The sequence below is a fragment of the Nerophis ophidion genome, linkage group LG04, assembly GCF_033978795.1.
Source record: "Nerophis ophidion isolate RoL-2023_Sa linkage group LG04, RoL_Noph_v1.0, whole genome shotgun sequence".
Classification (NCBI taxonomy): Eukaryota; Metazoa; Chordata; class Actinopteri; order Syngnathiformes; family Syngnathidae; genus Nerophis; species Nerophis ophidion.
Genome location: NC_084614.1, coordinates 7138125 through 7282303, shown reverse-complemented (window position 1 = coordinate 7282303; position 144179 = coordinate 7138125). Strand labels below are relative to the sequence as shown.

Sequence of the window (144179 nt, the reverse complement as noted above, 5' to 3'; positions counted from 1 at the left end):
CCCATTGTTTGTTTTTTGGTCTGCGACGGATTTTACAGACTAAATAAAGACATTCTGGTTTGAGGGATTACACAAATAAACAAAACAGAATGGAACTGGCAAAAATCCCCCCCTAAAATTGGGACCGAAAAAACAAAATGTCTGGCTGTACATCTGAGTTTGGTTTCCATGTGACCTGTGATGACGAACCTGTGCATGTTTTTTTTATTTTTATTTTTTTTTAACTATTTTTGGTACATTTTCAAGCACATGAAGGCCCTTACAACATTTTTTTTGTTTTTGTGGCTTAAGGAAAATGAGAAGTGTGAGCACTAGAACTGATTTGGGGGTAGTACGCACAAGTGAGGCCAATTATTTTTTAATGTATTTTTATTTTGTACTTACAGTATTTCCTTGAATTGTATGCACCTGCCTAGAATTACTGCCGGGTCAAACTCGTTTTGCAAAATAATTAGCGCATGCTTTTAGGATTACCGCCGTGTCTAACTCGTTTCGCAAAATATTATTTTTATTAGCGCATGTCTAGAATTTCCACCGGGTCAAACTCGTCACGTCACGAGTGACACTTCACCTGCCATCATTTTCAAAACGGAGGAGGTTGATTTCAATCATTTGAAATCGCATAAAGGGAAGAAGATTAAGAGCTATTCAGTAGGATTTAAGGTCCAAGCTATTGAATATGCTAAAAAGAACAGTAAGCAGCTATGTTTTATTAATATACCGTAGCTGCGTGTGTCAAATATGAGTCATTAAATGACTCCCGCCTCCTGGTGGTAGAGGGCGCTAGTGATCCTTCTTGCGACTACTCGGCTGCAGAAGAAGTGACAACAAGCAGCAAGAGTGAGCAGCGATCGTTAATTTTTTTTCCTCTCGCTTGCACTTTTAACATGGAGGATTACATATCTAAAATAAAACAGTTTTCTAAACTGGACTTTCAATTGAAGCAGGAGGTAATAAAGGAAGATCTCCATCGAGACAGAGAGACTTTTAAAACTGAAGAAAGATAAGGAAGACTTCTATAAACAAGCTTTTGATCAGAAGGCGCTGCGCATGGACTTCATTTATAAGTAAAGGTTAGACCATAATAACGTTTTTTTTTAATTAAATGTGCTTTTCATGATGGTATCCTTACATCACACTCAAATTTATTAACGGAGGCCTAAATTTACCGCATGACTTTGGTAGACGCCGGAGTGAGAAGAGGTTTTAAATTAATTAGCGCCCCGGCGGCAATTAAAGGACATACCGTAGTCATTTTTTTTGTGTTTGTCACTTTTTGACTTTTCTTTAGAAGCCTAACCTGGGACCAGGGTTGCAAATGAGCCTGTGGCTAGAAGTCTTTTGTACCTATGGGTAGCCATGTTTACTTGTACGGTCAATGTCAAAAAATAAAATATACATGTATCGGTATTGTGGATAGTGCACACCCCAAATTGATCACGTTTCATGTGTCAGGTAAGCAGTGACAAATGGAGCCATCTTGAAGCCCCTTCCTACTGCAGTTCACACCCGACTCTTTCTTCTCTCAACAAGACCCTCCACATTTCCTCCCGATGTACCCACCCGACAAGAAAAGACGTGTCAGTATTATGTTGCTTTAATTCTGTTACCATGGCAACAGGCACTCCATCCTGCCATGTGACTTTGTCATCCGCTGCTTTTATCCCGGGTTCATTAGCCACGCTCAATTAGAAGGGTAGTTGTGTGTGTTTGTTATTGTTTTCCTGTTTGTGCGTGTGTGTTTCTACCCTTCTTGAGACATCAACAGGGAAAAGTATCTTCCATAAGAGGAGGTGTGAACAAGTGATGACAAAAACCATGTCCCCAATAACGTTGCATCTAATAGAGAGGCCAAATACTAGAGTCCGTGATCATTGCTCCAAAGTCAGGATTTTTTTGTTGATTTATTGTACATACAAAAGTGTGTGTGTGTGTTTGTGTTTCTACCCTTCTTGAGACATGAAGAAGGAAAAGTACCTTCCATCCGAGGAGGTGTGAACAAGTGATGACCAAAACCATGGCCCCAATAACATTGCATCTAATAGAAAAGCCAAATACTAGAGTCCGTGAACATTGCTCCAAAGTCAGGATTTTTTTGTTGATTTAATGTGCATACAAAAGTGTGTGTATGTGTGTGTGTGTTGCTACCCTTCTTGAGACATAAAGAAGGAAACGTACCTTCCATCCGAGGAGGCGTGAACAAGTGATGACCAAAACCATGGCCCCAATAACATTGCATCTAATAGAAAGGCCAAATACTAGAGTCCGTGAACATTGCTCCAAAGTCAGGATTTTTTTGTTGATTTATTGCACATACTAAAGTGTGTGTGTGTGTGTTTCTACCCTTCTTGAGACATAAACTGGGAAAAGTATCTTCCATAAGAGGAGGTGTGAACAAGTGATGACAAAAACCATGTCCCCAATAACGTCGCATCTAATAGAGAGGCCAAATACTACAGTCTGTGAACATTGCTCCAAAGTCAGGATTTTTTTGTTGATTTAATGTGCATACGAAAGTGTGTGTGTGTGTTCGTGTGTATGTGTGTGTGTGTTTCTACCCTTCTTGAGACATAAAGAAGGAAACGTACCTTCCATCCGAGGAGGTGTGAACAAGTGATGACCAAAACCATGGCCCCAATAACATTGCATCTAATAGAAAAGCCAAATACTAGAGTCCGTGAACATTGCTCCAAAGTCAGGATTTTTTTGTTGATTTATTGTACATACAAAAGTGTGTGTGTGTGTTTCTACCCTTCTTGAGACATAAAGAAGGAAAAGTACCTTCCATACGATGAGGTGTGAACAAGTGATGACCAAAACCATGGCCCCAATAACATTGCATCTAATAGAGAGGCCAAATACTAGAGTCCGTGAACATTGCTCCAAAGTCAGGATTTTTTTGTTGATTTAATGTACATACAAAAGTGTGTGTATGTGTGTGTGTGTTTCTACCCTTCTTGAGACATAAAGAAGGAAAAGTACCTTCCATACGATGAGGTGTGAACAAGTGATGACCAAAACCATGGCCCCAATAACATTGCATCTAATAGAAAGGCCAAATACTAGAGTCCGTGAACATTGCTCCAAAGTCAGGATTTTTTTGTTGATTTATTGTACATACAAAAGTGTGTGTGTGTGTCTCTACCCTTCTTGAGACATGAAGAAGGAAAAGTACCTTCCATCCGAGGAGGTGTGAACAAGTGATGACCAAAACCATGTCCCCAATAACATTGCATCTAATAGAGAGGCCAAATACTAGAGTCCGTGAACATTGCTCCAAAGTCAGGATTTTTTTGTTGATTTAATGTGCATACGAAAGTGTGTGTATGTGTGTGTGTGTTTCTACCCTTCTTGAGACATAAAGAAGGAAAAGTACCTTCCATACGATGAGGTGTGAACAAGTGATGACCAAAACCATGGCCCCAGTAACATTGCATCTAATAGAAAGGCCAAATATTAGAGTCCGTGAACATTGCTCCAAAGTCAGGATTTTTTAGTTGATTTATTGTACATACAAAAGTGTATGTGTGTGTGTGTGTGTGTGTTTCTACCCTTCTTGAGACATCAACAGGGAAAAGTATCTTCCATAAGAGGAGATGTGAACAAGTGATGACAAAAACCATGTCACCAATAACGTTGCATCTAATAGAGGCCAAATACTAGAGTCCGTGAACATTGCTCCAAAGTCAGGATTTTTTTGTTGATTTAATGTGCATACGAAAGTGTGTGTATGTGTGTGTGTGTTTCTACCCTTCTTGAGACAATAAGAAGGAAAAGTACCTTCCATCCGAGGAGGTGTGAACAAGTGATGACCAAAACCATGGCCCCAATAACATTGCATCTAATAGAAAGGCCAAATACTAGAGTCCGTGAACATTGCTCCAAAGTCAGGATTTTTTTTGTTGATTTATTGCACATACTAAAGTGTGTGTGTGTGTGTTTCTACCCTTCTTGAGACATCAACTGGGAAAAGTATCTTCCATAAGAGGAGGTGTGAACAAGTGATGACAAAAACCATGTCCCCAATTAAGTTGCATCTAATAGAGAGGCCAAATACTAGAGTCCGTGAACATTGCTCCAAAGTCAGGATTTTTTTGTTGATTTAATGTGCATAATGTGTGTGTGTGTGTTCGTGTGTATGTGTGTGTGTATTTCTACCCTTCTTGAGACATAAAGAAGGAAACGTACCTTCCATCCGAGGAGGTGTGACCAAGTGATGACCAAAACAATAACATTGCATCTAATAGAAAGGCCAAATACTAGAGTCCGTGAACATTGCTCCAAAGTCAGGATTTTTTTTGTTGATTTATTGCACATACGAAAGTGTGTGTGTGTGTTTCTACCCTTCTTGAGACATGAAGAAGGACAAGTATCTTCCATATGAGGAGGTGTGAACAAGCGAGGACATAAATCATGGTCCCAATAACATTGGATCTAATAGAGAGCACTAGAGTCCGTGAACATTGCTCCAAAGTCAGGATGTTGTGTTGATTTCATGTGCGCACAAAAGTAAACATTGACAGGAGTACATTAGCAATATATGATAAAACAAGATTAGGAAGGACTTCCCTATTCATCCCAGAATAAACCCGCCAGGTGAACAGCTGATTTGACCACTTCCGGTGCTGACGTACAACAAGCTATACGTGACCATAGGATGAACAAATACTCTACGCTACTAAGAATATAGTGGCAATTAACCGTTAGCTTCTACAGTTGGGTTCTGTGGCCTGTGGCTCCTTTGTCATCAGTCTTAAGCACATTATAAAAAACAAAAAATACATCTCATTTGGACCCCTGCTGGTGAAATCTATCAAAATAAGGGTGGTCCCAAAAAAGAGGGATTTTTCACATTGACTGTGTGTCGCTTTTAAAAGTGCTCCCCATCTGGTCAACATATGAAATAACAAGTGTGTGTAAGAATTTGAAGTGCTCCCCCTAAGGTCAACATATGCAATAACAAGTGTGTGTAAGAAATCGAAGTGCTCCGCCTCTGGTGTGTAAGAATTTGAAGTGCTCCCCCTCTAGTCAACATATGAAATAATAAGTGTGTGTAAGAATTTGAAGTGCTCCCCCTAAGGTCAACATATGAAATAACAAGTGTGTGTAAGCATTTGAAATGCGCCCCCTTTGGCGAAAATTAATCAGATAAAATGAATAAATATGTATATAGAGATATTCTGTAATAACTTGAAGTAAATAAAGATTAAAAACCAATTAAAACCGAAAATTTTAATACATATATTTTTTTTTACTAAAAGCAGTCTTTCTCACAATGTGTCGACTTTTTTCTTTAAAAAAATTGGGAACAATTTCTCATATTCTTTCTGTTTCTGTAATATTGCAACATTTTGTTGTAAAATTATTACTTTTTTATGTAAAATTATTACTTTTTTATGTGAAATTATTACTTTTTTTTCTACTGCGATGAGATGGCGACTTGTCCGGGGTGTGCCCCACCTTCCGCCCAATTGTAGCTGAGATGGGCACCAGCGCCCCCCCCCCGCCACCCCAAGGGGAATAAGTGGCAGGAAATGGATGGATGGATTACTTTCTAACTCGTCATGTCCTCATATTGTTTGAAGTAAGAAAGACTGAAGCGTGCTTCATATAAGGTCCTCACATTTTCTGAACCACATTAGTGTGTTACAATGTTAATGTCAAATCTTTCAAATTAGCGTTTCAATCCACGTCCTCATATTTTCGAACCACATTTTAGTGTGCATTACATTCTTAATTAATTTTTTAAGAGCTGAAACTGTACAATAATCCTGACTATTTATCTGGCATTATATGCTCAGAATGTTATAAGCAAAGAGTGCTGATAATGTTATAATTTATTAGATCTGACAATATATTTTTGTGTTTTTTTGCTGGCACAAACTGTTGATGTTCTCTCTCAACATTTTCCAGATTCAGAAGTGTGCGATAAACCAACTTCATCCCTCCAACAGGTTCTTACATGTCGGTTTTACTATAGCCGCTCTAAATTTGACACAACTTATACTTCGAAAGACAATTAATCATTTTAACCTCTCACAGATCATTTTATATGACAACATTTATGTAATGGTACATCCATGTTAATCAGTGTGGAGTTTCCAACTCATATTTACCACAACAGGAGATGTTACAAGTCAGCAACATGGATTCTACATGTGAGCACTCGTCATGTCCTCATATTGTTTGAACTAAAAAAGACTGCAGTGTGTTTCAAATAAGGTCCTTATATTTTCTGAAGCACGTTAGTGTGTGTTACAATGTTAATGTGAAAGCTATGAAATATTTTAGTGTTTCAATCCAGGCCCTCATATTTTCTGTTACATTCTTAATTGTCTAAGAGCTAAAACTCATAAATTATTTCTGACATTATATTGTTGTATTTTGTTGCAGGCACCATCTGGTGACGTTCTATCTCAACATTCTCCAGATTCAGAAGTGTGCGATAAACGGTCTTCATCCCTCCAACAGGTTATTACATGTCTATTTTACTATATCCGCTCTAAATTTGACACAACTTATACTTCGAAAGACAATTAATCCTTATATCTTCTCACAGATGAGTTTATATGACAACATTTTTGTAAGGGTACATCCATGTTAGTCAGTGTGGAGTTTAAAAACTATTTTTGCCAAAACAGAAGATGTTACAAGTCAGCAAAATGAATTCTACATGTGATCACTCGTCATGTCCTCATATTGTTTGAACTAAGGAAGACTGCAGTGTGTTTCAAATAAGGTCCTCATATTTTCTGAATGACATTTTAATGTGTGTTACATTCTTAATTGTTTTAGAGCTAAAACTCAATAATTAGTTCTGACGTTATCCATCCATCTTCTTCCGCTTATCCGTGGTCTGGTCGCGGGGGCAGCAGCCTAAGCAGGGAAGCCCAGACTTTTATTGTTGTGTTTTTTTTGCAAGCACCATCTGTTGATGTTCTATCTCAACATTCTCCAGATTCAGAAGTGTGCGATAAACGGTCTTCATCCCTCCAACAGGTTATTACATGTCTATTTTACTATATCCGCTCTAAATTTGACACAACTTATACTTCGAAAGACAATTAATCCTTATATCTTCTCACAGATGAGTTTATATGACAACATTTTTGTAAGGGTACATCCATGTTAGTCAGTGTGGAGTTTAAAAACAATTTTTGCCAAAACAGGAGATGATACAAGTCAGCAAAATGAATTCTACATGTGATCACTCGTCATGTCCTCATATTGTTTGAACTAAGAAAGACTGCAGGGTGTTTCAAATAAGGTCCTCATATTTTCTGAATGACATTTTAATGTGTGTTAAATTCTTAATTGTTTTAGAGCTAAAACTCAATAATTAGTTCTGACATTATCCCTCCATCTTCTTCCGCTTATCCGTGGTCTGGTCGCGGGGGCAGCAGCCTAAGCAGGGAAGCCCAGACTTTTATTGTTGTGTTTTTTTGCAAGCACCATCTGTTGATGTTCTATCTCAACATTCTCCAGATTCAGAAGTGTGCGATAAATTGACTTCATCCCTTATTACATGTCTTTTTTAATATGTCTGCTCTAAATTTGACACAACTTATACGTCAGAAGACATGCCATTTATTTAACCTCCCACAGATGAGTTTATATGACAACATTTTTGTAAGGGTACATCCATGTTAGTTAGTGTGGAGTTTAAAACCTAATTTTGCCAAAACAGGAAATGTTACGTGTCAGGAACATGAATTCTACATGATGTAACCACTCTTTATATCTTCTGAACCACATTTTAATGTGTAGTTGCGCACATTCACCAAAGTGGCTTCTTGGTCTTTATAGGCTCAGCTTGTTCTACAGGTTTAAACTGAAATATTCCCACATTGGCGGCAATTGGTTTTGTGTTCAGTTTGTCTATGTTAGCTGCTACATGCTAACTAGTTGCACTGTGTGATGCTAGCGGCCATGCGTTGCTTCACAAAGAGTCAAAGACGCTAAATGAGGACAAGATCATTTAACGCCTATGGTACAAATGTGCACAGCTGCTAAAAGTGACGAAAAGCGTGTTTTATGCCAACTTAGTTTTTGCAACATTCTATTTTTCAGATAAGGATTTTTCAAGTTAGAAGCCCAGATTTAAAAGGATTTGCTTAAAGGGCTCATGCAGCTCCTTATAATTTTTCTTGTTGGAGTTTTCTCTGCATCTGACAGAGTGACGGCAAATGATAGTAAAGTTGAATGTGTTCATCGTTAGCAAGCAGGGGTCATGGTTCTTCAGAGACGGCTGGCAGCGCTGATTCTTCAGAGAAAACCTTCACCAAATATCAGCTCCATAAAAGTTGCACCATTACCTAAAACAGGCAATGGTAAAGTGTTACAGTTCTGCAGTGATTGAAATGTTTAAGTGTTAAGTGTGATGTAAAGTGTATTCTTTTCATGAAGCACAATATGTAGGTAAGTATAAATGTTGACTTTTACAGTTTTCTAATTCTTCACTTCAGATTCACAGCAGGACACAGGGCCGGAGGTGGGTATGTCACATGAACCTGAAATGTTGTAACACTATATGACGCCGTGGACCCTAATATGTCACATGAACCCCAAAATCTTTAACGCTCCATGACACCATGGTTGTCATATGCAGAGGTGGGTAGAGTAGCCAGAAATTGTACTCAAGTAAGAGTACTGTTACTTTAGAGATTCATTACTCAAGTAAAAGTAAGGAGTAGTCATCCAAATATTTACTTGAGTAAAAGTAAAAAGTATGTTGTGAAAAAACTACTCAAGTACTGAGTAACTGATGAGTAACCTGTTTGTTTAATGATGACGGCAACAGATAATGCACAAAAACATAAAAATAGCAATGAGCAAATTTATAACCAGGAATATCTCTTAAGCAACTAAAAAAATAATATATTTTAAATAATAGTACATTAAAATAAAAAATTAAGGCAAATTGAGCCGCGATAACTTAACAGCACTATAGGCTCAGTAGGCATTGATTGATTGATTGATTGATTGAAACTTGTATTAGTAGATTGCACGGTACAGTACATATTCTGTACAATTGACCACTAAATGGTAACACCCCAATAAGTTTTTCAACGTTAATCAATTACTTAATAAATGACCAAGTTGAGGTGATCTACCTCATATATACATACACACACACACACACACACACACACACACACACACACACATATATATATATATATACAGTATACATACATACACACATATATATATATATATATATATATATATATATATATATATATATATATATATATATACACAGTAAATAATTTATAGTTATTTATTTTGCCGTTTTTGCTGACATGTTAAAGGTATTTTAATGAATATCCATGCATGTTTAACATATAGATTCCTATCTTTCATGAAGACAAGAATATAAGTTGGTGTATTACCTGATTCTGATGACTTGTATCGATTGAAATCAGACAGTAGTGCTGATAACGTCCACATTTTCAAATGATAGAGAAAAAACGTTCCTCTTTTCTGTCTAATACCACATGAAAGTCGGTTTTTTTTGGGGCATTTTATTTGTCCAGCTTCCATATTCGTTTTTATACACTTTACAAGAAATACATTGGCGGAAAACTCCGTAGCTTGCTCGCTTGTTTGCGCTGGCTTTCGGAGACTCTTATTTTGTTAGCGCAGGCGCGATGGAGCGGCACTTTTATTGTGAAGACAGGAACTGGGCGATCAGTCTTTGGGCTTTTGACGGGAAGTACGGTTGAAATAAAAACTGTCTTTTTTCCTTTACACTTTTGACTAATTGATTGAAACTTTTATTAGTAGATTGCACAGTACAGTACATATTCCGCACAATTGACCACTAAATGGTAACACTCCAATATGTTTTTCGACTTTTTTTGGTCGGATTCGACGTGTGACGGTCACGTGACCGCCTGGTTTTGTTTGATTGGTCCAACGTCACCAGTGACTGCATTTGATTGGTGAAACGCAGGCATGAGTAGTTCCTACTTTGAATGCGTGTCTGACAAAATCAAAACAAACAAAGCCTGCATTAACAGATCGATTAAAAAAAAAAAAGTAGCGAGTAACGAGCTGATTGTAGATAAATAGAGCAGAGTAAAAGTAGCGTTTCTTCTCTATAAATATACTCAAGTAAAAGTAAAAGTATGTTGCATAAAAACTACTCGTAGAAGTACAATTTATCCCAAAAGTTACTCAAGTAGATGTAACGGAGTAAATGTAGCGCGTTACTACCCACGTCTGGTCATATGTCACATAAACTTGACAAAGTCCTCAAATCTCAATAAATCACTGTATTCCTAAAATTGTGAGTCACTAACAGTCTGATTCCCCAGGCCTGTAGGACCATTGGAAAGGCATGTACCCAAATGTCACGTTTTTGTCACAAGTCCTGATATGCCACGCAAACACGTATGTCTGTGTGAGTGTGAGTGTGTGTGTGTGTGTGTGTGTGTGTGTGTGTGTGTGTGTGTGTGTGTGTGTTCTAATCAGCTTTCAAACACGGCAGTGCAGTGAAAAGTGGCACAAAGTGGCACAAAGAGTGGTTAATAGATCTTCCTTCCCTTCCCTTACTGCAGATAAATGCAACCATGTCGTGAATACGCACCTTTTTTTCCCCGCGTAATGATGAAGACAGAGTGTTCTGAGGATCAAAGAGATGTCTGCTCCTCTCTCTGGATTTATTACCTTCCATTCAGGTGACTTACACTTCTCCTTCCACTGGTGTGTCACATCCAAGTCTTCTCTACTCACGCGCTGAAGGATCACAACTTTGATGGGCAAATGGAGACAAATGGCCGTGGTTAGGTGTCAGTGACAAGAAGGTCTTAAAAGAGTCTGTGGTTAGGTGTCAGTGACAAGAAGGTCTTAACAGAGTCTGTGGTTAGGTGTCCGTGACAAGAAGGTCTCACAATAAACAGAGTCTATGGTTAGGTGTGGGTGACCAGAAGGTCTCACACTTAACAGAGTCTGTGGTTAGGTGTGAGTGACAAAAAGGTCTGACTCTTAACAGAGTCTGTGGTTAGGTGTCAGTGACAAGAAGGTCTTAACAGAGTCTGTGGTTAGGTGTCACTGACAAAAAGGTCTCACACTTAAAAGAGTCTGTGGTTAGGTGTCACTGACAAAAAGGTCTCACACTTAACAGAGTCTGTGGTTAGGTGTCAGTGACAAGAAAGTCTTAACAGAGTCTGTGGTTAGGTGTCCGTGACAAGAAGGTCTCACAATAAACAGAGTCTATGGTTAGGTGTGGGTGACCAGAAGGTCTCACACTTAACAGAGTCTGTGGTTAGGTGTCAGTGACAAGAAGGTCTCACAATAAACAGAGTCTGTGTTTAGGTGTGGGTGACCAGAAGGTCTTAACAGAGTCCGTGGTTGGATGCCAGTGACAATAAGGTCTTAACAGAGTCTGTGGTTAGGTGTCACTGACAAAAAGGTCTCACACTTAACAGAGTCTGTGGTTAGGTGTGAGTGACAAGAAGGTCTTAACAGAGTCCGTGGTTAGATGCCAGTGACAATAAGGTCTTAACAGAGTCTGTGGTTAGGTGTCACTGACAAAAAGGTCTCACACTTAACAGAGTCTGTGGTTAGGTGTCAGTGACAAGAAGGTCTTAACAGAGTTCGTGGTTAGGTGCCAGTGACAAGAAGGTCTTAACAGAGTCTGTGGTTAGGTGTCATTGACAAAAAGGTCTCACACTTAACAGAGTCTGTGGTTAGGTGTCAGTGACAAGATGGTCTTAACAGAGTTCGTGGTTAGGTGCCAGTGACAAGAAGGTCTTAACAGAGTCTGTGGTTAGGTGTCAGTGACAAGAAGGTCTTAACAGAGTCTGTGGTTAGGTGTCAGTGACAAGAATGTCTTAACAGAGTCTGTGGTTAGGTGTCAGTGACAAGAATGTCTTAACAGAGTCTGTGGTTAGGTGTCCGTGACAAGAAGGTCTCACAATAAACAGAGTCTATGGTTAGGTGTGGGTGACGAGAAGGTCTCACACTTAACAGAGTCTGTGGTTAGGTGTCAGTGACAAGAAGGTCTTAACAGAGTCTTTGGTTAGGTGTCCGTGACAAGAAGGTCTCACAATAAACAGAGTCTATGGTTAGGTGTGGGTGACCAGAAGGTCTCACACTTAACATAGTCTGTGGTTAGGTGTGAGTGACAAAAAGGTCTGACTCTTAACAGAGTCTGTGGTTAGGTGTCAGTGACAAGAAGGTCTTAACAGAGTTCGTGGTTAGGTGGCAGTGACAATAAGGTCTTAACAGAGTCTGTGGTTAGGTGTCACTGACAAAAAGGTCTCACACTTAAAAGAGTCTGTGGTTAGGTGTCACTGACAAAAAGGTCTCACACTTAACAGAGTCTGTGGTTAGGTGTCAGTGACAAGAAAGTCTTAACAGAGTCTGTGGTTAGGTGTCCGTGACAAGAAGGTCTCACAATAAACAGAGTCTATGGTTAGGTGTGGGTGACCAGAAGGTCTCACACTTAACAGAGTCCGTGGTTAGGTGTCAGTGACAAGAAGGTCTCACAATAAACAGAGTCTGTGTTTAGGTGTGGGTGACCAGAAGGTCTTAACAGAGTCCGTGGTTAGATGCCAGTGACAATAAGGTCTTAACAGAGTCTGTGGTTAGGTGTCACTGACAAAAAGGTCTCACACTTAACAGAGTCTGTGGTTAGGTGTGAGTGACAAGAAGGTCTTAACAGAGTCCGTGGTTAGATGCCAGTGACAATAAGGTCTTAACAGAGTCTGTGGTTAGGTGTCACTGACAAAAAGGTCTCACACTTAACAGAGTCTGTGGTTAGGTGTCAGTGACAAGAAGGTCTTAACAGAGTTCGTGGTTAGGTGCCAGTCACAAGAAGGTCTTAACAGAGTCTGTGGTTAGGTGTCAGTGACAAGAAGGTCTCACAATAAACAGAGTCTATGGTTAGGTGTGGGTGACGAGAAGGTCTCACACTTAACAGAGTCTGTGGTTAGGTGTCAGTGACAAGAAGGTCTTAACAGAGTCTGTGGTTAGGTGTCCGTGACAAGAAGGTCTCACAATAAATAGAGTCTATGGTTAGGTGTGGGTGACCAGAAGGTCTCACACTTAACAGAGTCTGTGGTTAAGTGTGAGTGACAAAAAGGTCTGACTCTTAACAGAGTCTGTGGTTAGGTGTCAGTGACAAGAAAGTCTTAACAGAGTTCGTGGTTAGGTGTCAGTGACAATAAGGTCTTAACAGAGTCTGTGGTTAGGTGTCACTGACAAAAAGGTCTCACACTTAACAGAGTCTGTGGTTAGGTGTCAGTGACAAAAAGGTCTCACACTTAACAGAGTCTGTGGTTAGGTGTCAGTGACAAGAAGGTCTTAACAGAGTCTGTGGTTAGGTGTCAGTGACAAGAATGTCTTAACAGAGTCTGTGGTTATGTGTCCGTGACAAGAAGGTCTCACCATAAACAGAGTCTATGGTTAGGTGTGGGTGACCAGAAGGTCTCACACTTAACAGAGTCTGTGGTTAGGTGTCAGTGACAAGAAGGTCTCACAATAAACAGAGTCTGTGTTTAGGTGTGGGTGACCAGAAGGTCTTAACAGAGTCCGTGGTTAGATGCCAGTGACAATAAGGTCTTAACAGAGTCTGTGGTTAGGTGTCACTGACAAAAAGGTCTCACACTTAACAGAGTCTGTGGTTAGGTGTGAGTGACAAGAAGGTCTTAACAGAGTCCGTGGTTAGATGCCAGTGACAATAAGGTCTTAACAGAGTCTGTGGTTAGGTGTCACTGACAAAAAGGTCTCACACTTAACAGAGTCTGTGGTTAGGTGTCAGTGACAAGAAGGTCTTAACAGAGTTCGTGGTTAGGTGCCAGTCACAAGAAGGTCTTAACAGAGTCTGTGGTTAGGTGTCAGTGACAAGAAGGTCTCACAATAAACAGAGTCTATGGTTAGGTGTGGGTGACGAGAAGGTCTCACACTTAACAGAGTCTGTGGTTAGGTGTCAGTGACAAGAAGGTCTTAACAGAGTCTGTGGTTAGGTGTCCGTGACAAGAAGGTCTCACAATAAATAGAGTCTATGGTTAGGTGTGGGTGACCAGAAGGTCTCACACTTAACAGAGTCTGTGGTTAGGTGTCAGTGACAAGAAGGTCTCACAATAAACAGAGTCTGTGTTTAGGTGTGGGTGACCAGAAGGTCTTAACAGAGTCCGTGGTTAGATGCCAGTGACAATAAGGTCTTAACAGAGTCTGTGGTTAGGTGTCACTGACAAAAAGGTCTCACACTTAACAGAGTCTGTGGTTAGGTGTGAGTGACAAGAAGGTCTTAACAGAGTCCGTGGTTAGATGCCAGTGACAATAAGGTCTTAACAGAGTCTGTGGTTAGGTGTCACTGACAAAAAGGTCTCACACTTAACAGAGTCTGTGGTTAGGTGTCAGTGACAAGAAGGTCTTAACAGAGTTTGTGGTTAGGTGCCAGTCACAAGAAGGTCTTAACAGAGTCTGTGGTTAGGTGTCAGTGACAAGAAGGTCTCACAATAAACAGAGTCTATGGTTAGGTGTGGGTGACGAGAAGGTCTCACACTTAACAGAGTCTGTGGTTAGGTGTCAGTGACAAGAAGGTCTTAACAGAGTCTGTGGTTAGGTGTCCGTGACAAGAAGGTCTCACAATAAATAGAGTCTATGGTTAGGTGTGGGTGACCAGAAGGTCTCACACTTAACAGAGTCTGTGGTTAAGTGTGAGTGACAAAAAGGTCTGACTCTTAACAGAGTCTGTGGTTAGGTGTCAGTGACAAGAAAGTCTTAACAGAGTTCGTGGTTAGGTGTCAGTGACAATAAGGTCTTAACAGAGTCTGTGGTTAGGTGTCACTGACAAAAAGGTCTCACACTTAACAGAGTCTGTGGTTAGGTGTCAGTGACAAAAAGGTCTCACACTTAACAGAGTCTGTGGTTAGGTGTCAGTGACAAGAATGTCTTAACAGAGTCTGTGGTTAGGTGTCAGTGACAAGAATGTCTTAACAGAGTCTGTGGTTATGTGTCCGTGACAAGAAGGTCTCACCATAAACAGAGTCTATGGTTAGGTGTGGGTGACCAGAAGGTCTCACACTTAACAGAGTCTGTGGTTAGGTGTCAGTGACAAGAAGGTCTCACAGTAAACAGAGTCTGTGGTTAGGTGTGGGTGACCAGAAGGTCTCACACTTAACAGAGTCTGTGGTTAGGTGTGGGTGACCAGAAGGTCTCACACTTAACAGAGTCTGCGGTTAGGTGTCAGTGACAAGAAGGTCTTAACAGACTCTGCGGTTAGGTGTCAGTGACAAGAAGGTCTTAACAGACTCTGTGGTTAGGTGTCAGTGACAAGAAGGTCTTAACAGAGTCTGTGGTTAGGTGTCAGTGACGCTGGAGCCTATCTCAGCCATTTTCCTAAGTTTTTGAAAAACCTGCAGGGAGCCACTAGAGCGGCGCTACAGAGCCACATAGACTAAAGTTTAGAAAACAGCTGAAAAGAATGTTTTGGAACTTAGGTCAAGGTTCCAGCTCTGACGGCTCGCCCACACGCTCCTGGGAACAAATCAAAGTTTATTGGCGACGCCCCTTACCTGGTTTTAGTGGAAGCCAAATGCAGGACAACGCTGCAAGAAAGTCGGAGCATAAAACAAGAGCACATGTTCAATCAAACTATAAAAAGAGAGCAGACTTCAAAGAACTTCGAGAGTCTTTTTTCTCTTAACATCTTCAAGCAAATCATTGGCTGGAAGACTTTTTGTGTACGGACAGTCAAGTATTCACTTTTTACACATTTTCTTATGTTACAACATGTAATCCTCAAAATTCTACTCACAATGCCCCATAATGACAATATCTTTTAAAAAAATATATATTTTTTTAGATGTGACCAATCTAAGTCTAAGACTAGATGTGACCAATCTAAGTGTAAGACTAGATGTGACCAATCTAAGTCTAAGACTACATGTGAACAATCTAAGACCAAGATTAGATGTGACCATCTTAAGTCTAAGACTAGATGTGACCAATCCAAGTCTAAGACTAGATGTGACCAATCTAAGTCTAAGACTAGATGTGACCAATCTAAATCCAAGACTAGATGTGACCAATCTAACTCTAAGACTACATATGAACATTCTGAGTTTAAGACCAAATGTGACCAGTCTAAGTCTAACACTACATGTGACCAATCTATGTCTAAGACTAGATGTGACCAATCTAAGTCTAAGATTAGATGTGACCAACTTAAGTCTAAGACTAGAAGTGACCAATCTAAGTCTAAGACTGGATGTGACCAATCTAAATCCAAGACTAGATGTGACCAATCTAACTCTAAGACTACATTTGAACAATCCGAGTTTAAGACCAAATGTGACCAGTCTAAGTCTAAGACTAGATGTGACCAATCTAAATCTAAGACTACATGTGACCAATCTAAGTCTAAGACTAGATGTGACCAATCTAAGTCTTAGATTAGATGTGACCATCTTAAGTCTAAGACTAGATTCGACCAATCTAAGTCTAAGACTAGATGTGACCAATCTAAATCCAAGACTAGATGTGACCAATCTAACTCTAAGACTACATATGAACAATCCGAGTTTAAGACCAAATGTGACCAGTTCAAGTCTAAGACTAGATGGAACCAATCTAAGTCTAAGACTAGATGTGACCAGTCTAAGTCTAAGACCAGATGTGACCAATCTAAGTCTAAGACTAGAAGTGACCAATCTAAGTCTAAGACTAGATTCGACCAATTTAAATCTAAGACCAGATGTGACCAATCCAAGTCTAAGACTAGATGTGACCAATATAAGTCCAAGACTAGATGTGACCAATTTAAGTCTAAGACCAGATTTGACCAATCTAAGTCCAAGACTAGAAATGACCAATCTAAGTGTAAGACTAGATCTGACCAATTTAAATCTAAGACCAGATGTGACCAATCTAAGTCTAAGACTAGATGTGACCAATCTAAATCCAAGACCAGATGTGACTAATCTAAGTCTAAGACTCAATGTGACCAATCTAAGACTAGAGATGACCAATCTAAGTTTAAGACTAGATGTGACCAATATAAGTCCAAGACTAGATGTGAACAATTTAAGTCTAAAACCAGATGTGACCAATCTAAGTGTAAGACTAGAAGTGACCAATCTAAGTCTAAGACTAGATCTGACCAATTTAAATCTAAGACCAGATGTGACCAATCTAAGTCTAAGACTAGATGTGACCAATCTAAGTCCAAGACCAGATGTGACCAATCTAAGACTAGAGATGACCAATCTAAGTTTAAGACTAGATGTGACCAATATAAGTCCAAGACCAGATGTGACCAATTTAAGTCCAAGACCAGATGTGACCAATCTGAGTCTAAGACTAAAAGTGACCTATCCAAGTCTAAGACTAAATTTGACCAATCTAAGTCCAAGACTAGGTGTGACCAATCTAAATCTAAGACTAGATGTGACCAATCTAAGTCTAAGACTAGATGTGACCAATCTAAGTCCAAGACTCAATGTGACCAATCTAAGACTAGAAATGACCAATCTACATTTAAGACTAGATGTGACCAATATAAGTCCAAGACTAGATGTGAACAATTTAAGTCTAAAACCAGATGTGACCAATCCAAGTCTAAGACTAAATTTGACCAATCTAAATCCAAGACCATGTGTGACCAATCTAAGTTTAAGACTAGATGTGACCAATATAAGTCCAAGACCAGATGTGACCAATTTAAGTCCAAGACCAGATTTGACCAATCTAAGTCTAAGACTAGAAGTGACCAATCCAAGTCTAAGACTAAATTTGACCAATCTAAGTCCAAGACTAGGTGTGACCAATCTAAATCTAAGACTAGATGTGACCATGAAACCTGGAACATAGCAGGTCCTGATAGGCTTGACTGGACATTGTTCCCCCGGTCAGTCATGCTGATCGACTTGGAAAGACCAACAAGTCTTCTGTCCGCCAGCGGCCATCCTGCTCCCAGGCCAAAGACAGGGGAGACACGCCCACGAGTCCGGGGTCTATCCCACGGCTCGTAAAGCACCAAAGGAGTGCGGCGTGACTTTGACACGTTTGGCCGCCAAACCCGTCCTCATAAATCCTGGGGGAAAATTGATGGAGTGATTTAGAAATGATATCTTAGAGTCGCTCACCCGGGGGGAGCCTAGTCAGCCACTAAATCAGCTCGCTAAAAGTCAAGGGGATGAAATGTTTTATGGAGTCGTCCTTTAATAGCGATATTGAAAATGTTACATTTCGCTATTAGAAAAGGAGCAGTTTTATCGGTTAGTCTATTTCTTTCTTGGAGCTGGATTGTGCGAAAGGACTGACAGTGTCATGTTTCTCCACGGTTCAGGACTCAGGATTCGTTCTTAACATGTACAAGACATGTAAGAACTGAAATGACATTTTGGGTACAGTCCCACCAGGACCAGACATACCTTACGGTTCAGGACTCAGGATTCGTTCTTAACATGTACAAGACATGTAAGAACTGAAATTACATTTTGGGTACAGTCCCACTAGGACCAGACATACCTTACGGGGGAGTCAAGAACAGGACCGCCAACGGATCAGCCACTTACGGCGTTCCTTAAAAAAGGTGAGAAAAGGGTGATATTGTGGAATCAGAAACTAGGAATTTTCTTGGTGCAATGGTGCAACATAAAAGACATGTAAGACAGAATAGGTAATAAGACGAGCTGTCACTGAGCTACCAGATCTTGTTCTTGGTGTCTGAAGGCCGAGGGGGAAAAAACTGTTCAGGTGGCGGGAGGTGTGGGTCTGGATGGACCGTAGTCTCCTGCCTGAGGGCAGAGGGGGAGAATAGTTTGTGTCCAGGGTGAGAAGAGTCAGCTGGGATCCGACCCACACGCCTCCTGGTCCTGAAGGAGAACAGGTCCTGGAGGGATGGGAGCTTGCAGCCAATCACCCTCTCAGCAGCATGTACAATGTGCTGCAGTCCATGCTTATCCTGGACTGTGGCGCCGGGGAACCACACGGTGATGGAGGAGGTGAGGATGGAATAAAACTGCACCAGCATCTTGGTCGGCACCTTAAGTTTCCTCAGCTGCCGCAGGAAGTACATCCTCTGCTGGGCCTTCTTGATGAGGGAGCTGATGGCCGGCTCTCGCTTGAGGTCTTGGGTGATGGTGGTGCCCAAGAAACGGAAGGAGTCCACAATGGAGACGGGGGTGGGAGAGTCAATCAGGGTGAGGGGGGATGGTGGGGATGTGGCTTTCCTGAAGTCCATGATCATCTCCACTGTTTTCTGGGCGTTCCGCTCCAGGTCGTTGAGAATGCACCAGGACGCCAGCCGGTCCACCTCTCTCCTGTAGGCGGACTCATCGGCATCTTAGATGAGCCCGATGAGGGTAGTGTCATCCGCAAACTTGAGCAGCTTTGCCGACTGGTGACTGGAGGTGCAGCAGTTTGTATCCAGGGAGAAGAGCCAGGGGGAAAGTACACAGCCCTGAGGAGTACCAGTCTTAGTGATTCGACTGTCTGAGACAATCTTCCCCAGCCGCACGTGCTGTCTTCGGTCTGTCAGGAAGTCATAAATCCAGGGAAGAGGGGGGGAAAGTAAAACATATCAGTCAAAGCCTGGACCCTCGGGAAGGGGTCCAGAATGAGTCCAAGGGGAAAAAACTCATTTGCCATAGCACACATAAACATGTTACATAGAATCACAACAACTTGCAACAGGGGGGCTTCAAGTATCTCCAAGAAAAAGGTATTTAAGGAAAAGTTTCATATTTTCATTTGGCTAACATCTCCTCCGGGTTTGATGCAGCACCCGTATCTGTGAGGACTGGCTCCATCCATCCATTGTCTACTGCTTATTCCCTTTGAGGTCGCGGGGGGGGCGCTGGTGCCTATCTCAGCTACAATCGGGCGGAAAGCAAGGTACACCCTGGACAAGTCGCTACCTCATCCCAGGGCCAACACAGATAGACAGACAACATTCACACACTAGGGACTTTTTAGTGTTGCCAATCAACCTATCCCCAGGTGCATGTCTTTGGAAGTGAGAGGGGCCTATCCCAGGTGCATGTCTTTGGAAGTGAGAGGGGCCTATCCCCAGGTGCATGTCTTTGGAGGTGTGAGGGGCCTATCCCCAGGTGCATGTCTTTGGAGGTGGGAGGGGCCTATCCCCAGGGGCATGTCCTTGGAGGTGGGAGGGGCCTATCCCCAGGTGCATGTCCTTGGAGGTGGGAGGGGCCTATCCCCAGGTGCATGTCTTTGGAGGTGTGAGGATAAGATCACAGGTACAAGGTCTACGTTCCCATCCTCAGCTATGGTCAGGATCTTTGGGTTATGACCAAAAGGACGAGATCACGGGTACAAGATCTACATTCCCATCCTCATCTATGGTCATGATCTTTGGGTTATGACCGAAAGGATAAGATCACGGGTCCAAGATCTACGTTCCCATCCTCACCTATGTTCAGGAGCTTTGGGTTATGACCGAAAGGACGAGATCACGGGTACAAGATCTACATTCCCATCTTCATCTATGGTCATGATCTTTGGGTTATGACCGAAAGGACAAGATCACGGGTACAAGATCTACGTTCCCATCCTCATCTATGGTCAGGATCTTTGGGTTATGACCGAAAAGACAAGATCACGGGTCCAAGATCTACGTTCCCATCCTCACCTATGTTCATGAGCTTTGGGTTATGACCGAAAGGACAAGATCACAGGTAGAAGATCTACATTCCCATCCTCATTTATGGTCAAGATCTTTGGGTTATGACCAAAAGGACAAGATCACGGGTCCAAGATCTACGTTCCCATCCTCACCTATGGTCAGGATCTTTGGGTTATGACCAAAAGGGCAAGTTCACGGGTACAGGTCTATGTTCCCATCCTCAGCTATGGTCAGGATCTCTGGGTTATGACCAAAAGGACAAGATCTCGGGTACAAGATCTACGTTCCCATCCTCACCTATCTTCATGAGCTTTGGGTTAGCACCGAAAGGACAAGTTCACAGGTACAAGATCTACATTCCCATCCTCATCTATGGTAAGGATGTTTGGGTTATGACCAAAAGGGCAAGTTCACGGGTACAGGTCTATGTTCCCATCCTCAGCTATGGTCAGGATCTCTGGGTTATGACCAAAAGGACAAGATCTCGGGTACAAGATCTACGTTCCCATCCTCACCTATCTTCATGAGCTTTGGGTTAGCACCGAAAGGACAAGTTCACAGGTACAAGATCTACATTCCCATCCTCATCTATGGTAAGGATGTTTGGGTTATGACCGAAAGGACAAGATCACGGGTACAAGATCTACATTCCCATCCTCATTTATGGTCAAGATCTTTGGGTTATGACCAAAAGGACAAGATCACGGGTCCAAGATCTACGTTCCCATCCTCACCTATGGTCAGGATCTTTGGGTTATGACCAAAAGGGCAAGTTCACGGGTACAAGATCTACGTTCCCATCCTCACCTATCTTCATGAGCTTTGGGTTAGCACCGAAAGGACAAGTTCTCAGGTACAAGATCTACATTCCCATCCTCATCAATGGTAAGGATGTTTGGGTTATGACCGAAAGGACAAGATCACGGGTACAAGATCTACATTCCCATCCTCATTTATGGTCAAGATCTTTGGGTTATGACCAGAAGGACAAGATCACGGGTCCAAGATCTACGTTCCCATCCTCACCTATGGTCTGGATCTTTGGGTTATGACCAAAAGGGCAAGTTCACGGGTACAGGTCTATGTTCCCATCCTCAGCTATGGTCAGGATCTCTGGGTTATGACCAAAAGGACAAGATCACGGGTACAAGATCTACGTTCCCATCCTCACCTATCTTCATGAGCTTTGGGTTAGCACCGAAAGGACAAGTTCACAGGTACAAGATCTACATTCCCATCCTCATCTATGGTCAGGATCTTTGGGTTATGACCGAAAGGACAAGATCACGGGTACAAGATCTACATTCCCATCCTCATCTATGGTAAGGATGTTTGGGTTATGACCGAAAGGACAAGATCACGGGTACGAGATCTACGTTCCCATCCTCACCTATGGTAAGGATCTTTGGGTTATGACCGAAAGGACAAGATCACGAGTACAAAATCTACATTCCCATCCTCATTTATGGTCAGGATGTTTGGGTTATGACCAAAAGGACAAGATCACAGGTACAAGATCTACGTTCCCATCCTCATCTATGGTAAGGATGTTTGGGTTATGACCAAAAGGACAAGATCACAGGTACAAGATCTACGTTCCCATCCTCACCTATGGTCTGGATCTTTGGGTTATGACCGAAAGGACAAGATCACGGACACAAGATCTACATTCCCATCCTCACTTATGGTCAGGATCTTTGGGTTATGACCGAAAGGACAAGATCACGTGCACAAGATCTACGTTCCCATCCTCCCCTATGGTCATGATCTTTGGGTTATGACCGAAAGGACAAGATCACAGGTAGAAGATCTACATTCCCATCATCATTTATGGTCAGGATCTTTGGGTTATGACCAAAAGGAAAAGATCACAGGTACTAGATCTACGTTCCCATCCTCACCTATGGTCAGGATCTTTGCGTTATGACCGAAAGGACAAGATCACGGGTACAAGATCTACGTTCCTATCCTCATCTATGGTCAGGATCTTTGGGTTATGACCAAAAAGACAAGATCACAGGTACAAGATCTACGTTCCCATCCTCATCTATGGTAAGGATCTTTGGGTTATGACCGAAAGGACAAGATCACGTGCACAAGATCTACGTTCCCATCCTCACCTATGGTAAGGATCTTTGGGTTATGACCGAAAGGACAAATTCACGGGTACAAGGTCTATGTTCCCATCCTCAGCTATGGTCAGGATCTTTGGGTTATGAAAAAAAGGACAAAATCACGGGTACAAGATCTACGTTCCCAACCTCATCTATGGTCAGGATCTTTGGTTTATGACCAAAAGGACAAGATCACAGGTACAAAATCTACGTTCCCATCCTCACCTATGGTCTGGATCTTTGGGTTATGACCGAAAGGACAAGCTCTACGTTCCCATCCTCACTTATGGTCATGAGCTTTGGGTCATGACCAAAAGGACAAGATCACGGGAATAAGCGGCCGAAATGAGCTTCCCCCGCCTGGTGGTGGGTCTCTCCCTTAGAGATAGGGAGAGAGGCTCTGCCATCCGGGAGGAACTCAAAGTAAAGCCACTGCTCCTCCACATCGAGAGGAGCCAGATGAGGTGGTTCTGGCATCTGGTAAGGATGCCACCCGAACGCCTCCCTAGGGAGGTGTTTAGGGCACGTCCAACCGGTAGGAGGCCACGGGGAAGACCCAGGATACGTTGGGAAGACTATGTCTCCCGGCTGGCCTGGGAATGCCCCGGGATCCCCCGGGAAAGAGCTGGACCAAGAGGCTTGGGAGAGGAAAGTCTGGATGTGACAGTCTCTTGCGGTCGTCGTGCTGAAGAATCCTGGTCAGACGAGGTGTGTCGGGGGACGGAGCCCGCAGGTTTGTTAGCGACTTGCTCGGTCCACAGAGAACCTTCACAAGTGATTCTTAATTAAACATAATCAGTGCTGGCTTAGAGCGCAGATCTGTCTCGATAAGCCAGAAGAGCTCTCCTGGGGGAAGTGAGAGCTGGCGGATTATGAAGGGCTCCTTTTCGTCTGTCCTTGCCCGCCGTCCTCGGCAGGCTGAAGCGCTGCGGGGACTTTAGGGAGCGAGGGTTCCGTGGTCTTCAGAGCCCTCGCCGGGGTTTCTGAAGCTGAAGACTGGGTTGGTCGAGTTGCTTCCAGAGAGCAGGGAAATATTCTAATCCGGGGGTTATTGCGGCCATGGCAGATAGATAATGACCGTCATACTTGATGATGAGCGGACTTGGAGGTCTGCACCCAGGACAGGCAGATAGATGAAGACAGTCTGCAGAAAACATACACAAATAAGGAGGGCAGAATCATGTCTGTTAGCTTGTATCCCACTTCAGCAACTTTGACTTCAAACAGGAATTTTTCTAACTATATCTTGTAATTTTGGTCCTGATCTAGAGTGTCTTCTGGACTATAAGCCACACCCACCCACTATATTTTAGGAAATCAAATATTGTGTCCGTATATTTGTTGCCGGATACGTCGTGAAATGAGTTATTTTCACAGAAATATTCTCTGAATGTTTATTTACATACCTTAATGAAATGAAACAACGTAATATATGTTAGTCTACAAAACAACATGTTTTTGTAGTATCTGTTAGTCTGCAAAATAACATGTTTTTCTCCATTTGGTGGAAGACTACCGTATTTTCCAGACAACAGAGCGCACCGTTATATAAGCCACACCCACTCAATTTTTGAAAATCAATCAATCAATCAATCAATGTTTACTTATATAGCCCTAAATCACTAGTGTCTCAAAGGGCTGCACAAACCACTACGACATCCTCGGTAGGCCCACATAAGGGCAAGGAAAATATATTGTTTTCATATATTAGCCGCAGATATAAACGTCGCGAAATGTGTCATTGACAGAGAAATACACTGTAAATGTTCATTTACATACCTTAATCGTTTCCAAATGAAGCAATGTAGTATCTGTTAGTCTACAAAATAAAATGTTTTCCCCATTTAGTGGAAGATTACCGTATTTTCTAGATTGCAAAGCACACTGTTATACAAGCCACACCCACTAAAATTATAGAAAATAAAATATATGGTTTCCATTTATTTGCTACAGAAATATACGTTTTGAAATGAGTTACTTACACAGAAAGACTATGTAAGTGTTTATTTACATACCTTAATTGATTGACGTGGACCCCAACTCAAAGAAATTGAAAAACTTATTGGGGTGTTACCATTTAGTGGTCAATTGTACGGAATATGTACTGTACTGGGCAATCTACTAATACAAGTCTCAGTCGTTTGTTTCCAAATGAAGCAATGTAGTATCTCTTAGTCTACAAAATAACATGTTTTCCCCCCCATTTGATGGAAGACTACCGTATTTTCCAGACGACAAACTGCACCGTTATATAAGCCACACCCACTCAATTTTTTGAAAATAAAATATATTGTTTCCATATATTAGCCGCAGATATATACCTTGTGAACTGAGGTATTGACACAGAAGTATTCTGTAAATGTTCATTTACATACCTTAATCATTTCCAAATGAAGCAATGTAGTATCTGTTAGTCTACAAAATAACATGTTTTACCCCCCCCCCATTTGGTGGAAGGAAGACTATTGTATTTTCCAGACTGCAAAGCACACCGGTATACAAGCCACACCCACCCAATTAAAAAAAAAAAATTAATAATATTGTTTGCATAGATTAGACGCAGATATATACATTGCGAAATGTGTTACTGACAGAGAAATATTCCGTAAATGTTTATTTACATACCTTAATCGTTTCCAAATGTAGCAATGCGGTATCTTTTAGTCTAGAAAATAACATGTTTCCCCCCATTTGGTGGAAGATTACTGTATTTTCCAGACTACAAAGCGCACCGTTATATAAGCCACACCCACTCAGTGTTTTGAAAATAGAATATATTGTTTTCATATATTAGCCACAAATATATACGTTGCGAAATGTGATATTGACAGAGAAATATTCTGTAAATGTTTATTTAAAAACCTTAATCGTTTCTAAATTAAGCAATGTAGTATCTGTTAGCCTACAGAATAACATGTTTTCACCCCCATTGACAGAGAAATATTCTGTAAATGTTTATTTACATACCTAATTGTTTCTAAATGAAGCAATGTAGTATCTGTTAGCCTAGAGAATAACATGTTTTCCCCCCCATTGACAGAGAAATATTCTGTAAATGTTTATTTACATACCTTAATCGTTTCTAAATGAAGCAATATAGTACCTGTTAGCCCACAGAATAACATGTTTTCCCCCCATTGACAGAGGAATATTCTGTAAATGTTTATTTACATACCTTAATTGTTTCCAAGTGTTTTCCAAGTGAAGCAATGTTTTATTTCTCAGTCCAGACTACAATGCGCATATAAGCCACACCCACTCAGTGTTTTGAAAATAGAATATATTGTTTTCATATATTAGCCACAGATATATACATTGCGAAATGTGATATTGACAGAGAAATATTCTGTAAATGTTTATTTACATACCTTAATCGTTTCTAAATGAAGCAATGTAGTATCTCTTAGCCTACAGAATAACATGTTTCCCCCCCCATTGACAGAGAAATATTCTGTAAATGTTTATTTACATACCTTAATTGTTTCCAAGTGTTTTCCAAGTGAAGCAATGTTTTATTTCTCAGTCCAGACTACAATGCGCATAAGTATATAAGCCACACCCACTACATTTTGACAATGATCCCCCCCCCCCCCCCCCCCCCCACATATGAACTGCAGGTTATGTATATATGTTTTGAAATGAGTTATCTACACAGAAATATTCTCTAAATGTTCATTTACATGCCTTCATTGTGTCTGTAACAGGGCAGTAAAACGGCCGATGGAACAAAACAGAAGTAATCGTCACGGACGCAAGCTAGCTCCCCAATCAACTGAACAGACTCAGTAACTCCACGCTGACGTTTTGGTGAATTTACTGAGGAGTTTGTGAAAGTGAAACAATACAAAAAGAATGTAAGTTAATAACACTAACACGTGTGAGCATGTTAGCTAATGCTAACGACGCTAGCTCGATTAGATTACGATAACACTCCCAAAGACATCACACACGGGACGGTTTTAGTAAGTAGGAATAGTTTTAGTTATATTGTAAAACTTACAGACGTTGCTGGGAGTGATGATTGACGAGTAGAAAGACTGTTTAGCTTGTGCTAGCTTCCGTTTTGTTTGGTCACCCATTTCACCGATTGGAAATCATAAAAGTATGCAAATAAACACTTTGTACTAGTGTATATATGCTACGGTGCGGCCAATATACCGTATTTCCTTGAAACGCCGCCGGGCTGCTAACAGCTCCTTCTGATCAAAAGCATCGATAACTTGTTTATAGAAGTCTTCCTTATCTTTCTTTAGTTTTAAAAGTCTCTCTGTCTCGATGGAGATCTTCCTTTATTACCTCCTGCTTTGATTGAAAGTCCAGTTTAGAAAAATGTTTTATTTTAGATATGTAATCCTCCATGTTAAAAGTGCAAAGCGAGAGGAAAAAATAAACGATCGCTGCTCACTCTTGCTGCTTGTTGTCACTTCTTCTGCAGCCGAGTAGTCGCAAGAAGGATCACTAGCGCCCTCTACCACCAGGAGAGTCATTTAATGTTAGAAAAATTGTGTAAATTGAGTGTTGGGGAGGAGACCCTGCCCCAATTGGAGGAGTTCAAGTACCTAGGAGTCTTGTTCACGAGTGAGGGAAGAGTGGATCGTGAGATCGACAGGCGGATCGGTGCGGCGTCTTCAGTAATGCGGACGTTGTACCGTTCCGTTGTGGTGAAGAAGGAGCTGAGCCGGAAGGCAAAGCTCTCAATTTACTGGTCGATCTACGTTCCCATCCTCACCTATGGTCATGAGCTTTGGGTCATGACCGAAAGGATAAGATCACGGGTACAAGCGACTGAAATGAGTTTCCAGGTCTCTCCCTTAGAGATAGGGTGAGAAGCACTGCCATCCGGGAGGAGCTCAAAGTAAAGCCGCTGCTCCTTCACATCGAGAGGAACCAGATGAGGTGGTTCGGGCATCTGGTCAGGATGCCACCCGAACGCCTCCCTAGGGAGGTGTTTAGGGCACGTCCAACCGGTAGGAGGCCACGGGGAAGACCCAGGACACGTTGGGAAGACTATGTCTCCCGGGTGGCCTGGGAACGCCTCGGGATCCCCCGGGAAGAGCTAGACGAAGTGGCTGGGGAGAGGGAAGTCTGGGTTTCCCTGCTTAGGCTGTTGCCCCCGCCGACCTCGGATAAGCGGAAGATGATGGATGGATGGATGGATGGATGGAGTGTGAATTATCAAAAAACTTTCAGATCTCTTTTATTCAATTGAGAAGTTGAGAGCTGTCCTTCTTCAACCAAGCAAGGTCTTGGGTTATTCCGCTGTATACATTGGAATGCGACGAGAGGGGGTTTCTTTTGTCCTCAAAGACCTGCCGAAGCCGAGACCAGGAGGAGCTCGGACCCGAGGCATCGTCTTCTTTTGTCTTCAATGTGACCGACAACAGTGACTGTGTGTATGCTCCCCATTCCTGTTTTGACATGTGTTGTTGCGTAAACATTGAATATCTAAATAAAAGAGGAGACGAAAACCTTTTCGTCAGAGCTTGGTGCAGGAACTGTGCAAGGTGTACAGAGGCCATGTCTCTCCTCAGATCTGAGTTCAAATTGAACTCTGTCTCTGTTTGATTCTTTGCCTTTTTGTCTTGTTTAATAGATGCCAACAGTGTTTGAACATGACATTTAATGACTCATATTTGACACACGCAGCTACGGTATGTTAATAAAACATAGCTGCTTACTGTTCTTTTTAGCATATTCAATAGCTCGGACATTAAATCCTACTGAATAGCTCTTAATCTTCTTCCCTTTATGCGATTTCAAATGATTGTAATCAGCCTCCTCCATTTTGAAAATGATGACAGGTGAAGTGTCACTCGTGACGTGACGAGTTTGACCCTGTGGAAATTGTAGGCATATGCTAATTATTTAGCGAAACGAGTTTGACCCGACGTTAATCCTGAGCCGGCGGTAATGCTAAGCATGCGCTAATTGTTTTGTGAAACGAGTTTGACCCGACAGTAATTCTAGGCAGGCGCATATTATATATTCAATGAAATGCGGTATTTCTTCCAAAATTTGATGGGTGCTCTATGACGATATCAGCGTTGTCGTGCTCGTATCGCTCCATTTGTGACATGGTTTGGATGAGTGGCGAGAAGGTGAGAGCAGGTTGTTTACTGGCATCTTGGAGCGAGCACCGTTGGCCGTTTCACGCAGTAATGATGTTCTCCCACTCCACGGCGACATTAAATGTTACGAGCTGCATTCGCTGACACCAAAACAAATAAAAAAATAAAAAATCCGGTCACTAAGCAAAAAGACGGCACCACCGGGGACGCGCAACGGCGGCAGGAAAAAAAACTCCCGAGCATGGATGGTGGTCGTTTCTCCGTATCGCAAATTTGAGGATACACACATCTGTGCTAAAACCAACAATGTGGGGACCTGCTGACTCTTAACAGACTTTATGAGTCAATGTAGCATTTTGTCCAACTTTAGACCATGTAGGGCAGGGGTAGGGAACCTATGGCTCTAGACCCAGATGTGGCTCTTTTGATGACTGCAGCTGGCTCTCAGATTAATCTTATCTTACGTTGCTTAACACAATAAGTAATGAATAATTCCACTGGTAATCAGTGTTAAAAATAACGTTCAAAATGTAAAAAAATTCTCATGCATTTTTATCCCTTCATCCGTTTTGTGTTTTTCAACCTTTTTTTGAGCCAAGGCACATTTTTTGCTTTTAAAAAATCCGGAGGCACACCACCAGCAGAAATGTATTAAAAACCCAGGATGGACCGCTCGCCTGTATCGGTTGGGGACGTCTCTACGCTGCTGATCCGCTTGAGATGGTTTCCTGTGGACGGGACTCTCGCTGCTGTCTTGGATCCGCTTGAACTGAACTCTCGCGGCTGTGTTGGAGCCACTATGGATTGAACTTTCACAGTATCATGTTAGACCCGCTCGACATCCATTGCTTTCGGTCCCCTAGAGGGGGGGGGGGGGGGTTGCCCACATCTGAGCTCCTCTCCAAGGTTTCTCATAGTCAGCATTGTCACTGGCGTCCCACTGGATGTGAATTCTCCCTGTCCACTGGGTGTGAGTTTTCCTTGCCCTTTTGTGGGTTCTTCCGAGGATGTTGTAGTCGTAATGAGTTGTGCAGTCCTTTGAGACATTTGTGATTTGGGGCTATATAAATAAACATTGATTGATTGATTGAAAAACGAAACTCAGTTGATAATAAAAAGTCGTTGTCACAATTGTTGGATACGACTTCAAAGCATAACCAAGCATGCATCAATATAGCTCTTGTCTCAAAGTAGATGTACTGTCACCACCTGTCACATCACGCCATCACTTATTTTGAGTTGTTTGCTGTTTTTCCTGTGTGTAGTGTTTTAGTCCTTGTCTTGTGCTCCTATTTTGGTTGCTTTTTCTCTTTTTTGGGTATTTTCCTGTAGCAGTTTCATGTCTTCCCTTGAGCGCTACTTCCCGCATCTACTTTGTTTTAGCAATCAAGAATATTTCAGTCGTTTTTATCCTTCTTTGTGGGGACATTGTCGATTGCATTGTCATGTTTGGATGTACATTGTCTTTGCTCCACAGTAAGTCTTTGCTGTCGTCCAGCATTCTGTTTTTTGTTTACTTTGTAGCCAGTTCAGTTTTAGTTTTGCTCTGCATAGCCTTCATGCCTTTTCTTAGGGCCACTCACCTTTTGTTTATTTATGTTTTAAGCATTAGATACCTTTTTTTTTTACCTGCACCCTGCCTCCCGCTGTTTCCGACATCTACAAAGCAATTAGCTCTAGACGGCACCGACCACTCAACAACACCACATCATTTTCAGACTGTAATTACTGGTTTGCAAAAAAATATTTTTAATCCACATAGGTGGAATTAGATAATCTCCCACGGCACACCAGACTGTATCTCACGGCACAGTGGTTGAAAAAGACTGTTCTACCGCATCTTAATGAAATTAAACAATGGATGTCCGCTAACTTTTTGCAACTCAACGCCAAAAAAACGGAAATGCTGATTATCGGTCCTGCTAGACACCGACCTCTATTTAATAATACAACTCTAACATTTGACAACCAAACAATTAAACAAGGCTACTCGGTAAAGAATCTGGGTATTATCTTCCACCCAACTCTCTCCTTTGAGGCACACATTAAAAGCGTTACTAAAACGGCCTTCTTTCATCTCCGTAATATCGCGAAAATTCGCTCCATTCTGTCCACTAAAGACGCTGAGATCATTATCCATGCGTTTGTTACGCCTCGTCTCGATTACTGTAACGTATTATTTTCGGGTCTCCCCATGTCTAGCATTAAAAGATTACAGTTGGTACAAAATGCGGCTGCTAGACTTTTGACAAGAACAAGAAAGTTTGATCACATTACGCCTGTACTGTATATACCTTTATATACATATATACATACATATATACCTATACTGTATATACCTTTATATACATATATACATACATATATACCTATACTGGCTCACCTGCACTGGCTTCCTGTGCACTTAAGATGTGACTTTAAGGTTTTACTACTTACGTATAAAATACTACACGGTCTAGCTCCATCCTATCTTGCCGATTGTATTGTACCATATGTCCCGGCAAGAAATCTGCGTTCAAAGGACTCCGGCTTATTAGTGATTCCCAAAGCCCCAAAAAAGTCTGCGGGCTATAGAGCGTTTTCATTTCGGGCTCCAGTACTCTGGAATGCCCTCCCGGTAAAAGTTCGAGATGCCACCTCAGTAGAAGCATTTAAGTCTCACCTTAAAACTCATTTGTATACTCTAGCCTTTAAATAGACTCCCTTTTTTGACCAGTTGATCTGCCGTTTCTTTTCTTTTTCTCCTATGTCCCACTCTCCCTTGTGGAGGGGGTCCGGTCCGATCCGGTGGCCATGTACTGCTTGCCTGTGTATCGGCTGGGGACATCTCTGCGCTGCCGATCCGCCTCCGCTTGGGATGGTTTCCTGCTGGCTCCGCTGTGAACGGGACTCTCGCTGCTGTGTTGGATCCGCTTTGGACTGGACTCTCGCGACTGTGTTGGATCCATTATGGATTGAACTTTCACAGTATCATGTTAGACCCGCTCGACATCCATTGCTTTCCTCCTCTCCAAGGTTTCTCATAGTCATCATTGTCACCGACGTCCCACTGGGTGTGAGTTTTTCCTTGCCCTTATGTGGGCCTACCGAGGATGTCGTAGTGGTTTGTGCAGCCCTTTGAGACACTAGTGATTTAGGGCTATATAAGTAAACATTGATTGATTGATTGACCTGTTTTACATAAAAATGCACACATTTAGTTGTATTCAATGTTTAAAAAACATTATATGGCTCTGACGGAAATACATTTTAAAATATTTGGCTCTCTCAGCCTAAAAAGGTTCCCAACCCCTGATGTAGGGGGTTATTTTTTTTTAGACAAACTTTATTAATCCGCAAGGGAAAATATTATTTTTTAGACTTAGACTTGGTCTCCCGTGGCTGAAAGTTTGGTGGCGTTTGAGAATAATAATAGTCCCGTCGGAGAAGTGGAGAGGCCATGGTTCAGGATGACCTTATTGATTGGGAGAGCCGGCCGGTCCCCTCGGAGGTATGGCAGCAAAATGCCTGCAGCAGCAGCAGTGCGGCACACCTCCACGCCCGCCCCCAAACCTTTATTGAGCATTTTCCTTTGTCAGTGGCTCCTGGAAATACTATATTCTCTTTGGAAGCTAGACGAATCACCTTAATGGATTTTATCTCCCATTTATGAAATTACCCTTTTAGCTTAAGTGCTCTGATGAATACCTTCAAAACGCAACGCTGGGAGGCTGCAGTTTGCCGTTTTCTTGATTCCTTTCTGCTGCAGCCCTAATTCGCCTTGAATATGTCAGACCACCACTTGGCATTTCTCGCTGAAAGGTGGTTGCTAATAATCATAATTGCTACACTCTCGGTGTCCGGAAGTGTGTTCTAAACTTAGAGGTCAGCGTGGGATCGTTCATCTTTAACGCTCTGGGGGGATTGTTAGAGGAACTTCCAAACACTCTCAGTCCAGACTACTCAGTGTTTTGAAAATAAAATATATTGTTTTCATATAGTAGCCACAGATATATACGTTGCGAAATGTGATATTGACAGAGAAATATTCTGTAAATGTTTATTTACATACCTTAATCGTTTCTAAATGAAGCAATGTAGTATCTGTTAGCCTACAGAATAACATGTTTCCCCCCATTGACAGAGAGATATTCTGTAAATGTTTATTTACATACCTTAATCGTTTCTAAATGAAGCAATGTAGCATCTGTTAGCCTACAAAATAACATGTTTCCCCCCTCCATTGACAGAGAAATATTCTGTAAATGTTTATTTACATACCTTAATCGTTTCTAAATGAAGCAATGTAGTATCTGTTAGCCTACAAAATAACATGTTTCCCCCCATTGACAGAGAAATATTCTGTAAATGCTTATTTACATACCTTAACCGTTTCTAAATGAAGCAATGTAGTATCTGTTAGTCTACAAAATAACATGTTTCCCCCCATTGACAGAGAAATATTCTGTAAATGTTTATTTACATACCTTAATCGTTTCTAAATGAAGCAATGTAGTATCTGTTAGCCTAAAAAATAACATGTTCCCCCCATTGACAGAGAAATATTCTGTAAATGTTTATTTACATACCTTAATCGTTTCTTAATGAAGCAATGTAGTATCTGTTAGCCTACAAAATAACATGTTTCCCCCCCTATTGACAGAGAAATATTTTGTAAATGTTTATTTACAAACCTTAATCGTTTCTAAACGAATCAATGTAGTATCTGTTAGCCTACAGAATAACATGTTTCCCCCCCATTGACAGAGAAATATTCTGTAAATGTTTATTTACATACCTTAATCGTTTCTAAATGAAGCAATGTAGTATCTGTTAGCCTACAGAATAACATGTTTCCCCCCCATTGACAGAGAAATATTCTGTAAATGTTTATTTACATACCTTAATCGTTTCTAAATGAAGCAATGTAGTATCTGTTAGACTACAAGATAACATGTTTCCCCCCCATTGACAGAGAAATATTCTGTAAATGTTTATTTACATACCTTAATTGTTTCCAAGTGTTTTCCAAGTGAAGCAATGTCGTATCTCTCAGTCCAGACTACAATGCGCACCCACACCCACTCAGTGTTTTGAAAATAGAATATATTGTTTTCATATATTAGCCACAGATATATACGTTGCGAAATGTGACATTGACAGAGAAATATTCTGTAAATGTTTATTTACATACCTTAATCGTTGCTAAATGAAGCAATGTAGTATCCGTTAGCCTACAAAATAACATGTTTCCCCCATTGACAGAGAAATATTCTGTAAATGTTTATTTACATACCTTAATCGTTTCTAAATGAAGCAATGTAGTATCTGTTAGCCTACAAAATAACATGTTTCCTCCCCCATTGACAGAGAAATATTCTGTAAATTTTTATTTACATACCTTAATCGTTTCTAAATGAAGCAATGTAGTAACTGTTAGCCTACAAAATAACATGTCCAGTCTACAATGCGCATCAGTATATAAGCCACACCCAGTACATTTTGACAATGATTCCCCCCCCCCACATATGAACTGCATTGGACTATAGTCGCATGTATATATGTTTTGAAATGAGTTATCTACGCAGAAATATTCTGTAAATGTTCATTTACATACCTTCATTGTGTCTGTAACAGGGCAGTAAAACGGCCGATCAAACAAGACAGAAGTCATCGTCACGGACGCAAGTTAGCTCCCCAATCAACTGAACAGACTCAATAACTCCACGCTGACGTTTTGGTGAATTTACTGAGGAGTTTGTGAAAGTGAAACAATACAAAAAGAATGTAAGTTAATAACACTAACACGTGTTAGCATGTTAGCTAATGCTAACGACGCTAGCTCGATTAGATTACGATAACACTCCTAAAGACATCACACACCCAGTACATTTTGACATATGAACTGCATTGGACTATAAGTCGCATGTATATATGTTTTGAAATGAGTTATCTACACAGAAATATTCTCTAAATGTTCATTTACACACCTTCATTGTGTCTGTAACAGGGCAGTAAAACGGCTGATCGAACAAAACAGAAGTCATCGTATCACCCTAAAGTATGCACCGGCTTCCTCAGTCATTATCCAAACCTTGGAGCCCGGGTTCACTAAAAAAAATAGATTAACGATTCCAATTATTCCTGTACTAAATCAATATATAAATATAGGATAACACTTTAGTATGGGGAACATATGCAGTATTAATTAGCTGCTTATTAACATGCAAATTAGTAACATATCGACTCTTAATTAGTCAATATTAAGTACTTATTAGATACTTATTATATATATATATATATATATATATATATATATAAGACTTCAGCCAAGTCCAAATATTTTATATGTGGGATTCTTATCAGTGTCGTACCAAATGGAGAAAGTGTTGGCTCAGCAATGTTTGTAGTTCCATTCCCACGTTTTCTTCCTCCACACCAGAGAAGGCAAACAAGGCCTGAAAGATGCACGTATTCATTTTTAACTCAATGATTCAAACCTAACCGAGATCAAACGGTACACTCCTGCCTTTAATTGGTCCTGTGACAGCTTTTGCTTCGAAATACTTTGTACCTCAAGTCAACATTCTCCTTTGAAGTCATCTGAAACTCCGCCAGCCCGTTCCGGGCTCCCACAACACCAATTATTTTCACGTTTTCCATGAAGAGATAACAGATCTTGTGTCAGAAAAAGAAGGATCTTTGTTGACACCAAATGTCATTTTCGGCACAAACCAACAACACCCCGGGGTAGACACAACCAGAGAAGGTTGTGGGACTAGGGCTAAGGGAAAAAACCCCACAAATGATAGCTGAAGCAAAAATACACATGTTGACATAGAAACCACAAGACTTGCAACGGGCTGCCATCCGTGTGTGTGTAAGCCTGCTCAATGTAAATGTAAATGTAGAGACTATATGTAAGTCTCTGTTCCTAGCAAACGCGATAACACCGCCAGTCAGTGTCAACAACAGGTGTGTGTCCATGAGAGACGGGGACAAAACTTTTGTTGTGTTTTCTCCGCATCGTCCTCTGGGAGAGTCCCGAAAGAACGACCATGAGGACGATCCAGATTAGAATGTTTTGTGTTTGAGCGAGCGAAAACACGTCTAAACTATTTCTGGTCCTCAAATTCGTCGTACCTCGCTATGCAGAGCAGACGGCTTATTCAGGATGTTGCTGAGTTTGCAATTTAGTCCAAAAAAATCGCAAAAAGCCTTGAGTGCCCGCAGTTCTGCCCCGCAGATTTAGGGTACCCTGAAAATTTCGTGTAAATTTTCTGTGCAGAAAAAATTTGTGAAAAATTCAGTGCAAAAATGTTTCAAGCAGAAATAATGTTTTAAAAAAAAATCGGTGTATAAGTAAATTCAGTGTCAGAACAAATTAGTGTGTAAAAATTCAGAGGCATAATTATTCAGTGTAAAAAAAAAAAAAAAATTTTTTTAGTGCAGAACAATTTACTGTAACATTGCAGTGCGGAAAAAATCTGTAAAAATTTCAGTGTAAAAAACTTAAGTGCAGAAAAATGAATGTAAAACTTTAAAGTGCAGAAAGTCAGTGTAAAAAAAAAATGGTGTATGTAAATTCAATGTCAGAACAAATTAGTGTGTAAAAATTCAGTGGCTGAAATATTCAGTGTAAAAAAAAAAATCAGTGAAGAAAAACTAGTGCAAAAAAATGTCAATGTCAAAATTGTTTAAACTTTCTGGGCAGAAATGTTCAGTGGGGAAAAAAACGGTGGAAAAAATACAGAGCTGAAAAATTCAGTGTAAAATTTCAGTGCATAAAAAATTATGTAGAAAAATCAGTGTAACATTTTCTTAAGCACAAACATTGTGTAAAAAAAAAAGAAGTATTTAAATTCAGCGTCAGAACAAATTATTGTGTAAAAATTCAATGGCAGAAATATTCAGTGTAAAAAAAAAAAATCAGTGCAGAAAAAGTAGTGTAAAAGATGTCAGTGTCAAAAAAGTCATATTTTCAGTGCAGTAAAATTCTGGGCAGATATGTTCAGTGGAAAAAAATTAAGTGCAGAAAATTTCAGTGCATAAAAATTCTGTAGAAAAATCAGTGTAAAATGTTTAAAGCACAAATATTGTGTAAAAAAAATCAGTGTATGTGAATGCAGTGTCAGAACATATTTGTGTGTAAAAATTTAGTTGCAGAAATATTCAGTGTAAAAAAAAAATCAGTGCAGAAAAAGTAGTGCGAAAAAATTTCAGGGTCCAAAAAATGTAGTGTAGAAAAATTCTGGGCAGAAATGTTCGGTGGAAAAAATCTGTGGAAAAAAAATCTGTGCAGAAAAAAATCAGTGTAAAATTTCAGTGCATAAAAATTTTGTAAAATAAATCACTGTAAAAATATTTTAAGCACAAATATTGTGTAAAAAAAATCAGAGTTGTAAATCCAGTGTCGAACATATTAGTGTGTAAAAATTCAGTCGCAGAAAAATTCAGTGTAAAAAAAAAAAAATCAGTGCAGAAAAAGTAGTGCAAAAAATGTCAGTGTCAAAAAAATTAAAATTTTCAGTGCAGAAAAATACCGGGCAGAAATGTTCAGTGGAAAAAATCAGTGGAAAAAAAATCCGTGCAGAAAAAAATCACTGTAAAATTTCAGTGCATAAAAATGTTGTAAAAAAAATCACTGTAAAAAATTTTTAAGCAGAAATATTGTGTCAAAAAATAGTGTATGTAAATCCAGTGTCAAACATATTAGTATGTAAAAATTCAGTCGCAGAAAAATTCGGTGTAAAAAAAAAAAATCAGTGCAGAAAAAGTAGTGCAAAAAATGTCAGTGTCAAAAAAATTAAAATTTTCAGTGCAGAAAAATTCCGGGCAGAAACGTTCAGTGGAAAAAAATCAGTGGAAAAAAAATCTGTGCATAAAATAATCACTGTAAAATTTCAGTGCATAAAAATTTTGTAAAAAAAATCACTGTAAAATTTTTTAAGCACAAATATTGTGTAAAAAAAATAGTGTATGTAAATCCAGTGTCGAACATATTAGTGTGTAAAAATTCAGTCGCAGAAAAATGCGGTGTAAAAAAAAAAAAAAATCAGTGCAGAAAAAGTAGTGCAAAAAATGTCAGTGTCAAAAAAATTTAAATTTTCAGTGCAGAAAATTTCCGGGCAGAAACGTTCAGTGGAAAAAAATCAGTGGAAAAAAAATCCGTGCAGAAAAAAATCACTGTAAAATTTCAGTGCATAAAAATTTTGTAAAAAAATCACTGTAAAATTTTTTTAAGCACAAATATTGTGTAAAAAAAAATAGTGTATGTAAATCCAGTGTCAAACATATTAGTATGTAAAAATTCAGTCGCAGAAAAATTCGGTGTAAAAAATAAAAATCATTGCAGAAAAATTCAGTGCAGAAAAATTCAGTGTAAAATTTCAGGGCATAAAAATTCTGAAAAAAAAATCAGTGTAAAATTTTTCTTAAGCACAAATATTGTGTAAAAAAAATATGTGTCGAAAAAGTAGTGCAAAAAATGTCAATGTCAAAAAAATTAAAATTTTCAGCGCAGAAAAATTCCGGGCAGAAATGTTCAGTGGAAATAATCAGTGGAAAAAAAATCTGTGCAAAAAAAAATCACTGTAAAATTTCAGTGCATAAAAATTTTGTAAAAAAAAATCACTGTAAAAATTTTTAAAGCACAAATATTGTGTAAAAAAATAGTGTATGTAAATCCAGTGTCGAACATATTAGTATGTAAAAATTCAGTCACAGAAAAATTCGGTGTAAAAAAAAAAAAAATCAGTGCAGAAAAAGTAGTGCAAAAAATGTCAGTGTCAAAAAAATTAAAATTTTCAGTGCAGAAAATTTCCGGGCAGAAATGTTCAGTGGAAAAAATCAGTGGAAAAAACATCTGTGCATAAAAAAAACACTGTAAAAATTTTTTAAGCACAAATATTGTGTAAAAAAAAAATAGTGTATGCAAATGCAGTGTCGAACATATTAGTGTGTAAAAATTCTGTCGCAGAAAAATTCGGTGTGAAAAAAAAATCATTGCAGAAAAATTCAGTGCAGAAAATTTCAGTGTAAAATTTCAGGGCATAAAAATTCTGAAAAAAAAATCAGCGTAAAATTTTTCTTAAGCACAAATATTGTGTACAAAAAAAGTAGTGTATGTAAATCCAGTGTCGAACATATTAGTATGTAAAAATTCTGTCGCAGAAAAATTCGGTTTAAAAAAAAAAAAAATTACATAAAAATTCATTGTAAAATTTCAGGACATAAAAATTCTGTAAAAAAATCAGTGTAAAATTTTTCTTAAGCACAAATATTGTGTAAAAAAAATATATCAGTGTATGTAAATTCAATGGCAGAAATATTCAGTGTCAAAAAATTCAAATTTTCAGTGCAGAAAAATTCTGTGCAGAAATATTTAGTGCAGTGGCTCTTAACCATTTTGGAGGAACCAAAGCCCACCAGTTTCATATGTACCCAACCCTTCTTTAGTGAAAAATAAAATGTTTTTTTTTAAATTCAAGACAAAGTTCTATGTTTTTTTTTCTGCTGCACAAAAACCAAAACAGAGCATGAACTCCCAACAAATGACACACCTGCAAATCATTGTGACTTCTGCGGTTGGCGTATACATAATATGCCGATAGGGAGAAGTTTTTATTTACACGATAAGTCGAGTGCGTCTTGACCTCCGCCGAACCCCTGAGGCCATCTCACCGAACCCCTAGGGTTCGCTCGAACCCAGGTTAAGAACCACTGCTTTAGTGGGGAAAAAACAGTGGAAAACCAATTCAGTGCAGAAAAATGAGTGTAAAAATTCAGTGCAAAACAAGTCAGTGTAAGAAAGCTGGCATTCTAAAAGGGGTCAACAACCGTTCAGATGTCACTACTGCCACCAATCTGCTCTCTCAGGTGAGTCCATCATTCCTTCCTGCAAAATGTGCTCAAGGTTTGCATTATCAGTGCGTTCAATCTCTTAAAAGACACTTAAAGCTCTTTGCAGTCATGGTGAAGATGTTCTCCGAGGAGGGATCGGTGTCTGCTGAATGCTGATGAAGCTTTGTCTTCCTCGGAGAAGATACTAATCAAAGCAGCTGCGCGGAATAAGCCCGCGGCTTCTCTTCTGGCAGTCCGCAGGAGGGGTTCGAGCTGGTTTTCCTTTCGCTCCAAATCCCTGCATTGCCGAGCGACAGTTCCAAACGGGTCAGTGGTACCTAGTTCCATGCCGGTCATGTCTCGGTGCCCACGGAGCTCATCTATCACAATAACTGTGAACGGCAGAGCTCCACATGGAGAGGAGCCAGATGAGTTGGTCTGGGCATCTGGTCAGGATGCCACCCGAACGCCTCTCTAAGGAGGCGACCGGTAGGAGGCCACGGGGAAGACCCAGGACACGTTGGGAAGACTATGTCTCCCGACTGGCCTGGGAATGCCTCGGGATCTCCCAGGAGGAGCTGGGAGAAGCTGCTGGGGAGAAGGAAGTCTGGGCTTCTCTGCTTAGGCTGATGCCCCACCTTGTATAAGCGGAAGAAAATGAACGGATGGATGTGAACGGCAGACAGGAGCGGCAGCGGCGGAGGATCAGAGAAGGGCCGCTTCCAACCCTCCCCCTACGCCACGAGAGATTTAGTAATCTGTGCCAAGACTGTGCCCTAAAAGGAGATGGAAGACCTTGTATTCTGATACTCCAGATGCGGGATGCCACCCCAACGCCACCCTGGGGAGGTGTTTAGGGCACGTCCGACCGGGAGAACACCCCACGGAGAAATCCCAGAATCACATTGGGAAGATTATGTCTCCCGGCTAGCCTGGGAACGCCTAGGGATCCTTCGGGAGGAGCTGGACGAAGTGGCTGGGGAGAGGGAAGTCTGGGCTTCTCTGCTTAGGCTGCTACTCCCTCCACCCAACCTCGGATAAGCGGAGGAAAATTAATGGATTGATGTGAACGGCAGACAGGAGTGGCAGCGGCGGAGGATCAGAGAAGGGCCGCTTCCAACCCTCCCCCTACGCCACGAGAGATTTAGTAATCCGTGCCAAGGCTGTGCCGTAAAAGGAGATGGAAGACCTTGTGTTCTGATACTCCAGATGCGGGATGCCACCCCAACGCCTCCCCGGGGTGGTGTTTAGGGCAGGTCCGACCGGGAGAACACTCCACGGGGAAGACCCAGATCACATTGGGAAGATTATGTCTCCCGGCTAGTATGGGAACGCCTCGGGATCCCCCGGTAGGAGCTGGACGAAGTGGCTGGGGAGAGGGAAGTCTGGGCTTCTCTGCTTAGGCTGCTGCCCCACCTTGTGTAAGCGGAAGAAAATGAACGGATGGATGTGAACGGCAGACAGGAGCGGCAGCGGCGGAGGATCAGAGAATGGCCGTTTCCAACCCTCCCACTATGCCACGAGAGATTTAGTAATCTGTGCCAAGGCTGTTCCCTAAAAGGAGATGGAAGACCTCGTGTTCTGATACTCCAGATGCGGGATGCCACCCCAACGCCTCCCCGGGGAGGTGTTTAGGGCACTTCCGACCGGGAGAACACCCCACGGAGAAATCCCAGATCACATTGGGAAGATTATGTCTCCCGGCTAGTATGGGAACGCCTCGGGATCCCCCGGTAGGAGCTGGACGAAGTGGCTGGGGAGAGGGAAGTCTGGGCTTCTCTGCTTAGGCTGCTACTCCCTCCACCCAACCTCGGATAAGCGGAGGAAAATTAATGGATTGATGTGAACGGCAGACAGGAGTGGCAGCGGCGGAGGATCAGAGAAGGGCCGCTTCCAACCCCCCCCCCCCCGCGCCGCGGGAGACTTAGTAATGTATGCCAAGGCTGTGCCCTGAAAGGAGAAGGGAGGCCTTGTGTTCTGATGCTCCAGATGGGAGCGAAAAACAACACGGCACACACAACCGCAGCTCCCCGGTGGGCCAGATGCTTGTTGTGCAGCCTGTGAAGACTCGACGCTCGGCAGGGCGGTGTGTTCAAATCAGTCGTATCAAATGTTTGACGAGGGAATCGCCTGGGAGTGTTGCCAGAGTTTAAATGTATGATTTGTAGCAGGGAGACTGGAGTTGATGTCGTCTCCGAGTCCGTCAGCACGAAAGAGAGCAGACAAAGTTCAAAGGAAGGCCAATGAGTTTAGTGTTTAGCACGGACATTGGCGTTATTAACCTGCATGTTTACATAAATCAATCCCCCTGACCCTGGAGCAATCACACCACAACTGTGGGTAAACAAAAACCTGATCAGTGAAATGCGGTCGAATCCCTTTTGTCGTGTGCGTGAAATCGATCGAGCTGGCAAATGACTCGGAAAGGCAGGGAATTGTAAGCGAGTGTTGAACATCTTTAATCTGTAAAACCACAGCGACATGAGCATCGATTTTAATTGCACACACTTGACGTCGAACGAAGCCGTGAACATGGACCACTCACTTGACAACAAATGGATCCGGCGAGCTCGTATGTGGCAAGTCAAATACAAAACATCGAAACGGGAGCCACTAGCTACACAGTTTGCTGGCCTCGTACTCGGCGTAATTTGGTTGCCTGGCACTGAAAGCTTGCAGGGCAGTGAGGATCCTGGTCACGTCCGCCGGGGCCAGCTTAAGTCTGTGGCGAAGTAGACAGCCGAAAAGATCCACGTGGGCGGCCCCTGGCGGGGAGAGGCGGTTGACCCTGTATCGCAACTCCACCAGCTGCAACAGAGCTGAGTCCTGTGATCCCTGAGTGTACGGGTAGTCTATCTGCAGAATCAGGTCCTGGATTGCGTCAGGGTCAAAATGCACGCTGTATCCAAATAGTTGCATGCTGTTGACTTTCATGTACCCGAAGTTGCTTGGCGGCTCCGTCGACTCCAGAGGCTCGTAGTCCACCGAAGAGTTCTTGCTTCCGATTGACGTGCCCTCCTTGATACGGCTCCTCAAGTAGAAATGAACTGTCTCAAAGAAGCTCTTCCATCTGTTTCCAAGCGACAAGGTCCAGTTATAACAGTCCAAGGGAATGTCCACTTTGGTCCGATCCCACTCGGGGTATCCATGCTGGCCGATAGGCATGGTCCAGCTCTCGGAATGGCTGCCCCCGAAAGGGTTGACGAACAGAGAAAAGGCTGGCTCAAGGGTGCTGTTCCTGGTGAGGCAAAACTGCACAGCAAGTCCAAGGAGCATGTGAACGCGGTTCGATTTCACCCGGTTGCTCTTCAACGTCAGGAGCATTCGCTTCCTCCACGAAGGGTCGAACCAGGTGTTAATCCTCACATCGTTGCTCACAAAAACCGCATGCAAAGTGATGCGTGGGTCACGTCGCTGGAGGAGGTAGCGCTGCTCTAGGTCATGCAAGTCTTGATCGCTCTCCAAGCCCAGGTAAGGGTCCGTAGGATCGGGCACGGCGTGCCTGCAGGTTCCCTGGTTGAGAGTGAAGCCTGGGTTGCAGGTGGAGCATCGGGTTCGGTTCTCAGTGGAGCAGGATGCGCAACGGGGGCCGTCGCCCGTGGTGCAGGGGATCAGGCCCTGGCAAGGCGGGTGACTGTAGGTGCAGGAGCAGCTGCGACTCTCCTCATTGAAGACACCCACTTGGTGGTTTTCACTGCAGTACAAGACGGAGAGGGTGTAGCCCAGCCAGAAATGGAGAGACCTGGGACAGAAACACAGATGGTGTTAAGTCCGTCCGGACCGGGAGCTGAAAACATGCCTCACGCCAACTTCATGCTGCGCGTACGCAGGTTTCCACAGACTGCGGGGACTTTGGCAAACACACACAGGGGCTCCTTCGGGCTTTGCCAACATTTACTTCACAAATAGATACACATTTGACTTTCTCGCTAATGCCTAAAATATTGAGATTATTATTCGTGAGGACAGGTAATAAATAATCCAAGCAAAGACTTTGCCAGCTAAGGCTGTCACAATGTGTTCCTGGGACTCCCGCACCAGCCTGGCCAGTCGGGAAGACAAGCCGGCGGGGGTGCGGGCACAATAGCACCGGGGGATTGACCCCGCCTTTGTGTCCCGCTGGGCTAATACCGCAACAAGCTCTCCTGGGTTGCAATAATGAAGTAATACAAAAAATATACATACTTCCTAACCTTTTTGATATTGCTGCCGTGTTAAAATGGAAAATGTTGCAAAGTAAATATGACAGAATGTTCACCTCAAACTAGAAACATAATACCATCACGCTAATGACCTCATCTAATATGTTATTAAACGTCGGTAACGTACTTTTGCAACGTTTCATTTTATATAAATACATTATGTAATATACATTATATATGGTAAATTATATCTGATACATTATACATAGATTCAGTTATATACGATACATTATACTGTATATGATACATTATATATGATACATTATATATGATACATTATATATGATACATTATATATATGATACATTATATATGATACAGCTACAATCGGGCGGAAGGCAGGGTACACCCTGGACAAGTCGCCACCTCATCGCAGAATAAGCGGTAGAAAATGGATGGATGGATATATGATACATTATATACGATACATTATATACGATACATTATATGTAGATTAAATTATATATGATACATTATCTATGATACATTATATATATGATACATTATATATATATGATACATTATATATATGATACATTATATATGATACATGATATATATGATACATTATATATATGATACATTATATAAGATACATTATATGTAGATTAAATTATATATGATACATTATATACGATACATTATATGTAGATTAAATTATATATGATACATTATATATGATACATTATATATGATACATTATATATAGATTAAATTATATATGATACATTATATATGATACATTATATATATGATACATTATATATATGATACATTATATATGATACATTATATATAGATTAAATTATATATGATACATTATATATGATACATTATATATATGATACATTATATATGATACATTATATATATGATACATTATATATGATACATTATATATGATACATTATAAATATGATACATTATATATGATACATTATATACGATACATTATATATAGATTAAATTATATATGATACATTATATATGATACATTATATATGATACATTATATATATGATACATTATATATAGATTAAATTATATATGATACATTATATATGATACATTATATATATGATACATTATATATATGATACATTATATATATGATACATTATATATGATACATTATATATAGATTAAATTATATATGATACATTATATATGATACATTATATATATGATACATTATACATATGATACATTATATATGATACATTATATATATGATACATTATATATGATACATTATATATGATACATTATAAATATGATACATTATATATGATACATTATATACGATACATTATATATAGATTAAATTATATATGATACATTATATATGATACATTATATATATGATACATTATATATGATACATTATACATGATACATTATATCTGATACATTATATATATGATACATTATATATATGATACATTATATATGATACATTATATATGATACATTATTTATATGATACATTATATATGATACATTATATATGATACATGATATATATGATACATGATATATATGATACATTATATATATGATCTATTATATATGATACATTATATATATGATACATTATATCTGATACATTATATATATGATACATTATATATATGATACATTATATATGATACATTATTTATATGATACATTATATATGATACATTATATATATGATACATTATATATATGATACATTATATATGATACATTATATATATGATACATTATATATATATATATGATACATTATATACGATACATTATATGTAGATTAAATTATATATGATACATTATATATGATATATTATATACGATACATTATATGTAGATTAAATTATAAATGATAAATTATATATGATACATTATATATATGATACATTATATATGATACATTATATATGATACATTATATATATGATACATTATATATGATACATTATATATATGATACATTATATATGATACATTATATATGATACATTATATATATATGATACATTATATATGATACATTATATATATGATACATTATATATGATACATTATATATGATACATTATATATATATGATACATTATATATGATACATTATATATAGATTAAATTATAAATGATACATTATAAATGGATAAATTCCCATTTAAAATAGCGAAGTACTTAAAACAAACACACATTCATAAACCATAGAAATGTTTCTCTACTTCTGACATTTTACAAAACGTTTTCAACAACACACTTTTACAAATTCATGAATAAAAATAACGTACTTTTCCACACACACACACACACACGCACGCACAAACAAACAAAAACACACACAAACAAACACACGTAAACATGAACAAACAAACACAGAAACAAACACACACAAGCGGACACACACGCACACAAAACAAACACACTGACTCACACACACACTCACACACACAAACAAACACACTCACGCACAAGCACACACACACACACAAACACACCGACACATGAACACACATGAACACAAACACACTAACATAAACACAAATCATAAGGTGTTTGCATGTTTGTTTCTGGGCAGAATTGTCAGCTGACTTTTGTTGTTTATTATTTACAATGCACAAAAAAAAAGAGAAAACATTGTCATGTGTGTCTTGATGATTGGGAACTAAAGTCCACAAAAAAGTGCAGTTCGAAAAAGGAAATGAACAATTGTGTTAGAAATCATTTCCAATAAAAAATATGTCTCACCCGGAAATACATATATACATACATATACATACATATATATATATATATATATATATATATATATATATATATATATATATATATATATATATATATATATATATATATATATATACACACACACATATACTGTATGTATATATGTATATACATATATGTATAAATGTATATACAGGACTGTCTCAGGAAATTTATTTTCTGTAATGCAACTAAAAACATGAAAATGTCATACATTCTGGATTCATTACACATCAACTGAAATATTGCAAGCCTATTATTATTTGAATATTGCTGATTATGGCATACAGCTTAAGAAAACTCAAAAATCCTACCTCAAAAAATTAGAATATTTCCTCAGACCAAGTAAAAAAAAAAAGATTTAGAACAGCAAAACAAAATCAAACATTTGAAAATGTCAATTCATGCACTCAGTACTTGGTTAGGAATCCTTTTGCAGGGATTACTGCATCAATACGTCGTGGCATGGAGGCAATCGACCTGTGGCATTGCTGAGGTGTTATGGATGCCCAGGATGCTTCAATAGCGGCCTTTAGCTCATTTGCATTATTGGGTCTGGTGTCTTTCAGCTTCTTCTTCGAAATACCCCACAAATACAGAAAATAAAGGACTTTATCACAATTTTCTAATCTTCTGAGACCGTCCTGTATATATAAACATATACATATATGCATATGTATATATGTGTGTGTACATATATATATATATATATATATATATATATATATGTATGTACATATACACTTATATACATATATATGTATACATATATATACATTTATATATCTATGTACATATATGTATATATATATAAAATGTGTATATGTATATGTATATATATATATAAATATATATATATATATAAATATATATATATATATATATATATATGTTTATATATATATATATATATATATATATATATATATATTAGGGCTGTGAATCTTTGGGTGTCCCACGATTCGATTCAATATCGATTCTTGGGGTCACCATTCGATAATATATCGATTTTTTTCGATTCGATTCTCGATTCAAACATGATATTTTTCCGATTCAAAAGTATTCTGTATTCATTCAATACATAGATTTCAGCAGGATCTACCCCAGTCTGCTGACATGCTAGCAGAGTAGTAGATTTAAAAAAAAAAAAAAGCTTTTATAATTGTAAAGACAATGTTTTATCAAGTGAAGTGAAGTGAATTATATTTATATAGCGCTTTTCTCTAGTGACTCAAAGCGCTTTACATAGTGAAACCCAATATCTAAGTTATATTTAAACCAGTGTGGGTGGTACTGGGAGCAGGTGGGTAAAGTGTCTTGCCCAAGGACACAACGGCAGTGACTAGGATGGCGGAAGCGGGAATCGAACCTGCAACCCTCAAGTTGCTGGCACGGCTGCTCTACCAACCGAGCTATACCGCCTCAACTGATTGCAATAATGTAAATTTGTTTAAACTATTAAACCAGGGGTCACCAAGGCGGGCACCAGGTCGCCCGAAGGACCAGATGAGTCGCCCGCTGGCCTGTTCTAAAAATAGCTCAAATAGCAGCACTTACCAGTGAGCTGCCTCTATTTTTTTAAATTGTATTTATTTACTAGCAAGCTGGTCTCGCTTTGCCCGACATTTTTAATTCTAAGAGAGACAAAACTCAAATAGAATTTGAAAATCCAAGAAAATATTTTAAAGACTTGGCCTTCACTTGTTTAAATAAATTCATAATTTTTTTTACTTTGCTTCTTATAACTTTCAGAATGACAATTTTAGAGAAAAAATACAACCTTCACACATATAACTTTTTACCTTTTAAATTTCTTCCTCTTCTTTCCTAACATTTTAAATCAATGTTCAAGTTTCTATTGTAAAGAATAATAAATACATTTTAATTTAATTCTTCATTTTAGCTTCTTTTTTTTCGACGAAGAACATTTGTGAAATATTTCTTTAAATTTATGAATAAAATAAATAAAAAAAATCTGGCAAATCTAGAAAAAATCTGTAGAATCCAATTTAAATCTTATTTCAAAAGTGGATTTTAACATATTTAAAACATTACATCAAAATTCTAAAATTAATCTTAATCAAGAAAAATTACTAATGATGTTCCATAAATTCTATTTTTTCAAAAAGATTCAAATGAGCTAGTTTTTCCTCTTCATTTTTTTTCAGTTGAATTTTGAATTTTAAAGAGTCGAAATTGAAGATGAACTGTTTTAAAATTTAATTTTCTTTTTTTTTCGTGTTTTCTCCTCTTTTAAACCGTTCAATTAAGTGTTTTTTTCATCATTTATTCTCTACAAAAAACCTTCCGTAAAAGGAAAAAAAATGTACGACTTAATGACAGACAGAAATACCCATTTTATATATATATATTTATATATATATATATATATATATCCTGGGAATGTGAAATGAGAGCGAGTTGGCACAATAGAGATATTTATAAAACTATCTTGCTGCTTCATGTTGCGTTGGATTCATGTTCTCCGCGGTTTTGTGTTAGTTCCTGTCACGTGCTCTTATTTTGTCGGTACATCCGGTTTTGTCGGTGTTTCCCTTTTTCTACTTGACCTGTGTCAATTCCCCTCAGCTGTTTATTGTTTGCGGTCCAGACTATTGAAGTGGTCAGGAAGGACACCGTGGACACTACTACTTTGTGGACGCCGTCTGCTCTACTCTGCCTGTAAGTCTTTTGCTTTTTTTTTTGCTTTTAGTCACATCCTGTCCGCTTTTTGTCCGTTTTATCAACATCTCTTCTCACTTTTGTACTGCACGCTGCTGCGTCCTTAGCAAAGATTGATGCTTGCTTCATGCTTCCCAGCTGTTTAGAATCTGCCTCATTGATGACGTCATTGCCATCGCTGATGTCAGTCACAAATACACACACAAACACACACAAAAACCAAACAAACACAAGCAAACACAGACAGACACACAAACAAACATGAAAACACACACACACAAACAAACAGATACATAAACAAACAAACACACACGGGCAGCTAAACACGCACACACAAATACACAAACAAACACACGCACACAAACAAACACACACAAAATAACAAACAAACACACACAGGCAGACACACAAACACACATGAACACACGGAAACGGACACACAAACACAGAAACAAACACACAAACAAACATGAGCACACACACATGAACAGACACAAACAAACAAAAACAAAACAAACACACGGACAGACAAACACAACACACACGCACAAATACACCAGTAAAGGAACACACACATGAACACATACAAACACTTGCACACAAACACACAAACAAACACACACGGACATTAAAATACAAAACAAAAACAAAAACACACACGGCGAGCCGAACACACACACACAAATACACAAACAAACAAACAAACACACACACATACAAATCAAACACACACAAAAACAAACAAACACAAACAAACACAGACAGACTCATGAACACACAAAAACAGACACACAAATACAAACTAACATGAACACACACAAACAAACAAACAAACACACACACGGACAGCCGAAAACACACGCACAAATACACATACAAACATACACACAAACACACGCACTCAAACACACAAACAAACACAGACAAAAAATAACAAACAAACACAAACAAACAGAGGCAGACACACAAACACAGAAACAAACACAAAACAAACATGAACACACACAAACACACACGGACACATGCAAAAACAAACAAACACACACGGACGGACAAACACAAACACACATGAACACACAAACAGACACAAAAACAAACACACAAACAAACATGGACACACACACATGAACAGACACAAACAAACAATAACAAACAAACACACGAACAGACAAACACAACACACACGCACAAATACACCAGTAAAGAAACACACACATGAACACATACAAACACACAAACACTTGCACACAAACACACAAACAAACACACACGGACATTAAAATACAAACGAAAAAAAAACACACACGGCGAGCCGAACACACACACACAAATACACAAACAAACAAACAAACACACACACATACAAATCAAACACACACAAAAAACAAACAAACACAAACAAACACAGACAGACTCATGAACACACAGAAACAGACACACAAACACAAACTAACATGAACACACACAAACAAACAGACACACAAACAAACAAACACACACACGGACAGCCGAAAACACACGCACAAATACACAAACAAACATACACACAAACACACGCACTCAAACACACAAACAAACACACACAAAAAATAACAAACAAACCCAAACAAACAGAGGGAGACACACAACACAGAAACAAACACAAAACAAACATGAACACACACACAAAAACACACAAACAAACAGACACACAAACACACCCGGACACACATACAAAAACAAACAAACAAACACACACGGACAGACAAACACACACACAAATACACAAGCAAAGAAACACACATGAACACACACAAACACATGCACACAAACAAACAAAAACAAACAAACACACGGACAGACAAACACAACGCACACACAGATACACAAGCAAAGAAACACACACAAGCACACAAAAACACAAATAAAAAAATAAAATAAACACACGGACAGACAAACACAACACACACACTCACAGATACACAAGCAAAAAAAACACACAAACACACACACACATGGACAGCCGAACACACATGCACAAATACACAAAAAACAAACACACAAATATACAAACAAACAAACACACATAAAACAAACAAACACAGACAGACACACACACAGAAACACAAACAAACATGAACACACACAAAAACAAAAACACACACACAAACAATTAGACACACAAACAGACACATACAGACACACAGACAGACACAATAAAATGCACAAACACACGAAAAATCAAACAGACACACAGACACAAACACACATGAACACACACAAACAGACACAGAAAAAACATACAATCCTGAACACACACAAACAAACAGACACACACAAATAAACACACAGACACACAAACACAAAGAAACACAGACACACAAACAGACACACCAACACACAAATACACGCACACACAGACACACAAACACAGAAACAGACACACACAGACACACAAGTACACAAAACTTACACACACACAAACACAGAAACACAAAAACATACACACACACATACACACATACACCCCCACACACACCAACACAAACCAACACACCTGACAGACACACAAAGGTGTACAAAACAGAACTCATAAAGGGACCTTTTCCACAAAACTAACTTTTTGTTCTTATTGGTACCTGCTGGTACCTGCTGGTACCTGCTGGTACCTCCTTGTTGTCAATTTGGGATCTTAACTAAAACATTCGGACTTGAGTAAACATTACCTGGGTGTATCTCACCCGGGCCTGTGCAGGACCATGTATCTCACCTGGGCCTCTGCAGGACCATGTATCTCACCCGGGCCTCTCGGAACTGTGTATCTTAACCGGGCCTTTGCAGGACCATGTATCTTAACTGGGCCTCTGCAGGACCATGTATCTCACCCGGGCCTGTGCAGGACCATGTATCTCACCTGGGCCTGTGCAGGACCATGTATCTCACCCGGGCCTCTGCAGGATTATGTATCTAACCCGGGCCTCTGCAGGACCATGTATCTCACCCGGGCCTGTGCAGGACCATGTATCTCACCCGGGCCTCTGCAGGACCATGTATCTCACCCGGGCCTCTGCAGGACCATGTATCTCACCCGGGCCTGTGCAGGACCATGTATCTCACCCGGGCCTCTGCAGGACCATGTATCTCACCCGAGCCTCTGCAGGATTATGTATCTCACGTGGGCCTCTCGGGACCATGTATCTCACCCGGGCCTGTGCAGGACCCTGTATCTAACCCGGGCCTGTGCAGGACCATGTATCTCACCCGGGCCTGTGCAGGACCATGTATCTCACCCGGGCCTCTGCAGGACCATGTATCTCACCCGAGCCTCTGCAGGATTATGTATCTCACGTGGGCCTCTCGGGACCATGTATCTCACCCGGGCCTGTGCAGGACCCTGTATCTAACCCGGGCCTGTGCAGGACCATGTATCTCACCCGGGCCTCTGCAGGACCATGTATCTCACCAGGCCTGTGCAAGACCATGTATCCCACCCGGGCCTGTGCAGGATTCTGTATCTCACCCGGGCCTCTCGGAACTGTGTATCTTAACCGGGCCTCTGCAGGACCATGTATCTTAACCGGGCCTCTGCAGGACCATGTATCTCACCCGGGCCTGTGCAGGACCATGTATCTCACCCGGGCCTCTGCAGGACCATGTATCTCACCCGGGCCTCTGCAAGATTATGTATCTAACCCGGGCCTCTGCAGGACCATGTATCTCACCCGGGCCTGTGCAGGACCATGTATCTCACCCGGGCCTCTGCAGGACCATGTATCTCACCCGGGCCTCTGCAGGACCATGTATCTCACCCGAGCCTCTGCAGGATTATGTATCTCACGTGGGCCTCTCGGGACCATGTATCTCACCCGGGCCTGTGCAGGACCCTGTATCTAACCCGGGCCTGTGCAGGACCATGTATCTCACCCGGGCCTCTGCAGGACCATGTATCTCACCAGGCTTGTGCAGGACCATGTATCCCACCCGGGCCTGTGCAGGACCATGTATCTCACCCGGGCCTCTGCAGGATTATGTATCTAACCCGGGCCTCTGCAGGACCATGTATCTCACCCGGGCCTGTGCAGGACCATGTATCTCACCCGGGCCTCTGCAGGACCATGTATCTCACCCGGGCCTCTGCAGGACCATGTATCTCACCCGAGCCTCTGCAGGATTATGTATCTCACGTGGGCCTCTCGGGACCATGTATCTCACCCGGGCCTGTGCAGGACCCTGTATCTAAACCGGGCCTGTGCAGGACCATGTATCTCACCCGGGCCTCTGCAGGACCATGTATCTCACCAGGCCTGTGCAAGACCATGTATCCCACCCGGGCCTGTGCAGGATTCTGTATCTCACCCGGGCCTCTCGGAACTGTGTATCTTAACCGGGCCTCTGCAGGACCATGTATCTTAACCGGGCCTCTGCAGGACCATGTATCTCACCCGGGCCTGTGCAGGACCATGTATCTCACCCGGGCCTCTGCAGGACCATGTATCTCACCCGGGCCTCTGCAGGATTATGTATCTAACCCGGGCCTCTGCAGGACCATGTATCTCACCCGGGCCTGTGCAGGACCATGTATCTCACCCGGGCCTCTGCAGGACCATGTATCTCACCCGGGCCTCTGCAGGACCATGTATCTCACCCGAGCCTCTGCAGGATTATGTATCTCACGTGGGCCTCTCGGGACCATGTATCTCACCCGGGCCTGTGCAGGACCCTGTATCTAACCCGGGCCTGTGCAGGACCATGTATCTCACCCGGGCCTCTGCAGGACCATGTATCTCACCAGGCTTGTGCAGGACCATGTATCCCACCCGGGCCTGTGCAGGATTCTGTATCTCACCCGGGCCTCTCGGAACTGTGTATCTTAACCGGGCCTCTGCAGGACCATGTATCTTAACCGGGCCTCTGCAGGACCATGTATCTCACCCGGGCCTGTGCAGGACCATGTATCTCACCTGGGCCTCTGCAGGACCATGTATCTCACCCGGGCCTCTGCAGGATTATGTATCTAACCCGGGCCTCTGCAGGACCATGTATCTCACCCGGGCCTGTGCAGGACCATGTATCTCACCCGGGCCTCTGCAGGACCATGTATCTCACCCGAGCCTCTGCAGGATTATGTATCTCACGTGGGCCTCTCGGGACCATGTATCTAACCCGGGCCTGTGCAGGACCATGTATCTCACCCGGGCTTCTGCAGGGCCATGTATCTCACCAGGCCTGTGCAAGACCATGTATCCCACCCGGGCCTGTGCAGGACCATGTATCCCACCCGGGCCTGTGCAGGATTCTGTATCTCACCTGGGCCTGTGCAGGACTATGTTGGGCTTCTTCCGGCACCTCCTGCTGAGGCTGAAGATCTTGTTGACGGTGCGGCGAGTCTTGGCCAGGAGCTGCTTGGTCCTGGTCTCCATCTGCCGGTAGCGCTGCAGCAGGTTGGCGTCTGTCCTCCACAGAAGTTCCACCACAGACGTGTTGACGGCGTACTGAGTCGGCAGCTTGCCTACAAAACCCTGGAACTCCTCTGGAAGAAGAGAAGTTGCAGGCGGTTATGGTCCGGAGGATAGCCAACCAAGAACTGAATCAAGACCCCCGACTGTTTGTGGTCGAGAAGCAAAAATCCGGAGAGGAATAATACCAGTATTATGTCAATAGTTTTTTTTTTTTTTTGCTGATCTTATCTGTGAGGCAGAGAAGAAAGCTGCCTCATGTTTCATTTCCGTCTCCCACTTCCAACAAAGGCAAAATGGCGGATTCACAATAATCAGCAATCACATCTTTCTAAAATAGTTACGTGACATACATTTTTATTTAGCGGCCAAGAAAACTTCTCTAACTTTTCTGCTTGAGTTATTTTACAACTTCTCGTCACACTCACATGACTTTGAGTGTTGGGAAGAAAATGTCACGTTGTACTCCAGTGATAATGTACTTGAAATGCTAACAAATGCCGTGATGTAGGTGAAAGTTCGGAGCGTAAAGGGGAATTGTTATTTTGTCAATCCTCATGTGACACCAGCTCACGTATTTTTTTTAAATGCATTCTAACCCCTAAATAAAGGCTAGCAAAAGTCAGCCAACAATGTAACTAATGGACTATTTAAAAGGCTCTAAAAACTGTAAGTATAACGTTGATTTTTTTTACTACTTCAGCAACTTATAAAATGGTGCAGTTACTGTATGGATTTTTTCTTCGCTAGCGGCCATAATGATTTGTACTCAACAAATAGTTTTCATAAAACTGAGACGCTGAAAATAATAACAATAATTATCATAGATTTTGTATGTAAAAAGCACTTTGCATTGAGCAAACAACCTCAAAGTGCCACAGTGTATTAAAATAAAAATAAAAAGATAATACAATAAATATATACAAATAAAAACTACAACAGCCTAATAGCTAGAACTAGCACACATATATCTAAAAAAAGTAAAAAACAATTTAAAAAAAACGGGTTTTTAAGCCTTTTTTAAAAGCATTCACAGTCTGTGGTTCCCTCAGGTGGTCAGGGAGAGTGTTCCACAGACTGGGAGCGGCGGAGCAGAAAGCCCGGTCTCTGTGTTATTTGTGCTATGAGTGAGTTTGCTCACTGCAGGTTGCACGGCTTGAACATGTACTTCCTGTTTAATGCTTTCCATAGCGGTTCTACCTGAATGTATTCTTCATTCCTCACTACAAGAAAGGTTTGTCAGTTTTACAATCCAACTAAAACGGCGTGGCGCAGTGGGAGAGTTGCCGTGCGCAACCCGAGGGTCCCTGGTTCAATGCCCACCTAGTACCAACCTCGTCACGTCCGTTGTGTCCTGAGTAAGACACGTCACCCTTGCTCCTGATGGGTGCTGGTTAGCGCCTTGCATAGCAGCTCCCTCCATCAGTGTGATGTCTGTAGGAGTAGTCGGGGGATTTTTGAACATTTTACGGACTTTTCTCACTTTTCTCCCCGCCTTCCTGTGGGACTTTGCTGGGCGCGTTTTGGACATTCTGGGCATCCCGGCTGGCAGCGGGACTTGTGGGACTCGAACCCGGGTGTGATTTTTGAAAATTTTTGAACATTTTTGAACATTTTTGAACATTTTTGAACATTTTACGGACTTTTCTCACTTTTCTCCCGCCTTCCCGTGGGACTCTGCTGGGCACGTTTTGGATATTTTTGGCATCCCGGGACTTCAATGGCCGGCGGCGGGACTTGTGGGACTCGAACCCGGGTGTGATTTTTGAACATTTTTGAACATTTTACCCACTTTTATCACTTTTCTCCACGCCTTCCTGTGGGACTTTGCTGGACGCATTTTGGATATTTTGGGTATCCCGGGATTTGCGCAGCCGGCGGCGGACTTATGGGACTCGAACCCGGGTGTGATTTTTGAACACTTTTGAACATTTTACCCACTTTTCTCACTTTTCTCCCCGCCTTCCTGTGGGACTTTGCTGGACGCATTTTGGATATTTTGGGCATCCTGGGATTTGCGCGGCCGGCGGCGGACTTGTGGGACTCGAACCCGGGTGTGATTTTTGAACATTTTTGAACATTTTACCCACTTATCTCACTTTTCTCCCCGCCTTCCTGTGGGACTTTGCTGGGCACGTTTTCGATATTTTGGGCATCCCAGGACTTGCGTGGCCTGCGGCAAGACTTGTGGGACTCGAACCCGGGTGTGATTTTTGAACATTTTACCCACTTTTCTCACTTTTCTCCCCGCTTTCCTGTGGGACTTTGATGGACGCATTTTGGATATTTTGGGCAACCCGGGATTTGCGCGGCCGGCGGCGGACTCATGGGACTCGAACCCGGGCGTGATTTTTGAACATTTTTGAACATTTTACCCACTTTTCTCCCCGCCTTCTTGTGGGACTTTGCTGGGCGTGTTTTGGATATTTTGGGCATCCAGGGACTTGCGCGCCCGGCGGCTGGACTTGTGGGACTCGAACCCGGGTGTGATTTTTGAACATTTTTGAACATTTTACCCACTTTTCTCCCTGCCCTACCGTGGGATTTTGCTGGGCACGTTTTGGACATTCCGGGTATCCCGGCCGGCGGTGGGACTTGTGGGACTCGAACCCAAGTGGGATTTTTTTTTTTTTTTTACATTTTTCTGACTTTTCTCACTTTTCTCCCTGCCTTCCCGTAGGACTTTGCTAGGCATGTTTTGGACATTTTATGGTATCCCGGCTGGTGGCGGGACTTGTGGGACTCGGACCTGGGTGTGATTTTTGAACATTTTTGGGACTTTTACTGACTTTTCACACTTTTCTCCCCCCTTCCTGTGGTTAGGGTTAGGGATAGGGTTGTCGACTTTGCTGGGCACATTTTGGACATTTTGCACATCTTAGCAATGTTTACTTGTACTGTCCCTGTCAAAGAAATACATCAATAATTCCATGAATGAATGAATGCTCACTGTGTTCAACACGGACTGAAAGATGGTCACTTAGGAAATATTCCACATTTCCACAACTTTTACAAACCCAACAAAACCGCCGATGAAAAGGATAACAATTCTCCACTTTTCCCTTGACGGGTTACAAAAGTTTTACTAAAACTCTGCTTTTTTTTCTTTTCAAAGCTATCACCTTGTTTTGTGTGAAATGTTGTCCTCCCACCCTCGGGGCTTGTTGTCCTCCCACCCTCGGGGCTTGTTGTCCCCCCACCCTCGGGGCTTGTTGTCCTCCCACCCTCGGGGCTTGTTGTCCCCCCCACCCTCGGGGCTTGTTGTCCTCCCACCCTCGGGGCTTGTTGTCCCCCCACCCTCGGGGCTTGTTGTCCCCCCACCCTCGGGGCTTGAAGAGACCAGCTTGGCCGGCAGGTGCTGCTTTAATATTCCCCCTGGAGAAGAGACTACCGGCGGGTAAGTTGCCCCGTAAACGCCGGTCCAGGCCGCTAATCCAATCAGGGGCGGAAAATGTGTTTATGCTAATGATGGTTTTGTTTGACAATAATGCCATCTCGCATTATTAGCTCTTTTCTGTGTATGAGCCTGTTTGCTGAGGACGAGGACAACCAGGCTGCTCGCTGCCAGTCACGCCATCCATTAGCTACCGCCGCTGTTCCACAAGCCCTGGCCGGGAGCCCAGCCAGACTCCTGAGGTCACGGCTTTACTAAAGATTTACTGATAGTTAATTAATGAGGTGTCTTGTTAAGAGGTTCATGAGGAGCACTTCAGAGAGAGCAGGTGAACTTGACGTGGTCATAGTTTCGACGTGGGACCTGTAGAGAGCTGCAAGGAGCCCAGCCAGATTACTAAGGTCAGGGCTTTACTAAAGATTTCCTGATAATTAAGTAGATGTCTCGTTAAGTGGTACACAGGAGCACTTCGGAGAGAGCAGGTGAACTTGACGCGGTCATAGTTTCGACCTGGGACCTACATAGAGCTGCGAGGAGCCCAGCCAGACTCCTAAGGTCACGGCTTTACTAAAAATTTACTGATAGTTAATTAATGAGGTGTCTTGTTAAGTGGTTCATGGGAGTACTTCAGAGAGAGCAGGTGAACTTGACGTGGTCATAGTTTCGACTTGGGACCTATTGAGAGCTGCGAGGAGCCCAGCCAGACTACTAAGGTCAGGGCTTTAATAAAGATTTCCTGATAATTAAGTAGATGTCTCGTTAAGTGGTACACAGGAGCACTTCAGAGAGAGCAGGTGAGAGCTGCGAGGAGCCCAGCCAGACTCCTAAGGTCACAGCCTTATTGACGATTTACTGATCGTTAATGAATTCGCTGTCTTGTTAAAGTGGTACACGTGAGCACTTGGGAGAGAGCAGGCGAACTTGACGCAGTCATAGTTTTGACACGGGGACCTATAAAGAGCTGCGAGGAGCCCAGCCAGACTCCTAAGGTCACATCTTTACTAGATATTTACTAATAACTAATATATTGGATGTCTTGTTTAGGGATTCACAGGAGCACTTCGGACGGAGTAGGTAAATTGACATAGTCATAGTTTCGACCTGGGACCTAAAAAGAGCTGCGAGGAGCCCAGCTAGACTCCTAAGGTCACGGCTTTACTAAAATTTACTGATAATTAATTAGGTGTTTCGTTAAGTGGTTCACGGGGGAACTTTTGAAAGAGCAGGTGAACTTGACGCGGTCATAGTTTTGACATGGCATGGGGACCTACATGGAGCTGCAAGGAGCCTAGCCAGGCTTCTAAGGTCACGGCTTTATTAAAGATTGACAGTTAATTAGGTGTCCTGTTAAGTGGTACACTGAAGCACTCGGGAGCAGGTGAACTTGACGCAGTCATAGTTTCGACCTGGGACCTAAAAAGAGCTGCGAGGAGCCCAGCCAGACTCCTAAGGTCACGGCTTTACTAAAGATTTACTGATAATTAATTAAGTGTCTCGTTAAGTGGTTCACGGGAGCACTTTTGAAAGAGCAGGTGAACTTGACGCGGTCATAGTTTTGACATGGCATGGGGACCTACGTGGAGCTGCGAGGAGCCCAGCCAGGCTCCTAAGGTCACAGCTTTATGAAAGATTGATAGTTAATTAGGTGTCCTGTTAAGTGGTACACGGGAGCACTCGGGAGAGAGCAGGTGAACTTGACGCAGTCATAGTTTCGACCTGGGACCTAAAAAGAGCTGCGAGGAGCCTAGCCAGACTCCTAAGGTCACAGCTTTACCAAAGATTTACCGATTATTAATTAAGTGTCTCGTTAAGTAGTTCACGGGGGCACTTTGGAGAGAGCAGGTGAACTTGACGCGGTCATAGTTTTGACATGGCATGGGGACCTACGTGGAGCTGCAAGGAGCCCAGCCAGGCTTCTAAGGTCACGGCTTTATTAAAGATTGATAGTTAATTAGGTGTCCTGTTAAGTGGTACACGGGAGCACTCGGGAGCAGGTGAACTTGACGCAGTCATAGTTTCGACGCGGGGACCAATAGAGAGCTGGGTAGCGAGATCTGACACATGGAGTGACAGCTTTTTTGATTAAGCCTGGCAACACCTGACAGCCGGAGCCACGTTTCAGAACAGGAACAAGACGTGGCTTTTCTGTTCACGTTAGTTTCAAGCCCTCGGCCGACTCTGCTCTTATCCCCGGAAAAAACAACAACCGTAAGTTCACAAGCATTTCTTTCCGCCGCAATTAGGGCCTGAGTGCACTTTTGGGTTGACATTTTCAAATGATTGCTGAGACCCGCAGAGAGTTGCGACCCCTGACTCACCGGATTCCTCGAACTCCCGGTCGGTCCGCCTCCAGGCCTCTGTGATGCGCACCAGGTTGTTCTCCAGAGAGTCCAGGTCAGCGTGGGGACAGTTGCACCGCGGGAAGGCGGCGCCACACGCACACCAGCACTCGCTGTCTTGGCACATGAAGTGACCTTCGGATTTGCAGCCAATGTAGTCCAGCGCCGCCTGGATGAAGCGGCTCCGCAAGTAGCCGGGGAGGACGACCTGAAGCCCTGCGGAGCGTGGATGACAAGCCGTAGACCGAGGCAGTCATTACAAAAGTGGGCCAGACCGCTTCGGCCTGTAATTACAATCAAGTCTCGCCACTAATTGCGAGGCGACAGCTCAGCCTGACATTATGGATTCCTCCGCACCCTCCCTTTATCTCCAAAATCCATGGCTCAGCCTGACATTAGCGGCCTTTTGTTTTGTCCGAGCTGCCGGAGGCGCTGGCTAAAAGGGACTAAATGTTTTGCCCCTTAATCGTCTCCCGCTAAAGTATGTTGCGTAATCTCCGCTTGTTTTAGTGAAATCACTTGGCTCTTTAAAAGGGTCGTTAAAGGCCGGTTTAAAAAAAGATCAATGGGCTTTCAGCCGCAACTACAAAGGTTATAGGCTTGCTTTCAGTTGACTCTTAAAGCAGTAATATCCCCTCGGACGTCGGCCGCGCCGCTTCTTTATTCCACTACAGGAGACCGGAGGGTAATGAGGGGAATTTATACCGGGGGGAGGTCTCTATTTGCACGGTGAGGGATGGATGGGACAGAACAGACGTTAAAGTGCACGTAAATACTCAGGCTGTCAAACAATTCAAGTGTTTAATCACCAGTAATTGCAGCTTGTTTATGACTATATCAATTTATCGCAGATAAATGTACAAAAGCCAAAAGCAGTGAAGTACTCGGGTTGTGTAAATGCTAAATGAAAAGAGAATACACCACATCCTTTTCAACTTATATTCAATTGCATACACTGCAAAGACAAGATATTTAATTATTATAAATTTTTTTTTTGCCAATAATCCAGAAGCGTTTCTGGGTGTTGTTGATAAATGGCTGTGGCTTTGTCACCTTATGTAAATGATAAATAAAAAGAGAATACAACAAATCATTTTCAACTTATATTCAATTGAATACACTGCAAAGATAAGATATTTAATTTTTGTTTTTTGTTTTTTTGCCAACAATCCGGAAGCGTTTCTGGGTGTTGTTGATAAATGGCTGTGGCTTTGTCCCCTTGTGTAAATGATAAATAAAAAGATAATACAATGAATCATTTTCAACTTATATTAAATTGAATAGACTGCAAAGACAAGATATTTTTTTATTTATTTATTTTTGCCAAAAATCCGGAAGCCGGAAGCGTTTCTGGGTGTTGTTGATAAATAGTTGTGGCTTTGTCACCTTGTGTAAATGGTAATTAAGAAGAGAATACAACAAATCCTTTTCAACTTATATTCAATTGATGAGACTGCAAAGACAAGATATTTATTTTATTTTATTTATTTATTTTTTGCCAATAATCCAGAAGCCGTAAGCGTTTCTGGATGTTGTTGATAAATGGCTGTGGCTTTGTCACCTTGTGTAAATTATAAATAAAAAGATAATACAATGAATCATTTTCAACTTATATTCAATTGAATAGACTGCAAAGACAAGATATTTATTTATTTATTTATTTTTTGCCAATAATCCGGAAGCCGGGAGCGTTTTTTGGGTGTTGTTGATAAATGGTTGTGGCTTTGTCACCTTGTGTAAATGATAATTAAGAAGAGAATACAACAAATCCTTTTCAACTTATATTCAATTGATGAGACTGCAAAGACAAGATGTTTATTTTATTTTATTTATCTTTTTTGCCAATAATCCAGAAGCCGTAAGCGTTTCTGGGTGTTGTTGATAAAGGGCTGTGGCTTTGTCACAATTTGTAAATGGTAGGGGTGTAACGGTACGTGTATTTGTATTGAACCGTTTCGGTATGGGGGTTTTGGTTCAGCACGCGGGCGTACCAAACGAGTTTGAAAGTCTTCACAAGCTGCTCTGCTTTCTGCCTTTGTCTGAGCTGTGAGCACCTAGCATTGTCCCGCCCACACAACCATCTGATTGGTTTCATACAAAGCCAATCAGCAGTGCGTATTCGGAGCGATGTAACAGCCAATCAGCAGTGCGTATTCAAAACCGCATGGAGTCACTGCTTCAGTCGAGCAGATACGAGTTTAGCAGGGGAGCAGCGGACATCGTAAACTCCCCAAATTATGAAAAACACTTCAAAGTCAACTACTTTCTAAACTGGTGTGTGTGTGTGTGTGTGTGTGTGTGTGTGTGTGTGTTAGGGGCAGCAAAGCCCTGTCTGTCTGTTATTTCATTGAACTCCATGGTGTTCAGGGATGAATAGTCTCTCCTGTTGCTTTTGTACAATTTTTTCAGCTATAGTTCTATTAATCATTAGTAATGTAGCAGCCTAGTTTTGAATGGCAGGGTCCCTGCTATCACATGTTGATACAAATATCACATTTACACAATACAAGTCAGCTACAGGCTTCCCAAATGCTGTAATAAACTAAGCAGGATGAGTTGACTCGAAACTGTTTAATGTTGCACTTTTTATGTGTAGAAGAAAAGTTTTGTCATTTTCTTTAATCTGAGCAACAATTTGAGGCAGTTTAATGTGGATTAACGTGGGCAGAATTATTATAGTGTTCCCAATGTCAAAAAGGATAAAGCCATTGTTTACAAATTTGGTAAATAAAAAAAACAAAACATTTATATTTTGTTGTTTTTTTTACTGTACGGAAAATGAACCAAACGTGACCTCTAAACCGAGGTACGTACCGAACCGAAATTTTTGTGTACCGTTACACCCCTAGTAAATGGTAAATAAAAAGAGAGTACAACAAATAGTTTTCAACTTATAGTCAATTAAATGGACTGCAAAGACAAGATCTTTATTTTTTTGCCAATAATCCGGAAGCATTTCTGGGTGTTGTTGATAAATGGCTGTGGCTTTGCAAAGTAGAGTTTTAACTTGCACTTACAGATGTAGCGACCGACTGTAGTTACTGACAGTTGTTTTCTGAAGTGTTCCTGAGCCCACTCGGTGATATCCTTCACACACTGATGACGCTTTTTGGCGCCTGGGGGATACAAGGTCGGTAATATCATGGCTTACGTGCAGCGATTTCTCCAGGTTCTCCCAACCTTTTGGTGATATTACGAAGCGCGGATGGTGAAATCCCTAAATTCTTTTCGATAGCTGCTTGAGAAATGTTGTTTTTAGACAATTTGACAAATTGACAAAGTGGTGACCCTCGCCCCGTGTTTTGTTTGTGAATTACTTAGCATTTCATGGAAGCTGCTTTTATAGCCAATCATGGCACCCACCTGTTCCCAATTAGCCTGCTCACCTGTGGGATGTTCCCAATAAGTGTTTGATGAGCATTCCTCAACTCTGTCTTTTTTGCCACTTGTGCCAGCTTTTTTTTTTTTTTTTTTAAACATGTTGCAGGCTTTAAATTCCAAATGAGCTAATATTTGCAAAATATAAAGTCTATTCAATTGGAAAGGATTTGTTGTATTCTCTTTTTATTTACATTTTACACAAGCTGACTACTTCCCTGCTTTGGGGGGTTTGTAAATAAGTCAAAATTAATCCCGATTAATGGCAAATAAATGTGCCCTCGACAGCTTTCCAGATTTAAAAGGATCTGAGGGACCTGAACTCAACTCTTTGGGGGAATTTCAAAAACTGTTTTTAACTTTTTTTGACTGAAACATTTGATACTTTGCTTTTATATTAAAACCTTTCGGTTTTGACCCATGTCTTGAATCTACACCTTTGTAAAATACACATAAATACATATATATATATATATATATATATATATATATATATATATATATATATATATATATATATATATATATATATATATATAAAAAGTTTTATTTTGTTGAATAAGAGGTGCCTGACAAAGTCAAAAAGCCTTGATGCGGAAAAAAAAATACATTTATTTATTTATTTTATGCATTTTAAAACTAAAACACAAGACAAAGGTTAATATACGGAAGTCATTTATTTTTCTATATTTTATATATGTTTTATTTATTTATTCTATAATTCAGTGGGGAAAATATATATATTTTATATATGTATAAAATATATTGTAGATTTATTTTATAATTTAGTGGGGGGAAAATTAGTAAATACATTTTTTTTTAAAAAGTTTTATTTTGTTGAAATAGAGGTTCCTAACAAGGTCAAAAAGCCTTGATGCAAAAAAAAAAAAAATACATTTAAGTGGTTTTTTTTGTGCATTTTAAAACTAAAACACAAGACAAAGGTTAATATATGGAAGTCATTTATTTTTATATATTTTATATATTTATTTATTTATTTTATAATTCAGTGGGGGAAAAATATATATATTACATATATAAAATATATATATTTTATATTTATTTTATAATTTAGTGGGGGGAAAATTAATGAATAAAAAATTAAAAATAAAGTTTTATTTTGTTGAAATAGAGGTTCCTGACAAAGTCAAAAAGCCTTGATGCAAAAAAAAAACAAACATTTATGTGGTTCTTTTATGCATTTTAAAACTAAAACACAAGACGAAGGTTAATGTATGGAAGTCATTTATTTTTATATATTTTTTATTTATTCATTTTATAATTCAGTGGGGGGGAAAAAATAAAAAAATAAAAATATATATATGTATATTTATATTTATTTTATAATTTAGTGGGGGGGAAATTAATAAATAAAAAATAATAAAAAAGTTTTATTTTGTTGAAATAGAAGTTCCTGACAAAGTCAGAAAGCCTTGATGCAAAAAATAAAATAAAATAAAATAATACATTTATTTGGTTCTTTTATGCATTTTAAAACTAAAACACAAGACGGAGGTTAATATATGGAAGTCATTTATTTTTATGTATTTTTTATTTATTTATTTTATAATTCTGTGGGGGAATATATATATATATATATATATATATATATATATATATATATATATAAATATGTATATTTTATATTTATTTTATAATTTAGTGGGGGGAAAATTAATAAATACAAAAAAAAAGTTTTATTTTGTTGAAATAGAAGTTCCTGACAAAGTCAAAAAGCCTTGATGCAAAAAAACCAAAAACATTTATGTGGTTCTTTAATGCATTTTAAAACTAAAACACAAGACAAAGGTTAATATATCGAAGTCATTTATTTTTAATTGTGGCCTTTTGCTGCAGTTTTGACATGTATTTCTGTAACTTTTTGTCGGGGGGGGGGGGGGGGGGGGGGGTCTATGGTGTGGTTTGTTTTCCCGGAGTGCAGAGGAAGATTGACGGGACATGGCGTCAAGGTAAATACATGATTGTAATCTTAACTTAAAAGCTAAAAACAAAAGGCGCTCACATCGGAGGCAGAAAACTAAAACTAAAATCGTAAACTGTGACCTGAACAAAGCAGCATGAGCATTGAACATCAGTACCGACTGTGGCATGGACAGAACCACCGACAGAAAAGGACAGGCTTAAATAGTGACTTGGTTAAGAACAGTTCAAACAAATGAGGCAGGTGAAACTAATGGTTGTCATGGAAACTAAAACAAACCAGGGTGCGCAAAAACAGGAACTAATGGAGTCCAAAACCAAACATAACTAAACATAAATACGCTTTTAATGACAACAAAATAAAAGATGGCATGCCTGTCCAGATGTTGTGTACTGTAGGGATAGAGAATGTGCATTCCTGCTGTAGGAGCACTTGCATTCAGGGGAGAGGTGCAGCTACCACAAAGTGGGGATTCTTCAGTCCTCGCCTTGTCTTTATTTTGTCGTTTAAAGCACTTTGTCTGCGTACCAAAAGTGCGAAGTGACTAAAGTTGATTGTCAAAGTGGTTTGTTTCTGTAGTCTGTGATATTGCTTCCGATATGCTAACGCCATCAATGCAGTGTCTCTTTTTTATAAAATTGATTCAGAACCCATCCGAGTCTTACCTTGTAGCTGAACCTTGTTCTCTGGGCTGTGGACCAGAACGGAACTGACCGTGTCCAGATTGTCGTAGTTGCTGCACCCCAGTGGCCCGGTTCTGGTTTCAGTTACCTGCCGGAACCAAAGGCAGAAATTTTTGGTCTTTGAACCAAGAACGTTTTCAAGAGCTGGTTTTCCTTCTGGGAGTTTCCATTTATTTTTATGTCCTTTACTCAATGTTATATAGTAGGGTTGTCCCCATACCAATATTTTGATACTGGAAAAAATGTATTTCCATACTCTAAATAAAGCCGAGCACAAAAAATGTCATTATTGTAGCAAAAATTGTTAGTGTACATGAAACATATGTTTATTATTGTCATTTATTCCTTAAATCAGGGGTGTCCAAACTTTTTCCACCGAGGGCCACACAATAACAAAATCAAAGCACACGGGGGCCGAGTTGATAGTTTTTCATTTTAAAAACCAATAAAATATACACTTTTTTTTTTTTAATTGTTGGGGCTCCCTCAAGTTAGGTCTTAAGGACCCAGAAGGGTTTCAGTCTTAATTAAGGTTCAAAATATGTCATTTATTATTGTTTTCATAAAACCCTTGAATGGCTAATACTACTTCATTATTTGTTTTAAAAACTTTTTATGAGGTTTTTTGTCCAAACCCTATTTTTTGAGGCAAAAATACACAATATTTTTCCTATGAAGATTTTCAAAGTAAAATATTTAATGTGAAGTTATTGGATCCCTAAATAGGTCAATAATTCATGGCAAAATTGATTTGAATTTATTATTATTATTTTTTTTTAGCAAAGACAATTATTAAATTCCACTAAAATCCTTGGGGATCCAGAAGTGTCTCACTCATAAAAAGGTCATGCTTTTTTTATTTTTATTTTATTTTTCATTCAACACTTAAATCTCTATATCAGCTTCAGATAATATTGATTGTAATTATTTTAGTGTATTTTTAATAACAATAAATAGGATAATTAGTATATAATTAGTATATCATTTTTTTTCTTCTAATTTTCATATTTTTATGTTTGTTGTTATTATGTCCTTTTTGTCCTTGAATCAATCAATAATTTATAGCAACATTGATTTTTATTCGTTATTATTTTTGGAGAAATTATTGAAAAAATGGTGTTATTAGAGTCAAGAATGCAACTTTTTCTCGTTGCCACACTTTGGACACCCCTGCCTTCAATAAAATGTTGAACATACTAGACAACTCGTCTTTTAGTAGTTTGTAAAGAAACAAAGGGGCAGACTGGCTCATACATGCACGTGTGTCCTCCACTGTTGCCACACAAAAAGGTGTGTAAAACCTCATCTAAGTGACATTTTGTGCAAAGAAGCAGCGAGACACCGAGGAAGTCTTTTAGAAGCTGACAGAAAACTGCACTTTTTCTAAAATGTTGCCCATTGTTCTCAATTCCCCATCATTTTCTGTGTCTAAGTAGTAAAAAACTGTTAGTGCGAGGCGGCTAACGACATGGCATTGAACTGTGCTCTTGGTAAAGCGCCGTAGCCACATTGTTCTTGGACGAGCTAACACAGAGGAACTACTTTTCTGGCGCCTCGCTCGCACGGCTCCTACGAGCAGAAGTAGCATGCTGCTAACAACCAGCTGGTGTTGGTAAACAACATTAAACTATTTACTTTATTAGATGTTGTGTAATTATTAGTCGCAATGCTAATGCTAAGAAGCTAACGCTAAAGCCTATGTGATAGTGTTGTCGGCGTGAGCGAAACACTGACATGTATTATTGATATATTGTTATTTACATGTAAACAATGTTATGTGTTTTTGATGTATTGTTATTTACAGATAAACACTGACATTTATAATTGATATTTTGGTATTTAGAGATCAACACTGATATGTATTATTGATAAATTGTTATTTACAGATACACAATGACATTTATTATTGATATATTGTTAGTTACCGATAAAGACTATTTATTATTGATATATTATTTACAGATAAACACAGACATGTATTGATAAATTATTTACAGATGCACAATGACATTTATTATTGATATATTACTATTTACAGATAAACACTGACATTTATTATTGATATATTGTTATTTACAGATAAACACTGACATGTCTTATTGATATATTGTTATTTACAGATAAACACTGACATGTCTTATTGATATATTGTTATTTACAGATAAACACTGACATGTATTATTGATACATTGTTATTTACATGTAAACAATGTTATGTGTTTTTGATGTATTGTTATTTACAGATAAACACTGACATTTATAATTGATATTTTGGTATTTAGAGATCAACACTGATATGTATTATTGATAAATTGTTATTTACAGATACACAATGACATTTATTATTGATATATTGTTATTTACAGATAAACACAGACATGTATTGATAAATTATTTACAGATGCACAATGACATTTTTTATTGATATGTTACAATTTACAGATAAACACTGACATTTATTATTGATATATTGTTATTTACAGATAAACACTGACATGTCTTATTGATATCTTGTTATTTACAGATAAACACTGACATTTATTATTGATATATTGTTATTTACATGTAAACAATGTTATGTATTTTTGATGTATTGTTATTTCCAGATAAACACTGACATTTATAATTGATATTTTGGTATTTAGAGATCAACACTGATATGTATTATTGATAAATTGTGATTTACAGATACACAAAGATATTTATTATTGATATATTATTTACAGATAAACACTGATATGTATTATTGATAAATTGTTATTTACAGATACACAATTACATTTATTATTGATATATTGTTATTTACAGATAAACACTATTATTGATATATTATTTACAGATAAACACAGACATGTATTGATAAATGATTTACAGTGGCACAATGACATTTATTATTGATATATTGTTATTTACAGATAAACACTGACATGTATTATTGATACATTGTTATTTACGGATAAATACTAACATTTCTTATTGATATATTGTTATTTAGCAAAAAGCACTGATATGTATTGATGTACTATTTAAAGATAAACGCTGACGCGTATTATTGATGTATTGTTATTTACAGCTGAACACTGACATGTATTATTTATATATTGTTATTTACATGTAAACACTGACATTTAGTATTGATATATTATTTACAGATAAACACTGACATGTATTATTGATATATTGTTATTTACAGATAAACACTGGCATTTACTACTGATGTATTGTTATTCACAGATACACACTGACATTTATTATCAATATATTGTTATTTACAGATAAACATTGACATTCATTGTTGATATATTGTTATTTACAGATAAATACTGACATTTATTATTGATATATTATTATTTACAGATAAAGACTGACATTTATGATTGATATATTGTTAATTAGAGATAAACATTGACATTTATTATTGATATATTGTTATTCACAGATAAACACTGACGTTTATTACTGATGTATTGTTATTTACAGATAAACACTGGCTTTTATTATTGCTATATTGTTATTTACAGATACACACTGACATTTATTATTGATATATTGTTATTTAGAGATAAACAATGACATGTATTATTGATACATTGTTATTTACGGATAAACACTGACATGTATTATTGATGTATTATTTACATGTAAACAATGTTATGTATTATTCATATGTTATTTACATACAAACACTGACATTTAGTACTGATATTCTGTTATTTAGAGATAAATACTGACATTTATTATTGATATATTGTTATTTACAGATAAACACTGACATGTGTTATTGATATATTGTTGTTTACAGATAAACACTGACATTATTGATAAATTGTTATTTACAGATACACACTGACATTTATCATTTATATATTGTTATTTACAGATAAACACTTGACATTTACTATTGATATATTATTTAGAGATAAACACTGATATGTGTTTCTGATATATTGTCATTTACAGATAAACACTGACATGTGTTATTGCTATATTGTTGTTTACAGATAAACACTGACATTATTGATAAATTGTTATTTACGGATACACACTGACATTTATTATTTATATATTTTTATTTACAGATAAACACTTGACATTTACTATTGATATATTATTTAGAGATAAACACTGATATGTGTTTCTGATATATTGTCATTTACAGATAAACAATGACATGTATCATTTACATATTGTTATTTACATACAAACACTGACATTTAGTATTGATATATTGTTATTTAAAGATACACACTGACATTTAGCATTGATATATTGTCATTTACAGATAAACACTGACATCTCTTATTTATATATTGTTATTTACATATAAACAGTGACATTTAGTCTTGATATATTGTTTTTTTTACATACAAACACTGACATTTAGTATTGATATATTGTTATTTACAGATAAACATTGACATTCATTGTTGATATATTGTTATTTACAGATAAATACTGACATTTATTATTGATATATTATTATTTACAGATAAACACTGACATTTATGATTGATATATTGTTAATTAGAGATAAACATTGACATTTAGTATTGATATATTGTCATTTACAGATAAACACTGACATTTGTTATTTATATATTGTTATTTACATACAAACAGTGACATTTAGTATTGATATATTGTTATTTAAAGATACACACTGACATTTAGTATTGATATATTGTCATTTACAGATAAACACTGACATCTATTATTTATATATTGTTATTTACATATAAACAGTGACATTTAGTATTGATATATTGTTTTTTTTACACACAAACATTGACATTTAGTATTGATATATTGTTATTTACAGATACACACTGACATTTAGTATTGCTATATTGTCATTTACAGATAAACACTGACATCTATTATTTATATATTGTTATTTACATATAAACAGTGACATTTAGTATTGATATATTGTTTTTTTTACATACAAACACTGACATTTAGTATTGATATATTGTTATTTAAAGATACACCCTGACATTTAGTATTGATATATTGTCATTTACAGATAAACACTGAAATCTATTATTTATATATTGTTATTTACATATAAGCAGTGACATTTAGCATTGATATATTGTTTTTTTACATACAAACACTGACATTTAGTATTGGATATATTGTTATGTACAGATAAACACTGGCATTTAGTATTGATATATTGTCATTTACAGGCCATTTTTACACAATCCTCGTCTTAGTCAACTCCATAATTTAGCCGTTGGCGAATAAAAATCCATAGATAAGTCGCACCTTGGTATAAGCCGCAGGGTTCAAAACTTTGTAAAATACGCCGGTTTAGTTTTTGCATAACATTGTTCATTTCATTTATTGTCTGCACATTACGTGTTTGATATATATATATATGTGTGTATGTGTAGGTATGTATATATATATGTGTGTGTGTATGTATATATATGTGTATGTTTGTATATGTATGTGTATGTATATATATATATATATATATATAATATATATTACGTTATGTCATGTTACATAAAAAGGAATAGTGCTCCTCCTCCCTGCTTCCTTCTCGCATCTTCAATCTGCCGCCAAAGAATGGAAGTCAAATGAATATAATCCATCACGCTGATGCAACACCATAAGGGCACGTTAGCGGGACCGGACGAGGGCGCTCATCCTCATCAGCGCGTCGGCATGAGCGTAGTACCCTAGGGCCGACGCATGCCTACTTTAATGGATCCTTCACGTGCTCAAAGGGATGATTAGTGTTTTGGTGGAGAGCTCGTAAAGTCCACTCCTGCCGTGGCGTACGTTTTCATTTGAATCGGAGCGTGAAATGTTGTTTTCACGGAGACGTTTTACTGCTGCGCTACATGTGATGAATTGATGGAGGACATGTTTCCATGCTGCTCTTCTTCTGCTGGATATCTGCGCTGATATTGGCACAGCTTAGTAATATCAGCCGCTTATCATTCCATTGACATCACTGAAGTATTTGCTTATTTACTTTTTCCCTACGCTTTGAACCATGCAGCTAAATTATGGATATTTCTTCGCTAACGACCATAATGTTTTGTATTCAAGAAATGTTTTTTTTTTTATAGAACACAGACCGAGACACTGGAAAGTGTGTGTTATTGTTGGGGCTACAGCGCCATCTTTTGGACCAATTCGCTCACTGCAATAATAATAATAATAATAACAATAACAATAGATTTTATTCGTTAAAAAAACACTTTATATTGAGCAAACAACCTCAAAGTGCTACAGTGTATTTAAAAAAAAAAAAAAAGATTATGATAATAAAAATAAATACCACAAAAAACTAGAACTAGCACACATACATCTAAAAAAAAGTTTTTTTTTAAAAAAGAAGGGATTTTAAGCGTTTTTATAAGAATTCACAGTCTGTGGTCCCCTCAGGTGGTCAGGGAGCACGTTCCACAGACTGGGAGCGGCGAGTTCCATTTCCTGTTTTGTCCATAGCGTTTCTACTTCGTATGGATTCTTCCTTCGTCACTCCGAGGAACGTTTGCAAGTTTTACAACATGACCGAAACAATTCTTACTTACTAAAGTGTCGTCTGTAGGAATGTTTCTGTGCATATTTGTACATAATGTAATTAAGCTAGCACCATTAGCATTAGCTAATATGCTAACATGTGTACGAGTGTCTGTGTTAGTATTATTAACTTGCATTCTTTTTGTATTGTTTCACAAATTTCTCAGTAAATTCACCACAACGTCACTTGGCTGGCGGCTATGATGAAACTAGTGTTATACAAAGAAACAAGCAAAAACACTGAGAGGGTGTTTGATTGGCAGTTTGACCGGCAGTTCATTCATTCATTTAGCCATCCATAGCGTTTCTACTCTTATGGATTCAATGTTTGTAAGTTTTACAAGATAATTAAAACAATTCTTTACTTGCTAAAACGTCCCATGTGTGATGTCTGTAGGAGTGTTTTTATGCATATTTGTATGCGCTATTTTAATGTAATGAAGCTACCGCCGTTAGCATTAGCTAATATGCGAACAATATTAATAACTTACAATGACATTATTTTTGTGTTGTTTCACTTTCACAAATTACTCAGTGAATTCACCAAAACGTCAGCGAGGAGTTGTTGAGTCTGTTTAGCTGATTGGAGAGCTAGCTTGCGCAGCTAGCGGGTCTATGACCATGACTTCTGTTTTTTTTTGATCAGCCGTTTTACTGCCTTGTTACAGACACAATTAAGGTACGTAAATAAACATTTACAGGATGTATCATGCCGGTTTATATCTGCAGCTAATATATGTAAAAATATATTTTTCTTCTAAAATTTGGCAGGGTGCAATACATAACTCCCGTTAGCTTCATTGTTAGCCATTAGCCGCATATTGCAAATTAAAAGGCTTGAAAAAACAAAAGTAAATGTGTGTTTTTCGAATGGTAAATAATGGGCAAAATAAAAACATGTGCATGTCTCCTTTAGGAAACCAAAAAAAAATGCAGTTCATTTGACTTCTGTTTTGTTTGATAGGCCGTTTTACTGCCCTGTGGAAACAATTAAGGTATGTAAGTAAACATTTACAAAATATTTCGTACCGGTATTAGGTGCTGTGCAGGTAATATATGTAGAAATATTTATGTCTTCTAAAATTTGGTGGGGTGCAATAGATTACTTCCTTTAGCTTCCTTGTTAGCCATTAGCCGTATATTACAATTTAGAATGCTTGATAAAAAATTTTCAATAAATAAATGTATTTTTCTCTTACATTAAAATGGTAAATAATGGACAAAATAAAAACAAGTGCAGTTCCCCTTTAGGAAACTCAAAAAAATGCAGTTCATTTGACTTCTGTTTTGTTTGATAGGCCGTTTTACTGCTGTGTGGCAACAATTAAGGTATGTAAGTAAACATTTGAAAAATATATTGTACCGGTATTAGGTGCTGTGCAGGTAATATATGTAGAAATATTTATGTTTTCTAAAATGTGGTGGGGTGCAATAGATTACTTCCTTTAGCTTCCTTGTTAGCCATTACAAATTAGAATGCTTGATAAAATTTTTCAATAAATAAATGTATTTTTCTCTTACATTAAAATGGTAAATAATGGACAAAATAAAAACAAGTGCAGTTCCCCTTTAGGAAACTAAAAAAAATGCAGTTCATTTGACTTCTGTTTTGTTTGATTGGCCGTTTTACTGCCGTGTGGAAACAATTAAGGTATGTAAGTAAATATTTACAAAATAGATTACTTCCATTAGCTTCCTTGTTAGCCATTAGCCGTATATTACAAATTAGAATGCTTGATACAATTTTTCAATAAATAAATGTATTTTTCTCTTACATTAAAATGGTAAATAATGGACAAAATAAAAAAAAAGTGCAGTTCCCCTTAGGAAACTAAGTTCATTTGACTTCTGTTTTGTTTGATCGGCCGTTTTACTGCCCTGTGGAAACAATTAAGGTATGTAAGTAAACATTTACAAAATATTTGGTACTGGTATTAGGTGCTGTGCAGGTAATATATGTAGACATATTTATGTCTTCTAAAATTTGGTGGGTGTGGCTTAACTACCTCTGCGTTCTATGGCCCGGAAACTACCGTACGTAAGTTAAAAAAAAAATCGTATTTTATTTTTTTGGACTAAAATTCATGTTTGTCGCGGTTCAGGCTTTCTTTAGGCGTCGACACCGAACCAACTTGGTACGAGTGCCAGTTGAAATGTAAACAAAACTCTTTTGAAGTCGGCGCCACCAGCCTAGTTGCCCCTCAGCCGGGCTCCCGGCAGACTCTACCTACCCGTATGGCGGTGGAGGCGATCTGGAGGTGGTGCAAGCGGCGCAGGGTGCTCTCCCTGTCGGTGAAGTAGGAGGCGGCCAGCTGGTGGAGCGCCTCCAGGGTGATGGGCTCGCTGGCGTTCTTGCTGGCAGACGAATCCTCCGCCAACTTCCTTTTGTCCACGAAAATGGTTAAGGACTCCTCCCCTGATGAAAGTCACACATGGGGGGGGAGTTCATTAGGCGCACCGCTAATCACCTTTAATTAGCATCTCTGCATGATAGCCTGGCAAGGAGTCATTAAGTGTCTGAGTGAACGTTGGCAGATGAGGAATCTCATCGTCGTTAACCAGCAGGATCCCACGATATCGCTTTAATTGATATCATCTGATCAATGCCAGTCAGTGTGTGATCGGTGGGAACGTGACGCTCATTTAGTGTCCGTCTAATAACTGTCAAACAGGAAGTAAAATAATAATTGTTGTCAACCTCACCACTGTTGAGCCTGTGTATTGTTCAATGGTTGGATGAACACACACATTTATGTCCTTCTTACTTTCTGGAGACACACACATTTACGGTATGTTGTTCTTAACTTCTGGAGACACACACATTTATGTCGTTCTTACCTTCTGGAGACACACACATTTATGTCGTTCTTACTTTCTGGAGACACACACATTTATGTCGTTCTTACTTTATGGAGACACACACATTTATGTCGTTCATACCTTCTGGAGACACACACATTTATGTCGTTCTTACTTAATGAAGACACACACATTTATGTCGTTCTTACTTTATGGACACACACACATGTATGTCGTTCATACTTTCTGGAGACACACACATTTATGTCGTTCTTACCTTCTGGAGACACACACATTTATGTTGTTCTTACTTTATGGAGACACACACATTTATGTCGTTCTTACCTTCTGGAGACACACACATTTATGTCGTTCATACCTTCTGGAGACACACACATTTATGTCGTTCTTACTTCATGGAGATACACACATTTATGTCGTTCATACCTTATGGAGACACACACATTTATGTCGTTCTTACTTTCTGGAGACAAACAAATTTATGTCGTTCTTACCTTCTGGAGACACAGACATTTATGTCGTTCATACCTTCTGGAGACAAACAAATTTATGTCGTTCTTACCTTCTGGAGACACACACATTTATGACGTTCTTACTTTCTGGAGACACACACATTTACGTCGTTCGTACCTTCTGGAGACACACACATTTATGTCGTTCTTACCTTTTGGAGACACACACATTTATGTCGTTCTTACTTTATGGAGACACACACATTTATGTCGTTCGTACCTTCTGGAGACACACACATTTATGTCATTCTTACCTTCTGGAGACACACACATTTATGTCATTCTTACCTTCTGGAGACACACACATTTATGTCGTTCTTACTTTCTGGAGACACACACATTTATAGTATGTTGTTCTTAACTTCTGGAGACACACACATTTATGTCGTTCATACCTTCTGGAGACACACACATTTATGTCGTTCTTACTTTATGGAGACACACACATTTATGTCGTTCTTACCTTTTGGAGACACACACATTTATGTCGTTCTTACCTTCTGGAGACACACACATTTATGTCGTTCTTACTTTCTGAAGACACACACATTTATGTCGTTCTTACCTTCTGGAGACACAGACATTTATGTCGTTCTTACTTTCTGGAGACACACACATTTATGTCGTTCTTACTTTATGGAGACACACACATTTATGTTGTTCGTACCTTCTGGAGACACACACATTTATGTCGTTCTTACTTCATGGAGATACACACATTTATGTCGTTCATACCTTCTGGAGACACACACATTTATGTCGTTCATACCTTCTGGAGACACACACATTTATGTCGTTCAAACCTTCTGGAGACAAACAAATTTATGTCGTTCTTACCTTCTGGAGACACACACATTTATGACGTTCTTACTTTCTGGAGACACACACATTTACGTCGTTCGTACCTTCTGGAGACACACACATTTATGTCGTTCTTACCTTCTGGAGACACACACATTTATGTCGTTCTTACTTTCTGGAGACACACACATTTATAGTATGTTGTTCTTAACTTCTGGAGACACACACATTTATGTCGTTCATACCTTCTGGAGACACACACATTTATGTCGTTCTTACTTTATGGAGACACACACATTTATGTCGTTCGTACCTTCTGGAGACACACACATTTATGTTGTTCTTACTTTCTGGAGACACACACATTTATGTCGTTCATACCTTCTGGAGATACACACATTTATGTCGTTCTTACTTTCTGTGGACACACACGTTTATGTCGTTCATACCTTCTGGAGACACACACATTTATGTCGTTCTTACTTTCTGGAGACACACACATTTATGTCGTTCTTACTTTCTGGAGATTTCCGACCTCTTTGGGACCAGCCTTTTTACGTATATAAAGCTGTGTATTTCCAACATTAATAATATATACATACTATGCAAATATAAAAAAGAAAAACTTTAAGTTAATTAATTTTAACCTTAATTTTTGTTTGTAATTGTTTTTTAATCTTCATTATTTACTTCAAGCTATTACAGTGTGTCTCCATGTTTATATATATATATATATATATATATATATATATATATATATATATATATATATATATATATATATATATATATATATATATATATACACACACGCATTATTTTTAAATAATTTGGCAACAATTATTTTAAAAATTGTTTATACAATTAAACTAAAGGGGGGCATTACAATATCTACACACTTGTTATTTCATATGTTAGGCAGAGGAGTAGCACTTCACATTTTACACACTGAACAATATACTAACAATATTACATGTTGTTATGAATGTTACTACATGACATATATACTTACATCATGTATATATTACATGTTGTTATGAATGATATCAATGAATACTTAGGTCTACTACGCTACTGTATTTAATGTTGTCATTATGGTGGTACTTAATGAATACTTGGGTCTACTACACTACTGTGTTTAATGTTTTCATCATGGTGGCACTTAATGAATACTTAGGTCTACTACACTACTGTATTTAATGTTGTCATTATGGTGGTACTTAATGAATACTTAGGTCTACTACACTATTGTATTTAATGTTGTCATTATGGTGGTACTTAATGAATACTTAGGTCTACTACACTACTGTATTTAATGTTGTCATTATGGTGATACTTAATGAATACTTAGGTCTACTACATTACTGTATTTAATGTTGTCATTATGGTGGTACTTAATGAATACTTAGGTCTACTACACTACTGTTTTATGTTGTCATTATGGTGGTACTTAATGAATACTTAGGCTTACTACACTACTGTATTTAATGTTGTCATTATGGTGGTACTTAATGAATACTTAGGTCTACTACACTACTGTGGTCAATGTTGTCATTATGGTGGTACTTAATGAATACTTAGGTCTACTACACTACTGTGTTTAATGTTGTCATTATGGTGATACTTAATGAATACTTAGGCCTACTACACTACTGTATTTAATGTTGTCATTATGGTGGTACTTAATGAATACTTAGGTCTACGACACTACTGTATTTAATGTTGTCATTACGGTGGTAGTTAATGAATACTTGGGTCTACTGCGCTACTGTATTTAATGTTGTCATTATGGTGGTACTTAATGAATACTTAGGCCTACTACTCTACTGTATTTAATGTTGTCATTATGGTGGTACTCAATGAATACTTAGGTCTACTACACTACTGTATTTAATGTTGTCATTATGGTGGTACTTAATGAATACTTAGGCCTACTACTCTACTGTATTTAATGTTGTCATTATGGTGGTACTCAATGAATACTTAGGTCTACTACACTACTGTATTTAATGTTGTCATTATGGTGGTACTTAATGAATACTTATGCCTACTACACTACTGTATTTAATGTTGTCATTATGGTGGTACTTAATGAATACTTAGGTCTACTACACTACTGTATTTAATGTTGTCATTATGGTGGTACTTAATGAATACTTAGGTCTAGTACACTACTGTATTTAATGTTGTCTTTGTGGTGGTACTTAATGAATACTTAGGTCTACTACACTAATGTATTTAATGTTGTCATTATGGTGGTACTTAATGAATACTTAGGTCTACTACACTACTCTATTTAATGTTGTCATGGTGGTACTTAATGAATACTTAGGTCTACTACACTAATGTATTTAATGTTGTCACTGTGGTATAATTAGTCTTATTTTGAAGTGTGTGTGTGTGTGTGTTGGCGTGTGTGTTAGTGTGTGTGTGTGTCAGCGCACCTCCCAGCGTGGCAGAGAGCAGGAGGTGGCTGCCATATTTCTTGATGAGGGTCTCGGTGATGGTGTGCAGCGAGGGTCGCCTCCCCAGCTGGCGGATGGTCTGCACGAAGTCAGGGTCGAGGGGCGGAGTCAGGCCGCCGGCGCCCAGACTGTCTCGTTTGTCCACTGCCAGGCTGTTGACCTTCCATCGACCAAACTCCCTACACACACACACACACACACACACACACACACACACACACACACACTTTAATGGCGTCGGTCACCCCTCACGAGGTGGATGTTCCTCAGGCTCCAAATGACGGTGCTTTTATTTTGACAGCAACACCCGGTGGGCATCGTCTACCAAAGGTTTTTTACCGGTGCAAACTTGATCCGCTCACGTCGTGTGCCGTCACTTCAGCGTCTTACATCCTGGTTATGAGAAACGAGCCTCATAGATGCAAATATAATCATTTAGCTCACGCAATGTGATTGATCAATCCTGCAACTGTATAACTTTGCGTTTATATTTAGCACATTTGTAAGATCTCTGACAGGCTGCATGATTAATCAACATGGAATTGACTTCCAGGATATAATTAGTGCCATAAGGTAATGTTTTTTTCAATGTATTTTGTAGCAATGCAGAATTTTCATTCCTGCTGTAGGAGCACCTGCACTCAGGGGAGAGGAGCTACACTTCCATGTTTAGATATCAGTTTCATGCGTGAATAACACAAACTGTGGATTTTTACGATCATGGTTTGATTGTTGAAGGTGTTTGCTGATGTAACCTGTAATTTTTCAACTTGAATAAGTCAAAATCAATCGCGACTATTTGCAGATATAATTGTTCATCATTAATGAGTGTACACATGAGGGATAATTTTCAAGTTTTTATTGGCATGATTGGATAATTAGTTTTTTGAATGATTTTTCAAATAGTTCAACACAAAATTGACAAGCGCATTTTATAATGGATTTTGTATTCCTGCTGTAGGAGCACTTGCACTCAGGGGAGAGGAGCTACACTTCCATGTTTAGATATCAGTTTCATGCGTGAATAACACAAACTGTGGATTGTTACGATCATGGTTTGATTGTTAAAGATGTTTGCTGATGTAGCCTGTGATTTTTCAACTTGAAAAAGTCAAAATCAATCGCAACTATTTGCAGATATAATTGTTCATCATTAATAAGTGTATACATGAGGGATAATTTTCAAGTTTTTATTAGCATGACTGGATGATTAGTTTGCTTTTTTAAAGATTTTTCAAAGAGCTCAACACAAAATTGACATAAACACATTTTGTTAATGTATTTTGTATTCCTGCTGTAGGAGCACTTGCACTCAGGGGAGAGGAGCTACACTTCCATGTTTAGATATCACTTTCATGCGTTAATAACACAAACTGTGGATTGTTAAGATCATAGTTTGATTGTTGAAGGTGTTTGCTCATGTAATTTGTGATATTTCTACCTGAATAAGTCAAAATCAATCGCGACTATTTGCAGATATAATTTTTCATCATTAATAAGTGTACCCAAGATGGATAATTGTTGAGTTTTTATTAGCATGGCTGGATAACTAGTTTGCTTTTTTAAAGATTTTTCAAATAGCTCAACACGAAATTGAAAAGCGCATTTTATAATGTATTTTGTATTCCTGCTGTAGGAGCACTTGCACTCAGGGGAGAGGAGCTACACTTCCATGTTTAGATATCAGTTTCATGCGTTAATAACACAAACTGTGGATTTTTTACTGTCATGGTTTGATTGTTAAAGATGTTTGCTGATGTAACCTGTGATTTTTCAACTTGAATAAGTCAAAATCAATCGCGACTATTTGCAGATATATTTTTTCATCATTAATAAGTGTACCCAAGATGGAAAATTGTTGATTTTTTATTAGCATGGCTGGATAACTAGTTTGCTTTTTTAAAGTTTTTTGAATAGCTCAACACAAAATTGACTTAAACACTTTTTTTTTTACTTTATTTTGTATTTCTGCTGTAGCAGCACTTGCAAGCTGGGGAGAGGAGCTACACTTCCATGTTTAGATATCAGTTTCATGCGTTAATAACACAAACTGTGGATTTTTACAATCATGGTTTGATTGTTGAAGGTGTTTGCTCATGTAATTGTGATATTTCTACCGGAATAAGTAAAAATCAATCAAGTTAATTTGCAGATATATAATTTTTCATCATAATTAAGTGCACCCAAGACAAATCATTTTTTAAGTCTTTATTACCAGGACTGGAAAATGAGTTTGTTTGTATTAAATGTTCTTTAAACATTATGATTTTTCAGACAGCTTTTGTTTTTCATGTCTTTTGCAGCAATACTGAATTTGTATTCCTGCTGTAGGAGCACTTGCACTCAGGGGAGAGGAGCTACACTTCCATGTTTAGATATCAGTTTCATGTATTATTAACACAAAATGTGGATTGTTACTATCATGGTTTGATTGTTAATGTAATCTGTGATATTTCTACCAGAATAAAAACGTTCCGATATTCTCTCTTGCAAATGAATCATATTGACTTTGCTGCATGACAATGTCTTAAACGTCTCGGTTTTATTGATCACGTCCAATATTCAGCCTGCAAAACATTCTGTAATTAAGTGCTATCAACAATATACACTTTTTTAAAATTTGCCACAAATTGTCCCATTCCTTCTTCCTGAACTGATGTACAGGTATTTATTTTGGTAGAAATATCACAGGTTACGATACAAAACATATTTGACGCTCAAAGCATGATCGTAATGTGAGACGTTCCTTATTTTCTGACTGGAGTTAGCATAGCGCATAGCATAGCGCTTTTATTGTGAAGGCGGAAGTGTGTGATTGGTTTGAGAAGGGGTGTGTTGGCATGTTTTGAAAAATGTAATGTCTAGAAAAATTAGTCTTGTCTTGTCTTGTCGGGGGAATGACTTGTAATGGCTTTGGACCTGGGATTTCCTTAATCCACCTTTTTTTATTTCATGCATGTCTGTTCGCTGTTTTCCCGTTTGTGGCTCAACGGTCACGGAACGCCGTTACGTTTTCCCTCGCTTATTGTTAACTCGCTGTTATGGCGTTCACTTGGTAAAAATATTTTATACATTTATTTTGAAAGTTTGCGTGTCAAAAATAAACGCGTAAATATCAGCGTGAACAGTGGAAAAGAGAGTAAGCGAGTTAAAAGTGTGAACGAAATCTCTTCCCTGATGGCGGCAGCTTGAACAAGTGCTGACTCGGGTGAGAGTTGTCTGCCAGGGTTTTTTTTTTTTTTGCTCTGCCGAGGCAGAGAGAGCGAGCATTGTCCTCAAGAGGCCGACCAATAATCTTCTCCGTTGTCCTGGTCACCCTCTGCAGGGAGCACACAGTTAGGCGGTACATCCGCGCTGGCTCTATGGTGGTCCGGTTAGAATATTCCTTTTTAATTAAACTGTGCATCGGCACATGAATAAATATGTCGACTTGCCCGGCTTGAAATTAAAAAAAAAGAGAAAAATGAGAAGACATTAAAGCTGCAAGCAGCGAAGGACGGGACCGACTTTTGCTGGTGTTTCCTGCCTTTATCCATTCAACATATCTTTACCTGCACATTACCTACCTTCCCTGCATCCTGGGGTCACACTGGTGCTTCTTTCTTTCACCCATACACTCTGGTGCTTCCTGCCATCACCCAGACAACATATCTTTACCTCCACATTACCTACCTTCTCTGTATCCCGGAGTCCAACTGGTGCCACCTTCTTTCACCCAGTCAACATATCTTTACCCGCACAGTACCTACCTTCTCTGTATCCTGGAGTCCAACTGGTGCCTCCTTCTTTCACCCAGTCAACATATCTTTACCCGCACAGTACCTACCTTCTCTGTATCCTGGAGTCCAACTGGTGCCTCCTTCTTTCACCCAGTCAACATATCTTTACCCGCACAGTACCTACATTCTCTGCATCGTGTGGTCACGCTGGTGCTTCCTGCTTTTAAGCGGCCATCGTGAGACGGCAGCAGCGCAGCAGCATCGGCGCAGCAGTTCTTTGAAGGCTCATCAAATCAAAACTGGAGCAGTTAGAAAAACTGTTTGCGCAAATTTTTATCAAAAGGGTTCAATCTCTCTCCTGGGCGAGTTTGAAGCCAACACAACAAACACGCTCAGAGGAGATAATGTTTGAAAACAGGTAATGGGTTTTTAAAAAACTTTTGTTTTGATAGGGTGATTGCCAACTTCCTGTTGATTTTTGCTGAAGGATGTAAATAAAGTAAATGTAGGTCTAAGTGAGACCTGTATAGAAGTTTTTGTTTCATGTCCCTACGATATTTCTAACGGAAGTTACAAACAGTTTTGTCTGTGTTTTCTTCCTAGGAGCAGTTTTGTCTGTTTTATTCCTAGGGGGCGCTAGAGCGCAATTTTGAGTTTTGGGGTTTGTTTTTTTATTAAATCGCAATTTTCACCAGTCCGGATGTGTTTGTCCAGTTTGGTGAGTTTGGAAGTATTTTAAGGGGGTCAAGTTACAGCTCAAAGAGGCAAAGGTGAGTGTTTTTACAAAACCTTTGTTTTGAAAGGGGGAATTGCAAACTTCCTGTTGAATTTTGTTGAAAAATGTCAGTGTATGAAATCTAGGTCTAAGTGAGACCTACATAGAGGTTTTTGTTACATGTCGCTACGACATTCCTACTGGAAGTTACAGGCAGTTTTGTCTGTGTTTTATTCCTAGGGAGCACTACAGTGCAATTTTGAGTTTTGGGGTTTGTTTTTTTATTCAATTGCAATTTTCACCAGTCCTAATGTGTTTATCCAGTTTGGTGAGTTTGGAAGCATTTTAAGGGGGTCAAGTTACAGCTCAAAGAGGCAAAGGTGAGTGTTTTTCCAAAACCTTTGTTTTGAAGGGGGATGTGCAAAATTCCTGTTGATTTTTGCTGAAGAATGTTATTTTATGAACTCTAGGTCTAAGTGAGACCTACATAGAGGTTTTTGTTTCATGTCGCTATGACATTCCTACTGGAAGTTACAGGCAGTTTTGTCTGTGTTTTCTTCCTAGGAGCAGTTTTGTCCGTGTTTTATTCCTGGGGAGCACTACAGCGCAATTTTGAGTTTTGGGGTTTGCTTTTTTTATTAGATCGCAATTTTTACCAGTCCTGATGTGTTTGTCCAGTTTGGTGAGTTTGGAAGCATTTTAAGGGGGTCAAGTCACAGCTCAAAGAGGCAAAGGTGAGTGTTTTTACAAAACTTTTGTTTTGAAGGGGGAATTGCAAATTTCCTGTTGATTTTTGCTGGAGGATGTTGTTTTATGAAATCTAGGTCTAAGTGAGACCTACATTGAGGTTTTTGTTTCATGTCGCTACGACATTCCTACTGGAAGTTACAGGCAGTTTTGTCTGTGTTTTCTTCCTAGGAGCAGTTTTGTCTGTTTTATTCCTAGGAGGCGCTAGAGTGCAATTTTGAGTTTTGGGTTTAGTTTTTTTATTCAATCGCAATTTTCACCAGTCCTGATGTGTTTGTCCAGTTTGGTGAGTTTGGAAGCATTTTAAGGGGGTCAAGTTACAGCTCAAAGAGGCAAAGGTGAGTGTTTTTCCAAAACCTTTGTTTTGAAGGGGGATGTGCAAAATTCCTGTTGATTGTTGCTGAAGAATGTTATTTTATGAACTCTAGGTCTAAGTGAGACCTACATAGAGGTTTTTGTTTCATGTCGCTATGACATTCCTACTGGAAGTTACAGGCAGTTTTGTCTGTGTTTTCTTCCTAGGAGCAGTTTTGTCCGTGTTTTATTCCTGGGGAGCACTACAGCGCAATTTTGAGTTTTGGGGTTTGCTTTTTTTATTAGATCGCAATTTTTACCAGTCCTGATGTGTTTGTCCAGTTTGGTGGGTTTGGAAGCATTTTAAGGGGGTCAAGTCACAGCTCAAAGAGGCAAAGGTGAGTGTTTTTACAAAACTTTTGTTTTGAAGGGGGAATTGCAAATTTCCTGTTGATTTTTGCTGGAGGATGTTGTTTTATGAAATCTAGGTCTAAGTGAGACCTACATTGAGGTTTTTGTTTCATGTCGCTACGACATTCCTACTGGAAGTTACAGGCAGTTTTGTCCGTGTTTTCTTCCTAGGAGCAGTTTTGTCTGTTTTATTCCTAGGAGGCGCTAGAGTGCAATTTTGAGTTTTGGGTTTAGTTTTTTTATTCAATCGCAATTTTCACCAGTCCTGATGTGTTTGTCCAGTTTGGTGAGTTTGGAAGCATTTTAAGGGGGTCAAGTTACAGCTCAAAGAGGCAAAGGTGAGTGTTTTTACAAAACCTTTGTTTTGAGGGGGGAATTGCAAACTTCCTGTTGAATTTTGTTGAAAAACGTCCGTGTATGAAATCTAGGTCTAAGTGAGACCTACATAGAGGTTTTTGTTTCATGTCACTACGACATTCCTATTGGAAGTTACAGGCAGTTTTGTCTGTGTTTTCTTCCTAGGAGCAGTTTTGTCTGTTTTATTCCCAGGGAGCGCTAGAGCGCAATTTTGAGTTTTGAGGGTTTTTTTTTTTTTTATTAAATCGCAATTTTCACCAGTCCTGATGTGTTTGTCCAGTTTGGTGAGTTTGGAAGCATTTTAAGGGGGTCAAGTTACAGCTCAAAGAGGCAAAGGTGAGTGTTTTTACAAAACTTTTGTTTTGAAGGGGGAATTGCAAATTTCCTGTTGATTTTTGCTGGAGGATGTTGTTTTATGAAATCTAGGTCTAAGTGAGACCTACATTGAGGTTTTTGTTTCATGTCGCTACGACATTCCTACTGGAAGTTACAGGCAGTTTTGTCCGTGTTTTCTTCCTAGGAGCAGTTTTGTCTGTTTTATTCCTAGGAGGCGCTAGAGTGCAATTTTGAGTTTTGGGTTTAGTTTTTTTATTCAATCGCAATTTTCACCAGTCCTGATGTTTTTGTCCAGTTTGGTGAGTTTCGAAGCATTTTAAGGGGGTCAAGTTACAGCTCAAAGAGGCAAAGGTGAGTGTTTTTCCAAAACCTTTGTTTTGAAGGGGGATGTGCAAAATTCCTGTTGATTTTTGCTGAAGAATGTTATTTTATGAACTCTAGGTCTAAGTGAGACCTACATAGAGGTTTTTGTTTCATGTCGCTATGACATTCCTACTGGAAGTTACAGGCAGTTTTGTCCCTTAAAAAAGAATATGTTGCAGAAGTTGGGGGCCGACTCGGTGGAAAGAAGGGTAATACTAAGTAAGACTAACGTACTAGGAAAAAAAAAGCACATTTCCTGCCGATCAAACCTAATGAGTTGAGTCCACCCCGCAAAGCAATAAAAACTTTAATCTACCCCAAATTGAGTCTGGATGAGGAAGGTAAGGCGGTGGTAATGGACGCCATCTATTCAGCCCATGACAACCTCTGCCGGCGTATGAGTGAGAGGACGCGTAAATCCTGCCTTCTTACTACCGCCGACGAGTAGCGAGCTGGGAAAGTGGATACAAACATCCCCGGTAGTTCCTGCGTCTCCTTCCCCAAGTAAAAACAAATTGTGTCATTAAATCTTTTTATTTATTTTTTTTAAACTGTCGCAAAGTTGCATGTTTATCGCTCTTTCTTCTTGCCCTAATTGATTTTCCAGACCACATTGCAGAAATATACCACTTCCTGCAGGCAACTGTTGTCTAAGTAAGCGTAATAAAACAGTCCGTTTAAGTCATCGACACACTCTTGCTGATCATGGCCAGCAAAAGGAGGACAAAATGAGTGAATGGAGTGGTTTCTAAGGCAGAAGTCAATCAATAAATTAAAGTCTGTTGTTTTTTTATTGTTTTTATTAGTATTTTTCAAACAGCGCAACATAAAATTGACGTAAACATGTTTTAATGTATTTTGTATGCTGTAGGAGCACTTTCACTCAGGGGAGAGGAGCTACACTTCCATGTTTAGATATCAATTTCATGTATTAATGACACAAAATGTGGATAATTAGGATCATGGTTTGATTGTTGACGATGTTTGCTAAATTAACCTGTGATATTTGGAACATTAATAGAATTAGAATGTCTTATGTCGAGGAAAAGGAGGAATAAATGAGTGAATAAAGTGGTTTCTAAGGCAGCAGTCAATCAGTAACTTAAAGTCTGTTGTTTTTTGTTGTTTTTATTAGGATTTTTCAAACAGCGCAACATAAAATTGACGTAAACATCTTTTAATGTATTTTGTATGCTGTAGGAGCACTTGCATTCAGGGGAGAGGAGCTACACTTCCATGTTTAGATATCAATTTCGTGTATTAATGACACAAAATGTGGATAATTAGGATCATGGTTTGATTGTTGACGATGTTAGCTAAAGTAACCTGTGGTATTTGGAACATTAATAGAATTAGAATGTCTTATGTGGAGCAAAAGGAGGACTAAATGAGTGAATGAAGTGGTTTCTAAGGCAGCAGTCAATCAGTAACTTAAAGTCTGTTGTTTTTTGTTGTTGTTTTTATTGGGATTTTTCAAACAGCTCAACATAAAATTGACGTAAACATGTTTTAATGTATTTTGTATGCTGTAGGAGCACTTTCACTCAGGGGAGAGGAGCTACACTTCCATGTTTAGATATCAATTTCATGTATTAATGACACAAAATGTGGATAATTAGGATCATGGTTTGATTGTTGACGATGTTTGCTAAATTAACCTGTGATATTTGGAACATTAATAGAATTAGAATGTCTTATGTCGAGGAAAAGGAGGAATAAATGAGTGAATAAAGTGGTTTCTAAGGCAGCAGTCAATCAGTAACTTAAAGTCTGTTGTTTTTTGTTGTTTTTATTAGGATTTTTCAAACAGCGCAACATAAAATTGACGTAAACATCTTTTAATGTATTTTGTATGCTGTAGGAGCACTTGCATTCAGGGGAGAGGAGCTACACTTCCATGTTTAGATATCAATTTCGTGTATTAATGACACAAAATGTGGATAATTAGGATCATGGTTTGATTGTTGACGATGTTAGCTAAAGTAACCTGTGGTATTTGGAACATTAATAGAATTAGAATGTCTTATGTGGAGCAAAAGGAGGACTAAATGAGTGAATGAAGTGGTTTCTAAGGCAGCAGTCAATCAGTAACTTAAAGTCTGTTGTTTTTTGTTGTTGTTTTTATCGGGATTTTTCAAACAGCTCAACATAAAATTGACGTAAACATGTTTTAATGTATTTTGTATGCTGTAGGAGCACTTTCACTCAGGGGAGAGGAGCTACACTTCCATGTTTAGATATCAATTTCATGTATTAATGACACAAAATGTGGATAATTAGGATCATGGTTTGATTGTTGACGATGTTAGCTAAAGTAACCTGTGATATTTGGAACATTAATAGAATTAGAATGTCTTATGTCGAGGAAAAGGAGGAATAAATGAGTGAATAAAGTGGTTTCTAAGGCAGCAGTCAATCAGTAACTTAAAGTCTGTTGTTTTTTGTTGTTTTTATTAGGATTTTTCAAACAGCTCAACATAAAATTGACATAAACATGTTTTAATATATTTTGTATGCTGTAGGAGCACTTGCACTCAGGGGAGAGGAGCTACACTTCCATGTTTAGATATCAATTTCATGTATTAATGACACAAAATCTGGATGGTTAGGATCATGGTTTGATTGTTGACAATGTTTGCTAAATTAACCTGTGGTATTTGAAACATTAATATAAGTAGAATGTCTTATGTCGAGGAAAAGAGGAATAAATGAGTGAATGAAGTGGTTTCTAAGGCAGCAGTCAATCAGTAACTTAAAGCCTGTTGTTTTTTGTTGTTTTTATTAGGATTTTTCAAACAGCACAACATAAAATTGACATAAACATGTTTTAATGTATTTCGTATGCTGTAGGAGCACTTGCACTCAGGGGAGAGGAGCTACACTTCCATGTTTAGATATCAATTCCATGTATTAATGACACAAAATGTGGATTATTAGGATCATGGTTTGATTGTTGATGATGTTTGCTAAATTAACCTGTGGTATTTGGAACATTAATAAAATTACAATGTCTTATGTGTAGCAAAAGGAGGACTAAATGAGTGAATGAAGTGGTTTCTAAGGCAGCAGTCAATCAGTAACTTAAAGTCTGTTGTTTTTTGTTGTTTTTATTAGGATTTTTCAAACAGCGCAACATAAAATTGACATAAACATGTTTTAATGTATTTTGTATGCTGTAGGAGCACTTGCACTCAGGGGAGAGGAGCTACACTTCCATGTTTAGATATCAATTCCATGTATTAATGACACAAAATGTGGATAATTAGGATCATGGTTTGATTGTTGACGATGTTTGCTAAATTAACCTGTGATATTTGGAACATTAATAGAATTAGAATGTCTTATGTCGAGGAAAAGGAGGAATAAATGAGTGAATAAAGTGGTTTCTAAGGCAGCAGTCAATCAGTAACTTAAAGTCTGTTGTTTTTTGTTGTTTTTATTAGGATTTTTCAAACAGCGCAACATAAAATTGACGTAAACATCTTTTAATGTATTTTGTATGCTGTAGGAGCACTTGCACTCCGGGGAGAGGAGTTACACTTCCATGTTTAGATATCAATTTCGTGTATTAATGACACAAAATGTGGATAATTAGGATCATGGTTTGATTGTTGACGATGTTAGCTAAAGTAACCTGTGGTATTTGGAACATTAATAGAATTAGAATGTCTTATGTGGAGCAAAAGGAGGACTAAATGAGTGAATGAAGTGGTTTCTAAGGCAGCAGTCAATCAGTAACTTAAAGTCTGTTGTTTTTTGTTGTTTTTATTAGGATTTTTCAAACAGCGCAACATAAAATTGACGTAAACATCTTTTAATGTATTTTGTATGCTGTAGGAGCACTTGCACTCCGGGGAGAGGAGTTACACTTCCATGTTTAGATATCAATTTCGTGTATTAATGACACAAAATGTGGATAATTAGGATCATGGTTTGATTGTTGACGATGTTAGCTAAAGTAACCTGTGGTATTTGGAACATTAATAGAATTAGAATGTCTTATGTGGAGCAAAAGGAGGACTAAATGAGTGAATGAAGTGGTTTCTAAGGCAGCAGTCAATCAGTAACTTAAAGTCTGTTGTTTTTTGTTGTTGTTTTTATCGGGATTTTTCAAACAGCTCAACATAAAATTGACGTAAACATGTTTTAATGTATTTTGTATGCTGTAGGAGCACTTTCACTCAGGGGAGAGGAGCTACACTTCCATGTTTAGATATCAATTTCATGTATTAATGACACAAAATGTGGATAATTAGGATCATGGTTTGATTGTTGACGATGTTAGCTAAAGTAACCTGTGATATTTGGAACATTAATAGAATTAGAATGTCTTATGTCGAGGAAAAGGAGGAATAAATGAGTGAATAAAGTGGTTTCTAAGGCAGCAGTCAATCAGTAACTTAAAGTCTGTTGTTTTTTGTTGTTTTTATTAGGATTTTTCAAACAGCTCAACATAAAATTGACATAAACATGTTTTAATATATTTTGTATGCTGTAGGAGCACTTGCACTCAGGGGAGAGGAGCTACACTTCCATGTTTAGATATCAATTTCATGTATTAATGACACAAAATCTGGATGGTTAGGATCATGGTTTGATTGTTGACAATGTTTGCTAAATTAACCTGTGGTATTTGAAACATTAATATAAGTAGAATGTCTTATGTCGAGGAAAAGAGGAATAAATGAGTGAATGAAGTGGTTTCTAAGGCAGCAGTCAATCAGTAACTTAAAGCCTGTTGTTTTTTGTTGTTTTTATTAGGATTTTTCAAACAGCACAACATAAAATTGACATAAACATGTTTTAATGTATTTCGTATGCTGTAGGAGCACTTGCACTCAGGGGAGAGGAGCTACACTTCCATGTTTAGATATCAATTCCATGTATTAATGACACAAAATGTGGATAATTAGGATCATGGTTTGATTGTTGACGATGTTTGCTAAATTAACCTGTGGTATTTGGAACATTAATATAATTACAATGTCTTATGTGGAGCAAAAGGAGGACTAAATGAGTGAATGAAGTGGTTTCTAAGGCAGCAGTCAATCAGTAACTTAAAGTCTGTTGTTTTTTGTTGTTTTTATTAGGATTTTTCAAACAGCTCAACATAAAATTGACACAAACATGTTTTAATATATTTTGTATGCTGTAGGAGCACTTGCACTCAGGGGAGAGGAGCTACACTTCCATGTTTAGATATCAATTTCATGTATTAATGACACAAAATGAGGATAATTAGGATCATGGTTTGATTGTTGACGATGTTTGCTAAAGTAACTTGTGGTATTTGGAACATTAATATAATTAAAATGTCTTATATGGAGCAAAAGGAGGACTAAATGAGTGAATGAAGTGGTTTCTAAGGCAGCAGTCAATTAGTAACTTAAAGTCTGTTGTTTTTTATTTTTTTTATTAGTATTTTTCAAACAGCGCAACATAAAATTGACATAAACATGTTTTAATGTATTTTGTATGCTTTAGGAGCACTTGCACTCAGGGTAGAGGAGCTACACTTCCATGTTTAGATATCAATTTCATGTATTAATGACACAAAATGAGGATAATTAGGATCATGGTTTGATTGTTGACGATGTTTGCTAAATTAACCTGTGGTATTTGGAACATTAATATAATTACAATGTCTTATGTCAAGGAAAAGGAGGACTAAATGAGTGAATGAAGTGGTTTCTAAGGCAGCAGTCAATCAGTTACTTAAAGTCTGTTGTTTTTTGTTGTTTTTATCAGGATTTTTTAAACAGCGCAACATAAAATTGACATAAACATGTTTTAATGTATTTTGTATGCTGTAGGAACACTTGCACTCAGGGGAGAGGAGCTACACTTCCATGTTTAGATATCAATTTCATCTATTAATGACACAAAATGTGGATAATTAGGATCATGGTTTGATTGTTGACGATGTTTGCTAAAGTAATTTGTGATATTTGAAACATTAATATATTTAGAATGTCTTATGTGGAGCAAAAGGAGGAATAAATGAGTGAATGAAGTGGTTTCTAAGGCAGCAGTCAATCAGTAACTTAAAGTCTGTTGTTTTTTGTTGTTTTTATTAGGATTTTTCAAACAGCGCAACATAAAATTGACGTAAACATGTTTTAATGTATTTTGTATGCCGTAGGAGCACTTGCACTCCGGGGAGAGGAGCTACACTTCCATGTTTAGATATCAATTTCATGTATTAATGACACAAAATGTGGATAATTAGGATCATGTTTTGATTGTTGACGATGTTTGCTAAAGTAACCTGCGGTATTTGGAACATTAATAGAATTAGAATGTCTTATGTCGAGGAAAAGGAGGACTAAATGAGTGAAAGAAGTGGTTTCTAAGGCAGCAGTCAATCAGTAACTTAAAGTTTGTTTTTTGTTGTTGTTGTTTTTATTAGGATTTTTCAAACAGTTCAACATAAAATTGACATAAACCTGTTTTAATGTATTTTGTATGCTGTAGGAGCACTTGCACTCGGGAGAGGAGCTACACTTCCATGTTTAGATATCAATTTCATGCATTAATGACACAAAATCTGGATGGTTAGGATCATGGTTTGATTGTTGATGATGTTTGCTAAAGTAACCTGTGGTATTTGGAACATTATTAGAATTAGAATGTCTTATGTCGAGGAAAAGGAGGACTAAATGAGTGAATGAAGTAGTTTCTAAGGCAGCAGTCAATCAATAAATTAAAGTCTGTTGTTTTTTTATTGTTTTTATTAGTATTTTTCAAACAGTTAAACATAAAATTGACATAAACATGTTTTAAATGCTGTAGGAGCACTTGCATTCAGGGGAGAGGAGCTACACTTCCATGTTTAGATATCAATTTGAGTGTTTCAGAGTTGGACATGTGTTTTACTGAGGTGGCTAACTATGATGCGTGCAGTTTATCAAAGCAACAAACAAACAATCGGAAAATTCCTGTCGTATTAATTCCTAGATATGGTCGTAATTATACTAAATGCACTGGGCATAATAAACACAACATTATTAATCTTGCTACTACGGATAATTTGATCAAAAATTCCCTAAAACAGCCCACTACCTATAATATAGGTTTTTTAAACATAAGATCATTGTCTCCCAAAACGTTGTTAGTTAATGATATTATCAGAGACAACAATCTTAACGTCATCGGTCTCAGCGAAACCTGGCTTAAACCAAACGACTTTTTTGCGCTAAACGAGGCATGTCCTCCTAACTTTACACATGCGCATATTGCCCGTCCTCTTAAAAGGGGTGGGGGGGGGGGGGGGGTCGCACTAATATACAACGAAAACTTTAACCTTAGTCCTAACATAAATAATAAATATAAATCGTTTGAGGTGCTTACTATGAGGTCTGTCACACCGCTCCCTCTACACCTGGCTGTTATCTACCGCCCCCCAGGGCCCTATTCGGACTTTATCAATGAATTCTCAGAGTTAGTTGCTGATCTAGTGACACACGCCGATAATATCATAATGGCGGACTTTAATATCCATATGAATACCCCATCGGACCCACCATGCGTAGCGCTCCAGACTATAATTGATAGATGTCGTCTCACACAAATAATAAATGAACCCACGCATCGCAACAGTAATACGATAGACCTAGTGCTTGTCAGGGGTATCACCGTTTCCAAAGTTACGATACTCCCGTATACTAAAGTATTGTCCGATCATTACCTTATAAAATTCGAGGTTCAAACGCATGTTCGGCAAACTAATAATAATAATAACTACTATAGCAGCCGCAACATTAATGCTGCCACAACGACAACTCTTGCTGACCTACTGCCCTCGGTAATGGCACCATTCCCAAAGTATGTGGGCTCTATTGATAACCTCACTAACAACTTCAACCACGCCCTGCGCGAAACCATTGATAACATAGCACCGCTAAAGTTAAAAAAGGCTCCAAAAAAGCGTACCCCGTGGTTTACAGAAGAAACTAGAGCTCAGAAATTATTATGTAGAAAGCTGGGACGCAAATGGCGCACGACTAAACTTGAGGTGCACCATCAAGCATGGAGTGATGGTTTAATAACTTATAAACACATGCTTACCTTAGCTAAAGCTAAATATTACTCAAATCTCATCCACATTAATACATTGATTGATTGATTGATTGATTGATTAATTACACAAAATTTGGATTATTAGGATCATGGTTTGATAGTTGACGATGTTTGCCAAAGTAACTTGTGGTATTTGGAACATTAATATATTTAGAATGTCTTATGTGGAGCAAAAGGAGGATTAATGAGTGAATTAAGTCTTTTCTAAGGCAGCAGTCAATCTTCAATTTTAAGTCTGTTGTTTTTTTGGTTGCTTTTATTCGGATTTTTCAAACAGCGCAACATAAAATTGACTTAAACATGTACTAATGTATTTTGTATGCTGTAGGAGCACTTGCACTCCGGGGAGAGGAGCTACACTTCCATGTTTAGATATCAATTTCATGTATTAATGACACAAAATGTGGATAATTAGGATCATGGTTTGATTGTTGACGATGTTTGCTAAAGTAACTTGTGGTATTTGGAACATTAATAGAATTAGAATGTCTTATGTCGAGGAAAAGGAGGACTAAATGAGTGAAAGAAGTGGTTTCTAAGGCAGCAGTCAATCAGTAACTTAAAGTCTGTTGTTTTTTGTTGTTTTTATTAGTATTTTTCAAACAGCGCAACATAAAATTGACATAAACATGTTTTAATGTATTTTGTATGCTGTAGGAGCACTTGCACTCAGGGGAGAGGAGCTACACTTCCATGTTTAGATATCAATTTCATGTATTAATGACACAAAATCTGGATGGTTAGGATCATGGTTTGATTGTTGACGATGTTTGCTAAAGTAACCTGTGGTATTTGGAACATTATTAGAATGATAATGTCTTATGTGGAGCAAAAGGACGACTTAAAGAGTTAATGAAGTTGCTTCCAAGGCAACAGTCAATCAGTAAATCAAAGGCTGTTTTTTTGGTTTGCTTTTTTGGAAACGGAGTCCTTAAACTCCTTTGAAGAAAATGATTGATTTTCTTGGGTTTTATCTCTCTCATTCGGGCGGGAGGATGGAGGAGCAGCAGGTAAATTAGCATGCAGTCGTCATTCAGCATGAAAAGCCAGACCCTGCCCGACGTTGATTACCAAGTAGCGGCGTGATTGTGGCGACGTGCATCCCGACTCAACACAATCAAATCCTCAAGTCTTTCATCCCTCTTAACAACACGCCGCTAGTTTTCTAACGGCCACTGGAGAAAATTGATCGGCGGTATCAGTCGGTCCGAATTTAGTGACGGTGAGATCATAGCTGGGGATGAAACGCCCGCGTTCAAACGGGATTAAGAGCGCCACAAGTCCAATTAGTGAAAGTATCACCATGAGAAAAGCCGGGAGAGATCTACGCTTAGAAAACAAGTCTTCGGACTCGGGAACCCGGCCAAACAATCTGGTCACTGGAACTAAGAATCTGGGGTCGTGATCCATTTTGCATCGTTAATAATTGTCATTATGTTTTTATTAGAATGACTGGATAATAAGTTTGCTTTTATTATGATTTTTCAAAGGCAAAATTGGCACGCGTCGTTTTCTGCATTTTGTGGCAAAACGGAATTTGTGTTCCTGCTTTAGGAGCACTTGAACTCTGGGGAGAGGAGCTACACTTCTTTTCTTTAGATGTCGACTTAATGCAGAAAATGTGGATTGTTAGGATCATGGTTCCATTGTTAATGTTTGCCAAACTATTTACTGATGACTCCGGGGTTGGCATTGGTGGGAGTGGCAAAAAAAAAAAAAGGTGGACGGAATGATGGAAAACCGGATGAAGGACGAGTGATGCACGGGCAGCTGTGCTCCAGGAGCATCTTGCCTCGAAGCAAATCAGAGGAACGTTGAGTGCGATACTTGAGAAAACTGGCATAGCTCGGTTGGTAGAGTGGCCGTGCCAGCAATTTGAGAGTTGCAGGTTCGATTCCCGCTTCCGCCATCCTAGTTACTGCCGTTGTGTCCTTGGGCAAGACACTTTACCCACCTGCTCCCAGTGCCACCCACACTGGTTTAAATGTAACTTAGATATTGTCGAAGCGATTCCGGACCACCGTCTGCCGCCTCAGAAGGGGGAAGCAGTGCACTGTCAACACCGTGTCTGGTGCGGATGGTGGTCTGCTGACCTCCACTGCGGATGTTGTGGATCGGTGGAGGGAATACTTGGAAGACCTCCTCAATCCTACCACCACAGGGGCGGCATAGCTCGGTTGGTAGAGCGGCCGTGCCAGCAATTTGAAGGTTGCAGGTTCGATTCCCGCTTCCGCCATCCTAGTTACTGCCGTTGTGTCCTTGGGCAAGACACTTTACCCACCTGCTCCCAGTGCCACCCACACTGGTTTAAATGTAACTTAGATATTGGGTGTCACTATGTAAAGCGCTTTGAGTCCCTTGAGAAAAGCGCTATATAAATATAATTCACAATTCACAAATAACACACCGGGTCAGAAAATTACCTGCGGTACGTGAACGTGTCCGCCTGGAACCAAGTGGAAAAGTCTTCCTTTCTTTAGAATATAAATAAGCACATGTTTGTTTTGGATGTTTGTCAAACGCTCAAAAATGGAACAAATAGTTTTAGTTGTATTTAAATAACCTTGAAATGTATGTGAGTTAAGTTTCATTTTCTACACTCAGTATGACTATATATAAATGTGTATATATAATATATATATATATGTGTGTATATTTATATATATATGTATATGTATATACATATATATCTATATAAATATATATATATAGATATATGTATGTATATATATATATACATATATTTATATATATGTATATACATATATATACATTTGTATAAATATATATATGTGTATATATATATATATACATATGTATATATACATGTACAAATATGTGTGTATATATATATATATATATATATAGATATATATATATATATATATATATATTGTTGGATTTGGTTGTCTTTTTATTTCCTTGTCAGATTTTAGAACAGCTAAAGTGTGAGCCTTTTACATAGACCTTGAATTTGGAATGTTGGAATGAAGACATAACAATCCCTATCTCAACTGTCCGAAGTAGGGAGGAGAAGAAGAGGGGCGGGTGAGAGTGAGTGAGGAGGGAGAAACTGCCATTTTAGGATTAGATCAATTTGGACCGAGCTTTGAAATGTTGTATCTAGATTGATCTCCCAAGGCTCTTTGGTAATAAAATCGAAAAATGAGCAACCTCTGTCTCTGATTGATTTAAAACCAGCTTATGTGTCATCAAACAATCTGGGGGCGTTGACCGAAGGAAGAACAGGTCCAAAACGCAACAATATATATATAATATACATTTGGTCAAAATGTTGCATAGATTATGTTTTACAGACCATGTTCAGTATGGACCGTCTTATCTACATGCCTCCACTTGCGTGCCCAAGTTAACTATTAGCATACTTGTGAGAATGTTAGCATGTTCTTTGCTAGATTTTTTTTTTTTTTTTGCTTATTGTCCATGTTTAAACCTAAAACTCATGGTTTGTGATAGTCGGCGCTGACGCTCGTTAACTGCTAGCACGTTACATGCTAACAGTTCTCTTTTTCTGATAATTGTGTATGTTTAAACCCAAGTATCATAGTTTGTAATAATAAAATAATATTAGCATGCTAATGTTTTTTTTAGAAGTTGTATTTATTGTTTTGCTATTTGTATGTTTAAACTTGAAAATTATATTTTTTGATACTCAGTGCTGTCATGCAAATATGTAAACATTTAATCTACGTTAGCGCGTTAACTGTTAGCATACTTGTGAGAATGTTAGCATGCTAAAATTTTAGCTTTTTTTAATTACTGTCTATCTTTAAACCTAAAAATCATGGTTTGGGATAGTCAATGCTGATGCACGTTAACTGTTAGCACATTAGCCTGCTAATGTTTTATGCTAGCTTTTTTTTTGCTAATTGTGTATGCTTCAATCCAAATATCATACTTTTGTTATAATCAAATAGCTGTTGAGCAACTATGCAAACAGTAAAGGTGCATAATTAACTTAACTGTTCGTATACATGTGAGAACATTAAAATGTGTTATTATATATTTTTTGTGCTAATGTTTTCTGTCTAAATTATGATTTGTGATACTCGTTGCTGTCATGCAAATATGGCAATAGTCCATGTGTGTTAGCGCATTAACAGTTAGCATACTTGTTAGAATGTTAGCATGCTAACATTTTAAGATAGCTTTTTTTCTGCCAGTTTTGTATGATTCAACTGAGAACTCATGGTTCGTGATAGCCGGTGCTGCCGACGCACGTTAGCTGTTAGCATGTTAGCATGCTAACGTTTTATGCTAGCTTTTTTTGTTTTGTTTTGTTATTTTTGTGTGATAAAACTGAAACATCCACGTTTTCAGGTCAGCGTCAGCTCTTCAAAGGACTCCAACAGTCACTCCGCATCCAATCAGCGTCAGAGTTCGGCTTCAGCGTCGGGGCATTCACACGCAACTCTTACCAGAATTGCAAATTCTCCTGTACATCAGTGGGTAATTGACCAAGCTGTACTTGAGTGCCACTCCATGCGGGCGCTCCGCTGCCTGTGCGGTCCTCACCACACATTTGTCACACACGGTACTGTAGGGAGCTGATGGTAATGCCACAACATCCCAGTCATGTCATCATCATGAGGTCGTCAGATACAAATGTCAGCCAATGAAATCACTTAATGTCTCCCAGTCCCACTCTGCCGCTCGGTCCACCTCCCTGCCCCTTCCCCCCCGGGAGGCAATCACCGCCGCGCTCGCAGACAAATAATTGGGGTAGCGGGACAATGTGGAGTGCGCCATTACGGCCAATCATGGCGAGGAGCGGACAGACCGGCTGCCGGCCTCTGACGGACAGACCCGGGCTGCGGTCTCAGCTGACAGCTCTTCCATCAGCGGGCACATATGGCGAGCGGAGGAATGTTTGCCGGGGGAACGCGCTCCATCCTGAACGTGACAGATCATTACATGCCTGGTGAGCAATCAATTGCGATGAAACCAACACAGTGGTAGGGAGAGGCGGAATCCAAACAGACCGCTGCGAGACTGGCAGTCCTTGAGGTCAGTAATGTAGCAGGGCAAGGTCAGTGTGGAGAAGCCGAGCCGATGGTCTGACGGAGCGGCAGGGCACGCGGGAGCCCGGCCCAAGATGGCGGCGAGGAGGCAGAGAATGCGAGCGAGCGGCGAGGTGGTGTGTGCTGGGAGCGACGCCGCAGGCGAGATCAGGTGCATGGGTCGCGGAGCTGGACACAATCAATGCATCGCTTCTCAATGTATAAAAGGGGAGAAGGAGGAGAGATGGGGGCAGAAGGAGTTGGAGAGCCCGCAGCAGTGCCTGAAGAGCGGAAGCAACAGAGAGCAAGACACGAGAAACAGAGACGCGGTCGACTGAAGAGCGGACCACAGAGCGAGAGAGGGAAACGGGAAACGCCGTGGAAGAGCGACCAGACCACAGATAAGGTTTATTTGGAAAAAATAAAGCAAGTCAAACCTGCTCAAAATAATGTCTTTCCTTGGTGGTCCATGGAACCCGAGCGACAAAAGCGTGGTACTGTCACAGTCAGCCTTCAAGGAGTTTCAAAAAGGCGCAACAAATTCCGTGAAGCCTTCTCTTAGGCTCAAAAGCTACAGGTGTGTTCCCCAGCTTCAAACGTTAACCCATTATTTGTAAGCAGCGATGTGTTTTCGCCAACCATCCATCTTCTTCCCCTTAGTCGAGGTCAGGTCGCGGGCGGGAGCAGCCTAAGCTGAAAAGCCCAGACTTCCCGCTCCCCAGACACTCCGTCCTGCTCCTCCCGGAGGATCTGGAGGCATTCTAAGGCCAGCCGGTAGACATAGTCTTACCAACGTGGCCTCCTACCGGTCGGACATTTCCGAAACACCTCCCTAGGGAGGCGTTCGGGTGGCATTCTGACCAGATGCCCAAACCCCCTCATCTGGCTCCTCTCCATGTGGAGGAGCAGCGGCTTTACTTTGAGCTCCTCCCAGATGACAGAGGTTCTCACCCTGATCTTGTCCTTTGGGTCATAACCCACAGGACCAAGGTAAGGATGGGAATGTAGATCTTCTGGTAAATTGAGAGCTTTGCCTTCCGGCTAAGCTCCTTCTTCACCACGACGGATCGATACAAGGTCCTCATTATTGAAGACACTGCACCGATCCGCCTGTCGATCTCAAGTCCTGTTAGATGTCCATACATACAAACATACATATATCGTGTCCCACTTCTCCAGGGTTGGGTTGTGGGGGAAGCAGCCTAAGCAGGGAAACCCAGACTTCCCTCTTCCCAGACACTTTATCCTGCTCCTCCCGAGGCGTTCCCAGGCCAACCAAGAGACATAGTCTTTCCAACGTGACCTCCTACCAGTCGGATGTGCCCTAAACACCTCCCCAGGTAGGTGGCCAGATGTCCGAACCACCTCATCTGGTTCCTCTCCATGTGGAGGAGCAGTGGCTTTACTTTGATCTTCTCATTCTATCGCTAAGGAAGACCCCCGCCAGCCGACATGATCTTGTCCTTTGGGTCATAACCCAAAGCTCATGACCATAGGTGAGGGTGGGAACCTAGCTCAACCGGTAAATTGAGAGCTTATCCTTCCGGCTCAGCTTCTTCGTTACCACAACGGGTCTATACAGGGTCGTCATTACTGAAGACGCTGCACCGATCCGCCTGTCGTGCTGTGTTGGATGTTTATTCATCCATCTTCTTCCGCTTCTCCGAGGTGGCGTTGAGGGAGCAGCAGCCTAGGCAGGGAACCCCAGACTTCCCTCTCTTCAGCCACTACGTCCAGCTCTTCCCGGGGGATCCCGAGGCGTTCCCAGGCCAGCCGGGAGACATAGTCTTCCCAACGTGTCCTGGGTCTTCCCCGTGGCCTCCTACCGGTCGGACGTGCCCTAAACCCCTCCCCAGGGAGGCGTCTGGGTGACGCCCTGAAGATGGCCGAACCACCATATCTGGCTACTCTCTTTTTTCGCCAACGAGCGGGACACAAATACCAAGCAGTGCATCAAAAACTGACAAATGATCATGGTCCTGTCCAGCCTCTTATTTCGATTCTTGTCCGATGTTTTTCCTTGTGGTTTGCCCTTGGTTCACCACATGATACCGGGTCTCGGTTGTGTTCAAGATGTCTTCATGCGAAGGGAGTTTTCCTTACCGTTGTCCCCAAAGCTTGCCTATGCAAGATTTAGTGGTTTTCCTTAATCTGTACGAAGGGTTCTTGTCGGTACTTCTTTGTTATACATCGATGGACTTCTGGCAGAACAGATCCAACTCAATTCCAGTCCTCTCGAGAAGCAATTAAGGTCCAAGACTTATTTTGATGAAGCAACAAGTTTAAGTAACGGTTGCATGAACCGAGGTTGAATGCAACCAGAAACCACAAAAGATGGAGGAGATGATACAGTGGTACCTTTAATTTAGGACTATTTGGACATAAATAATATCTAAATGGGTATTATTTTGATGGTTTCAATGGAAGATGTTGAGTTAATTTGTGCGTTAAGTTACTATTTTTGGAAATAAACTGACATCTTCTTCTAACCGCATGTCCATGAATTGTGGCTCGGGGTAAAAGGTGAATGTCACCCGATGAAAGGTTTAGGCAGGATGGCTGAGATCTGGCAGGTGTGACACCTGGGAGGGTGATCCTTAGAATGGAGGCTGGCTTTCAGCACATCTCTCCACTGATTAATTCCACTCTGGTTCCCCCTGCCGTGTCGGGTGGAATGCACACACCTCACATTCCATCACACACAAACCTCTCTCACCTGTAGATCTTGTATCTTGTGCTAAAGCCCTGCTGGTTTCTCTCCGCCGCCTCGGTGAACTCCAAGGACTGGTGGAAAGGTCCTTTATCCGACAGTAGCCAGGCGAGCGAGCCCCCGGGGGCGCCTACGCCCGGTCCGGCGACTCCGCCGGCCGCGTCTCCGCCGGCTGCGGCCGCGGCCCTGGAGGTCCTGCATCCGCAGCAGAGCCAGAGGCCGAGAGCCGCACTTATCCATAGCAGAGACAGCCGCCTATGACTGATTCTCCGAGGGCTCATGCTTCACCCAACGACACCTCATTCTCTCTGGACCGGGAGGAGGCAAGAAGTCGTTAGTTGCGAGTTCCGCATATCACAAATCCATTTGAGCGCCGCGTTGTACTCACCTGACTTTGCAATTACGAGCAAACGATGCACTCCCGGAAATGAGTCGTCCCCCAGTCCGGCAAGACTGGTGAATAAAACATCTCCCGTTCGTCGGTCGGACAAAGGAATTGGGATTTCTTTCAACTTGACATCCGCTCTCGCTCAACTTTGTCACAGGGAAGCAAACCCCCGGCGTCCGTGCGCCATGTCATTCCGTACATCCAAACAGAGAACGCCGTCACCCGTACCGGAGTCTCCCGCAGCATGAATGCCGTTGTTAAAGATGTTTGTCCGCCTCTCCTATTTTCATGCAAAACGCCGCAGCAGCTGTTGTCCTCCGCCTCTTCCTCCCTCCGCGGTGTGAGCTGCTTGGTGAATGAGCGGCTGCTTCCACACAGAGAGCTTTTTCTCCAACACCCCCACCCTCCCTTCCCACACCGCCTCTCCCTTCCCCAAGCCAGAGAGGTAGGGTGGTGTGTACAGTCTGAGTGGATTGCAGTCCTCGGCACGGCGCGGTGATAAGCATCAGGACTGCTTCTATCAGTCAATACCACCATCTCATGATTCATCCTCATTATTTGGTATTACAGCGCCACACAAATGTGCTAAAATCAGTCCGATAATGGGCTAAATACCGGCCCTGTTTTTTTCCTGGTGTGGTCCTGTGACAAAACTGTACAGCCGGGGGCTGGTGTGCCTAAAGACGCCTCTTACGAGGCTGACATGGATTTACCGGTCAGAGTGATTACCGGTTATTACCAGGGAACAAGTTTCTTGACACGTTCCAATTTGTTGGGTGGCACAATAACTTTGGGAAGAGATCATCTAGTCACCTCCAAGAAATGAGGACCTTTTCCTAAGCTGATATTGAAAAGTGTGGCTGCTGTCTACAAACCTCCAAACTGGTGAAGTTGTCAGGTTGTGTAAATGGTAAATAAAAAGAGAATGCAACAAATCCTTTTCAACTTATATTCACACTGGTTAGGGTTAGGGGGGTTAGAATTGGGGTTAGGGTTAGGCTAGGGGTTAGGGTTTGGGTTGGGGTCATGTTCACACTGAGAAACCTATTTGGAACATCCCACATGTGCACAGGCTAATTGGGAACAGGTGGTTGCCGTGATTGGCTATAAAAGCAGCTTCCATGAAATGCTCACTAATTCACAGAGGATGGGGCAAGGGTCACCACTTTGTCAACAACATTTCTCGAGCAGCTATTGCAAGGAATTTAGGGATTTCACCATCTATGTTCTGTAATACCATCACAATGTTCGGAAAATCTGGAGAAATCACTGCACGTAAGCCATGATATTACGCACGTTGGATCCCTCGGGCATGAAAAAAGCCACGTCAGTGTGTATAGGATATCACCACATGGGCTGAGGAACACTTCAGAAAACCACTGTCAATAACTACAGTTTGTCGCTACATCTGCATGTTCAAGTTAAAACTCTACTATGCAAAGCCACAGTCATTTATCAACAACACCCGGAAAGGCTGGGCCGGAATTTATGGTTATTTGCAAAAAAAAATTACTTAATCTCAGTAGGAATATTAAATAGCTTATCTATTCAATTGAATATAGGTTGAAAAGGACTAGCAAATAATTGTATTCTTTTTTTTAATTTACCTTTTACACAAGGTGACAACTTCACTGCTTTTTGTTCAACAAATGTTCTTCAAGCTGATGAGCGAGACAGATGTAGGAGCAGGTGTTGGTGCAAATACACTTCCCACCTTCCTCGCAGAAACATCTCTTGACAAATCTCTCAGGCGTGTGAAGGCTTAAAGATGTTGCAGTCCAAGTTAGCGACCATATGCTAGCCAGCGCTGGAGGGGGAGGCGGCCTAAATGTACAAATCGCTACGTTTCCATGCTCTAAATTGGTCTGATTGATCAAATAGTGTGAAGTCCAAGTGTCTCTAATACACAGGTGTCAAACTCAAGGCCCTGGGGGCCAGATGTGGCACGTCACTTCATTTTCTGTGGCCCCTGGAAAACCTTGACAAAATAAGTATCAATTAAAGCTGCAAGCAGCGATGGACGGGACCGACTTTTGCTGGTGTTTCCTGCCTTTACCCATTCAACATATCTTTACCTGCACTTTACCTACCTTCTCTGTATCCTGGAGTCAAACTGGTGCCTCCTTTTTTCACCTAGTTAACATATCTTTACCCGCACATTACCTACCTTCTCTGTATCCTGGTGTCCAACTGTTGCCTCCTTCTTTCACCCAGTCAACATATCTTTACCCGCACATTACCTACCTTCTCTGCATTGTGTGGTCACGCTGGTGCTTCCTGCTTTCAAGCGGCCATCTTGAGACGGCAGCAGCGCAGCAGCATCGGCGTAGCGGTTCTTTGAAGGCTCGTAAAATAAAAACCGGAGCAGTTAGAAAAACTATTTGCGCAACTTTCAATCAGAAGGGTTCAATCTCTTTCCTGTGCGAGTTTGAGACAACAAACGCGCTCAGAGGAGATAATGTTTGAAAAAAGGTGACAGGTTTTTACAAAATTTTGTTTTGAAGGGGTAATTGATTTTTGCTGAAGGATGTCAATGAATGAAATGTAGGTCTAAGTGAGACCTACATAGAGGTTTTTGTTTCATGTCGCCACGACATTCCTACCGGAAGTTACAACCAGTTTTTTCTGTGTTTTCTTCCCAAGAGCAGTTTTGTCAGTGTTTTATTCCTAGGGGGCGCTAGAGTGCAAACTTGAGTTTTGGGGTTAAAAGTCATGTTTGATGGTCTCACAACATGTACCAGGTGATGGTGTTAAAAGTCATGTTTGATAGTCTCACAACAGGTGATGGTGTTAAAAGTCATGTTTGGATGGTCTCACAACATGTAGCAGGTGATGGTGTTAAAAGTCATGATTGATGGTCTCACAACATGTACCAGGTTATGGTGTTAAAAGCCATGTTTGATGGTCTCACAACATGTACCAGGTGATGGTGTTAAAAGTCATGTTTGATAGTTTCACAACATGTAGCAGGTGATGGTGTTAAAAGTCACGATTGATGGTCTCACAACATGTACCCGGTGATGGTGTTCAAAGTCATATTTGATGGTCTCACAACATGTACTAGGTGATGGTGTTAAAAGTCATGTTTGATGGTCTCACAACATGTAGCAGGTGATGGTGTTAAAAGTCATGTTAGATGGTCTCACAACATGTACCAGGTGATGGTGTTAAAAGTCATGTTTGATGGTCTCACAACATGTACCAGGTGATGGTGTTAAAAGTCATGTTTGATGGTCTCACAACATGTACCAGGTGATGGTGTTAAAAGTCATGTTTGATGGTCTCACAACATGTACCAGGTGATGGTGTTAAAAGACATGTTTGATGGTCCCACAACATGTACCAGGTGATGGTGTTAAAACTCATGTTTGATGGTCTCACAACATGTACCAGGTGATGGTGTTAAAAGTCATGTTTGATGGTCTCACAACATGTAGCAGGTGATGGTGTTAAAAGTCATGTTTGATGGTCTCACAACATGTAGCAGGTGATGGTGTTAAAAGTCATGTTTGATGGTCTCACAACATGTACCAGGTGATGGTGTTAAAAGTCATGTTTGATGGTCTCACAACATGTACCAGGTGATGGTGTTAAAAGTCATGTTTGATGTTCTCACAACATGTACCAGGTGATGGTGTTAAAAGTCATGTTTGATGGTCTCACAACATGTACCAGGTGATGGTGTTAAAAGTCATGTTTGATGGTCTCACAACATGTACCAGGTGATGCTGTTAAAAGTCATGTTTAATGGTGTCACAACATGTACCAGGTGATGGTGTTAAAAGTCATGTTTGATGGTCTCACAACATGTACCAGGTGATGGTGTTAAAAGTCATGTTTGATGGTCTCACAACATGTACCAGGTGATAGTGTTAAAAGTCATGTTTGATGGTCTCACAACATGTACCAGGTGATGGTGTTAAAAGTCATGTTTGATGGTCTCACAACATGTAGCAGGTGATGGTGTTAAAAGTCATGTTTAATGGTCTCACAACATGCACCAGGTGATGGTGTTAAAAGTCATGTTTGATGGTCTCACAACAAGTACCAGGTGATGGTGTTAAAAGTCATGTTTAATGGTGTCACAACATGTACCAGGTGATGGTGTTAAAAGTCATGTTTGATGGTCTCACAACATGTACCAGGTGATGGTGTTAAAAGTCATGTTTGATGGTCTCACAACATGTACCAGGTGATGGTGTTAAAAGTCATGTTTGATGGTCCCACAACATGTACCAGGTGATGGTGTTAAAAGTCATGTTTGATGGTCTCACAACATGTACCAGGTGATGGTGTTAAAAGTCATGTTTGATGGTCTCACAACATGTACCAGGTGATGGTGTTAAAAGTCATGTTTGATGGTCTCACAACATGCACCAGGTGATGGTGTTAAAAGTCATGTTTGATGGTCTCACAACATGTACCAGGTGATGGTGTTAAAAGTCATGTTTGATGGTCTCACAACATGTACCAGGTGATGGTGTTAAAAGTCATGTTTGATGGTCCCGCAACATGTACCAGGTGATTGTGTTAAAAGTCATGTTTGGATGGTCTCCACGGCTACGTAACCCGACTTTTTTCGGCTTTGCTTTCACACCAGAAATAGGTAAAATTTCAACAAATCTTTGTTTGTCCTGAAGCGATCCTGACCACTGGTGTGGCACTTAAATATGTCGATTCAGAGTAACACTTTCAAGCCGGACAGGATACTTTAGTGTGTTGTGTCTGTACAGTAGACCCTTTTGGGTACTTAGAAGAAGAATTATTTATCACATAAGCCATCAATCCTCCTGAGTAATGGACAGTGGGCACCCACAGTGCCCGCCTGGGGACCAGCTCAGGTCATAAGTCAGCATCTTGGTCAGTGAAGCATCCATTAGTGGACAAGGTCCGGGGACAACGTGGGTGAAGTGTCATGCCCAAAGGCACGACGGCAGTGACTGGGGCGGAGATTTAAACCAGAAACCTTGCGGTTGGTTACTGCTTGACCCCGGTCCTGAGCCCCAATGTCCCCCACAAGTCCCCCCCCCAGTCTGGCCATGGAGTGTGTAAACTATTTGACCGTGACAGCGCCTCAGTGGTGTGTCACCACGTTCACGGCCCAGCAGCTTCCTGACACGCCGCAAACGTATCCACCGGTTTTAGGATTGCAAAGTCCCTCCCAACAGTCCCACCAGAACCAAACCTGGAACCCAACACCGGTCCAAAAGTCCCAGTTCCACTTCAGAATGAACAAGGCTGGTAATTATCATACATATCAATATTATGATGTATTGTAATTCAAACCCCGCTTTTTTTTTAAAATGCTGTGCACTACAAAAGCTGCTAATTGGGACCATTAATCCTCATTTTGATAAAAAAAAAAAAGACCAAATCTAAACATTGTTTTATTAGGGACCGAATGTCCCTTTGGGACAGAGGACCCTATTGTATTTCTAAGGTTTTATTGTTATTATACCGCCGCCTCTTTGAGCTGCAATTTGGCCCCCTTAACATGCTTCAAAACTCACCAAATTTAACACACACATCAGGACTGGCGAAAATTGCCATCTAATCAAAAAACCAAAACTCAAAATTGCGCTCTAGCGCCCCCTAGGAATAAATTCACAGACAAAACTGCTTGTAACTTCCGGTAGTAACGTCGTAGAGACATGAAACAAAAACCTCTATGTAGGTCTGACCTAGGCTTATATTTCATAAACTGACCTCCTTCAGCAAAAATCAACAGGAAGTTGGCAAAAACCCCTTCAAAACAAAAGTTTTCTAAATAAATTTCGTTTTTTTTCCTCTTTGAGCTGTAATTTGACCCCCTTAACATGCTTCAAAACTCACCAAATTTAACACAAACATCAGGACTGGCGAAAATTGCCATCTAAAAAAAAACCAAACCCCAAAACTGAAAATTGCGCTCTAGCGCCCCCTAGGAATAAAACACAGACAAAACTGCTCCTAGGAAGAAAACACAGACAAAACTGCTTGTAACTTCCGGTAGGAATGTGGTAGAGACATGAAACAAAAACCTCTATGTAGGTCTGACTTACGCTTATATTTCATAAACTGACCTTCTTCAGCAAAAATAAACAGGAAGTTGGCAAAAACCCCTTCAAAACAAAAGTTTTCTAAATAAATGTCATTTTTTTCCTCTTTGAGCTGTAATTTGACCCCCTTAAAATGCTTCAAAACTCACCAAACTGGACACACACATCAGGACTGGCAGAAATTGCGATGTAATAAAAAACCAAACCCCAAAACTCAAAATTGCGCTATAGCGCCCCCTAGGAATAAAACACAGACAAAACTGCCTGTAACTTCCGGTAGGAATATGGTAGAGACATGAAACAAAAACCTCTATGTAGGTCTTACTTAGGCTTATATTTCATAAACTGACCTCCTTCAGCAAAAATCAACAGGAAGTTGGCAAAAACCCCTTCAAAACAAGAGTTTTCTAAATAAATGTAATTTTTTTCCTCTTTGAGCTGTAATTTGACCCCCTTAATATGCTTCAATACTCACCAAACTGGACACACACATCAGGACTAGTGAAAATTGCCATCTAATAAAAAACCAAACCCCAAAACTCAAAATTGCGCTCTAGCGCCCCCTAGGAATAAAACACAGACAAAACTGCTTGTAACTTCCGGTAGGAATGTCGTAGAGACATGAAACAAAAACCTCTATGTAGGTCTTACTTAGGCTTATATTTCATAAACTGACCTCCTTCAGCAAAAATCAACAGGAAGTTGGCAAAAACCCCTTCAAAACAAGAGTTTTCTAAATAAATGTAATTTTTTTTCCTCTTTGAGCTGTAATTTGACCCCCTTAATATCCTTCAATACTCACCAAACTGGACACACACATCAGGACTAGTGAAAATTGCCATCTAATAAAAAACCAAACCCCAAAACTCAAAATTGCGCTCTAGCGCCCCCTAGGAATAAAACACAGACAAAACTGCTTGTAACTTCCGGTAGGAATGTCGTAGAGACATGAAACAAAAACCTCTATGTAGGTCTTACTTAGGCTTATATTTCATAAACTGACCTCCTTCAGCAAAAATCAACAGGAAGTTGGCAAAAACCCCTTCAAAACAAAAGTTTTCTAAATAAATGTCATTTTTTTCCTCTTTGAGCTGTAATTTGACCCCCTTAAAATGCTTCAAAACTCACCAAACTGGACACACACATCAGGACTGGCAGAAATTGCGATGTAATAAAAAACCAAACCCCAAAACTGAAAATTGGACTGTGAGTTTGAAACCCCTGAGTTAGAGCATCTGGTCCACCATTTCACTCTTACCCCTTTCGGTTAAACCCATGTCTAAATTTCGGCACACCCGTGCTAATCGCCAATCTGTCCTTTGTCACGAAACAACGTAAAGATGCAATTGTCGGGAAAGAGACGATGAATCCCAGAGGTTCTGAATCCTGGGACCACGTCTCGACTGGACTGACAGGTACATCGGACGATTCTCTGCCCACGCAGGGTCACACCCACAGAAATGGTGATTTTGTTAGCAGAAGTCGCTTCATTGATACTTGATATTTGTCCGATTCTTCTCATCTTCCTCGGCACTGAGGAACACCGTTATTGGACTGCGAGTTTGAAAGTCCTGAGTTAGAGCATCTGCAGGGCTCTGTAAGGTCCACCAATTCACTCTTATCCCTTTTGGTACACACCTCACTTGATTGATTGATTGATTGATTGATTGAGACTTATATTAGTAGATAGTACAGTACATATTCCGTACAATTGACCACTAAATGGTAACACCCCAATAAGTTTAAGTCGAGATCCACGTTAATCAATTCATGGTACTTCACGTCACTTAAGTTGAACCCATGTCCAAATTTCGGCACACCCGTGAAGCATTTAAGTCTCACCTTAAAACTCATCTGTATACTCTAGCCTTTAAATAGACCTCCTTTTTAGACCAGTTGATCTGCCGCTTCTTTTCTTTCTCCTATGTCCCCCCCTCCCTTGTGGAGGGGGTCCGGTCCGATGACCATGGATGAAGTACTGGCTGTCCAGAGTCGAGACCCAGGATGGACCGCTCGTCGGGACCCAGGATGGACCGCTCGCCTGTATCGGTTGGGGACATCTCTACGCTGCTGATCCGCTTGAGATGGTTTCCTGTGGACGGGACTCTCGCTGCTGTCTTGGATCCGCTTGAACTGAACTCTCGCGGCTGTGTTGGAGCCACTATGGATTGAACTTTCACAGTATCATGTTAGACCCGCTCGACATCCATTGCTTTCGGTCCCCTAGAGGGGGGGGGGGGGGGGGGGTTGCCCACATCTGAGGTCCTCTCCAAGGTTTCTCATAGTCAGCATTGTCACTGGCGTCCCACTGGATGTGAATTCTCCCTGCCCACTGGGTGTGAGTTTTCCTTGCCCTTTTGTGGGTTCTTCCGAGGATGTTGTAGTCGTAATGATTTGTGCAGTCCTTTGAGACATTTGTGATTTGGGGCTATATAAATAAGCATTGATTGATTGAATCACCTATCTGTCCCTTGTCACGAAACAACGTAAAGATGCAATTGTCGGGAAAGAGACGATCAATCCCAGAGGTTTTGAATCCTGGGACCACTTCTCGACTGGACTGACAGGTACAGCGGACAAATCTCTACTCTCCGTAGGGTCACGCCCCCGCAGAAATGGTGACTTTGTTTGCGGAAGTTGCTTCATTGATATTTGATGTTTGTCCGATTCCTCCTATCATCCTCGGCACCGAGGAACTGCGCTAATGGGCTGCGAGGAGTCCGTTCTCCATGACGAGGTTGAATCGATAGTCTGCTCGGATCAATCTGCTTCTGTGTTCCTGTTATTTGTTCTCCTTTTTTTAAACTCCCGCGTGGGATTAGGGCAGTCGATCCAATACCAGGAGGTCACGTCTCCGAGTCTAAGTAGCTCTAATTGCCGTCCGCACGGCTGACAGACCTCTGGACTGTCGCAGTCATGTTCCCAAACAGGGGTTTTTGAGACAAAGCCGATTGGGTGTGTAGTTCTGGCTGCAACGGTGGGGAAGTTTGCTGGCGCAACAATAGCAGAGCATTAAATATTCCAACTTGTAAATTGTGTTGAGAGAAGATAGAAGACATGAACGAGGATAAATGAGCTTCTCCCTCTGGGCAGAAGGCTGTTCTCGTCTCTTGGAATCTGGGTCTTTGTTGTCTGCGAGTGCTGTAATTGAAAAGTTCCAGCCCCCCAGTTTCTTTCTTCTCTCCTCACTATTTTGCTGCCTTCATGCTCTCTATTTCCTCATTTCCTTGTCTGACATCCCCCCGCTCTTGCAGCATCTCGCCTTTTTCCTCCCCATTTGAATCCTCTGTCATCTCCCATTTGACTCACTCTCCCCTCCTCCCTCTCCCTAGCCTCAGCTGCCTGCCGAGCTGCAGGACGGATCTACTCACATCTGATCACTCCCGTCCCAAACGGGCGCTGAGTCAACCTTCGCCGGCAGGGGAGAAGCCGAGCCCGGAAGATGACGTGCGAGGACCTGGGGTAGTGGCGGTGCTGACGTGAGCCGACGTGACACGCGGCGTAACAAAGTCATCACCGACGTGTGATTTCATCCCGTGGCATGAAGAAGGCCGGTAGGTGTGGAAGTGGTGGCGGGTTCTGGTGCAACTTTGAAACGAGGCGCAGGCAGCGGTGGAGAAAGGGCCATAGCAGCCTTCGGACTATAAGGCGCACTTGAAATTCTTTTATGTTCACAAAAATGGACGGTGCGGCGTATAACCCGGTGCGCCTTATGTACGTATTAATTCTGCTTGTGCTCACCCACCTACAAGCACTGTTATTTGGTACAAGTGTGACCAGTAGATGGCAGTCCAACATAACTACCCAGTGGCCTAGTGGTTAGAGTGTCCGCCCTGAGATGGGTAGGTTGTGAGTTCAAACCCCAGCCGAGTCATACCAAAGACTATAAAAATGGGAGCCATTACCTCCCTGCTTGGCACTGAGCATCAAGGGTTGGAATTGGGGGTTATATCACCAAACAGATTCCCAGGCGCGGCACCGCTGCTGCCCACTGCTCCCCTCACCTCCCAGGGGGGGGATCAAGGGTGATGGGTCAAATGCAGAGAATGATTTCGCCACATCTTGTGTGTGTGTGAGACAATCATTGGTACTTTAACTTTATAAAGAGATACGGGTGGACTGCAGGTTGAGGCTTGTTCAATAAATGACACTTGTGAGTACCTGTAAGCAAGCAACACCAACACTTTGATTTTCCATTCAAAATATTGCACACGGTGCTCAAAAAACTATCAAAATGTTTTAAGAGGACTTTGGTAAGCTATGAAGCTGCACCACTCGATGGATTGTGGGAGCATTACAACTACCATAGTCAGACGTACTGTGCTGCAACATACACTATTATTATGGTGGGTGAATAAGGACCCCAAAAATGGCACCTATTAGGACACATTGTCTTGTGTTTTGTTGCACAATATTATGCAAAACCAACTTTTCTGACCTTCTGGTACCTGCTGATGTGTATTTGGGATCTGCATAAGTCCTGAAAATGTGCACATGTTGCCATTATAGTCAATAAACTCCTCCTTGTTCTCTGTCCTCTAAGACCAAGTAGAACCAGGACTGACAGTTTTTGAGAGTCAACTTTCCATCCAAGATCCTTCACAACCTTTAAAAGCCCTAAAAGACCCCAAAACCAGACTGAAATGTCTCTAAAATAGTTGTTTAAAACAAGTTTTCCTAAAATTGTACTGAAAATATAGAACATTTCACTCAAATACCTGTCAAAATGTTTTAGTAGGACTTTGGTAAGCTTTGAAGTCGCACCGCTTGATGGATTGTGGGAGCTTTACGACTACCATAGTCAGACCTACTGTGCTGCAACATACAATATTATTATGGTGGGGGAATAAGGACCCAAAAATGGCACCTATTAGCAGACATTATCTTGTGTTTTGTTGCACAATATTATGCAAAACCAACTTTTCTGACCTTCTGGTACCTGCTGATGTGTATTTGGGATCTGCATAAGTCCTGAAAATGTGCACATGTTGCCATTGTAGTCAATAAACTCCTCCTTATTCTCTGTCCTCTAAGACCCAGTAGAACCAGGACTGACAGTTTTTGAGAGTCAACATTCCACCCGAGATCCTTCACAACCTTTAAAAGTCCTAAAAGACCCTAAAACCAGACTGAAATGTCTCTAAAATAGTTGTTTAAAAACAAGTTTTCCTAAAATTGTACTGAAAATATAGAACATTTCACTCAAATACCTGTCAAAATGTTTTAGTAGGACTCTGGTAAGCTACGACGTCGCACCGCTTGATGGATTGTGGGAGCATTACGACTACCATAGTCAGACGTAGTGTGCTGCAACATACAATATTATTATGGTGGGTGAATAAGGACCACAAAAAGGCACCTATTAGGAGACATTATCTTGTGTTTTGTTGCACAATATTATGCAAATCCAACTTTTCTTACCTTCTGGTACCTGCTGATGTGTATTTGGGATCTGCATAAAAACTGAAAATTTGCACGTCTCCGCCTTTGTAGTCAATAACCCCCTCTTTTTTCTCTATATGCAAAGACCCAATAAAACCAGGACTGACTTTTTGAGAGTCAGCACCGCACCTGAGATCCTTCATAACCTTGAAAAGCCCTAAAAGACCCTAAAATCAGGCTGAAAGGTCTCTAAAATAGTTGTTTAAAAACAACTTTTCCTAAAATTGTACTGAAAATATAGAACATTACACTCAAATATCTGTCAAAATGTTTTAGTAGGACTTTGGTAAGGTACGACGTCGCACTGCTGGATGGATTGTGGCAGCACTACGACTACCATAGTCAGACGTACTGTGCTGCAACATACACTATTATTATGGTGGGGGAATAAGGGCCTCAAAATCGCACCTATTAGGAGACATTTTCTGGTGTTTTGTTTCACAATATTAGGCAAAACCAACTTTTCTGACCTTCTGGTACCTGCTGATGTGTATTTGGGATCTGCATAAGTCCTGAAAATGTGCACATGTTGCCATTGTAGTCAATAAACTCCTCCCTGTTCTCTGTCCTCTAAGACCCAGTAGAACCAGGACTGACAGTTTTTGAGGGTCAACATTCCACCCGAGATGTTTCACAACCTTTAAAAGCTCTAAAAGACCCTAAAACCAGATTGAAAGGTCTCTAAAATAGTTGTTTAAAAACAAGTTTTCCTAAAATTGTACTAAAAAATATAGAACTTTACACTCAAATATCTGTCAAAATGTTTTAGTAGGACTTTGGTAAGGTACGACGTCGCACCGCTTGATGGATTGTGGGAGCATTACGACTACCATAGTCAGACGTACTGTGCTGCAACATACACTATTATTATGGTGGGGGAATAAGGACCCAAAAATGGCACCTATTAGGAGACATTATCTTGTGTTTTGTGGCACAATATTATGCAAAACCAACTTTTCTGACCTTCTGGTACCTGCTGATGTGTATTTGGGATCTGCATAAATCCTGAAAATTTGCACGTCTCCGCCTTTGTAGTCAATAACCCCCTCTTTTTTCTCTATATGCTAAGACCCAATAAAACCAGGACTGACTTTTTGGGAGTCAGCACCGCACCTGAGATCCTTCATAACCTTGAAAAGCCCTAAATGACCCTAAAACCAGGCTGAAAGGTCTCTAAAAACAAGTTTTCCTAAAATTGTACTGAAAATATAGAACATTACACTCAAATATCTGTCAAAATGTTTTAGTAGAACTTTGGTAAGGTACGACGTCGCACTGCTGGATGGATTGTGGGAGCATTACGACTACCATAGTCAGACGTACTATGCTGCAACATACAATATTATTATGGTGGGTGAATAAGGACCCAAAAATGGCACCTATTAGGAGACATTATCTTGTGTTTTGTTGCACAATATTATGCAAAACCAACTTTTCTTACCTTCTGGTACCTGCTGATGTGTATTTGGGATCTGCATAAGTCCTGAAAATGTGCACATGTTGCCATTGTAGTCAATAAACTCCTCCTTGTTCTCTATCCTCTTAGACCCTGTAGAACCAGGACTGACAGTTTTTGAGAGTCAACATTCCACCCGAGATGCTTCACAACCTTTAAAAGCCCTAAAAGACCCTAAAACAAGATTGAAAGGTCTCTAAAATAGTTGTTTAAAAACAAGTTTTCCTAAAATGGTACTGAAAATATAGAACATTTCACTCAAATATCTGTCAAAATGTTTTAGTAGGACTTTGGTAAGGTACGACGTCGCACTGCTGGATGGATTGTGGGTGCATTACGACTACCATAGTCAGACGTACTGTGTTGCAACATACAATATTATTATGGTGGGGGAATAAGGACCACAAAAAGGCACCTATTAGGAGACATTATCTTGTGTTTTGTTGCACAATATTATGCAAAACCAACTTTTCTGACCTTCTGGTACCTGCTGATGTGTATTTGGGATCTGCATAAGTCCTGTAAATGTGCACATGTTGCCATTGTAGTCAATAAACTCCTTCTCTATCCTCTTGTTGGCATTTCTGAGACAGAGTAGCGTACACTTCTAAGGTATATCTGTCAGTAGACTCGCCATGGAAGCGCTAAAAAAACTACGACATGGCTGACGGGGAAAAGACGCTGCGGGAAAAAAGGCATGCACATTATCTTTTCCATAAATCCGGGCCCCCCATTTAGGCAGGCCTGCAGTCGAGCAGACTTATTTCTGTGGCGGCCGGCGCTCGCACGGCCGGTGATGTATTGTGTACTTGCCGGCGTTATCGAGCCAGGCTTAAATCCCGGCTGAGGAGCACAGCCGTGAAGGAGCAGATTCATGGACACGCTCGTGCTGTGGTGACGTCCTCCTTGACAAAGTCTACCACCCCCCCGACCGGAAACGTGGGCAGGTTGTGAACGTGACGGAGATTACTATACCGCCTCTAAAAAGTACAGTCGTGACTTTGCTGGTTTTTCACGAGCAGGGGAGCATGTCCGGCAGTGCACACACACAGAGTACTTACAAGCAGACACAGTGTGTGGACAGAAAAGGGAGAATGGAGGCATTTTGGTGTAAAAAAGTCAAGATAAAGGCAAAGTTATAACACTGAAAGACCCTCAGGAAGAGCTGCTTTAAGACTTGGCTGGCGGCTAACGTCCATCCACAGTGTTTTAGCTACTTCCAGAGCACTAATCCTGGTCTCCATGGCAACAAAGTACCTTTCTTACGCATATCATTATCATTGTTATTGTAAGCGTGACTACAGTATTAGCCTGAAAAGCTAACTACGGAAAGAGATAAGCGTGTATCATGATTACTATTAAAGTGACTCACTCCATGGACCAGGGACGTTTTCCCCAGTTTATTTGGGTAAGCACTCCATTTATGTCAAAATAGCTTGTCTCCAAATTCCACATATTAAGTATTTTTCGCGTCACTCTATCGCCTTGGGTCTGCTCCGACGTCTCACTCTTCCTTCATGCTTGCTTCTATTATCAGTACTTCATCCTCAGTATGTTCAGCTTCAAAAAGATAAGGTTGTTGCACATTTTTGGACCTTTTAAATCACAAGGGGAACCACAAGCAGGTGTTCTAAGTCCACACACGCCTCACCTCCATTTCCTCCAGCCTACCTTTAAAAAACAAAAACAAACGTCAACAATACTTCATTTACGTTGCGTTACCTGTATAATAAACAAACTGTAGCAACATTGCTATTGTAAGCGTGAACGCTGAGGAACTGCCATTGTAACACATCGGCGTGCTAATATATTAGCCTGAAAAGCTAACTACGGAAAGAGATTAGCAGACAGCGTATGTACTGTCGTTGTAATAACACACATTACGTACTACGTGTATCATGATTAATATTAAAGTGACTCACTCCATGGACCAGGGACGTTTTTCTCCAGTTTATTTGGGTAAGCACTCCATTTATGTCAAAATGGCGTGTCTCCAAATTCCACATTTTAAGTATTTTTCGCGTCACTCTATCGCCTTGGGTCTGCTCCGACGTCTCACTCTTCCTTCATGCTTGCTTCTATTATCAGTACTTCATCCTCAGTATGTTCAGCTTCAAAAAGATAAGGTTGTTGCACATTTTTGGACCTTTTAAATCACAAGAGGAGCCACAAGCAGGTGTTCTAAGTCCACACGTGCCTCATTTCCATTTCCTCCAGCCTACCTTTAAAAAAACAAAAAATGTCAACAATACTTCATTTATGTTGCGTTACCTGTATAATAAACAAACTGTAGCAACATTTTTATTGTAAGCGTGAACACTGAGGAACTAGCATTGTAACACATCGGCGTGCTAAGGTATTAGCCTGAAAAGCTAACTACGGAAAGAGATAAGCAGACAGCGTATGTACTGTCATTGTAATAACACACATGACGTGCTACGTGTATCATGATTACTATTAAAGTGACTCACTCCATGGACCAGGGATGTTTTTCCCAGTTTATTTGGGTAAACACTCCATTTATGTCAAAATAGCTTGTCTCCAAATTCCACATTTAAGTCTTTTTCACCTCACTCTATCGCCTTGCGTCTGCTCCGACGTCTCACTCTTCCTTCATGCTTGCTTCTATTATCAGTACTTCATCCTCAGTATATTCAGCTTCAAAAAGATAAGGTTGTTGCACATTTTTGGAACTTTTAAATCACAAGGGGAACCATAAGCAGGTGTTCTAAGTCCACACATGCCTCACCTCCATTTCCTCCAGCCTAACTTTAAAAAAACAAAACAAACGTCAACAATACTTCATTTGCGGTGTGTTACCTGTATAATAAACAAACTGTAGCAACATTGCTATTGTAAGCGTGAACGCTGAGGAACTGCCATTGTAACACATCGGCGTGCTAATATATTAGCCTGAAAAGCTAACTACGGAAAGAGATTAGCAGACAGCGTATGTACTGTCGTTGTAATAACACACACGACATGCTGCGTGTATAATGATTAATATTAAAGTGACTCACTCCATGGACCAGGGACGTTTTTCTCCAGTTTATTTGGGTAAGCACTCCATTTATGTCGAAAATAGCTTGTCTCCAAATTCCACATTTAAGTCTTTTTCACCTCACTCTATCGCCTTGCGTCTGCTCCGACGTCTCACTCTTCCTTCATGCTTGCTTCTATTATCAGTACTTCATCCTCAGTATGTTCAGCTTCAAAAAGATAAGGTTGTTGCACATTTCTGGACCTTTTAAATCACAAGAGGAGCCACAAGCAGGTGTTCTAAGTCCACACACGCGTCACCTCCATTTCCTCCAGCCTACCTTTAAAAAACAAAAACAAACGTCAACAATACTTCATTTACGTTGCGTTACCTGTATAATAAACAAACTGTAGCAACGTTGTTATTGTAAGCGTGAACACTGAGGAACTAGCACGGTAACACATCGGCGTGCTACGGTATTAGCCTGAAAAGCTAACTACGGAAAGAGATAATCAAACAGCGTGTGTACTGTCATTGTAATAACACACATGACGTGCTACGTGTATCATGATTAATATTAAAGTGACTCACTCCATGGACCAGAGATGTTATTCCCAGTTTATTTGGGTAAGCGCTCCATTTATGTCAAAATAGTTTGTCTCCAAATTCCACATTTAAGTCTTTTTCACCTCACTCTATCGCCTTACGTCTGCTCCGACGTCTCACTCTTCCTTCATGCTTGCTTCTATTATCAGTACTTCATCCTCAGTATGTTCAGCTTCAAAAAGATAAGGTTGTTGCACATTTTTGGAACTTTTAAATCACAAGGGGAACCATAAGCAGGTGTTCTAAGTCCACACATGCCTCACCTCCATTTCCTCCAGCCTAACTTTAAAAAAACAAAACAAACGTCAACAATACTTCATTTGCGGTGTGTTACCTGTATAATAAACAAACTGTAGCAACATTGCTATTGTAAGCGTGAACGCTGAGGAACTGCCATTGTAACACATCGGCGTGCTAATATATTAGCCTGAAAAGCTAACTACGGAAAGAGATTAGCAGACAGCGTATGTACTGTCGTTGTAATAACACACATTACGTACTACGTGTATCATGATTAATATTAAAGTGACTCACTCCATGGACCAGGGACGTTTTTCTCCAGTTTATTTGGGTAAGCACTCCATTTATGTCGAAAATAGCTTGTCTCCAAATTCCACATTTAAGACTTTTTCGCCTCACTCTATCGCCTTGCGTCTGCTCCGACGTCTCACTCTTCCTTCATGCTTGCTTCTGTTATCTGTACTTCATCCTCAGTATGTTCAGCTTCAAAAAGATAAGGTTGTTGCACATTTTTGGACCTTTTAAATCACAAGGAGAGCCACAAGCAGGTGTTCTAAGTCCACACACGCCTCACCTCCATTTCCTCCAGCCTACCTTTAAAAAACAAAAACAAACGTCAACAATACTTCATTTACGTTGCGTTACCTGTATATCAAACAAACTGTAGCAACATTCTTATTGTAAGCGTGAACACTGAGGAACTAGCATTGTGACACATCGGCGTGCTAAGGTATTAGCCTGAAAAGCTAACTACGGAAAGAGTTTAGCAGACAGCGTATGTACTGTCGTTGTAATAACACACATTACGTACTATGTGTATCATGATTAATATTAAAGTGACTCACTTCATGGACCAGGGACGTTTTTCCCCAGTTTATTGGGCTAGCACTCCATTTATGTCGAAATAGCTTGTCTCCAAATTCCACATTTAAGTCTTTTTCGCCTCACTCTATCGCCTTGGATCTGCTCCGACGTCTCACTCTTCCTTCATGCTTGCTTCTGTTATCTGTACTTCATCCTCAGTATGTTCAGCTTCAAAAAGATAAGGTTGCTGCACATTTTCGGACCTTTTAAATCACAAGGGGAGCCACAAGCAGGTGTTCTAAGTCCACACACGCCTATTTAAAAGAAACAAAGGCACAAAACACAGAAATGCTGTAAATGCGTGAGGATTGTGTAAATATAATGAGGAGAGGAGGCTTACAGGCGCCCCCACAAGTGCAGTGATATCATCAATCCCGTTTTTGAAGTTGTTTCTTGTCCATCTGCTGAATGCAGCGTCAAATATTCACTCTGAGTTTGGGTTCCTATCAAGTACAGAGAGAAATAAGTCGCAGTTATGGCGCTGAAAGGCTTTTTCTGTGTTTACTGGATGATTGCTGCGGCTCTCTGCTCGCTGTTGGCCGCCGAGAAGTGTGTGTACACAGGCTTTCATCCCCAATTCTCTCTGAAGAGCGCAGCCTGCTGCGTCTGCGAATGACACTTTGATAGAGCTGCGACCTACCTAAAACTGTCAATCCTGCCGTCATTTGGTAAGTGCCATATCAGCCACGGATTGGCCGTCGGAGTTCCTTGGAACCTCCAGGTACTTACATTCATTATTGCAACCTCAAACATGTTGATTGTTAATGGCAGCAGTAAATCACGGTTCATTGTGCAAAAAGTACAAGTTGAAAGTCTACTATGCAAAGCCACAGCCTTTTATCAACAACACCCAGAAACACTTCGTTGGGCCTGAGCTCATCTAAGATGGACTGATGCAAAGTGGAAAAGTGGTCTGTGGTCTGATGAGTCCACGTTTTAAATTGTTTTTGCAAACTGTGGACGCCGTGTCCTCCTTTCTCCACAACACCCGAAAGCAGTGAAGTAGTCAGGTTGTGTAAATGCTATATAAAAAGAGAATACAACAAATCATTTTCAACTTATATTCAATTGAATAGACTGCAAAGACAATATATTTAACGTTCAAACTAGAATTTGATACCTGCGACATGTTTTTAAAAAAAAAGCTGGCACAAGTGGCAAAAAAAAAAGAGAAAGTTGAGGAATGCTCATCAAACACTTATTTGGAACATGCCACAGGTGAACAGGCTAATTGGGAACAGGTGGGTGCCATGATTGGCTATAAAAGGAGCTTACATGAAATGCTCACTTATTCGCAAACAAGGTCACCACTTTGTCAAATTGTTGAAGAACAACATTTCTCAACAAGGAAATTTAGGGATTTCACCGTCCACGCTCCGTAATATCATCAAAAGGTTCGGAGAATGTGGAGAAATCACCGCACGTAAGCCATGATATTACGCACCTTGGATCCCTCAGGCATCAAAAAGCCGAATGAGTGTGTAAAGGATATCATCACATGGGTTCAGGAACACTTCAGAAAACCGCTGTCAGTAACTACAGTCGGTCGCTACATCTGTAAGTGCAAGTTAAAACTCTACAATGCGAAGCCACAGCCATTTATCAACAACACCCAGAAACGCCGGCAGCTTCGCTGGGCCCGAGCTCATCTAAAATGGACTGATGCAAAGTGGAGAAGTGTTCTGTGGTCTAAAGAGTCCATATTGTTTTTGGAAACTGTGGACCAAAGAGGAAAAGACCCATGCGGACTGTTCTAGGGTGAAAGTGTTCTAGGCAGCATGTGTGATGGTATGGGGGTGTATTAGTGATTGTTGTAGGGTGAAAGTGTTCTAGGCAGCATGTGTGATGGTATGGGGGTGTATTAGTGGTTGTTGTAGGGTGAAAGTGTTCTAGGCAGCATGTGTGATGGTATGGGGGTGTATTAGTAATTGTTGTAGGGTGAAAGTGTTCTAGGCAGCATGTGTGATGGTATGGGGGTGTATTAGTGGTTGTTGTAGGGTGAAAGTGTTCTAGGCAGCATGTGTGATGGTATGGGGGTGTATTAGTAATTGTTGTAGGGTGAAAGTGTTCTAGGCAGCATGTGTGATGGTATGGGGGTGTATTAGTGATTGTTGTAGGGTGAAAGTGTTCTAGGCAGCATGTGTGATGGTATGGGGGTGTATTAGTGGTTGTTGTAGGGTGAAAGTGTTCTAGGCAGCATGTGTGATGGTATGGGGGTGTATTAGTGATTGTTGTAGGGTGAAAGTGTTCTAGGCAGCATGTGTGATGGTATGGGGGTGTATTAGTGGCCAAGGCATGGCTAACTTACACATCTGTGAAGGCACCATTAATGCTGAAAGGTACATACAGCTTTTGGAGCAATCCAAACAACGTTATCATGGACGCCCCTGCTTATATCAGCAAGACGATGCCCAAGCGAAGTGTTGCAACAGTGTGGCTTCGGGTACTAGACTGGCCTGCCTGTAGTCCAGATATTGAAAATATGAAGGCTAAAATACGAGAAGGGAGACTGTGGTTTTACTGGTGAACATAAGTCGAGCATCAAAATATTTTCCCAAGGTAGAACTATCAGGCAGGGACTCAACCAGGCAGGTTCTATTGTACATTATAACAAAGTTTTAATGCTCATATATTTCATCAACTCTTTCCTTCTCCCAGAATGTGACTTTTCAGCCCCGTCCCTACCTCTCTCCCCGCTTACTCTTAAAGACAACAGACTGTCGGATTAACACGTAGCACCTGTGAAATCTAATCACCTGCCAGCTGTGTCTCGCCGTCAGCACATGCCGCTGGTGCTCATCCTCAGTGCCATTGGACGGTGGCGGTGACTTTTCCTCCTGCAAGCAGAGCTGACTACACCCCCTCCCCATACACACACACGGGTATTAAATCATGAATAATACAATCAATAATTACATTAAATAATTTATTGAAACATTTATGAAAAAATATTGCATTTCATTCGTAAATATTTCAAGATACATTCACTCATTTATTTCCCCCCAATAGGGAATGTGTTTAATTTTTAATTATTTGCGTGATTAATGTTATTTTTCTAACAAGTTTCCAGTTCAATCGTGGCAAAATCAGACTGACTTTGCCGGTCGAGGGCACAAAATTGAAGTAATTAGCGTCACTTAAATAGGTAATTAAATCATAACAATAACAATTAAAACATGTATTAAATCAGTTAATCACCACATAATAAAATCAATAATTGCATAATTAAATGTAGTTTCGCATGAAATAATTCATTGAAACATTTATAACAAAATATTGTATTTTATTCCATAATAATTCAGGTAAATATTTAAATATGTGTTCATTTATTTTCCTCCCCTTAAAGAGTTTAGATTTGAGTTTATTTTTAATTATTTGTGTGATTAATGATTAATTAGCGTTACTGAAATGTGTCATTAAATCATAACAATACTAATTAAATCATGAAGTAATGAAATCAATAACAATATTGTACAATCAATAATTACGTAAAAACTTGTTGTTTCACATGAAAAAATGTATTGAAACATTTATAACAAAATATTGTATTTTATTCCATAATAATTCAGGTAAGTATTTAAATATGTGTTCATTTATTCTCCTCCCATTAAGGAGTTTAGATTTGAGTTTATTTTTAATTATTTGCGTGATGAATGTTTAATTAGCGTTACTGAAATGTGTCATTAAATCATAACACTATTAATGAAATCATAAAAAAACACATATTAAATCATGAAGTAATGAAACCAATCACGATATAATACAATCAAAAATTACGTCATAAAAAATGTAGTTTCGCATGAAATAATTTATTGAAACATTTATAACAAAATATTGTATTTTATTCCATAATAATTCAGGTAAATATTTAAATATGTGTTCATTTATTTTCCTCCCCTTAAAGAGTTTAGATTTGAGTTTATTTTTAATTATTTGTGTGATTAATGATTAATTAGCGTTACTGAAATGTGTCATTAAATCATAACAATATTAATGAAATAATAAAAAACGTATTAAATCATGAAGTAATGAAATCAATCACGATATAATACAATCAGTAATTACGTCATGAAAAAAATGTAGTTTCGCATGAAATAATTTATTGAAACATTTATAACAAAATATTGTATTTTATTCCATAATAATTCAGGTAAATATTTTAATATGTGTTCATTTATTTTCCTCCCCTTAAAGAGTTTAGATTTGAGTTTATTTGTAATTATTTGTGTGATGAATAGTTAATTAGCGTCACTGAAATGTGTCATTAAATCATAACAATATTAATAAAATCATAAAAAACATGTATTAAATCATGAAGTAATGAAATCAATCACGATATAATACAATCAAAAATTACGTCATAAAAAATGTAGTTTCGCATGAAATAATTTATTGAAACATTTATAACAAAATATTGTATTTTATTCCATAATAATTCAGGTAAATATTTTAATATGTGTTCATTTATTTTCCTCCCCTTAAAGAGTTTAGATTTGAGTTTATTTTTAATTATTTGCATGATGAATGGTTAATTAGCGTCACTGAAATGTGTCATTGAATCATAACAATATTAATAAAATCATAAAAAATATGTATTAAATCATGAAGTAATGAAATCAATCACGATATAATACAATCAAAAATTACGTCATAAAAAATGTAATTTCGCATGAAATAATTTATTGAAACATTTATAACAAAATATTGTATTTTATTCCATAATAATTCAGGTAAATATTTTAATATGTGTTCATTTATTTTCCTCCCCTTAAAGAGTTTAGTTTTGAGTTTATTTTTAATTATTTGTGTGATGAATGGTTAATTAGCGTTACTGAAATGTGTCATTAAATCATAACAATATTAATGAAATAATAAAAAACGTATTAAATCATGAAGTAATGAAATCAATCACGATATAATACAATCAGTAATTACGTCATGAAAAAATGTAGTTTCGCATGAAATAAATTATTGAAACATTATAACAAAATATTGTATTTCATTCCATAATAATTCCGGTAAATATTTAAATATGTGTTCATTTATTTTCCCCCCATTAAAGAGTTTAGATTTGAGTTTATGTTTAATTATTTGTGTGATGAATGTTTAATTAGCGTTACTGAAATGTGTCATTAAATCATAACAATATTAATGAAATCATAAAAAACATGTATTAAATCATGAAGTAATGAAACCAATCACGATATAATACAATCAGTAATTACGTCATAAAAAAATGTAGATTCGCATGAAATAATTTATTGAAACATTTATAACAAAATATTGTATTTAATTCCATAATAATTCAGGTAAATATTAACAATGTATTTATTAGTTTGTTTCCTCCCATTAGTTAATTTAAGATTATTTGCGTGATGAATAAGCATTACTGAAATGTTTCATTAAATCATAAAAATAATAATGAAATCATGAAAACGTGTATTAAATGATGAAGTACTGAAATCAATCACGACGCAATACAATCAGTAATTACATCATTAAATGTAGTTTCGCATGAAATAATTTATTGAAACATTTATGAAAAATAATTGTATTTCATGCCGAAATAATTCAAGTAAATATTCAAAGATGTGTTTATTTGTATAGTTGACTTTCATCTGGCTCGCCACGGTTTATTATCGTTGGCCAGGAAAGCCGCGACCCGAAACCCTCGGCGGAGCGAGGCGGTGGTAACGACGTGGTTAAGTGACTTTATTAGGAAATAATGACACGCTAAATAGTCTTTATGTGCGTGCCGGCTGACCACCAAGTCTCGGGCAATGCTGCGGGGAAATGAGCCGTGTTCAAATGGCAGCCGACGCCATTAGTGCGCCACTTCAGTGTGTGTGTGTGTGTGTGTGTGTGTGTGTGTGTGTCACATGGCAGCTGGTAGAAAGCAAATGAAGACAACCCCTGACATGGATTCTTCACAAATGCTTCCCGTACCAAATGTTCATGTTTTTTATTGCCGGGAATTATTCTCTAACTAAAGCCGTTTACTTGGTTATTTAGCCGGGTCACCACTGGCACTCGGCTCATGGGACTCTGGAGGCGGCGGACAGGTACCGACAGGCCAAGTGCACGGCAGGAGTTCGGGGAAGCCGTGGAAAACGACTTCCGAACGGCTTCGAAGCGATTCCGGACCACCGTCTGCCGCCTCAGGAGGGGGAAGCAGTGCACTGTCAACACCGTGTCTGGTGCGGATGGTGGTCTGCTGACCTCCACTGCGGATGTTGTGGATCGGTGGAGGGAATACTTGGAAGACCTCCTCAATCCTACCACCACGTCTTCTTATGAGGAAGCAGTGCCTGGGGCAGGAGTAGGGAACCTATGGCTCTAGAGCAGGGGTCGGGAACCTTTTTGGCTGAGAGAGCCATACAAGCCAAATATTTTTAAAAGTATTTCCGTGAGAGCCATATATTTATTTATTTTTAACAGTGAATACAACTATATGCGTGCATTTTTAAGAAAGACCAACATTGTTAGCGTATAATAAGTCTCTTTTTCTTTTTAGTAACATTGTTATTCTGAGGCTAACCAAAAATAAATAAAATACTTCTTACCATTAATCTGACTTCTTGAACAGGTGCGGTAGAAATCGGATGGATGGATGAAAATGCATGAGAATGTTTTGTATTTTGAACGTTATTTTTGACACTGTGATTACCAGCGGAATTATTCATTACTTATCGTGTTAAGCAATGTCAGCGAAGATTTATTTATTTATATAATATTTTATTAGAGCGTATCAAAATACGAATTGGTATGTCGGACTCAGCCCTGTCTTGGTTTAACTCTTATCTTACTGATAGGATGCAGTGCGTCTCCCATAACAATGTGACCTCGGACTATGTTAAGGTAACGTGTGGAGTTCCCCAGGGTTCGGTCCTTGGCCCTGCACTCTTCAGCATCTACATGCTGCCGCTAGGTGACGTCATATGCTAATACAGTATTAGCTTTCACTGCTATGCTGATGACACCCAACTCTACATGCCCCTAAAGCTGACCAACACGCCGGACTGTAGTCAGTTGGAAGCGTGTCTTAATGAAATTAAACAATGGATGTCCGCTAATTTTTTGCAACTTAACGCCAAAAAAACGGAAATGCTGATTATCGGTCCGGCTAGACACCGACCTCTATTTAATAATACAACTTTAACATTTGACAACCAAATAATAAAACAAGGTGACTCGGTAAAAAATCTGGGTATTATCTTCGACCCAACTCTCTCCTTTGAGGCACACATTAAAAGCGTTACTAAAACGGCCTTCTTTCATCCCCGTGATATCGCTAAAATTCGCTCCATTTTGTCCACTTAAGACGCCGAGATCATTATCCATGCGTTTGTTACGTCTCGTCTCGATTACTGTAACGTATTATTTTGGGGTCTCCCCATGTCTAGCATTAAAAGATTACAGTTGGTACAAAATGCGGCTGCTAGACTTTTGACAAGAACAAGAAAGTTTGATCACATTACGCCTGTACTGTATATACCTTTATATACATATATACATACATATATACCTATACTGTATATACCTTTATATACATATATACATACATATATACCTATACTGTATATACCTTTATATACATATATACATACATATATACCTATACTGGTTCACCTGCACTGGCTTCCTGTGCACTTAAGATGTGACTTTAAGGTTTTACTACTTACGTATAAAATACTACACGGTCTAGCTCCATCCTATCTCGCCGATTGTATTGTACCATATGTCCCGGCAAGAAATCTGCGTTCAAAAGACTCCGGCTTATTAGTGATTCCTAGAGCCCAAAAAAAGTCTGCGGGCTATAGAGCGTTTTCCGTTCGGGCTCCAGTACTCTGGAATGCCCTCCCGGTAACAGTTCGAGATGCTACCTCAGTAGAAGCATTTAAGTCTCACCTTAAAACTCATCTGTGTACTCTAGCCTTTAAATAGACCTCCTTTTTAGACCAGTTGATCTGCCGCTTCTTTTCTTTTTTCTCCTATGTCCCCCCCTCCCTTGTGGAGGGGGTCCGGTCCGATGACCATGGATGAAGTACTGGCTGTCCAGAGTCGAGACCCAGGATGGACCGCTCGTCGGGACCCAGGATGGACCGCTCACCTGTGTATCGGTTGGGGACACCTCTACGCTGCTGACCCGCCTCCACTTGAGATGGTTTCCTGTGGACGGGACTCTCGCTGCTGTCTTGGATCCCCTTGAACTGAACTCTCGCGACTGTGTTGGAGCCACTATGGATTGAACTTTCACAGTATCATGTTAGACCCGCTCGACATCCATTGCTTTCGGTCCCCTAGAAGGGGGGTGGGGGGATGGGGGGTTGCCCACATCTGAGGTCCTCTCCAAGGTTTCTCATAGTCAGCATTGTCACTGGCGTCCCATCCAGTGGGACGCCAGTGATGTGAATTCTCCCTGCCCACTGGGTGTGAGTTTTCCTTGCCCTTTTGTGAGTTCTTCCGAGGATGTTGTAGTCGTAATGATTTGTGCAGTCCTTTGAGACATTTGTGATTTGGGGCTATATAAATAAACATTGATTGATTTATTGATCTGAGAGCCAGGTGCAGTCATCAAAAGAGCCACATCTGGCTCTAGAGCCATAGGTTCCCTACCCCTGCTCTAGAGCCAGAAGTGGCTCTTTTGACGACTGCAGCTGGCTCTCAGAATAATCTTATCTTACATTGCTCCACACAATAAGTCATGAATAATTCCACTGGTAATCAGTGTTAAAAATGTTCAAAATGTAAAAAATCCTCATGCATTTTTATCCCTCCATCCGTTTTCTACCGCAGTGTTTTTCAACCTTTTTTGAGCCAAGGCACATTTTTTTGCGTTTAAAAAATCCGTAGGCACACCACCAGCAGAAATGTATTAAAAACCAAACTGAGGCGGCATAGCTCGTTTGGTAGAGTGGCCGTGCCAGCAACTTGAGGGTTGCAGGTTCGATTCCCGCTTGTGTCATTCTAGTTACTGCTGTTGTGTCCTTGGGCAAGACACTTTACCCACCTGCTCCCAGTGCCACCCACACTGGTTTAAATGTAACTTAGATATTGGGTTTCACTATGTAAAGCGCTTTGAGTCACTTGAGAAAAGCGCTATATAAATATAATTCACTTCACTTCCTGGTAACAGTTCGAGATGCCACCTCAGTAGAAGCATTTAAGTCTCACCTTAAAACTCATTTGTATACTCTAGCCTTTAAATAGACTCCCTTTTTAGACCAGTTGATCTGCCGTTTCTTTTCTTTTTTCTCCCATGTCCCACTCTCCCTTGTGGAGGGGGTCCGGTCCGATCCGGTGGCCATGTACTGCTCGCCTGTGTATCGGCCTGGGGACATCTCTGCGCTGCTGATCCGCCTCCGCTTGGGATGGTTTCCTGCTGGCTCCGCTGTGAACGGGACTCTCGCCGCTGTGTTGGATCCGCTTTGGACTGGACTCTCGCGTCTGTGTTGGATCCATTATGGATTGAACTTTCACAGTATCATGTTAGACCCGCTCGACATCCATTGCTTTCCTCCTCTCCAAGGTTTCTCATAGTCATCATTGTCACCGACGTCCCACTGGGTGTGAGTTTTCCTTGCCCTTATATGGGCCTACCGAGGATGTCGTAGTGGTTTGTGCAGCCCTTTGAGACACTAGTGATTTAGGGCTATATAAGTAAACATTGATTGATTCACTTCACTTATGGACAGAATTTTTAGGCGCAGTCAAGGCGTTGAGGGTTTCTTGTTTGGTGGCTGCAGGATCAGGTCTCTGCTTTTTGCAGATGATGTGGTCCTGATGGCTTCATCTGGCCAGGATCTTCAGCTCTCACTGGATCGGTTCGCAGCCGAGTGTGAAGCGACCGGGATGGGAATCAGAACCTCCAAGTCCGAAACCATGGTTCTCGCCCCTAAAAGGGTGGAGTGCCATCTCCGGGTTGGGGAGGAGACCCTGCCCCAAGTGGAGGAGTTCAAGTACCTCTGAGTCTTGCTCACGAGTGGGGGGAGAGTGGATCGTGAGATCGACAGGCGGATCGGTGCGGCGTCTTCAGTAATGCGGACGCTGTACCGATCCGTTGTGGTGAAGAAGGAGCTGAGCCGGAAGGTAATGCTCTCAATTTACCGGTCGATCTACGTTCCCATCCTCACCTATGGTCATAAGCTTTGGGTTATAACCGAAAGGACAAGATCACGGGTACAAGCGGCCCAAATGAGTTTCCAGGTCTCTCCCTTAGAGATAGGGTGAGAAGCTCTGCCATCCGGGAGGAGCTCAAAGTAAAGTTGGTGCTCCTCCACTTGGAGAGATGCCAGATGAGATGGTTCAGGCATCTGGTCAGGAGGTGTTTTGGGCACGTCCGACTGGTAGGAGGCCACGGGTAAGACCCAGGACACGTTGGGAAGACTATGTCTCCCGGCTGGCCTGGGAACGCCTCGAGATCCCTTGGGACTAGCTGGACAAAGAGGCTGGGGAGAGGGAAGTCTGGGCTTCCCTGCTTAGGCTGCTGCCCCCACGACCCCACCTCGGATAAGCAGAAGAAGATGGATGGATGGACCACCGGCATCTTCCGATGGAACCGATAAAAGTAATGAATTCCGTAACTATCTTTATACGGCAATATATTTAAATTGAAGGAATAACTAATTTGCTGATGTTGAGCTCTACTAACTTGAATGTGGTCCAGATAAAACTTGGAACACTTAGGGGTTAGCGCCCTCTAGCCATCTTTAATTGCCACCACGTTGTCCCCGGGATGCAGAGCAGATAAGTGACTTGCAGGCAGAACAAAACCACGAGTCTAGCAACAGAACACTTTGGTTAAGAACCAGCACAGAAGGAGGGCAAAAACTGATTAACGAGGAGGACCGGGTGTGCTGGCAGGACCTGGAGCTGAAAAACAGGAAATACTAGCAAAACGAGTCTGGGAAATACAGAACCGGGTCCCAACTGTCGTGTGGGATGATGGAAAAGTAATAAAAAAATGCTGTTTACTATTTCAATCTTTGTTGTTGTTGTTCTCTGACCTACTGGGACTTCTTTTCTTGCAATGTTTACTCATTTTCATGTTTACTCAAATTCATGTTTGCAGCACACATCTGAAGAGGCTTTGGTTGCTCATTGAAGTCAGGAGGAATTTGCTAGAATGTGGATCAGAACTGTTCCCACTGTCAGAGCGTGAAGACCAGACCATGATGAGATGACCAGCACTTCCCTCATCCGTGGAGGAGCGGGTTCCATTCCCTGACAGTCCTTCTCTAGTCCTGAATGCTGCACCAGGTAGATCCAGACTCAAGACCGAACACGGGTCCTGCATGAGTGGACCATGGAACCTCTGTTGGGGGAAGAAGACATAACTAGAACTGCTCCAATCATCAAATGCTACAAAAACTTGGACAAATCGTGGATTGGAAGAGATAATAGACTATAGACTTTGTAACCAGATTCGGAGACTTTGTGACCAGATTCATGGACTATAGACTTTATAACCAAAATTCATAGACTATAGACTTTGTAACCAGATTAAGAGACCATATACTTTGTAACCAAATTCATAGACTTTGTAACCAGATTAAGAGACCATATACTTTGTAACCAGATTTATGGATTTTGTAACCAGATTAAGAGACCATATACTTTGTAACCAGATTTATAGACTTTGTAACCAATTTCGTAGACTATATACTTTGTAACCATATCAATAGAATATAGATTTTGTAACCAGATTTATAGATTTTGTAACCAGATTAACAGACAACAGACTTTTTAACCAGATTAAGAGATGATAGTCTTCGTAACAGATTAACAAACTGTTGACTTTGTAATCAGTTTAATAGACTGTAGACTTTGTAACCAAATTGATGGACTATAGATTTTGTAAACAGATTCCTAGACTATAGACTTTGCAACCAGATTAAAAGACTCTAAATTTTGTAACCAGATTAAGACTATATACATCGTAACCAGTTTAATGGACTGTAGACTTTGTAACCAGATTAACAGACTGTAGATTTTGTAACCAGATTAAAAGACTCTAAATTTTGTAACCAGATTAAGAATATATACATTGTAATCAGATTAATGGACTATAGACTTTGTAATCAGATTAATAGACTGTAGACTTTGTAACCAGATTAACAGACTATAGACTTTGTAACCAGATTAACACTATATACATTGTAACCAGACTAATAGACTATAGATTTTGTAATCATATTAATAGCCTATAGACTTTGTAACCGGATTAAAAGTCTCTAGACTTTGTAACCAGATTAAAAGACTCTAAACTTTGTAACCAGATTAATAGACTATAGACTTTGTAACCAGATTAAAAGTCTCTAGACTTTGTAACCAGATTAAGAATATATACATTGTAATCAGATTAATAGACTATAGACTTTGTAACCAGATTAAAATACTCTAAATTTTGTAACCATATTAAGAATATATACATTGTAATCAGATTAATAGACCATAGATTTTGTAACCGGATTAAAAGTCTCTAGACTTTGTAACCAGATTAAAAGACTCTAAATTTTGTAACCAGATTAATAGACTATAGATTTTGTAACCAGATTAAAAGTCTCTAGACTTTGTAACCAGATTAAAAGACTCTAAATTTTGTAACCAGATTAATAGACTATAGACTTTGTAACCAGATTAAAAATCTCTAGACTTTGTAACCAGATTAAGAATATATATATTGTAATCAGATTAATAGACTATAGACTTTGTAACCAGATTAAAATACTCTAAATTTTGTAACCAGATTAAGAATATATACATTGTAATCAGATTAATAGACTATAGATTTTGTAATCAGATTAAAAGTCTCTAGACGTTGTAACCAGATTAAGAATATATACATTGTAATCAGATTAATAGACTATAGACTTTGTAATCAGATTAACAGACTGTAGACTTTGTAATCAGATTAACAGACTGTAGACTTTGTAAACAGATTAACAGACTATAGACTTTGTAACCAGATTAATAGACTGTAGATTTTTCAGCCACTTTCTCACAATGATGGAGGTAAGCTACATTTGTGGCCCTAGCCTGGTGGAAGCGGCCTAGGGAGCAAGGTAGGTTAAACGTCTTGCCCAAGGACACAAGGCAGTGACTTGAACCAGGAACCCTCAAGTTTCTGGCACTGTCTCTCTACCATCTGAGCCAGGCCGTGCTCATGAGTGAACTGCTTATTTTGGACGGCCTGATGTGAATCTGTCATGAAAATGACAAGACGGGTAGAGGGATTGCCAGAGTCTTCACAGTTTAAGATATGAGATGGTCTGATCTGTTGCTCAAACGCTGCGTCTGTGACCCGCACACTCTCGGGTTAATCTCCGCTCTCAGCCTTTCTAAACAACCAAAGACGGCTAAAAATAGTTTTGGGCTCAAACTAAGCCTCTTACTTGAATTTGAAGTCCTCTCCTGTTTCATGTGTTTGCTTCCTGATTTGCGTCTGGAGTTATCTGTTAATCTGTGCCCCGGTTTCTTCTCTCAGAGAAAGAGTGTTGTGAGCGCTCCGGTTTTGACTTCCCGGCAGATCGTTAAGAATCTGAGAGCGACGTTTTCTTTCAGTCAGCACAGCTTCTGTCTCCGGCACAACGCTCATCATATGCAAATCCTGGCCCCTCTCTGACACCGCGCTACCTGTGGTCCTCATCAACCTGTGCGGGAGTCGTGGTGCGCCTGTCGGGACTCCTCATACTTTCCTGTACTGTACGATGTCGGTGTGCAGCCACTGGAGGCAGCATGTGTCCGGAGTATGAAGTCGCCCTCCATGGGAACAGTCCACCACAAGGTCTGACCCAACCACCAGAGGGTTCGGCACCTGGAGGGTGGTAACCACGCTGAGATCAGTTGATTCTGGCTAGGAGCAAATCGTGGAGGACGACGACTCACCCCTGGCAGAAGGTGGCTGAATCTTCGACGGACTGAGACTCCGGGCTTCTGTCGTTGGTTTTTGGCTAGGAGACAATGCCCTAGTAAGTGGGCACTGGAACTTGGGAAGACCTTGAGAAGAGCCCAAGTTTGACCTCGCTTAAACGACTAGCTAGAAACACAATACGGCCCCCAAATTCTTGGGCACTCGTAAGAGAGGGGGTGTTAAGAATCTCCTCGTTGTGACTGTGAGGACGTTGAGAATGATGTGTGTCCAATTATGTGGATGAGAAAATATGGTCGTTGGTTTGTGGAGGTGTGGAGAACTTTTAAGAAATTGTTGGTGCTCATCAGGGCCCCCACCAAATCATAACGTCTAGAAAATACCACCCGGGTATTGTTGAGGTTTCTGAAAGCCCTCTGTCAGTTTTCGGAGGGCCTGGGAGACAATGCCCTAGTCAGTTGGCACTGAAATTTGGGAAGACCTTCAGAAGAGACCAAGTTTAACCTCGCTTAAACGACTAGCTAGAAACACAATACGGCCCCCAAATTCTTGGGCACTCGTAAGAGAGGGGGTGTTAAGAATCTCCTCGTTGCTACCTGGACTGTGAGGACGTTGAGTATGATGTGTGTCCAATTATGTGGATGAGAAAATAGAGACATGGTCGTTGGTTTGTGGAGGTGTGGAGAACTTTTAAGAAATTGTTGGTCCACATCAGGGCCCCCACCAAATCATAGCTTCTAGAAAATACAACCTGGGTATTGTTGAGGTTTCTGAAAGGCCTCTGTCAGTTTTCGGAGGGCCTGGGAGACAATGCTCTAGTCAGTTGGCACTGGAACTTGGGAAGACCTTGAGAAGAGACCAAGTCTAACCTCGCTTAAACGACTAGCTGGAAACACAATATGGCCCGCAGTTCTGGGCACTCGTAAGAGAGGGGGTGTTAAGAATCTCCTGGTTGCTACCTGGACTGTGAGAACGTTGAGTATGAAGTGTGTCCAATTATGTAAGCGAGAAAACAGAGACATGGTCGTGTGTTTGTGGAGGTGTGGGGAGCTTTTAGGAAATGGTTGGTCCACATTAGGGGTCCCACCCAATCATAACTTCTAGAAAATACAACCTGGGTATTGTTGAGGTTTCTGAAAGGCCTCTGTCAGTTTTCGGAGGGCCTGGGAGACAATGCCCTAGTCAGTTGGCACTGAAATTTGGGAAGACCTTCAGAAGAGACCAAGTTTAACCTCGCTGAAACGACTAGCTAGAAACACAATACGGCCCCCAAATTCTTGGGCACTCGTAAGAGAGGGGGTGTTAAGAATCTCCTCGTTGCTACCTGAACTGTGAGGACGTTGAGTATGATGTGTGTCCAATTATGTGGATGAGAAAATAGAGACATAGACGTTGGTTTGTGGAGGTGTGGAGAACTTTTAAGAAATTGTTGGTCCACATCAGGGCCCCCACCAAATCATAGCTTCTAGAAAATACAACCTGGGTATTGTTGAGGTTTCTGAAAGGCCTCTGTCAATTTTCGGAGGGCCTGGGAGACAATGCCCTAGTAAGTGGGCACTGGAACTTGGGAAGACCTTGAGAAGAGAGCCCAAGTTTAACCTCGCTTAAATGACTAGCTGGAAACACAATATGGCCCCCAAATTCTTGGGCACTCGTAAGAGAGGGGGTGTTAAGAATCTCCTCGTTGCTACTTGGACTGTGAGGACGTTGAGTATGAAGTGTGTCCAATTATGTGGATGAGAAAATAGAGACATGGTCATTGGTTTGTGGAGGTGTGGGGAGCTTTTAGGAAATTGTTGGTCCACATCAGGGCCCCCACAAAATCATAGCTTCTAGAAAATACAACCTGGGTATTGTTGAGGTTTCTGAAAGGCCTCTGTCAGTTTTCGGAGGGCCTGGGAGACAATGCCCTAGTCAGTTGGCACTGAAATTTGGGAAGACCTTCAGAAGAGACCAAGTTTAACCTCGCTTAAACGACTAGCTAGAAACACAATACGGCCCCCAAATTCTTGGGCACTCGTAAGAGAGGGGGTGCTAAGAATCTCCTGGCTGCTACTTGGACTGTGAGAACGTTGAGTATGAATTGTGTCCAATTATGTAAGCGAGAAAACAGAGACATGGTCGTGTGTTTGTGGAGGTGTGGGGAGCTTTTAGGAAATGGTTGGTCCACATTAGGGGTCCCACCCAATCATAACTTCTAGAAAATACAACCTGTGTATTGTTGAGGTTTCTGAAAGGCCTCTGTCAGTTTTCGGAGGGCCTGGGAGACAATGCCCTAGTCAGTTGGCACTGGAACTTGGGAAGACCTTGAGAAGAGAGCCCAAGTTTAACCTCGCTTAAACGACTAGCTGGAAACACAATATGGCCCGCAGTTCTGGGCACTCGTAAGAGAGGTGGTCCTAAGAATCTCCTGGTTGTTACTTGGACTGTGGGAAAATTGAGTATGAAGTGTGTCCAATTATTTGAATGAGAAAATAGAGACATGGTCGTTGGTTTGTGGAGGTGTGGCGAACTTTTAGGAAATGGTTGGTCCACATTAGGGGTCCCACCCAATCATAACTTCTAGGAAATACAACCTGGGTATTGTTGAGGTTTCTGAAAGGCCTCTGTCAGTTTTCGGGGGGCTGGGAGACAATGCCCTAGTCAGTTGGCACTGAAATTTGGGAAGACCTTCAGAAGAGACCAAGTTTAACCTCGCTTAAACGACTAGCTAGAAACACAATACGGCCCCCAAGTTCTTGGGCACTCGTAAGAGAGGGGGTGCTAAGAATCTCCTGGTTGCTACTTGGACTGTGAGGACGTTGAGTATGAAGTGTGTCCAATTATGTGGATGAGAAAATAGAGACATAGACGTTGGTTTGTGGAGGTGTGGAGAACTTTTAAGAAATTGTTGGTCCACATCAGGGCCCCCACCAAATCATAGCTTCTAGAAAATACAACCTGGGTATTGTTGAGGTTTCTGAAAGGCCTCTGTCAGTTTTCGGAGGGCCTGGGAGACAATGCTCTAGTCAGTTGGCACTGGAACTTGGGAAGACCTTGAGAAGAGACCAAGTCTAACCTCGCTTAAACGACTAGCTGGAAACACAATATGGCCCGCAGTTCTGGGCACTCGTAAGAGAGGGGGTGTTAAGAATCTCCTGGTTGCTACCTGGACTGTGAGAACGTTGAGTATGAAGTGTGTCCAATTATGTAAGCGAGAAAACAGAGACATGGTCGTGTGTTTGTGGAGGTGTGGGGAGCTTTTAGGAAATGGTTGGTCCACATTAGGGGTCCCACCCAATCATAACTTCTAGAAAATACAACCTGGGTATTGTTGAGGTTTCTGAAAGGCCTCTGTCAGTTTTCGGAGGGCCCGGGAGACAATGCCCTAGTCAGTTAGCACTGAAATTTGGGAAGACCTTCAGAAGAGACCAAGTTTAACCTCGCTTAAACGACTAGCTAGAAACACAATACGGCCCCCAAGTTCTTGGGCACTCGTAAGAGAGGGGGTGCTAAGAATCTCCTGGTTGCTACTTGGACTGTGAGGACATTGAGTATGAAGTGTGTCCAATTATGTGGATGAGAAAATAGAGACAAGGTCGTGTGTTTGTGGAGGTGTGGGGAGCTTTTAGGAAATGGTTGGTCCTCATCAGGGGCCCCACCCAATGGGTGGCCCCTGGATTTGAGGGCGGAATGCATTGATTGGTGCTCATTACTGTCAGTAGCAGACAGTGCCGATCCCATACCAGGCAAAAATTGCCGGTTTTCCAAAAAACATTGCAAATCATTCAAAACATTTAAGTCTTTTAACATTTTCTAAAAAAAAAAAATCCCTTTTTACCCGGAATTCGGACATTTTCATGAAATTCCCATTTAAATGAATGGGACATTTTTTTCAAAGTTCCAGAATTTTCCACATTTTTCATTTGATTCAAACTGTTCCAACTTCAAAATATTCAGCCTATTCAGGAATTTTTCAACAATTATAAAAAAAAAATCCTGGATTTCCTGGAATTCCAAGTGTACCAGACTTTTACCCCATTCAAAATGAATTGTCCATTTTTTCATACTTCCACAATTTCAACATTTTTCAACCCATTCAAACCATTCTACCTTCAACACATTGAATTACTCCTGGAAGTTAAAACAACCAATTTTTCAATAAATGTCCAGGAATTCCTGTTTTTTTTACCTTGTTTCCAAACTGATGATGACTCCTTTCACATGTTTCAACCCACTTCAAGCCTTCCACTGTCTAAATATTCCTCTTAGTCAGGACAAAAAAACAAGTTTAAGAACAAAAATTTTCCGGTTTTCCCGAAATTTCGTAATTTAATTTTTTCAATTAAAAAACTGTTACTACTTCAACATCTCTTGACCAATTTAAACAATTCCAACACCAACCAACTCATCTCATTCAGGACATTCGTGCTAATAACCATTTTTCAAAAAAATCCGGCTTTTCACAAAATTTCCAGGACGTTCCCATTTAAATAAATGGGACATTTTTCAAAGTTTGACAACTCCTACATTCTTTAATCCGATTCAAACTCTTCCAACTTCAAAATATTCAGTCTCTTCAGGAATTGTTTGCTCTACCTAAATAAATCCCCCCCAAAATTCCAGGATTTCCTTGAATTCCCAGTTTTTTGGGATATTTTACCCGTTCAAAATGAATTATACATTTTTTTCAAACATCCACAACTCCCACATTTTTCAAGCTATTCAAACCATTCTGGACATTCAAACAACCGTTTTTAAATGTTTCAATAAATTTCCAGGAATTCCTGTTTTTAAAAATTTTTTATTTTACCTTGTTTCCAAACTGATAATGATTCCTTCCACATTTTTCACCCCACTTCAACTGTTCCACTGTCTAAACATTCCTCTTAGTCAGGACGAAAAAACCAGAATTGGTTTAAGAACTTGGAAAAATTCCCAGTTTTTCCAAAATTCTGTCATACTATTTTTCAATTCAAAAACAGCAACTACTTCAACATTTCTTGACGCATTTAAACAATTCCAACACCAACCAATTCTGCTCATCCATGACACTAATTGATGACATCTATTAAACAAGACCAAAGGCAAGGAATCAAACAGAGACAGAATCAAATTTGGACTCAGATCTGGGGAGACACATGGCAACTTTGTACAGTCCTGCACCACGCTCTGACCCAAGATCATACTCCTCCCTCTTTATTTGACTGCCCCCCCCCCACACACACACCCACTCCCCCCCATTTAAACAATTCCAACACCAACCAATTCCGATAATTCAGGACATTTACAAAAAAAAAAATCCCGCTTTTCCCAAAATTTCCAGGAAGTTCTCATAGAAATAAATGGGACATTTTTTCCAAGTTGTACAATTCCCACATTTTTCAAGCTATTGAAAGCATTCCAACATCAACACATTCCACTCATCCTGGACTTTTTAACTACCCTTTTTCCACGTTCAACACATTTTCAGGAATTCCTGTTTTTTTTTACCTTATTTCCAAACCTTTCTAGTCTGATGACTCTTTCCATATTTTTCAACCCACTCCAACTGTTGTCAGGTTCAAACACTGATGACATCTATTAAACAAGACCAAAGGCAAGGAATCAAACAGAGACAGAATCAAATTTGGACTCAGATCTGGGGAGACACATGGCAACTGTACACTTTGTACAGTTCTGCACCACGCTCTGACCCAAGATCGTACCAAAATTTCCAGGAAGTTCCATTTGAAATAAATGGGACATTTTTTCCAAGTTGCACAATTCCCACATTTTTCAAGCTATTGAAAGCATTCCAACATCAACACATTCCACTCATCCTGGACATTCTAACTACCCTTTTTCCACGTTACACACATTTCCAGGAATTCCCGTTTTTTATCCCACCTTGTTTCCAAACTTTTTTAGTGCGATGACTGAGTCGTGCGACGTGCATTGTGATGCGCGTTTTGTCCACCCCAGGATGCAAAAAGACCAATCGGACAGGACTAGCAGGTAAGGGCTTGATTTTAATACAAAAAAAGAGAATATTGGGACAAAACAGACAAACATCAACAAACGAAAAGTATGCCGACGCACGGGAAGCTAAAGCTAAACTTAGCATTGAGTCGAGAGTCCAAAGTCAAGGTGCCGAGCGCACGGGAAGCTAAGGTGAAAGTTAGCACGGAGACAAGAAGAAGGAAATTGTCCACGTGAAAGTTGCTTACCGCAAACAAAGGATCAAGAACGAATAAAGGGAGAAGGCAGGCTTAAATAAGAGCAGTAATAAGTAACCCCAGGTGCGCCTCAAAAACAAGAGCAACTGAAACAAATCAGAAACCATGGAGACAAGATAAATAAGGAAGTGCAAAAATAGGAACCAGAAGAGTTCCAAAACAAACAGAAAACACAAAAGGACACAAAAACCGAAATCAAAATGTGATCCAGGAAGTGGATCACAACAATGACTCCTTCATCAACTGTTCCACTGTCTAAACTTTCTTCTTAGTTAAGACAACCCAAAAAAACAAACAAGTGGGTTTAAGAAATTCAAAAATTCCCAGTTTTCCCAAAATGTCATATTATTATTTTTCAATTCAAAAACAGCAACTACTTCAACATTTCTTGACCCATTTAAACGATTCCAACACCAACCAATTCTGCTCATTCGTGATATGAATCATTTTCCCCAAAAAATCCTGCTTTTCCAAAAATTTCCAGGAAGTTCTCATAGAAATAAATGGGACATTTTTTCCAAGTTGCAAAATCCCCACATTTTTCAAGCTATTGAAAGCATTCCAACATCAACACATTCCACTCATCCTGGACTTTCAAACTATAGTTTTTCAAAGTTTAACACATTTCCAAGAATTCCTGTTCTTTTTCTACTCTTGTTTCCAACCTTTTTTAGTGCGTCCGTCTATATTTTTCAACCCACTTCAACTGTTGTCAGGTTCAAACACTGATGACATTTATTAAACAAGACCAAAGGCAAGGAATCAAACAGAGACAGAATCAAATTTGGACTCAGATCCGCGGAGACACATGGCAACTTTGTACAGTCCTGCACCACGCTCTGACCCAAGATCGTACCAAAATTTCCAGGAAGTTCCATTTGAACATTCACACTACATTCTGTCATGGTTGAGGTTTTTGAAAGGGGAGGGGGTCTCTGTGCCAGGGTCTGGTTCTGGTTTTGGGGCGCCAGCCCCCCCGCCCCCTCAAGCATTTTGAGCTGCAGACTATTTTGGTCGGAGAAGTCATTCCGGCCGGCCATTGTCGTGCCGAGTCAGCAGCCGAGGATTAGGATTTAGGATTTGGGATTAGGGCTCGGTTCCCGTTTTGTAGTTCAAGGCAAGTGTCAAAGTAGAGAAAAGTCGACAGCAGACTCCGCTTGAAAAAAAAAGCGGCTTAAATAAAGAAGTGGCCGACTCTCTGTACGCTTTATGTCGCACGCCGACCGTTTAGTCCGCTGATTAGTCGGCCGCCGTCCGGAAGGCGGGAGTGCCGGGGTGAAAAAAAGGGGTGGAAGGCAAAAAAAAAAGAGAAGGAGGAAGAAAATTGCCTTGAAATTGCTTTTTCTAAAAAAAAAAAAAAGTGATAAGAAGCGAATGAGACGTTAAAGTCTGTCAGCGCTGAGATGTCAAGTCAACTGAGAGACGTGGTGGGCGGAGTCTTAATTAATTGGACGAGACTTGAGAACAAATTCATTCCTCAATAAAACACGGACACCAATCAGTTCTCGTCACCAACCAGCCAGGAAATCCTCAAACGCATGCTGCTCCACATTTTTTTTGCCTGCTCGGATTTTTTTTTTTCACGCAGTCAAGTAGTCAGTTTGTGTAAATGCTAAATAAAAAGAGAAGACGACAAATCATTTTCAACTTATATTCAATTGAATGGACTCCGAAGACAAGATATTTAATTTTTTATTTTTTTATTTTGCCAAGAAGCCAGAAGCGTTTCTGGGTGTTGTTGATAAATGGCTGTGGCTTTGTCACATTGTTTGAATGGTAAATAAAAAGAAAATACAACAAATCCTTTTCAATTTATATTCAATTGAATTGACTGCAAAGACAAGATATTAAAATTTTCTATTTTTATTTTGCCAGGAAGCCGGAAGCGTTTCTGGGTGTTGTTGATAAATGGCTGTGGCGTTGTCATGTTGTTTGAATGGTAAATAAAAAGAAAATTCAACAAATCCTTTTCAACTTATATTCAATTGAATAGACTGCAAAGACAAGGTATTAAAAAAAATTATTTTTATTTTGCCAGGAAGCCGGAAGCGTTTCTGGGTGTTGTTGATAAATGGCAGTGGCTTTGTCACGTTGTTTGAATGGTAAATAAAAAGAAAATACAACAAATCCTTTTCAACTTATATTCAATTGAATATACTGCAAAGACAAGATATTAAAATTTTCTATTTTTATTTTGCCAGGAAGCCGGAAGCGTTTCTGAGTGTTGTTGATAAAAGGCTGTGGCTTTGTCACGTTGTTTGAATGGTAAATAAAAAGAAAATGCAACAAATCCTTTTCAACTTATATTCAATTGAATATACTGCAAAGACAAGATATTAAAATTTTTATTTTTATTTTGCCAAGAAGCCAGAAGCGTTTCTGGGTGTTGTTGATCAATGGCTGTGGCTTTGTCACGTTGTGTGAATGGTAAATAAAACGAAAATGCAACAAATCCTTTTCAACTTATATTCAATTGAATCGACTGCAAAGACAAGATATTTAATTTTTTATTTTTTTATTTAGCCAAGAAGCCGGAAGCGTTTCTGGGTGTTGTTGACAAATGGCTGTGGCGTTGTCACGTTGTGTGAATGGTAAATAAAAAGAAAATACAACAAATCCTTTTCAACTTATATTCAATTGAATAGACTGCAAAGACAAGATATTAAATTTTTTTATTTTTATTTTGCCAGGAAGCCGGAAGCGTTTCTGAGTGTTGTTGATAGATGGCTGTGGCTTTGTCACGTTGTTTGAATGGTAAATAAAAAGAAAATGCAACAAATCCTTTTCAACTTATATTCAATTGAATAGACTGCAAAGACAAGATATTACAATTTTTTGTCTTTATTTTGCCAAGAAACCGGAAGCGTTTCTGGGTGTTGTTGATAAATGGCTGTGGCTTTGTCACGTTGTTTGAATGGTAAATAACAAGAAAATGCAACAAATCCTTTTCAACTTATATTCAATTGAATAGACTGCAAAGACAAGATATTAAACATTTTTTATTTTTATTTTGCCAGGAAGCCGGAAGCGTTTCTGAGTGTTGTTGATAAAAGGCTGTGGCTTTGTCACGTTGTGTGAATGGTAAATAAAAAGAAAATGCAACAAATCCCTTTCAACTTATATTCAATTGAATAGACTCCGAAGACAAGCTATTTAATTTTTTTATTTTTTATTTTGCCAAGAAGCCAGAAGCGATTCTGGGTGTTGTTGATAAATGGCTGTGGCTTTGTCACGTTGTGCGAATGGTAAATAAAAAGAAAATGCAACAAATCATTTTCAACTTATATTCAATTGAATAGACTGCAAAGACAAGATATTAAACATTTTTATTTTTATTTTGCCAAGAAGCCAGAAGCGTTTCTGGGTGTTGTTGATAAATGGCTGTGGCTTTGTCACGTTGTGTGAATGGTAAATAAAAAGAAAATGCAACAAATCCTTTTCAACTTATATTCAATTGAATAGACTGCAAAGACAAGATATTAAATTTTTTTATTTTTATTTTGCCAGGAAGCCGGAAGCGTTTCTGGGTGTTGTTGATAGATGGCTGTGGCTTTGTCACGTTGTTTGAATGGTAAATAAAAAGAAAATGCAACAAATCCTTTTCAACTTATATTCAATTGAATAGACTGCAAAGACAAGATATTACAATTTTTTGTCTTTATTTTGCCAAGAAACCGGAAGCGTTTCTGGGTGTTGTTGATAAATGGCTGTGGCTTTGTCACGTTGTTTGAATGGTAAATAACAAGAAAATGCAACAAATCCTTTTCAACTTATATTCAATT

General features: G+C 39.9%; 1 protein-coding gene across 1 annotated transcript; it reads right to left on the bottom strand.

Moving 5' to 3' along the window:
• Positions 1-42058: 42058 nt before the first annotated feature.
• LOC133550816 (BMP/retinoic acid-inducible neural-specific protein 3-like) lies at positions 42059-103068 on the bottom strand. The gene is made up of 8 exons (XM_061896874.1): positions 102705-103068; positions 102323-102624; positions 79544-79743; positions 75198-75382; positions 66406-66511; positions 60400-60636; positions 54539-54761; positions 42059-43347 (listed from the first exon to the last, which is right to left on the bottom strand). The coding sequence occupies exons 2-8, from the start codon at positions 102595-102597 to the stop codon at positions 42219-42221; spliced, it is 2355 nt and encodes a 784-aa protein (XP_061752858.1). The 5' UTR covers positions 102598-102624; positions 102705-103068; the 3' UTR covers positions 42059-42218.
• Positions 103069-144179: the final 41111 nt, after the last annotated feature.

Excerpts from the sequence above, each read along its gene's own strand:
- LOC133550816 (XM_061896874.1), bottom strand. The coding sequence starts at position 102,597 with ATGAGCCCTCGGAGAATCAGTCATAGGCGGCTGTCTCTGCTATGGATA. Across the intron at positions 79,744-102,322 it reads ACAAGATACAAGATCTACAG|GGAGTTTGGTCGATGGAAGG; the intron begins GTGAGAGAGGTT and ends GTGTGTGTGTAG. Across the intron at positions 43,348-54,538 it reads ATAGTCCTGCACAGGCCCAG|GTCTCTCCATTTCTGGCTGG; the intron begins GTGAGATACAGA and ends TTTCTGTCCCAG.